General features: G+C 37.4%; 1 protein-coding gene across 4 annotated transcripts; it reads right to left on the bottom strand.

Moving 5' to 3' along the window:
* Positions 1 to 23,371: 23,371 nt before the first annotated feature.
* Positions 23,372 to 114,812, bottom strand: UBE2E3 (ubiquitin conjugating enzyme E2 E3). 4 transcript variants are annotated; one of them, XM_086719077.1, is made up of 6 exons: positions 114,703 to 114,812; positions 113,012 to 113,230; positions 111,150 to 111,200; positions 28,888 to 29,020; positions 26,004 to 26,151; positions 23,372 to 24,010 (listed from the first exon to the last, which is right to left on the bottom strand). In XM_086719077.1, the coding sequence occupies exons 2-6, from the start codon at positions 113,203 to 113,205 to the stop codon at positions 23,913 to 23,915; spliced, it is 624 nt and encodes a 207-aa protein (XP_086575203.1). In that variant the 5' UTR covers positions 113,206 to 113,230; positions 114,703 to 114,812; the 3' UTR covers positions 23,372 to 23,912. The 4 variants fall into 4 exon arrangements, with proteins under 4 accessions (XP_086575203.1, XP_086575200.1, XP_086575201.1 ...); XM_086719074.1 differs by lacking the exon at positions 114,703 to 114,812 and adding an exon at positions 114,271 to 114,547; XM_086719075.1 differs by lacking the exon at positions 114,703 to 114,812 and adding an exon at positions 113,862 to 113,999.
* Positions 114,813 to 144,179: the final 29,367 nt, after the last annotated feature.

The raw sequence follows: 144,179 nt of genomic DNA, 5'->3' as shown, positions 1-144,179 counted from the left end.
AAGAACAACACATGCTATGTTGGCAGGGTAGGACTTGGTCTCCCCAGTGTGTAGAGCAGATCTGCTCTGTGTACTGCTCAGATAGATGATCAGTGAAGTATCCTTGCAAAGGACTCCCTATTAGTACTAAGTATAGTTTTTTGGGCACAACATGTTTTTGGCTGAGGGTCTTCAATCAACATCTCACGCCTTTAATAACATGGAGAGGTGCAGCAAATTATTTTTTGATCACTCTATAATACAGAAATAATGGAATTTTGGAGCCACAAAGCTGTTCACAGAAACACTTTGCTTTCTCGTGGTCACTTTCGGTGTCAGATGACACTGTTCAAGAAATCAAGGTAATGATGACATACCATGTTCCCTACGGGACCCATTTTTGCTTCCAGCTTCATTGAGCATTACATTGGCGTAGCATTGCATAGCACTATCTTTGGCTAACTCCAACAACAACCACTGCAGATTACAACTACAGAAATTTAAAAAGAATAATGCCATGAGAATCGAACACAATATGAAATACTCCTCTCACTAAAGCACAGAAACTCTTAACCATCAAGTGATACCTTTTTAGAAGGCCATTGTTATAATATACGTATCTTGACTGCAGCGATGATCATAAGCAGATAAAAATGATGGCTTTTTGTGTCTCTATCTATCTCAGAATATCTATAAGAAAATGAACAATAGATGGTTGTAGAATAACATTTAGAAGGGAATGCTCTTGCCAGTTATCCTGGGAGTAATGCCTCCACTGCCAATGACACTATATTGCAACAATGGCGTGTCTACAAACGTCTTGACCAATTATTTCGACTTGTGGGACCATACTTTAAGAAACACTGCTTTGGATCTCAGACAGCAAAGGTCTTACGCTCTCTACAATGAGAAATGGAAATAATGTTGCTGGGTCTGCCCCCTCTCTACCCCAGTATTGTTCCAGACCTGAGTCAATCTGGGCTCTAAGGCAAGTAATCATGTTGAGAGAAAGAGCATGCTGTACTATGTAAGGAAGGACTTCAGCGCTGTATTTTTAGTGATTCAATTGTGTGGATAAGTTTCTCTAACTAAAGAGTTAGCATTTGATGCAAATTGAGGAAGAATGATTGGTTTCCTGGCACTTCAGTACATAGGATCATTTTTATTTTTTATTTTATTTATTTATTTTAACATTTATTTATTTTTGAGACAGAGAGAGAGCATGAACAGGAGAGGGTCAGAGAAAGAGGGAGACACAGAATCTGAAACAGGCTCCAGGCTCTGAGCTGTCAGCACAGAGCCCGACGCGGGGCTCGAACCCACGCACCGCAAGATCATGACCTGAGCCGAAGTCAGATGCTTAACCGATTGAGCCACCCAGGCGCCCCCATAGGATCATTTTTAGAATTGGGGCACAGTCCTAGCAGCACAAGAAACATCCTTTCTAAGATAGGGTGGCTTGTGTTCCTATTTACTATGGTGTAACAAAAGGCCACAGGCTTTGCAGTTACAGCATCCTGAGTTTGCATCCTGCTTCTGCCCCTTGAAGGTTCCCACCTTGGGCAAATTAGTCTCCATAAAATCTCTTACGCCGTTTGTGTGTCTGTGTGTTTTAAGCAATCAAAGAAATCTCATATGGAGACGACAAGGCACAGAAGTAGTGAGTTCTCACCCTTTCTTACTCCCTTTCTCAGTAGCATTTCCTGTCTTGATTAACCATATGACTGTGTAGTAAGTCACCCACACTAGAAGGTTCAGGGTGGTTTTTAAAACTTCACCCCTTTTTCACGTGTCTTATCCAATTAGCCACCAAGTCTACCAGCTCTGCTCCTGAAAACCTTACCGACTCCCACCTGCTCTATCGCAGATGTTTATACTTGGTGCATCCTTTATCTAGAATGTCCTTCCCCTTCTACTCCTCTCTAGGAGAGGGATGTCTCATGCTCTCAGAATGTCACAAAGCCTTTGATCATTCAGCGCTGCCCAGACTTCCCGAGGATAACAAGGCAGCTATGTGCCCCACAGTGCTACAGGCAAAACTGTGACGCTGTACAGGTGGATTACTCCCTACAATGGAGTCCCTTCCTCATCTGGACCCTTTCTCTAGGGGTTAACGAGTGACCTTTTAACACAAGCTCTGGTGGAGTGCTGAAGATGGTTGTCATCTTTAATGTATATCACCAATACCTGCCTCTGCCCTCTTGAGACTCCTAGGGCTGCCCAAGTAAAACAGCCTACTCCCATCTCTCCCTGGGGCTAACCTCTTAGGAAAGACAAATGAATCTCCTGGGTCACAGATAAAGCCATGGTTTCAATTTGCGTAAAGGAGTTTCCCTTGAGTGTAGTTAACAAACGGAATTAAGATACAAAGACCATCTATGCTAATTAGAAATAGACCTAGAAAACAAAAAATCAAGAGACCTTTCCAGAGAAAAAAGATTTCTTTTCAAGAAGGAAAACCTGAATTACCTATTTAAGAATAACTATGTGGAATTTAAGAAACAAAGCAGATGAACAACGGGGAAGGGAAGGAAAAATAAGATAAAAACCGAGAGGGAGGCAAACCGTAAGAGACTCTTAAATACAGAGAACAGACTGAGGGTTGCTGGAGGGGAGGTGGATGAGGGATGGGCTAAATGGGTGATGGGCATTAAGGAGGGCACTTGTTGGGATGAGCATTGGGTGTTATATGTAAGTGATGAGTCACTAAATTCTATTCCTGAAATCATCGTTACATTATATGTTAACTGACTTGGATTTAAATTAAAAAAAAAAAAAGAAAATTTTTAGATACATGAAGGAATGAATGAATGAATGAATGAATGAATGAATGAAAAACATTTCCAATGACCTACCTTGGAACATAGCTACTCTATCTCCCTACCTTGGTTTCTCCAAATAGTTTCTGAAAGCTAAACACCACGAATTACATGTTAGGAAACCAATAAACATTTGTTAAATAAGCGATTTTCAGAAACCAATCAATTGGTTTTCAAAATTCATATACAGGTAGACCTAGATATAAAAAAGTACAATTACACAAAATATGAAGTGATGATTGGAACAAAATCCAAGAGGAATGTTGTTGCTTTCAACTCGCTGCTGCCCGTTCCTGGAACCTAATTGTGAAGTCTTGAATGTCAATGACTGAGAGTTATAAACCCAGCGGTGGCTAGCTTAAAACTGGCAGGGAGAGAAAAGCGGCATGTGTGGGCCCCAGAGACTGGTCCATCATAAATGGACTTAACGATGATTAAGATTTATTCAAACATTTGCCAAATCAAAGACAGCTTTGTGAGGTTACTACAAGAATGTATCCTGGGACTCTGGTAGAAGCATTGATGCTTCTGTAATATCATGATAAGGAGGCTTTTCTAGGGCACAAATTCCCTACCGCTTTATTATTCTTCCATGGCATTTTTAAAAGGTCATTTATGGTTGGAAATGCTTATGCCAACTAAAGAAATAAGTCCCCTGTAAGAGGGTGAAGTAGGTACAGTTAATCACAAGATTAGAGCTAGAGAAAGAACAAGGCTAGTCAGACTGTCTAGGCAATAGGGTTCCTTTGCTGGAAACAAAGATTATCAGGAGCTGTTTGATAGTGTGTACATCCAAAAGCCATAACTGGCATTGACAGAGCACCTACTCCGTGCCGGGCTAATGCAGAGTTGTGCTACACTCTTTGCAGCCCTGGTCTCATCCGATCTTTACAGCAACCCTATGAAAGAAGCACTAGTTATTACGTTTTACAGATGAAATATTTAAGCCACAGAGAGGTTCAGTAATTTACCCAAGGTTAAAGAGCAAACGTGAGGTAGAGAGCTCATGTTGTTAACTGCCACACTATCTGGCCAGTCTTACTACGTAATACTGAAATTTGTTTTAGCTCATCAAATTTTGTTTACTTCTCATAAAGTGAAAAAACAAAACAAAATCTTGTTAAAAGCTTTAAGGTAACTATCAACTCATTCTTTCTGTCTACTCAACATAAAACTAAAAGATTTAATCAATCCAGATAAGTGAATTATACCGTGAAAAAGGTACCAGGGCACTCAGAGAAAGGGAAGGTGTTGTCTTCATGAAAATGAGGTTGTGGAAAAGCCAGCAATGTTCCCAAGGTCTAAAAGTTGTCCCATTAAAAGCAAAAAGAAATCAAAACTGTACAAATGGCTCCAGGCTGTATGAATGCAAGACCTAGTTAACATCTTTTTATTTTAAACTCATAAAACTCACAGCAATTTAGATCTACAACCCTCTCCCAAATAGCAACAATACTAAATGTAGAAATAAAATTGATGCAAAACATTTGCTTCTACTTCCTTAATGTCACATTTGAAGGTAAGAATGAGCACTTTTTTAGTCAAAAATCCCCACCCCCTCTCCCACAGGAAATTATGCCAGCGAGTAGGATACACATGGCTGGCTGGGCAGAGGATCTAGAACACAGTTAGGTAGGACACCGCCTGGTTGATGAGCACACACCTCCCTGAAAGAGGAAGGAGAAAATGCTGAGCCTGGGTTGGGCTGAGAATGGTAAGAAACAACTCCTAAAGCAGCTTCAGAAGCATCCGGAACAGTGTGCCTCATCAGCTAGCCCCTCTGATGATGGGCTGGTGGGGGGGGGGGGGTCAATTTTACCAGGAGAAGGAACAAAACCAAAACCTCAAGCTCCTAGCATTGAAGTCGAAAAACTACCCCCTCAATTATGCTTCATCCACAAGAATGTATTAAAGGCACGAAAATGTGACAGTCATCAGGTTAGACACTGAATATAGAAAAATGACAACTCTGTTTCCAAGGAGCCTATTTGTAGTCTAGCATGAGACAAACAAGATTTTCAACAGTCCCCAGCTACAGGGAAGGGTGGGGGGCTGCTGAGTTCATCGGGAATAGAAAAGGAGAAGCATGGGTTCATGATATGGAGGAGAAATTGGGCTCTGCCAGCCTTGATAGCTCCCACCTCCACGGAGGACACAGCCTTTGTGTGAAGTGCTGGCACCCACCACACAGGGGTGGGGTGGCAGCGGCAGTAGCCACGGCCACGGCCAGTGGGTTCTCAGGCCTACGCTGAGAAGTTCATCAGAAAAAGTCCAGGTAGCTGCATTTCAACAGAAGGAACTTTCCAATCAACATCTCCTTTATTAACTAGAGACATTTGAGGGACCAAAGCACAAAATATCTGTTGACACATCTTCTGATGGGCCCCCAAGGCCAAGGACCTAGGGGAATCATGTCTGTTATGTATAAGGCCATCTTTAATAGCAAGTAACTGGTAAGTATTTCTTGAGCTACTATCAGCATGCTAGACCCTGGGCATGCAATGAAGGAGTAAGAAGGCATGGTCCTTGTGGTCACCTGCTTGAGATGCTCAGGTGGGGAAGACAGACAGCTAGCTAGATACCCAAATGAGAAAATATCCTAATTGCAGACTAAGCTGATTTCTCCTAAGAAAAGAGCCTGGTTTTATAAACCATATAAACCACAAATGAGGGGCACCTCGGTGGCTCAGTCGGTTGAGCATCCGACTTTGGCTCAGGTCACGATCTCATGGCTTGTGAGTTCGAGCCCCGCGTCGGGCTCTGGGCTGATAGCTCAGAGCCTGGAGCCTATTGCAGATTCTGTGTCTCCCTCTCTCTGCCCCTCCCCTGTTCGCACTCTGTCTCTCTCAAAAATAAATAAAACATTAAAAAATAAATTAAAAATAAATTTAAAAAACATATAACAAAGGAAACTGGCCTAAGTGGGTTGGTGAGGTGGAGACAGTTTCCCATGTGAAAATCTTTTATACTAATAGAACAGTATGTAACTGAACTGTTAGCGTTGAAAGTTATTGAAGAAATCCATTCACCATAGATGACCTATAGGATTCTAGAAATATGTAGGGAAAAGAAATGTGCTCTGGATTGATTTGTTCAGATTAGCACTGCTAAGCAACCAGCCTCTAACAAGCAATATTTGATGGATCTTATTATTGCAGTCTCATATAGTAGTTGTTAGGAAATCAGGGTTTCTTAACTAGTTCCGCTTCTAACACCCAGGTGTGGCATGCGATGCTTTGTTATTAACAGTTCTCACCAGTTCCCAATAAGGAAAGCTAACGTTCTTAAGTTTGTGCCCATGGAGAAATTCCACAAACCACAGCACACGGTAGCTCAAATTGAATGGCTGTACATTCATGAAAGGAATAAAATGAATTTGAAAATGAAAAAGGTATTATCTCCATACTGAACATGTTTTAAAATGTATTTTTAAACATTACATTTACCATATTTAATCTTTGAGACAAATTAAATTGTGATAACGCTTAAGCAGAAGCAATTATTTTCAAATACTGCTCTGTGAAGAGTAAGGAGCTGTAACCACATTCCTCATAATGATGATGATAGCACATTCAGAGAGACTGAAGAGAGCCGATTTAAATGGAAAGGGAGCCGCTAGTTAGAAAACAAAAATCTGAGTAACAGTTCTGTACTTTAGGTTGTTGCAGTAATGATTACGGCCGAAATTCCTTTCAAGGGAACTTACTTTAAGTTATAATACTTTTATATTTAGCCTATTTATCTTTTAACTTATCAGAAATAGAATACACATTGTTCTAAGGAGATACGAACTTTGAAAGTGAAAAAAATTTAAGAATTCTCAAGTTCTTAAAATATTTCTGTCGAAGTTTTGAAGAGGTTTTCCAAGACAAGCCTGCAACATTTAACATAGTATTGGGGACGCCTGGGTGGCTCAGTTGGTTAAGAATCCGGCTTCAGCTCAGGTCATGATCTTGCGTTAAGTTTGAGCTCTGTGTAGGGCTCTGTGCTGACAGCTCAGAGCCTGGAGCCTGCTTTGGATTCTGTGTCTCCTTCTCTCTCTGCCCCTCCCCCGCTCACACTCTGTCTCTGTCTCTCTCAAAAATAAACATTAAAAAAAAAATTAAAACAGTATCATTCCTAATTCCCGTTGAATATCCTTAAGCAAGTTGGAGATTTTAAGAAATTCAACCCACCACAGCCAGGAATCTGTGACATAAATAATTTTGAGGTCTGTGCCTACTGAAATTATGTTGTTTATCCTCCTATAAATTAGTATGAAAGGCATCAATACAAAACCTTGATCTTACTGTGTGTGGCTAAGCTTACAAAAACAAAAAAACATCATGAGAGCTTAAATGACATCTCCTAGCTGATATTGTTTTGGCAAAAATAAGAATACTGGGCTCACCTTTGCAGCATGTCAGGAGGCGCCCACAACTCAGAATTTCAGCACATGCTGGGGTTCCAGCTCGGTGAGAGTTGCAGACATGCCTTGTGAACATGTTGTCGAAAGCACCGCTACCCCAAGTCTGTTCTTGGCATCAGAAGTCAGAAAGACAAATCCGTGGTCCAAACTACTCAATTAGAATCTCTGTGGTGGGGCCCAGCAATCTCTCCACGTGATTCTTGGTTGCACTCAAGTGCAAGAACTTCTGGTCTAATGGACCCCCACAAGCTGCATGAAAGGACTTGCTACAGACAAACAGGTGAAGGAGTTTAAGTTCCTCCACTGACAGCAGCATGGACATCACCTGGGAGCTTTTAGAAATGCAGAAACACCTGCCCCAACCCTACAAAATCAAGAATCTGCATTTTAGTTGGCAACCTCCTCTGTTCTCAGGAGGTTTTAATCAGCCCTGCCTGCTCTTAAGCAGTAGCCACAGGGCTCTGGGCTTCTTTCACTCTCTCCTCCATCAGGATCTCCAGTTACCCAACAACTTGCTTAGCCAAGGGTGGACAGGGATGAGCAGTGATTTTTCTAAGCCAATGAGCTTTAGTGTATACTCACTGATAAAACTCAACGTGTTACAGATTCCTGTAAATATCAGTATTAAAAAGAAAAGGTTTCTGGAGGTGACTATATTTTAAGCCAAGAATGAATCTCTAATGGTAAGATTCTAGGCACAGCAAGAAACTGTAGAGAAAATAAAGATTTTGTGAAAAGTATAGTTTTGATACGCCACAGATCAGGCCAGAGATGAGCTGAGCTGGTCTCAGTCTTCACTTGGATTCCTTTATATTAAACAGAGAATTCACCCCCAAATGGGACTCCAGTCACCTCTACTAATCAATCACCTAGATTTGTTGCAACTAGACCGCAAGCCCAGTGTTCGCTGTGTTTTAGGCTTGTAACATTCTCGTGGCTCGAGCAGTCCAAGAATTAAACTGAGCACACACCTGGGGTGGGGTGACTTTGCATCAGTAAATAGTATCTGCACCGGTACTTTGCAGCACCCTGAGGAGTCCTGGAATTGCACATTTGCTTCCTCCATCCACCTACCCCATTGCCAAATCTGGAAATCCAGGTTTCCAAATATCACGGTTACAGGATGGAGACAGTGGCCAGGAAATACACACAGTTTAAAAAAACCTTTCTAGGCAATTCTGATGCACATGCCCAACTTCTCCAACTGATAATCACTGATCAGCTGTGTAAGTTTTATTATTGTCCATGAATTTGATATATAATTCAATGGTGGCTACTGTGTTATTACTTGAAATGATCCATATCACAAAAGTGCAAGTTTTTTTCACACATGTGAAGTTATTTTATATCTCAGTTTGATCCACGCATGATTTGATATATAGAAGTTCTGAATCAAAACATTGGTTCACGTATGCAAAATCAATAGCTCTTAGGATTTTTAATTTTAAAAGTTTCTCTAACTTTACTGTAACTCTTTTAATCTTGAAGCTTTTAAAATGAAAACACAGACTGGGGAGCTACAGTTAACAGACACTTCTGCATCAATATTTAGTTAACATTGACAATGCACTAAAAACTAGAGCAAACAGCCTCCTGGGGTTTGGACAATCATTTATTTTCAATTAAAATTCACAGTAAAGTTTGAAAATATGACCCTGTACTGCCAGTTTAAGCTTGGTTTCGGATTTAACTGACATATTTGAAGTAAATAAACCAAACCAAATCTTCTTGAATTTCAGTTGTTTACAACATACCTCACTGATATGAAACAAGCCTTTATGAAATGGAGATTGTGGCCAATTTTTAAAAGATGGACAATAAGGGAGAAATCATTTTTTCTCTTTATTTATTATAAAAACAATATTACCACGTAAAGGGGAAGATTAAACTCACCCACAAATCCACCACCCTAACATCTTTTCTGTGTATTCTTTAAATCTTTATCTACAAACATAATATTTACATAGTTATAATCTGCCTATTTATACAATTTGGGGAAAATCACTTTAAATACTAATATACAGGATTATATGTAGACTCCTCTTGAAGGATATTATACAGTGTAAAACCTACACTATGCCTCATGATCCCCAAATACCCAAGAGCTTAAAACTTGAAAACTAAATTACAACTGCCTTTCTTTCCCTCTCCACTTGAGTACGTGAACTAAGACGACTCTCACATGAGGTGAGTTTATCATCTCTAAAACAGTATATGGAAAATATAGTTGTTATTGTCTTGGTTCAGCACATCGTCTTTGTATCATCCTGCTAAAATCTTAAAACTACATCTCTAACACCCCCATACTAACTTAACCGATAACCACAATGATTCTTTCCTATTTCACTCCTCTTGAACCTGTTTTATAGGCAAGGTAGTTAATACAAACGATAGACGAAGGGGAATCTGCACGTACGTACACTTCCATACCTAAACAGCACTATTTAGGTAGAGTAGGTTCTGTGTTTGCAGAAATACCAGCCTGGGTCCGCGAGACGCCGACTATGTGGTCTTGGGCCATTTTGTCCTCTTGCACTTCAAATTACTCTACTGGAAAATGTAAAATGAATATTTGCAATCTATCTCTTTGAGGCTGTTATGGCAACATCAGAATACAAGTGAAGAATGCTGCAATCCTCAGACAAAAGGGTTCATTTTTTATTAATATTGATTAGGACAAATATAACTTATTACTAACCTATATGCTAAAAGTTCTCTGTATCATTCTCATTGAAAATTAAAAATGAGTTCACCTACCCCGTATGTTTCAAGAATGGATCTAGAAAAGCACGCGGAACCAGTTTCGTGTAGTGACACACTGACATCTAGTGGAGATTTATGGTGCGCTATGGGACACTGCAGAGCCCCAAATAACTTCACAGTGCTGGTGGGACCCGAGAAAAGCAAAAGCTCTTCTTTTGGTCTTTATGCAAAGCATCAAGAAAAAATAGAAGTGAATTAAAAAATAAAGGTACACTTCTTGTAGACTAAGATTTTTGTTGCCAAAGTAAAAACACTGACCGATTCTCAAGAAACTGAAAAGTTTACGGGATGATATGAGGGGGTGGCAAAGATCTGGTTGGTGTTGCTGTTGTGAGATATCCCCCAAACCCTCCCTCTGACTCAGTTTAAAAGAGCGAGGATGTGTAACTGTGTATTCACCTGCTCTTTTCCTTCTACAGTGAATGCAGGGAAGAGCTGGCAAGGAAGGGGAGAAGGTAAATGTGGGGGGAGTAGACTTTCTAGGTTTTTCATGATGTCCCTTGAATTAATTTCTGTACTTCTTTGCGGTGAGCATTTTATTAAATCCAGAGGAAAATTTCCTTTAAGCAAATATACGTGTAAGCTTTTTGGCATATCACTAAGCATTTATCTAAACACACTCATCTAAATATACTGCATTTACTTTGCAACAAAAATATAAAATAAAATGTTTCTATTACCCTGAGCTTTCACAAATACGTAGCACCATCAGCAAATTATGGCTTTGCATTTCAGGTCTGTCCTTTCCAAAGGCTACAGGAAATACATGTTGAGTGGCCTTAGGAGAAAGTCAACTTGGCACCTACATACTCTAACATGTATTTAAATTAAGATCACAAATATTCATTGGAAGGTTGTCACAATCACATTATGTCTGCTACAGTACTAGTTACATGTAAATGTTGTCCCCTCCTCCCCCTTTAGTGAATGTGGAAAGGACGGTTTCATCTACACCGGCCCATTTCCTTGTTTTCTACAGAGCTCCAAACACTGGATGGGACTTCTTTACACCACTGTTTAAGGGCTTCATTATTCCAATGAACAGGAAAGGCTGAAGAGGAAGAGTTCTGAAAGCTGGAAAAATTTTTTTTTTTTTTTTTTTTAAACTGCTGTGTGCTTAGCCTCTGGTTCTGGGAGACACTTCGCCACACCTCTTCTGAAAAGAAAAAAGAAAGAAAGAAAAGAAAGGAAAATGGGTGGAAACATCTTACTGTTGGTCTGGAGGAAATAGCGTGGAACTAAAAGAAGCCTCCAGGATCAGGAAATGTGTGATTTTTCTCTGGAGAAGAATGTGCATGAGTTTGTTCCCACCACACCCAGAATGCTTTTAAATTCTTTAACTTCTTCACTCTTTCGTGGATGTCTGGGAATCGGAAGAATCATCTAGAAATGATTAGACTAGACCAGATCTGACATGTAAAATCCTAGAAGAATCTTAAGGCAGCTTAAGACTCAATCTTAATTATAATCAAACATTCTTTAGTAAATCTGTATCTGTTATTGGTGGTGTTAAATTTAAAAGAAGAAATATACTCACTTATGTCCTTCTTGGCAATTAATAGCAAACTTCCATCTTCAGAGCCCAGAGACAAAAACAAACAAAAAACAACAAAAAAAGATGCGACACAAACTATTAGCACAAGCAAAAACAATGTTCTAATAGTGAAGCTTCATGCTGCACTCAAACATGTAATTATTCATACAATTTGCAATTGTCTTGTTTTGCTGCTTTAAAAAAGTCTTTCCAGATTGCTTTTATGATGCCCAGTGTTTTACCACTCATTTTTCCCCATCACTAAATGTTTCTGCAGTGTTATTGTCTTTCATTCAATTATAGAATTAAGAAAATTCAGGCCCAGAGACATTTAAAAAAAAAAAAAAAGGAACACCTACAGAGCAAGACATTAAGAAATTTGAAAGCTTACTCTACCACAGGGTGGTGGTTAATTAAACTTTTGGCTGCAGAGTTCAGTATCCCCAAGACCCACAGTACGAACTGAAATAATTATTGGGTGTTTTACCCACAAGCAAACTATTGTGATAAATCAGTGACTTCTAATTACACTAATTGGTAATACAACTTTAAAAGTTGTATTTAAAAGTTGTGACCTCCATATCCATTTCTTTCAAGAGAAAGTGTCAAAATGCCAGGCTACAACGCTTGGTAATTAGTTTTCATATATATGTAATATGGATTCCACTTGAGGATACAGTTTTGTTTTGGAAAAGGTGATTTTAAAGACTCCTGGGCAGGACCCCAACTTTGGAGCTAAGGTTTACAATCCCTACTGTGTTGAATAAGCAGAGTCCAGTGATTTTCAGAGAGGTCATCAGTCATTGTGGGGAGGGGAGGTGTGTGTGTCCTAAATCACTCTTCTAGTTCCGTGTTCCCAAACTATGCATATGCCACTCTGTGGTAGACAGGAAGGGGGTCTTCCAGACATCTGCAAAGTGTACATGCTAAAGCAGAGGCAACTTACTATAAGAGATTGGTCCATGGGTATGAGATGTGAAAAGACCGAGAGCTGTGGTCAGGGTAAGTGTACACAACACATTTAATGTCAGAAAAAGAATTTACAGTAACATTATAGATCCAATACTAATATCCCCACCACCAGAATCCACCAGCCTTTACGGTCTTGGCGTCCCAGGAAATGTAGAGAAAACAGAGACAAGTCTGATTTACAGAATCTGAAGAAACTTTTTATTGGTCTCTTTATCCTTCCAGCATTATGAGAGCAGGCAATACAATATTTTAACCGAAGCTCAGAAGAGTATACCTTTCCCCAAAGTTTAAAACGGTCTGGACATTTTCTCCGCGGTATAGCAGCACCCTCTTCTAAATCAACCATCATTGTCCTCCATCAACACTGTAACCCATGACCAAGTGCAGAATAGGGTGCTTTGCTATTTTTCTTGAGATCCCCACTGGAGTGTTATCTTGTGAGCTTCTGGAATCCTATATTTAACACCCAGCATTCCCCAAATGATAACTACAGAGTTATGAAAGAGTTATGAAGAGAAAAAGTACATTTCTAGCTAATCACCAAGAAGGCTCTAACAAGCTGCACATCAGAAAGAATACAAAACGATTTCTAATTTTAAGTAACAAAATATAGGGCTTTAGAGATGTTTTTCAATGCAGTCTTCCAGCCAGGCCTTAAATAAGAAATGCTGTCTTAGTGAGGTGCCTGAGAAGAGGTGTTAACCAGGGGGAATAAACGGAAACCGAGGACAGATAACCAATATGAGACTTGAAAAACCTCTGTTCCTTTAAACTCCCTTCAGCAACATTTGGAAAGCTTCCCTTTTGATCTTAACTAACATTAGCTTAGCTAACAGTTAACTTTAAATCTGCAAAGTTTTATATGCCTGTGTTTAAATGTGGCCAAATACTTGTTAATCTTAGTAGAAACATTATCACTGTAATGAAAATAAAAACAAGTTGGAGCCATATGCCAAACTGATACACGGTGCTTATCCACTGATTATGTACTTACTACACCTGTAATGTCATTTCATGAAGGTGCTTACAGTTAACATGTAAGCTAAAAAAACATTTCCAAATATTCAAATCCAGAAAAAAAAAAAAAAGTACAAAGTTGCCCACTCATCACTGAATTATTCTGGACTGAACAGAAGGCTCAATTTCAGCACTGCCAAATGCTCTTAGGCACAGAAGCAATGCACCATCTGTCTTGAAGCACCAAGTATATCAATTCGGATTTCAAATACTGGTGTGCCTCGCGGTGTATCTGAAGCAATCCATTTGCTGATGCTTGAAACCTCACATGGCCAGCAACAAGGTTGCATGCGTCAATACTTTGAACCGCTACTTGGAAAAGAAATTGTAAAAATGTCAGAACATCAAACGAGTTGTGGTCCTAGGAGCAGAAAGCCTTGAAGAGTCAGAGGATTAAGGAAGTGTTCTCAATAAGTCACTAATGCTATTTCTCTGAGAAAATATTTTTAAGTGATAGATGGAACCGCTGCCATTGGCAAGAGCGACCCTGGTATTTCACTACAGAACGAGGGCATCTGAAGCTGCTATTGAAATAGATGCTGCTGGACTCATCACGGGAGCACATGGAGGTCATGACACAAAGCCAGGGTTCTAAGGGGTTTGGACTTTATTCTGTAAACAATGGGCAACCACTCAAACGCGTCTTATGAGCAAGGAGTATCCTGATAAAGAGCTTACTCTGGGAAGATTAATGTGATAGGGGTGTGAAGAAGAGACCAGAGTCCTTTGCATGGACAAGAGGTTAACTTAAAAGGCTCCTAGAGATAAGGGATAACTGTGAGGGCCTGAATAAGACAAGGACTAGAACACGTGGCTAAATCTAAGCACTTAGAAATTAAAATTAAAAAAAAAGAAAAAGAGGCTAGAACTGGAAAGGAAAACAGACCATGAAAACACGTTCTTCAGAAATAAGGGAAAAAGAAAAGGCAATTAGCCTGTAGAGTACATGTGAAATATTCTAAAGGATATTGTTATGATGAACTTGAGAAAGAAGAGGTATACCCTATTTCTTTAATTTCAGATCATAAATACAGCTGGGTTTAAATGTACAATAATAATCACAGCAAAGGTAGTGTTCAGCAAGACTCAATCAGGAAAAAAAAACAAACTTGTAAGTATTTGTTAACTCTTGACTCTCTAGGCAAAATTAAGTGGTTGAATCGATCATGGATCAGGCCTGACTGGGTTTTCAGAGAAAATAAGCTATGTCCCCTTTCTTATGTATGAACCTTGGGGAGCAGAATGTCAGAACTGTAGCAGGGAAAGGAAAGCCCACCAGGTGGGGGCCTTGGTCATGGCTCACTGCCCTATGGGTTCTCTGGAAATGAAACCTGCTCTTCAAATTCCCTACTTCCTGGGTAAGATGGGGCCCAACAGGATGAAGGCCTGCAACTACTCAGGAACTGTTTACTGTGAGACTAGGTTGGAAGTCAGGGTAACGGGGGTTGGTGTGACTATGTCTTTCTTTGACCATCACATCCACAAAGCAGACTTGGGGTAAAGAATGCTCAGTTTCCTAGACTCATCTGAGTAAGCAAGAAAGACCTTCGATAAGCCATTTTGCTCTGCCCAATGCAGAAAAGTCTTCTGCCACATCATCTAGAGGTGCTTCCAAAGCTCTCTGTACTTACCTAGGACATCCCTTTTCTCAACTAGACTATGATGAGCTCCCTAAGAGACCCAAATTTCTCCTGTTCCCATTTATAGCAGTTTAGCATTCAATGAATACTTAAAATTCCTCTAGTTAAAGTTGGTGTCAAGGTAGATCCTTCAATGACAAGGAAGATCAAAGGAAAGAAAATATTAAGGTGCTTAAGACTGAAACCAACTAACAATTGCTGACCATATTTGGATAAAAAGAGCCATTCCAAATGCTACTGGAATTAAAATTGCTTCATTATTAACATGTAACTATGAAATTGAAGGCCCACCTAGATAAAAAAAAAAAAATCACTTAATCATACATGTATTCTCCAGGGCACAGAGGAGTCACACAAGCACATTAGCTCTGGTCCTCTCCCAGCTCAGTTTCAGCCAATAACCACCTCCTATTTCATGTTGGTATAAAAGCAACAAGAAAGCTTCCTTCTCCATCTACCCTCCAGCCTGGACCTATCCGCTTGTCCTTTGCCGATTTTCCTGTGAACTATGGATGGGATGACATTTTGCAGTTCCCAGCAAAGGACAACCACTTCCTGTGTTAGATCCCATTCCCTCCTGCCTACCTAGGATAATTCAAGAATTTGGTGAAGACCTGGACTGCTGTAAGTGGGGGTACTATTTCCCAAAGAGTTCTCGAGTCTAGTCAGAGAGAAATGTCCAAGGCAAGTGCAGGGAACTTTGGAAACACCCTCGGCAAACAGCATAGTGGATGATCTTCTCCAGGACATTGCCCCTCTGCCCCACTCATTCGTTTCCCCCCGCTTCAATTTTCCCATGAACAGTTTTTCCTATGTTAAAAAAACAAAACCCAAAACTCCCAACTATCCCCTATTTCTCTACTTTACTGCAACACTGGGGTCTCCAATTTCTCTTTCATTACCTGTGGCACCCCCTCCAATTGAGCATTTGCCCTCACCACTCCAATAAAACTGTGCTAGTGAAAGTCACCAATGCCCACCACCCATTGACTGCTAAATAAAATGGGCATTTTTCAGTCCTCAGCTTATTTGACTTAGCAGTTGCCCTGTATCCAGTAGATCACTCCCACCTCCATGATACTCCTCACTTCCTTTCCAGGTACCCACACGTTCCTGGGATTTTCCTTTTCTTTCTTTCTTCTTCCTGCACTTTTGTTGATTCCTCCTCATCTCCTCAGCTTAATGTTGGAGTGCCCAGACTTCTTTCTTCTCTAGCAGCACTGACTTCCTCAGTGATCTCATACAGTCTCACAGCTGTATCACCTATCCACTCTGGAGTCCCAAATGTACATGCCTGGCACAGAACTATTCCCGAATTCCAGACTGGTGTATCTGCTGCTCTGACACCTCCATATGCATACTGAAGAGGCATTTCAAACTTAACCTGTCAAAGAACAGCTCTCATTTTTCCCCAATCCTGCTCCACCTCCAGATTCCTCATTTTAGTTGATTCCAACTCCAGCCTTCTTAATTTGCTTAGGTGCCAAATGTTGATTCCTTTTCCACACCACTTAGTTAAATGCACCACTAGCCAATCTTGTTAGCTCTACCTTCGATCAGAATCTGATCACTTCTTACCATGTATTATTAGCACCCACTAATGCTATTCAGGTAGGAGTCATCACTAACCCTTACCCTGCTCTCCCCCCTCCTACTCTCCTCCACCAAGGCCCTTCCCTAACAGTAATCAGAGATTCTAATAAAACACATCTTATCTTACCACTTTTTGGCTAAAAAAAAAAAAACCTTCCAATGGCTTCCCATCTTATTTAGAATACTACCCAAACTCCTTACAACGGACTACAAGACCTTATGTGGTCGGTCCAGCTGTCATGGTCCTGACCTTGCCTTCCATGCTTTTCCTAGTTGCTTCCTTTCTTCTCCACCTCCCCAACTTTTGCGGGCTTTGTGCATGCACTGGGCATGCTCTCAACACAGGGTTTTTCATTTGCTATTCCCTTTGCCTGAAATACTCTTCCACCATGTGGCTTATCCCCATCTTTAGCTCCTGATTCATCTTTTGGATCAGATCTTCTCTGACTACCCATTTTATGACTGCACTGCAACCTTCCCTTTCCCCTGCCCAACAACACCCTCCTTCTTTTACTTCCCTGCTCTAATTTTCTCCATAACACTTACCATCATGGTTTTTGTTTTTAAAACTTTGTTTCCTTGCAATGTCAAGTAAACACCATAAAGACAGGGATTTTCATGTGCTTTGTTCACTGCTAATCCTGAGCACCTAAAACAAATTTAGGAGAGTATACAACTAGTAACTTATTAACTAAGTTGACTGGATCCTTGATTTCTAGGGGCTCATGATCAAGACAGACAGACCACATACAAACACAAATGAAACGTGTCATTAAAAAGAACATCATCTCACATGTATGTTTAAAATGACTTTTACCATTTGGGAGCTGAGTCGCCACAGTTCAGCAGATGGCAAAAGTGCTCTGAAAACATGATTAAGGAATCAGAACAGGGGTATTCGACATGTAGCTTTATTCCCTCACTCCCTCATGTTCTTCATAATTACTCTTCTTCCTCACTTTGTAGATGAAAACATGAAATGCTCATGTAAAGATTTGTCACAACACTCTGATTGTCGGGACATCTCTTGGTGCCCAATACCTCTCCGTAACCCATTTCTCCACAGTTTACCATTTTCCCCTCCTGGTCTGAGGTGGGCCTGGAGCAACAGGCAGCCAGCCTGAGTTTGCTCAGCCGATCCGTGAAATACTCATGTTACGGTGTGCGAGAAGTTGCTGGAATTACATTTCTGGAATTAGGGAGCTTCTACCCAGTCAGCTTTCAAGTATATCTATTGATGCAGAAATAACGGGGCAATAAAGAAAAAAAATGGACCCTTTGATTCTTTATTCTATCCCCTTATCTCACAGAAGCTAGAAGTGAGGAAGAAAAAGAAACAAAAAGACAGAGACTGTATTTCAATAACCACCTTTCAATGCTCAAGGACTGCCCCCTCCATACTATATAGTATACTAATTCCTTTCCCCTGAAATATTTCTCTTAACAGAACTTTTCTCAAAGGCTCTAACTTTTCACTTTCCTCTTACAGTCTCCTCAAAGAATACTGTAAGCAGGTATTCCTTTGTATCTTTTTTCTTTTTACCAATAAAAGAGAATAGAAGAAATAGATCAGTTAAGAAGAGAGTTATGGCAATGGAAAATTATGTAAACTTTACAGGACAAAAAGCATTTTGGTATACTTATGGTCTTTTAAAATTACAAGATTAATTCATTCTCCATTATAAACACGTTATGGGTTATGGCAACAACCCACTGAAACTTCTATTTCAAGTTGACAGGACTATGTCCAACATCTACTACATACTAAGCACTGAATCAGTATAAGGGGGAATTAAAGAAGACATGACTGATTTGCTTCACGTGGTCTTTGGATAACCTTCTGGAAAACATTTATACCCATAATATTAATTCATCCAGCAAATATATATCATGTTAGATATTAGGCTGAGATAACAAAGAGTATAGCTATTACCTTCCAAAAGCTCGCTATCCAGAAATGTGTAATAAGGTGTTAAACTGAATGTAATAAAATGCCAAAATGCATGCTGCAGACACTGGGTACTAAGACTAGTTTGAAAGACAGTAATTCGTTTAAAAGCATCAAAAAGTATTAAGTATGTTTAATATCATATAGATTGGGTAAAACTTACCGATTATACTAATATTTTCATAACTAAATCAGCAGGGACATCTGTTCAATTTCTCATTCAGCAGAAAATGGAAACACATTAGCAAAGATGTGTTCTCCTTTGCTAAGATGAGGCAAAAATCTTATCTGGGCAGGAAAATGATGAACTATTTAAGGATGTGACAAGGTATTCATCTCTGTATGCATCATAGTGCCCAAAAGGATCTTCAATCAGTAAACAATCAAAATCTGTAGAATGAACTGGAGGTCAGTTAAGGGGTTGTACAGCATAACCAACCTCCACCTACCCCCCCGCCCCCAATTGGAAGAAAAAAAAAAAAAAAAGGGAAGAAAAAGAAGGATTCTTCCCGAGGAAGGCACCTGGCACTTGGAAATACACATATGCTTGACTTCCTTTTATTATATCTGAGATCTATGCACATGGGCTCTCTGAAACAGACAGACTAAAAGTATATGATAGTAAAACAGAAAGGCTTCATGAAAGGATGTGGACTTGAGATAAACTTTAGGGATGGAGGACTTAGGGAAGGAAAAAACCTGCTTTTCATGTTTTGTGCTGGGTAGGTTGGCATAATTGGCTTTAGCTTACTGGATTTCAACAAGGTAACCTATAGCTGTGGCAGATTTAAATTGAATTTACACTTGATCATAGCCAAAAGGCCGAGAAGCGATAGATTTAAATTGAATTTAAATTTCTCCCAATATACTCATTGGTAATATCTAGATTTGTTGAACAATTCCGTTCCTATGTCACTGTGCTGCTCGCTTCTGAATATATCCAGGGCTAGGACGCAGAGCTCTGCTGCCTAATCATAGTCGAATCACTCTTTCTCACATACAACCAAATTAATGATAAGTAATGTCAAGGGATGTTCACACTGTCCTTGTACCTGTATCTGAGTAATCTATTGCCTTTTTTTCCCCCAAATTTAGCATCTGAATGGTCTTACTAATATAACTTGAAAGACAGTAATTTATTTAGACATGAAACAAAACTATTTATATACTCATCTCAATAAGGAATGCTAACTTTCAATAAGTGGATAATGTAATTATTATAGACTCATTATCTCAGCCTCAAAATAATCTGCAGTGGTTTTATAAAAATAATTTTTTCATATCATGCCATAATTCTGTCTAAAGATCACAATATAAATGTCAAGTGACAATGTGTTAATGTACTGCATTAACATAACACAGCTTAATATACAAAGTCATAGGACTACAATTGAATTAAATTTTACATTATAATCATTCTTGTATTGTTCTAAGAATGTACTTGGACAAATTAGTGGGCAACACCTCAAAGTTCTTATTAGAAAGAGTAGCATATACACGTGGGTCAATTCAAACCACTAGTGCCAAAGAATTTTATCCCTGTGACGACTTAAGATTTCCTGCCTTAAAAAAAAAAAAAAAGGCAATGTCTAATGTCTAGACAAATAATACATCTTTGTTATTTTGAAACAGGTAATTATTAAATGTTTGACAGACTTATCAATATAAATTTCCTGATGTGGTTTTTTGTGATGAATGGTAAAAAAAAAAAAAAAAAATTAAGATAACATTATTTAGGGGCGGCTGGGTTGCTCAGTTGGTTAAGTGTTCTGATTTCAGCTCAGGTCATGACCCCAGAGTCCTGATATTGACCCTGCTTAAGATTCTCTCTCCCCCTATCACTTCTCAGACTTTTGGCTAAGATCAAGTGAAGATTCTCTCTCTCTCTGCCTCTCCCCCACTCGTGTGTACTCTTTCTCAAAAAGGATAACTTTAGCTCGTGTTCCCAATTAAAAAAAAAAAAAAATTTTAATGTTTACTCACTTTTTGAGAGACAGAGACAGGGCATGAGCATGAGCAGTGAAGGGGCAAAAAGAGAAGTAGACACAGAATCTGAAGCAGCCTCAAACTCACGAACCGTGAGATCATGACCTGAGTTGAAGCCGCACACTTAACTGACTAAGCCACCCAGGCACCCCTCGTGTTCCCAATTTAAAAAAGGGAAATTAGTAATGTTAAAAGTATTCCTATGACAAATGTCTAAAGTAGAAGATAAATAAACATGCCTCATATTCACTGGAATCAATCAATAAAATCTTATTTTGTAAGGTCACATTTGAAACTTTAAAATAGAGTATTAAAATAAGAATTTGATACAATGCAAATTTTACTTTATCCCATAGTCATTTTCAGAAGTTATCAACCTATGTATATCTAATTTTACATATATACATATATATAATCAACATGAGCTGTGATGTTATGCACTGAAACATGGTGAAGAATGGAGACTGTACTTCCTCATCATATTAGCTGTGTAATCTGGGCAAGTTATTTAACCAGTCTATGCATCAGTTTCACTCCGTCAACCAAAGATCACTGGAGTGTCTCCTGTCCTAAAGCTCTTTAGGGGATATTAAAGGAGATAAGATGCATCAGTAACTAAGCGGTGCTGGTCTGCAGTGGTATATACCACATGGCTCCTCTGAGGGCACATGACCATAATCAGAACACTCCAGGCTCAATGGGATGCTCAGTGCCTTGCCTACTCTTGAACACTTACAAAGTGACATTTGGACTTTTACTTGTAAAAACTGTTCTTAATGGATAAGAAAAAAATCTGGGTTCTAAAATATCACAGTTTACATCTTAGAGCAAAGTTTCATGGGAATAAAACCTACCCTGTTTGTAGTATACATAGATGAATACTTATGTGACTAAAAAGCGGATCTACAATTTTCCAGAAATAGAAAACAAGGTAAAAAATTCAGAATTTTAAGGGAACTTGATAGGAAGAAACCAAACCATAATTGTTATTTTTCAGTCCATTGGAAATTGTAGCCTGTTTCCTGAAAGAGAAAGCAGAACAAGTGTAACAATGTTACAGGATTAGAACTACTGAGTTTGAAGAAAATAATCAAATTCAACTTTCGTTTCATAGATGAACAAAATAAAACTCAAAAGAAGTTGGGAGTGTTTTATTCAAGGCCACAAAGGTAGCTTGTGAAAGAGCCACAAATATTTTTAGGGAATCAGTTCCCTCTTCTCTGTCCCCAGTGAGTATGGGGTAGAGCCTACAAATAGCAAAACAGGTTGGTGGTAGTAATTAGGGTGCTAACAAATAAAGGAAGTCCAATGACAGCATCCCAAACATCCTAATATTCAGTATGATGAAAGCCTTTCTAGCATCAAGACAGAAGTTCATTACTCTAGGATGCAGAATGTACATTACCGGAAGAGGGGAAAAAATAACCTTCTGCGACACACCTACACAGAAAACCTTACAGCTTTACTTAAAAGGTCCCTGGCTCTCATCACATTGACTTGAACTCCATTATAGATTATTACCACCTAAAATAGTCAAGGCTCAGAGGTTTTCATAGATCCAAGCCTGAATCCTTCAAAACACTACCTATTTGCTTAGTGTTCCTATGTAATATGGAGATACTGGGGGGGGGGGGGGGGGGGGGGGGAGGGTAAGTGAAAAATAGGCATATAAATGTACTTTTATTTTTATACTAATTTAAGACTTCTGTTGACCAATACTCAAGTTGGAGGTCCACTATTCTTAGTAAGGGTGTATGCAACTATAAATGTTTTACTTTATGATCCTGAAGCAATGTATTTTTATGCTAATAACTCCATTCTATAAGTTTTAAAATGGTACTCTAAGAGGCTCCATATTTAGGACTGGAAAAGACATCTGTTCCATATTGCACAACCTTGGCTACAAGACCAGAAAATTACCTCAACAACTATTGTAGTAAAAAAAAAAAAAAAAAAAAAAAAAAGGCACATCTATACTATTTACCAAACTTGAATATTGCAAAGTAATTAACTCCTATAAGAAATCTAACATTTAATAATTGTAACCAAAAAGAAGGAATTTATATGATCTGTAAAACCCTTAAAATTGGTTTGGTTTGGTTTTTTCCAATTGAGAAATAATGCCGCATCTGCACACTAATCCAGAGTTCTAGTCCACCTTCAGGGCAGACAATGGTTTCTATGTTCAACTCTGCCTCTAGCTCTATCTGCTGGCTAAGTGCCACAAAAAGAATGGTAATGCACACCATACACCACAAAAAAGCTAGACAGGATTGGAAGTGAAGTAAAAAATACACCAACACAGCAGCAGTATCAGATTAAAGTTATTTGACAATATTGTCCAATGGTGGATGTTAATCACCAATTTGGAAACAAAATGTTCTACAAGATAATACCAGATTCCTGTGGCAGGATTTCATATTATGTTGTGCTCAAATATGGTCTTATCAAAGTAGAGCTTCATGTGTTTTGAGATCAATGGTTTAAAACCCAGTGTTGCATCTTTAAGCTCATTATATTCTCTCATCGGTACTTAAAGGGAAAAAAAAAACTCTACACATTTAACAAGATTTCAAATGTTTTCAATTTAACAATTCATTTATTTGTACTGGTCCTTAGTAGTCAATCTTCATATCCGCATTTTTATTTCATCAACAATCATCTCAGACACACCTTCTAACAAGATTGACTTAAAATATTACGACAGGAAACTATGCCTTCAGGAGCATGTTTATTGTGTTTGAGATGATACATCAGGTGCTCTCTGAGCTACAAAGGGTAAAAGGAAATCCTCTCATTACAAACTGACAAAGGTAAAAGGTAAAACATTTTTCACAACAGCATGAACCACATACTCAGAAATAGATCTGGGTTTAATACAAATGACGTAATTCCTAGTCATCTACGGCTACTTTTATAACTTCATACAGATAATGAATTAGGCTAAAATGCACTATAATATTTGGTAGACTTCAGGACCAGTATCCTTAGTACATCACAAAATACATTTTGATATCCCAAAGAAGCAAGACTTGCAAGTAGGCGTTTTAAACATAACTAATCTACAGCTACAAAGTTCTACTCTTGATAGCATTTACCTTTTTGGGGAGGCTCCCAGTCTCCAAAGGATAAAAGCAGAGAGTAGAATCAGTATAACATATACACAGAAGTCCGTATTGTAAAGGCTATAAAGATTTGCAGCACAGTGAGAAGAGGCCCTCTGCTCCTTCACACTGCATACAAATTATGTGAATTATGTGGCGTATCTCTTGGTCCACTGTCTGGCTATCCTGTCATGTTCTGCTCTGTTGGTCAAATACTGAGTGGCTATGCTTCCAACCAGAGGATCCGCTGAAAAAGTAGAAAGAACATTAAAAGATATATTATATTATATGGAGTCTTAATGTCACAGTTTTAAGAGTCGATTAAATCAAAACACTAATTTTCAAGGCAGCACCTCGACAGATATATAATGGCTAAATTTTCAAAATTAAAATACTTAACATCACATAATCAGCTGTATATTTTAATATTCAAATTAAAAAAGCCCTTTTAACTAAAAACAATGCATGTTAAGTTACTAAATTTGATTTTAAATGTATGCCTTTAATAAAATATAAAAACTATTTTTCACTCTTGGCATTTTATTCAGTAATGCTAAGATGATTATATTTCTACCTTCTTATGGATATTTAAAAATGAAATTTATAGGGATGCCTGGGTTAAGCATCCAACTTCAGCTCAGGTCATGATCTCGTGGTTCGTAAATTCAAGCCCCACATCAGGCTCTGTGCTGACAGCTTGAAACCTGGAGCCCGCTTCAGATTCTGTGTCTCCCTCTCTCTCTGCCCTTCCCCCACTCACTCACTCCCTCTCTCTCAAAAAATAAACATTAAAAAATTTTTTTTCAATGTAATTCTTAAATAAAAACTCAAATCTTGTAACACAATGCTACTCAGAATGTTTCCTTCATTCTGCAACAGTAGGATTCAAATCCTTATCCTTATCTCCATTTAAAAACTTGTCATTTTGTTTTAAACAGAATTCTAAACTAAAAACTGAATCTGAGCTGTAAACTTCTACTCTGAATTTGTTTTTCAAAAAGGTAAATATGTACACACAGCATAATATTTGAAGTGCACCAAAAGAAAGCCAGTGAAAAGTAAAGCCCTCTTCCCTCCCAACTCCCAATTACTCAAGAAGCTTCTCTACCTAGCAAACAATGTCACCTGCTAACAGCATCTCTATTCAGGGACAGTATGCACACGTACATGCATTTAGAACAGGACTGTTATGCATACGTACTTTTCTTCGGTGCCTTGATCTTCCACTTAATATATCTTAGAAAGCTTTCTGTATCAGCTCATTTAGAGCTGCCTTACTCTTTTTAATCCTGTTTTTCTACCTTTGGCATATGTATAACTGTTGGGTTTCAGACAACAGTAAAAGCCTTTGGTGATTAGCGCAATATTGAGAAAGGGTAATTCTACTTCTTTAAAAATGACCACTTAGTTAGACAGATAACATATGCAAGATCTCAGGATTAAATGTCACTTTCTCAAGTCAACTACACATGTTAATGCATGGCAATTATGCATTTCCTTTTTTTTTTTTTTTAATGTTTATTTATTTTTGAGACAGAGAGAGACAGAGCATGAATGGGGGAGGGTCAGAGAGAGAGGGAGACACAGAATCTGAAGCAGGCTCCAGGATCTGAGTTGTCAGCACTGAGCCCGACGTGGAGCTCAAACTCACAGACCGTGAGATCATAACCTGAGCCGAAGTGGGACGCTCAACGGACTGAGCCACCCAGGCACCCTTATGCATCTCTTAAAAATGTTATGGATTATATATTAATGACTTTGCATTTCTATAATCATAATCCTAGTCCAACTCTCTCATCAACTATCATTTTAATATCCACTATTACTACACCTAAAACAACCAACTGTAAGCCAAGAAGGGAGAACAAGAAGCTCTTCATTACTCATTGGTAGCTTTTAAAGCACATGGCAGCATGGAAGGAGCAAGGAAAGGATGCACTGGTGTCCGAGTCATTATTTTACTCCTGGCAAATATGATCTGCAGAGCTACATTAATTCAGAAAAAGTCCATCAAGGACAGAAAGAAAGTAACTATAGGTAGCACGCCATTAATAAACTCAAGAAAGTTATTGTGAAACTTCTGGTCTATCTAACTGAAATGGCATTGATCATTTCCTTGCAAAATGCTTTAGGCTAATCTTTCCACCAGTAGCACTTACTTTCTCAACTCAGTTAAGGTAACCAAGAAAACACGTTGGTTTTTGTAGCCTCACTGTATGTGTTAATAAAGATTTGCTTACCAGGGTTGCAATCTGTCAAAAGCGAACAAATCGACAGCAAAACCTTTGAAATAGTCAAAGCAGGACTCCAGTTGTCTTTAAGGATGTCCAGACAGATGACTCCCTGACTGTTGATGTTGCAGTGATAGATTCTGGTGCGGAAAGTAACCTAAGGACAGTTCCATTAAAAACAAAGAAAATGAATGCTTTATTACCAACTAAAACTCTCACCAACAAAAGTGAAGGGTAACACAGATACTAAATAGAAAATAATTTCACTGAAGAGCTAATTAAACACTAGGTGGAAGTAATATCAAAAGTAAATGGTTTCTATTTATTTAATTCAGTTGAAAGACATTTCTTTTACCCAGTAGAGCAGGAACTTTCTTGATTTCACACCAAAGTGAGTAGCTGATTTGGATGGTTTTCTCTAAATGAATGATACAATAATTATAGGTACCTATGACCATATATGTACCATATACACATACATGTACACACGTGCACATACAGCCCTCTGTTTAAACATGGCAAGTGAGAAGTGTTTTACTGCCAAAGGAAAAGAAGGAACTGGTGAAGAATTTTTTTTTCACCATAAGACAAAAGTTACACATCAGTTTCTTAGTAGAAAAGATAAGTATCAACTCTGCTAATATCCTGTCATGTATCAGAAAATACTGGACAAAGATTTAAAGGAAGGCTGATGAAATCACCAGTCTATTTTTCAGCTTTTCATTTCTCCAGCTAGTTCAATGTCTTATTAGACTAAGAGAAAAAAATAAAACAAGCAAGGTACTTAAGGTACTGAATAAAGGAAACGAATATATCTCGGAGATATATGAAAAAAGAGAATAAATCATAGGAATAAATACTGGCAAGTTTCAAAAACAGTCACAAACATTAACAGGGTGGTTAATTCTTAATTTGGAGTTGCAGAGAAAAACAAAACAAAACAGTTCCTGATGTCTTAGAACTAGCAGCGTACTATGATCACCCACATGGAGTCTAGAAAGAAAATATTAAAAGCCCTCAAAAGTGTATTTCTGATAATGATGCATAATTAATTAAAAATGTGTAGTTTACAAACATGATGCAATAAATAACTTTGAATCCTTTCAGCTATTAATAATCAATGAACAGAAGATAATTAAACTTGTACTATTGCGTAGAAGTTCAATACTTTATCTGAACTTCAAAAATAATCAGAACTGTATAGAAATAATTGTACCTAACACCAAGATAAGAGCAGAGGTATTATTTCTTTTTCACTTGTCCAACTACAGATCCAAATAATGCTTCATAACACTGTGTAAGATATCTCAGGCAAGAAAAATGAATCAACATGGAAAGGTTAGAAAATTAAAATACTGAGACTTCAGCAAAAAGAAGTAACATGCTAAAATAAAACATAACCACTATATTAGCCAAAACAATTGATAAATCATATACAGAACTATAGTTTGAAACCTGTTAGAAAAAGAAAAATAGAACTCTTTTCCTTTCCCTGATATACAAATATAGTTTTGTAGAAAATAAACCTTGCAAACATTTTTCTGCTAATTTCGCTACCATATAAAAACCAATTTCAAGAAAAATGAGGCATGCAGAAGTATCACTATTTATAAATACAGCCATGAGCTATTTTGCTAAGGTTTTGTTTTCTGTAATACAGAAAACTTAACCACTGAATGCAAATTGAGCAGTTAATGATATACCAGCATTTAACATGTATCATTCTGAATGTGAATACAATTTGTAGTATTATTAACATGGGGGCTTTGTTCCTTTATTTGATCTAGCAAGACATACTCTACATACTTGGGAACATTAAATAAGACAATCATTTACAGATCTTAAATTCAGATGAGATAGTATAGTATTCAAAACACTGGTAATTCCAGTAGACAGCAAATACCTCTAGGTGATAGGGAACCTTGGTGTCTGTACTTTGAGGTAGATACCACTAGGTGGAACTGTTGTTACATTATTAGATAATGGAGAAATAACCCTGGGTTTAAAAAAAAAAAAAATCCTTAATTTTTACTCTCTCTCTTCTCCCACCCTCACCAAGCATGCATGTGCACACAAGCATTAAATTGCTATATGTGTTTTAAATAGTGTAGCGGACATAAGAAACTATGTTGAAAAGAAAAACATTTCATCATAGTTAAAGGCCTGATAACAATATACTTTTCCCTGACATGTCAGAAGTCTCTGTAACTAGACCTAATTATGTTCAGGCTTAATATTGGCAGTTTTTACCTGCTGGCTTGACCATTTTATAATGAGAAGAGGAGGAAACCATTCAGGTAACTGTTATATTTAAGACTTGAAAAATAATTGCCAAGGCACAACTCAACCCTTGTGTTACCCATCTAAATTCATACTGAGAGACAACTAAGGCTTAAGCCACCCAGCCCACCCTCATTCTCATTACTACATCCTACCTACAGAGGGCACAAAGCAAGCTTTTTGAATAATAGTTTCCTTCTTCTTTGCTGCGGTTTTCTAGTTTTGCTGTGAAGAGATGGTATTGAGCACAAAATTCAACTTACTTCTTATTTCTGCAAGTTGTCAAACAGCTTTACTTTTAATCCCGACCGGTATCTCCAGGAAGCTTCTTAGGATATTTTCCCTTATAACATAAATCTAAAATTTATCTCCTTTATTGGTGTGCAAAGTGGCATATTTTTATTTACAATTAACAAACTCTTTCTGCTGACTATAAAGTTATCTGTATAAGGCAGAAAGCAATTTCTGTCAGTTTCAAAATTCTTGGTTATAAAAGAGTTTCCATACCAATTCATGAAAAGCAATGCCATGAAAATGATTACATCAGTACATATTTAACCTCTAGAATTTTAGAGAAGGCTAAAGATTAAAGAATGGACTTGTAGGTTCTTACCTTTGGTGGCTTAAATGGATAATCGGATGAAAAAGTGATATCCAGAAAAAACACACCACCTTCATATACAGAACCTGGTGGACCAAGTATAGTCGATCTCCATTCATAAATGTTATCTCCTTTAGGCCCAGCACTATTTAAAAGAAATTAAAAATCAATGTGTATATCTATAAGCAATAAATGTTAACATCTTAAACCAATTAAGTATTAAAGGTAAATTAGCAACCTAGAGCAATAAGCGATAAATATGAAAAGTAAAAGAATTAAGTCCCAATGTATGTATACATATATGTATAAACTTATTTGCAAACATTTCAAATTTCCAGAAAAACTGCAAAACCAAAGAACACCTGTATAACTTAACCCAGAAACTACCTGTTAGCATTGTACCCCACTAGCTTTTTCATCTTCTCCCTCCCTCCCACACCCTGTTTCCCTCTCTCTGTATGTATGTATGTGCACATACACACTGTCACCCAAGGCTTTTTTTTCTGAGTTATTTGAGAGTAAGCTGAATGCATCTGGCCCTTTCCCCATAAATACTTAAGTTTTCACATTTCCTATATTACCCTCCAATATAATCAGAGTACAGCCACAATTTCTGTAAATTAAAAAAAAAAAAAAAAACACAACACTTTAACCAATTACCTGCAAAATAATGTTGTCAACTGACCCAATAATGCCTTTTAAAAAAATTTAATTCTCGTCCAGATACAGAATCTACTCTTAAGATCATCTATGGCCTGTGTCTTTAGTTTCCTTTAACATGGAACTTTTTGGCCTTGACTTTTATAACATTAACATTTTTGTTAATGAATACAGTCATCCTCCTTCCCATCATCTCCTACTTCTTTCAATAGCATGCTCATCTTTTTGGAGTTATCTGATGTTTCATGGTTAGATGCAGACAGGGCATTCCTGGCCACAACAGTGCAGAAGTGATGTGTTCTCAGAGTACCAAGGTATTCATTCACCTGTCCCTAACCGGTGTTGTTAATTTTCATTACCTGGCTCAAGTGATATCTGATTTTCCTACTGCTTAGTTACTATCTTTTTCCTACAATAAGCAACCTTTGCTCTTCAACCAAATTTCTCCCCTACATTTAACATCCATTTGTGATTCTTGACTGAACTAAACTTTACTATGATGGTGATAAAAATCGTAATTTTCCAACTTCAGCATTTACTCTACATTTACCAGCTGGCCCTTGATTCCTCTCTTCTCCCATTTGTATGAATGTGTGTATTATTCACATGGTCTTATGGGTTCTCTTTTTTTTTTTTCTTAATGATTTATATAATTCATTATTGCCTTTAATTGTTTTGATGCTCAAATTATCCCAAATTTGGCTAGTGGGTGCCCCTTCAAAATGGCCCCTCTATTCTTGTGAGAAGTTGCTGTATTTTTATAAATACTTCCTTACTTTCAGGTCATAACATGGCACAACAACTGTTCCAGGATCCCAGGCTTGGAATCAGCCATTTCCTCAAGGAGCCCTGGTTCCTTTTAGTCCCACATTTAGGGAATGTTAAAAAAGCAAAGTCTGAATGCTCAATGCTACTAATTCCCAGGTACACTGCATTATGCTCAACAACATCATTTCATTTATAAAATACAAACAAGAAAGATAATTCAAATAAAATCTAAACTCACAATTATTTGCTGGTAAAGCATATCCAATATTCCTTAAATTCTCTTCAAATTTACCTTATAGACTTCCATTTTTCCCTAACCTTTACATCATAAATTATCTTGACTTTGTGAACTAATGTACAATACATCTAGAGCATTTCTTCTTTTAAACTGACCTATTAGTTTACAAATGATCTGCATGTTTGATTTAAAATAAGGGTAAACCAGCATTGATAAATCAACCACTTGATAATCAACCTATTGTATTAATTATAATAGGACTTTCAGGTATAGTCAAAATAACTTAACTGTGTATTATTAATTCTGCAAAACAAACTGAACTGTAAACATCAGGTAAGTGATGCTATCAAAAATCAAACCTATGCTCTAAAAAATAGTCCATACAGAAAGGATGTAGAAAACTTGATGGTATAATCAAAATATTTGCAGCATGCTTTAAAAACCTGTATTTAAGGCAGGTGCATGAACAATAAAATCTCACTATTTTGGCCCATTTAGGGAAAAATATTTTTTAACATAAATACTGTTTTATACGTCTTAAGTGTACACAGCAACTGAAACTAATTACAGTAATGGCTCACTGTCCTGTCATCATTTGAGAATCAAGTATATTCCCTAAGTGAATTTTCACTGTAACTAAAAACATAATATTGAGCACTAATTTTGTAAACAAAAAAGGGTTTAACCTGATTCAACAGCATTTCCTTTTCCAAGTTAATTTTTCCCTTGGTGGCTTAAGGTAATCATCATAAAATGAAATTATAGTGTCAGAAACTTTTATGGTAGAGCTGCTTCACTAAAATGATTCTAAACTATACATGTCACACACTGGTAATGTTAATAATAGTAGTAGTCATCATCATCATCATCATCATCATCATCATATTAACATTAGTTAAGATTTACTCCATCCGTATTGCAAGCCAGGCATTGTTCAAAGCATCACGGCATAACTCATTTAATTCTCCTTACAAATCTATGAAGTAGGTACTATTAGTACATTACTATTTTTAGAAGAGAAACAAAGGTTCTGAGAGTTAAACAACTTTCCATATGTCCCACAGTCACAAAATGACTCAGAAAGAATTTGGACAAAGTCTGTGAACTAGTCTGTATTGTCTTCAACAGTGTGCTGTATTATATTTCTAATTTAATTTCCGGTCAAATTTTGCTAATATCTATTTGTGTAAGAACCCAAAGGGAGCTGCTATCCAAAAAACTAAAAAACAAAAACAATAATAAAAAAACAAACCATAATACAAAGTTCCTCAGTAATATTTCTTAGTTCTTAGTAAAACTATGTTATGCTTCAGAGAATACAAAGAAGTTGGAGTGGGGTTACTATACTTTTTAATGAATCACAGAATTTCAGACTGAAAAGAATCTGGTTGAAGCCAATCCCATCTCGTTATACTTGAAAAAACCAAGACACAGAAAGTAAATGGTACATCTTAAACCCCCCTCTGCCAGTTGGCAGTAAGAGCTGGGATTCCTACACCTAACTCGTATTCGTTCTTAAATTTGCTTTCTTCTCACTTAAACTGTTTTGTCCCAGGGCAAAGGAAATGTTTATTATAGCAGAATATTAAATGTGACTTCCCATGTTGTCTTAGAGAAGACTGGGCAAGGCCAAAGCTTATGGTAGTATGATTCCTTTAATGCTCCAAGAATACTGAGCCTAAGGCAAGCAATGGCTAAAATCCAGCCCTAGTGCTGGCTGCCTTATTTGGAATAAGGACACCCTTTGCCTTCTTAGAAGGTGCCACCTGCAAATCAAGACATTCTTAGTGGGGGTGGGGGGGAGGAAGGTGTTGGATACAAGAACTGGCTCCACCCAAATTCAAGCAAAGCATTTTTTACAGGCTGCCTTCTGGTCTGCCACTGAGGCTTCACAGCTGAGGAGAAAATGAGTGATAAATGCTGACAATCTCAAGACAGGTGCTATTCATACCTTTTCACTAGTTAGTTCCATTCTCTTTGTTTTACACAAGGGTAACATTCCACTGGTTCCACATGCCATTCTAGATCATTTGTGTTTCCCTCTCTGGGGAATGATGTTCACAAGAATATCACGATAACATTTCCCCAATCTTTATTAAAAAATAAACCTCTATTACTCTACCCCTCCTAGCTCCCATCTCAAAGATCTCTTAACAGGCTTTTTACTCCTTATCACTACACTGAAACAGCACTTATCAAAGGTCACCAGTGACCTCATCACTAGACCTAATGCTCATTTCTCAATACTCATCTTATTTGACTGCCCCAGCAACATGCTGACACATTCGATCACTTTTTTCTACTGGATATAAACTTCCGTTTTGTTACTAGAATAACATACTGGTCTTCCTCCTAACTCTCCTGGTCCTTTCTTCTCAACTACTAGTGCTATTCCTTATCTCCCTAATCTATAAATAGAGTCAGTCCTTCAGAACTCAGTTCCTGGACCTCTTGTCTTTTCTTCTCATATCTACCCTTTTGTTGATCTCATGCAATTTTATGGCTTCCAAAAGCACCAGTAGGCTCTTAATTTCCAAATCTGTATCTCCGGCCTATGTTTTTATGCTGAATTTCAGAACTACACATTGAAATGCTTACTAAACAGTCTTTATAATATTTTGAATCTAATAATTTTGAAAACTGCCTCATTTAACATGTCCCCAAATGAGTTCATGTTCTAACTCCTCCTACAATCCTCCCTATTTCAGTTAAATGCTAACTCCATTCTTCTAGTTCCTCATGGCGAAAGCAAAGACCTCTTCTTTAACAACGCTTTACCTCGTATCCAGTATATCAGCAAATTCTATTGATTTTATCTTCAAAACAAACCCAAAATTCTACCTGACCCTGATTCAAAATACCAGAATCCCCTTCTGGCTAGTTACAATAGCCTCTCTGCTTCCACCTTTGGCCCTACTCCCACCATGGTAGTCTATTTGCAAAAGACAAGCTGGCAAGGCAACAGGCAGAAAGTAAGTCAGATCATGTAATTCTAGTCAAAACTTTCCAAAGGCTTACCACCCTCCTGTTCTGTGTTAAAGATCAAAGCCTTCTGACCTACAAGGTACCGTATAATTTGCTGCCACCATTATCACCATCATCCTTCTTATCTGTTTCTCTCTTCCCTGTTCAACTGGCTCTAACAACCTGTTTCTCCAACATACAATGTACGGTTCCACCTCAGGGCTTCTGCACAGATGTATCTCTGCCTAGAATGTTCTTCAAGATGGCAACATGGTTTGGATTCATCACTTTCTGCAGGTCCTGATTGCAAAGTCACCTTCTCAGTGAGGCCTTTCCTGGCCACTCTATCTAAAAATGTCATACATCATCTCCACATATTTTATTATTCCTATTTTCTTCTCCATATAATTTACCACTCTCTAACATATAGTTTACTTATTTATCTTACTGTCTCTCTCATCAGAATGTAAGCTCCATGAGGTTATAAGATGTAGACTAGGCTTCTTTCAGTGGATGGTACTTTTATGCCTTAAAAGTTAGAAGTATTTTGGCAACTCAAAGTGACTGAAGAGCTATGGGATCTGCCCAAGGTGAGAAGGGAGATCTCACAGAGAAAGTTTAATAGCAGGGGGAAGGAGAAGGAGGAGAATGAAGGGAAAGGGAATGTTTTCTTACTTTACCTCCCTCCGTAAAGAAGGGTTCATTTATTTACTTCACTGATACAGCAAAGTAAAATTTATTCCAGTCCTGAGTCAAATTATGAGAAAACAGAAACAAAATTGTTCACTGACACCTCACTATGCACAAATACCAAAAAAACAACAGAAAAGACTGTTAAATTCCATAATGAGAGCTCAATTTTTTGTTTAAACGTTATTACGAAAATGAAAAGTACCTTTATTCTATTGCTTTTTTTCCCCCTACAAACATCCATCCCTCCTTTTAAATACTGTATTTCCCATAAGCTAGTATACGTTCTACACAAAACAACAAGAGTAAAAAGCATGGAGAAAGTTTAGATTGAGTGACAAACTTAGCCTAAAATTTTTGTTACTAGCTGCTCTTACTGTTAGCAAGTGATATAATTTTAAACATTAGCAGCATGAGGACAGATATCTCAGCAAAATTCATTTTCTCACTGCTTGAATATTAATTCAACAATTACTGTTACTGCAAGGGTCATTAACACTGTCTTTTTCCAGCACTGGAATAATTCCCAATACAATGTTTCAAATGCTCAATAATAGACTCATTTTACAAAAATGCATTTTTTTAACACAATGCTTTCCACACACACAACCTTTTAACCCCTACCAAACTAAATGCCAAGATTCCATATGCTTTCTATCCCGAAGGCAGGAAGTTCTACCTTGAGCTGAACTAAATTCAAAAAGAAAAGGACATAACAATGACTTAAGCCAAGACATGACAGAACTATTAAAACTGTGGTGTAACGGTGAAATGTTCCATTTTAAATAATTAAAATGCTAAAATGAACGTTTCTATGTGTGCAGGATGCATTTAAAATGAAAAAAATCTTACTAATACAAAGTTTCTACTGAAGCATGGGTTACATAATGAAAGACCTTGAATTAAAGACGCCATATTGGCATAACTTCAATAGGACTTATCCACCCTCACTGAAATCTATTAAAAATATAAATAAAACTAAAAAGGAACTAAATACAAAGAGAGATACTCTATGTTCATGCATAAGAAGACTCAAATGTCAAGATGTCAGTTCTTCCCAACTTGACCTATGTGGTCAATCCAATCCTACTCAAAATCCCCCTAAGTTATTTTGTGGATATCCACAAACTGATTTATAAAGTTTATATATGGAGAGGCAACAGAATAGCTGACACAATCCTGAAAGAGAACCATGTCAGACACTACCCAACTTCAAGACTTACTATAAAAGCAACAGTAATCAAGTCAATGTGGTATTGACAAAAGAACAGAAAAACAGATCAATAGAAGAGAAGAGAGAGCCCAGAAATAGACCCACATAGAGTCAAGTGACCTCTGACAAAGGAAATAGAATGGAGCTAAGATAAAGACAGTCTCCTCAAAAAAATGGTGCTAGAACAACTGGACATCCACAGGTAAAAAAATAAAATAAAATTTAGACACAGACCTTATATCCCTCACAAACATTAACTCAAAATGGATCAAAGAATTACTCTAAAATGCAAAACTATAAAAACTCCTAGAAAATAACATGGGAAAAAACCTTGGTGACTTTAGGTATGGCAATATGTTTTTAGAGACAACAGCAAAGGCACAATTCATGAAAGAAATAACTGAAAGTTGGACTTCATTAAAATTAAAACCTTCTGCACTGCAAAAGACAATGTCAAGAGAATGAAAAGAGAAGCCAAAAACTGGGGGAAAAATATATGCTAAAGACACATCTGGTAAAAGACTGTTATCCAAGATATACAAAGAACTCCTAAAACTCAACAATAAAAAAATGAACAACACAATTAAAAAATGGGCAAAAGACCTCCACAGACCCTTCACCAAAGGAGATATACAGATGGGAAATGAATTTATGAAAAGATGTTCAATATCATATGTTGTTATGGACTGAATGTTTGTGTATCCTCAAAAGTCAGGTTGAAATCCTAACCTTCAGTGTTGGTATTAGGAGGCAGGCTATCAAGAAGTTATTAGGTTATGAGCATGTGCCCTTCTTAAATGAAATTAGAACCCCAGAGCTCCCTTGCCCCTTATGCTATGGAAGGACACAACAAGAAGACGCTATCTGTGCATCTGGAAGCAGGTACTCACCAGACACCAAATTCTGGACTTCCCAGCCTCCAGAACGTTAAGAAATAAATTTCTGTTGCTTATAATCCACCCAGTCTAGGAACACCTGGGTGACTCAGTCAGTTAGGCATCTGACTCTTGATTTCGGCTCAGGTCGAAATTCTAGTTTGTGACATGGATCTCCGTGTTGGGCTCTGCACTGAGCATGGAGTCTGCTTGGGATCGTCTCTCCCTCTCCCTCTGCCCCTACCCTGCTCTCTCTTTCAAAATAAATAACTTAAAAAAAAAAGCCACCTAATCTATGGTGTTAGATACATGTCATGAGAGAACTGCAAATTAAACCAACAATGAGGTAACACTATACACCTATTAGAATGGCTCAAATCTAAAACACTGACAACAATATATTCCTAGCAAGGATGTGGAACAACAGGAACTCTCATTCACTGATGGTAGAAATGCAAAATGGTACAGCCATTTTGGCAGACAGTTTGACAGTTTCTGAAAAACTAAACATATTCTTACTATACAATCCAGCAATTGTGTTCCTTGGTGTTTAATGAATTGAAAACTTAGGTCCACACAAACACCTGCACACAGATGTTTACAGTAGCTTTATTCATAACGACCCAACAAGGTGAATGGATAAATTGTGGTTCATCCAGATGATGGAGCATTATCCAAGGCTCCAAAGAAATGAACTATCAAGCCATAAAAAGACATGAAGAAAACTTAAATGCATATTACTAAGTGGAAGAAGCCAATGTGAAAAGGACGTAATGTATGATTGCCAACTATATGACATCCTGGAAAAGGCAAAACTATAAAGACAGTAAAAAGATCAGTGCTTGCTAGGGCTTAGTGGGGAGGGAAGGATGAACAGGCAGAGAAGAGATCTTTAGGACAATATAACTATGATACCATGATACTACAATGATCATTACACATTTGTCAAAACCCATAGAACGAAGAACACCAAGAAGTGAAACCTAACACAAACTATCAACTTTGATTAATGATGCAGCAAATATAGGTTCATCAACTGTAAGAAACATGTCACTGTGGAATGGTAGTGGGGAGGCTATGCATGTGGGGACAGTGGGTATATGGGAACTCTGTACTTTCTGCTCAATTCTGCTATGAAACTGAAACTGCTAGTAAAAATAGTTTATTTTTTAAATGTTTGTTTATTGATTTTGAGAGAGATCAGGGGTGGGGCAGAGAGAGAGAGAAAGAGAATTCTAAGCAGGCTCTGCATGATCAACACAAAAACAGATGCGGGGTGCCATCTCATGACTGCAAGATCATGACCTAAGCTGAAATAAAGAGTCGGATGTTTGGAGAGCCTGGGTGGCCCAGTTGGTTACCTGTCTGACTTCGGGTCAGGTCATGATCTCGCGGTTTGTGAGTCGGAGCCCCACATCGGGCTCTGTGCTGACACAGTGCGGAACCTGCTTGGGATTCTCTCCCCGCCCCCCTCCTTCCCTCGCACGCTCTCTCTCAAAACTAAAGAAAATTTAAAGAAAAAAAAGAGACGTTTAACTGACTGAGCCACACAGGAACCCCTAAAAATAAAGTTTATTAATTTAAAAAATACACATAAAGTTTAGATGAAGTAGACGTTTCTATATTAAAGCAAGAAGTAGAAAGTATTTAAGTGTTGGTCTATTAAAAAGTTTCCAACCTACAAAGGGATGCTTTCCAAAATTTTGTTTTAAAATCAGGTACTTAGGAACTTGAACACATTTTAACTGTGGTAATATAAATGGTGGTTTCAATGATGGCTCACAAAAGTCAATTTAAACCACTTCCCCCATAACTTTTGAAGGCCACCAAGAATACCTATCCTCCACTACAAACTGCTAATTCAAACACCCATCATCCTTTTTCCCCCTCCCAGGTACTCTATTACCTTTCAGCTGCAGGAAGGGGAACAAAGATAATCTTAAATTATCAATGAGGAGTTCACTTTAACAAGATTATCAACAGTGGTCAGGGCTTTGGAGTATCTCTAGCATGAAGAAATTTAACTACATTAAAGTACCTCAAATACTAAATGGACATGTGTGAACTAGACTGGAAACCGAAGCAACCTTTGTATTGGGAAAACATATGCTGTGATAGCAGCTTCAGCAACAACAGCAACTACCCGCACTGACTGAACACTTGTATGTTGCCAGGAGTCACTATGTTAAATGCTATGTATCTCATTTACTCCTCACAGTAATACTATGAGATAGACACTGTAACTGTCCCAGCTTCAAAAATGAGAAAGCCAAGGCTCAGAGCAGTTAAGAAGCTTCCCCTGAAGTCTCTGGGTTCGTAGGAAGGCAGACACAGCAAGTATATCTAGAGAACAAATGCAAGCTTAACCACATCTCTCTATTTCTTTCCAAACTTCGGGCAATTTGTTTTAAGTCAACAGGTGCTATTCCTGAGTGCTCTGGAAATAGCCCTATTTCTCTAGGTTGAGCGTAATTAGAAGTTCAAAACTTACTAGGGAGAGATACAAAACAATGGAAGAGGGGAGATGGCTTAGGAAACAATACAAGGAAATAATTCTACTAACTAAAAAGACTGGTCTAGCTTTCTGCTAAGCAGTTCACCATTATCTTATTATCTTCCTATCCCCTCCCCCAGAATGACCTCTTTCCAGTAAACATAAGACCTGTGAAGTCTGGTGAAAAATGATGGTACTTACTGCTTATTAACCCATACTGTGCCTTGTTGAGCATATGAATTCACTCTGAATCTGAAAAATGTCTCTGAGATTTTACAATATCAAATTACAGTACTTTGTATACTTTCTACAGAAGATTCAATGGAGAAAATAGAAATAAATTCATTCATTCACTAAAGATTTAAGTGTCTACTATTTTGTGCTGAGCACCTACACTGGAAACTAAAGACACAATGGCCAGTGCCTTCATGGAGATTACCATCTAGCTTGGGGATAAAGATATTAATCAAAGAAGCGCGCGCGCACACACACACACACACACACACACACACACAATAAAATAGAAAATTTGCTACAAAGGAGAGTTATACCTTGCTCAGTGTCAGGGGAATGTGACCTAGTTAGGAAGATCAGGGAAGTTTCACAAAGGAAGCAATGCTTGAGATAATATTTGAAACACCTAATGGTGTTTACTAGAAGGCAAAAGGGAAGAGCTGGGGAAGACTGAATAGCAAATGCAAATGCAAATGCCCTGAGGCAGTAAGGAGCAAGGTTGCGTAGCAGGGACTAGAAATAAACCCAAGATGGTTAGAAACAAAGAGAACAGGGGAGAGTGCAATAAAAGATGAACTAAAGAGGGAAGTAGTAACAAATGTCCATGCAGGACCTTGTCAGGCTATATATCCTAAAAGCAACAGAAAGCCAATAAACATTTTAAGCATGGGAGCGGGTCATACTAATATTCACATTTTGGAAAGCTTCCTCAGATTGCTGTGTGGAGAATAGTCTGGAAGAGGGCCAGAGGGGCTGTGGGTGGACTACTGTGGTAATCCAGGTGAAGATGGCAGGCTGGACTAAATCAGTACTAGATACAAACAGAAAAGGATGGATTTGAGGGGGGATTTCGGAGTTAAAAATCAACTAAAGTTATGTTTTTGCAATATGGGACATGAGAAGGGGATATCAAGAATAGCTCATAGTTTTTTGGAGGGTACAACTGAGATGGCTATAGATACCACTTACTAAGATAGGGACCCTGGAAACGAAGCTCATTTTGGACATACTGGGATTAAGACGTCTTAAAGATATACAAGAAATAGCTATCTCAAGGAGATATATGTACCTAAGACTCAGAGGTAAGGCCTGGGCTGTACATACACATTTATGAAACCTTGGTACTTAGGTGGGAATTCAGGTCTTGCAGGTAGGGTGGACCAAACTGAGATAAGGGACACATGAGATGAGATCATGTGTCACAAAAGGCAGACCTGTAGTAAGTGTATACAAAAGAAGGAGAAAGAAAGTAAATGGAAGCAAAGCAAAGGAGAGATTAATTACCTGAAGAGATGTAAGAACAAACTGAGTTTGAAAAAGGATATCAGAAAGTAAGGAAGACTTCATCTGGTAAGGATAGGATATGGGGATCATACCAACTCACAGTGAGGAAAATAAAAAAGTAATCTAGAAATGTCTCCAAGATATAGGTTAAATTAAAAAAAGAAAAAAAGGAAGGTGCAGAGCATAGGTATAAACTACAAAAGCTTTCTGCCATGTGTATGCTGGCAATAAGAACAGACTCCTAGAAAGATACACAAGAAAATGCTAACTGTGGTTTCCTCTAAGAAGGATCTAATGCTGTGGAATAAAAAGGAACCTACTTTTCATTGTATATTCTTTTCTATTCTTATTTACTTGTTCAAAAAGCATTTAATTTAAAAAAATAAGGGGAAAAATCCCAGTGAGTTTTGTATCACTGAACATCTAAACCAAAAAGGATTTTAAATATGCAGAGTGAATTTATATGATAGGTTTTGTTATCCTCACACTTAAAACTGGAGAATTGTGGTCCCAGAGATCCCATAATCCTGAAATAACATAGATTTATTAAAAAAAATTTTTTTTTATGTTTATTTATTCTTAGAGAGAGAGAGAGAGAGAGAGAGAGAGAGAGAGAGACACATAAGTGTAAGCGGGAGAGGGGCAGAGAAAGTGAGAGACACAGAATCTGAAGCAGGCTCCAGACTCTGAGCTGTCAGCACAGAGCCCGACGTGGGACTCGAACCCATGAACTGCAAAATTATGACCTGGGCTGAAGGTGGACACTTAACCGACTGAGCCACGCAGGCGCCCCTGAAATAACATAGATTTAATAAGAGCTTTTAGATATCTTAGCTAGTATTACTTACACTTTCTCAAGTACCTTCCTTCTTTGCACATTGTAAAATTAAGGGCTCATCCAAAACTTAAGCCACTTTGCCAATATACTGTGAATTCATATCACAATCAATCACATCTGATTGGATCATCTCATTTTTATTTGCCACCTTATACTTTAAGACAGACTATGACTGGGTAAGATACAACTAACAAGATGATAAATGTGCCAAGCTCTAGTCTAGTTTACTGTGAAGTTTAAACGCAGACTCTAAACGTACCTGTTTGTTCACTAGTTTTTCTCTATGTTTTTGCTTTGACACTTAATATGAAGGCCAGGTATGCAAATGCATACTTCTACCAGGAAATGTTTGTGTTGTGACCTGCATCTTTGTTCAAAACTTATGTCCACACAGAATCCCTAACCTGAAAAAGACTTTCAAAATTCAATAAAGCTTATTTTCCTACTTATGTTCGGCTTTACATAAGATCTTTTTCCTCAGTGGATAATGTAATTATAAAGCTTAAGAATACAGGTAGTGCACATAGATATAAAACAGTAAGGTATTCCCAAAACTCAGTGTTAATGATTCATTCTTGTAACACTTACGGAGTACCCATTATGTGTTGGGCACGGACAGGTACTAAAAACAGAGTGATGAACAGAACAGGTATGACATCTGCCTCATAGAGAATATGCAAATAGTGAACAAACAACATAAAATTATCAATATGAAATAACACCAGAAAAATGCAAAGTCACTTATGTAAGCAAAGTATCTAACAAAAAGAGTACAAGGAAACAGTACTTAACATATTGATCCTTTGGGTTTTTTGTCCTAACACATCTAAGGCATGGGCTATACTCCCATCAGTTAACACTGGTTCATTCAAGTAGTAAGGGGAAAAGGAAGGAATAAGGTGGAGAAATCTTCCAGGTGATTTTAATAAGCAACCCCTTAAGAGCTACTAAGTTCACCAATGGCATTACCACATCTAAAACCATGGATCACAACTCTGGCTGCGAACAGAGCTTTAAAAATTACTGATTCCTAGGCCCTACCTAGGAGATTCTGATTTAATCAACACAGCTGTAATCCAAGCTTAGAGAAGTTTAAAAACTTACCAGGTGATATAATGTGCAGCTGAGATTCAAAACAACTGGGGGAAAGAGATCTGATACGCAGGAAGAATGGGAAATGAAAGCATGGAAACATAAGAACATATTCCAATTCTCAGGTATGATATAACTATCTGGGCTCTGTAACTGTTACTCCTACTGGGCAGACAGATGTAAGAGACTTTAACAATTTTTGCCAAACTCATTACAGTTTTTGGATTATAGTGAATTTACTAAGGTAATGCTACTCTGGCGGGCTCAGCCAGGTGCATGCCAACCTCCCCGGACAACTTCCCTAATCACCACACCTTAAAAAGCTGCAGTGATAACCAGGAGAATACAACTTTTTTCCAAACATTGGTCACATAAGGGAAAGTCTCAAAAATATTCTTACTCATATAATGCACAAGTAGTTTTGCCTATGATGTATTTGCCATTAAAAAGTAAGATCCTTGCTCTTTCTGCTCTATGCTGTCTCGCCATTTCCCTTTCGGCTTATAAAGCAGAAGCAGACTTAAAAGCATAAACACAAAGCAAAGCTATCAAAATAGGTAAAATCTTATTTCAAAATCCTACTTAAAAATATCTATTAAATTCTCTCACATTACATTCAACATTTAGAAATTTCTACATAATGGGAAAATAAATTATTAATGGTATACAATATATAATTATTAAGTCTACAACATTCACCAGTAACATCACTAGTTACTATAGGATTGTTGTGCTATAAAATACTTTTAAAACAGAACTGAACAATTTGAGACCTGTACTTGCCATTCAAGGCCTTTAGTAATACCTTATCACCTAAAAAAGCAAAGATTCACTAGGAAGATCAAGAACATATTAATCGAGGGGCGCCTGGGTGGCGCAGTCGGTTGAGCGTCCGACTTCAGCCAGGTCACGATCTCGCGGTCCATGAGTTCGAGCCCCGCGTCAGGCTCTGGGCTGATGGCTCGGAGCCTGGAGCCTGTTTCCGATTCTGTGTCTCCCTCTCTCTCTGCCCCTCCCCCATTCATGCTCTGTCTCTCTCTATCCCAAAAATAAATAAAAACGTTGAAAAAAAAAATTAAAAAAAAAAAAAGAACATATTAATCGAGGGGAGCCTGGGTGGCTCAGTCAGTTAAGCGTTTAACTTCAGCTCAGGTCATGATCTCATGGCTTGGCTCATGAGTTCAAGCCCCATACTGGCCTCTGTGCTGACAGCTTGGAGCCTGGAGCCTGCTTTGGATTCTGTGTCTCCCTCTCTCTGCCCCTCCCTCTCTTTCTCTTTCTCGAAAATTAAACATTAAAGTATTTTTTAAGAAAAGACTACATTAATCTATGTGACACAGAATAGTTTTATTGGTATAATAGTGGAATACCGAGACTGGGTCAGAAATTTGATATTACAAAAGCAGCCGCTACACAACAAGCAAAAAACAAATACTCTTTAGGATATGCCTTACAGAAAATTTAACCTGCTACTAGTGTAAACCCACATTGTCTATCATCTCCAGCATTCCCTCTCACCTTGAAAGATTCTTTTCTCTACTTCCATCCCACATTATCTGGGCTTTCCCTGAATGCAGTTCAGCCTTTGGCTTCCTACTTTTTGCTGTATGTAATGCCACAGATATCATCACCCATCCTATGTATATTTATTGCTTAGACATATCCTCTTTCATAGTTTCTGAATCTTCAATTGTAGCATTATAGATTTGCATTTATCATTCTGCTTCCTCAAGTACTAGACACTGTACTTGTCTGTCCTATTGTCACCTGAAACTCAACGAAGTTAAAATAATTTTCAAAACAAACCTGGGCCTTCTAAAGTCCAAAAATTATATAGCACTTGACAAAAGTGCAGGAGGGACAGTCATGCTTATCCACAACTGGTGGGAGGAGAAAGGAGTACAACAACTTCCCTAAAAACTATCCTAAGAGAATGAACACAGATGTGGACGAAGATTTTTGTATAAAGAGGCTGAAAGCAATATAACAGTAGTGAGACTCAAAATAACTTCAATGTCCAACAAAAAGGTATTAGGTTAAATCATTTGTGGTTTTCAAAGAACAATGATAACTAATAATCAAGTGTTGAAGGTTATTTAGTGGCATGGAAAAATATGATAGATTAAGGTGAGAAAGGTCACAAAACTGTATACCAGTAGTAACCTAACTATGTAAAATATATATATGAATAAAAACATTAACAGTGGTTATATCTACAGTAAACTCATAGCTGATTGTGTACTGTTTTGCCTTTGTGTCTTAGCAAATATTCTATACTAATTATACTTTTATAATCAGAGAAAATGTTTGTTTTTTGTAACGGCACTTTATCACCACCTATGTAGGCATAAAACTAACTGTATCCGAAGGTCATGGAAGTCCTTTAGAATCCTTGCAAAAATTCCTCAAGTCTCTGCTCAAGCCATTTCTTCTCCCTCCCTAATCACTCCTACTTCCTTCAATACCCTTTACCTGAATTCATTAACAAACAGAAGGCCCTCTGTAATGCTAAAAGGGACTCCTCCCTCTTTTTGAACTTATCCGGTACACACTGCTATTTGGCTTTTTGGTTAGGGCACACTGACAGAAGACCAACTAGAAGAAGTGCACAGCAGCTTGCGGTCAAGGCAAAAAACAAGAAACGTGTAAACAACCCCTGAAGGCACAGAATAGTAACATGTTTCAAAATAACAGCCTTGTGTTAATAGGAAAAGACTGAGTGATGTTCAGCACATAATCTGTTTCCTCAGCATATATTCTGTAAAACTTAAAAAGTGCTTAAAATGAACACGTTAGACCAAAAGACAGGGCAACTAAATTCAATGTGGTATCCTCGGATGGACCCTGGAATAAAAAAAAAAGGATATTTGTGAAAAACTGATAAAATATGAATAAAGCCTGGAGTTTACTTACTAGTAAACTAACGTTAATTTTCTAATTATCTAATATTAACCCAATATTAATTTCTAATTACTAACACTACTTAGTTTTGACCAATGTAGCAGAAGGCTTCATAAATACTTCTCATTTGCAACTGCTTCCTACTGCCTAAGGGACAGTCACCAGTACAGTACTAAGGCAACAGTAGTGCAAAGGAAAGCCGGTATGACCCTCCACTCTGTGGTGGCAGGGATGTGAAGTCTCCGCCTGGCACACCACGGCTCCCCTGGGCCACAATGCCTCAGGTCCAAGGCTTGGTTTCCATTCAGTTCACGGAATGAAAGCATCAGCCATTACAGTATTAAGAATCTTTGTATTTCACAGCATTCACAGAAAACTCTGGCATCCATTTTTAACAAATAGTATGGAGCTATACTGACCATTTATATAAAAAAGATTTCACACTAAGCTTGTATTTCCTGTTCAATGCTCCTATGAGGAAAGGTAAAGGTTTTGTCTCACATTTGACACCCTGTATGAGGACCAAAACCTACTCGAAGGTAAAAAACAGACAAAAAATGCCATTGAATCTTCGTTGTACTTCTTTAGAGAAAAGGAAATGTGCTGAAGCATCAGAAGGAACCGCTAAGAGCCTACTTATGAAAATTCAAGTCTTCTGCTCCCCTAAGGTAGAGAGTATTTAATTTACTGCACAGTCCAACTCTTCTGATCAACTTAACAATATGACACTAAGGAGAATGGTTTTATAAAAATCCCAGGAAATGTTTTCTTAAATGACATTTAAACTATGATTATTTTGAATAATAGCTGCTGAAGTGATTTCCTTTGTCATCAGACTAAACAGTTTTTCTAGTATTTTTTTAAGCTGCGATCTACCTAAAAGCTCTAGTGAGATTACCTATCCTCATCCTTTGTATCACACCTTACGCTAAACACAGATTACATTTTATTCTAACCTTAAAAGTTTAGATGTTACAACATTTATATATGTCCCAAAGCAGCTAGTATAATGCTTTCCACATAACACTCAATGGATGCTTGCTGAATAGATGTCAAACATTATAAAAGGCATCATGGCACAAGATTAATTCTTCATAAAAATTGTTTTGTCCTATCCACTAATTTTTTACTTTATGTACACCAGAAGCCAGGTACTGTAGACTGGGGTAAGGATAAATAAGATGCCACCTAAGTTTACAGATATGAAAATGGTTAAACGCAATGGAGTATAACAGGTGCAGAACTAGAGACAGTTCAACGACCCATGGAAGGAGAAGAGGATGTATCAATTGTGTTCAACTGGGTAGAACAGGAAGTTGTATGCACGCTTAAATATATTGCATGCCATTTTCCCAGTAAAAGGAGAAAAAAAGTTTTTCCCAATTTAAGTGTATCAATTTTTGGAATGCCAAGAAAACCATCACATGGCCACTTAAATTATTTACTAGTTTAGCAACAGATATTTTAAATCACCCAATATAATAATAAATTAACTTGCAAATAATGTTTTCCACTGTTTCATTAAAATTTTATTCAACTCCTTGGGGTGCCTGGGTGGCTCAGTTGGTTAAGCGTCTCTTGGTTTTGGCTCAGGTCATAATCTCACAGTCATGAGTTCAAGCCCTGTGTCAGGCTCTGTGCTGTCACTGTGGAGTCTGCTTGAGATTCTCTCTCTCTCCCTCTCTTTGCCCCTCCCCTGCTCTTTCTCTCAAAATTAATAAATATTAAAAAGATACTTTTATTCAACTCCTTGACGTTAGTGTTATGATTGTCACTAGAAGGCTTTTCTAGAGTACATTATCTTCACTTCTAAGTTACTGAGATGCAGCACTTTTGATTCTGCAATTGATGCTGTTAAATTTTATCAGCCAAAAGTACTGTTTGTAAATGTTAAGACCAATGTTTTTTCATTCAGCCTAAAAGGGTGTTCATTATATGCTCAATATAACCATTTATTATACTCTTCTAACTGTTTTAATCAGCTTGGTTGAGGTATAATTTATTTATAGTAAAATTCACCATTTTGAAGTAAACAATTTGATGAGTTTTGACAAATGTATACAATCTTATAACATCGCCACAATCTCGATAGGAAACATTTCTACTACCTCAGAAGAGTTCTGTGGTGTTCCTTCTCAGTTAATCTCTTCTCCCCACCCCTTGGCTCCTAGGAACTACTGATCTACTTTCTGCCATTTCAGTTTTGTCTTTTCTAGAACGTCCTATCACTGGTAGCATGCAGCATGTAGAATTCTGTAACTGAGTTCATTCATCTGGCATAATCCCTTTATACTCATCCATGTTGTGGTGTGTATCAGCAGTTCATACACTCATACAGATACATCACAATTTATTTATTCGTTCAACAAACTAGTAGACACTGGACTGTTTTCAGCTTTGGGCAATTAGGACCACACAACTGCTATAAATATTCAAGTACATCTCTGTGGAAGTATGCTTTCATTTCTCTTAAGTAAAAGCCCTTAAGTGATATTACTGAGTTTATTAGCTTCCTAAGGCTACTACAACAAAGTATCACAATATGGGTGGCTTAAAACAACAGAAATGTACTCCCTTACAATTGTGTGGGCAAGAAGTGTTTCAAGGTGTAGGTAGAGCCACACTGTCTTGAAGTCTCTAGTACTAAATCTGGTCTTTCCTCGTCTCCTGGTCCTGTCAGTAATCCTTGGCAGCCCTACAACTGCATAATTCTAACCACTGCCTTCCATCATCATATGGCATTCTCCCTTTTTGTCTGTCTTTATGTGGCCATCTCTCCCTTCTTTGTCTCCTGTGGCTCTCTCCTCTTAGGAACACAAGTCACACTAGATTAAGAACTCCCTACCCCAATATGAGCTTCTCTTCAGCTGCAATGATCCTACTTTTTATTTTTTTGAGAGAGAAGATGGAGTGGCTCGCATTTGGGAGAGGGATTGGGTGGGGGGGGGGGGGGCGGGGAGAGAAAAGAAAGAGAGAGAGAGAGAGAGAGAGAGAATGAATATGAATTTCTTAAACCAGCTCCACAGCTCAGCTGGAGCCCAATGTGGGGCTTGATCTCAAGGCCATGAGATCATGACCTGAGTTGAAATCAAGAGTCAGATGCTTAACTGAGCCACCCAGGTGTCCCCATTGGTCACATTCTGAGGTACTTAAGGGTAGGACTTAAATATACACTTTTGAGGAACACAATTCAATTCACCGTACTGGGTCATATGGCAAGTGTATGTTGATAACAACAAAATGCAAACCTATTATTCAAAGTGACTGTAACATTTTGCCTTGTACCTCAACAGCAATGTAGGTCAGCTCTACATCCTTCCCAACATTTGGTGTGATCTGTTCTTGTTTTAAAGTCCATGTGTCATTGTATCTCACTGTGGTTTTAATTTGCATTTCCTTCACAACTAATGATGTTAAGCATCACTGTAATTTATAAAGCTTTGTAGGTGACACTCCTATTCAATCTTTTGCCCATTTTGAATTTGCTTTTCTCACAATTAAGATGTAAGAGTTCTTTGAATGTTCTAGATACAAGTCTTTTAACAGATACAGGTTTTGCAAATATTTTGTCTATAACTTGACTTTTAATTTTCTCAACAAAATCATTTTGATGAAGTCCAACTTACCCATTTTCCTTTATTTCATGCTTTTTGTGTCCTAAGAAATCTTTGCTTAATCTAAGGACATAAAAACTTTGTTTTATTCTTGAAGTTTTATCACATTAAACTTTTACATCTAGACCTAGTACCCATTTTGCATTAATTTTTATGTATGATGAGTGGCAAAGGTCAAAGCTTGTTATTTTACAAATAGGTATTTAGTTATTCTAGCATCATCTGTTGAAATCTTTCCCCAGAAGAATATTTTGGCACTTCTGTGAAAAGTCAACAGATCAGTTATGTGTAGATTTATTTGGGGACTCTCTATTCTGTTCCACTGATCTACGTTTATCCATCTGCCAATACCATACTACTGTGATTCCTGTAGCTTTATATGGCATGTGTCAGAATCAGGTAGTGTGAATCCCCTCATTTTTTCCATTTCCAAAAATCAGAATGTCCAAAATGATGCCAGACACAATCCAGTCCCTCCATTCTATCCATTTCAATTTACAAAATGTGACATTTCAAAGATATCATCCAAAAAAATGACAATCATATCTCTGCTGTTTAATGAATATACTATGTTAATATCAGCTACAACACCAGAGGCTTACTTTATCACATACCAAGAGTTCAATTTCCTATAAAATCAATCTTGAACTCTACAACAGCTGACTACTGAAAGATCAAAAGAATTCATTACCAGCTTATATGGCTATTATGTAAGCCTCCTCCTGCCCCCATGTCCCCAGTGCAAGAACCCTGAAAATGTACGGAGTGAGATTTGGATTAGCAATAACAATTATCTAAAACTTAATTCATACTCTTTAAAAACATATAAAAAATTCAATAAAATGACAACTGTTGCATATAAAGAAAAATAAGTCATTATAAGGACTGTATAATGACTAAAATACCTCAGAAAAAGAGATAATATATAGAGATCACTATATATACTCTTAAATTATCTCTTAAATTTTATATACTCTTAAATTATCTGTATGTATCTACATACCTACCTGCATACATTTCCATGTACATATTGCATTATACAAATCACAGAATAGGTACCTTAGGAATTTTTTACTTATAGGTTTCACTAAAAACTACTGAAAATGGTGTTGTTCCTTAAAGAGAATGCATACAAATACTGAAACAAAACAGTTTTCTGTAATATACACAAATCAAAAATTATGAATACTAATTCTAAAGTACTTAAAAGTTACTTAGTTTATGAATGGTTTTTATATTATAGATATTATGTAATTTTTCCAAATGAGATTTTGCCATTTACCTAAACAGAATTTATCTATTAGTCAGTTAAGTATCCAACTCTTGATTTTGGCCCAGGTCATGATCTCACACTTTGTGGGATCGAGCCCCACATCAGGCTCTGCATTGTCAGTGAAAAGCCTGCTTGGGATTCTCTCTGACCCTCTCCACTTGTGCTTTCTCAAAATAAACTTAAAAAAAATAATAATAATAATAACCCAGAATTTATCTACCTAAAATTATCTAAATACTAGCACTTTTCTTTTTTCTCTACATTTCATAAATTGTAAGTATCAAAATTTCTTCTGTGAAAATGTTATCACATATCCTTTAAATGTGTTTAGAAAAATCACCATGACAATGACAAAATTGTGTTTAAGTTCAAATTCTGATTTTTTTCTATTACTCAAAGCATTTCACCTGTTGAAAGCCATATTTTGTTCTTCTCAATACCTCTTATGAAACATCAATATGAACAGAACTGAAGTACAATGGAGTGTATATACTATAACTTGAGTGGGGCATAAAATAATATTATGACATGCTAGTTCCAGGAAATTTCAGGTAGAGTTTGATAAGCCTAAAATTATGCTTGCCCATAAATTTCAATGGTTCTGAATTATAGTTGGGATAAGGAAGTAAATTTAAAAATTTTATGTTTTCAATCTCATTTTCTTTGTAGGTTCAAATTATAATGATACACTTAAAGCTTTATTTTTCAGACTGAATTTTTCTTGAGAAAAATATTAGCTTTAAAAAAAAAGCTTTACAGTTAAAAAAATGTATACAAATGAGAAAGTGCTAAGATACAAAGAACATATTCAAAAGCACAGCCATGTTTCACTCTGATATTTTTTTGAAACTTCATTATTTTATCTACATCATCTACACTAGAGATTCCCTATGACAGGAGCCATTTGAATAAATTAGCCAAACGGTTTTTCTGTAGTCTATTTATATGCAAGAATAATATACATTTTTATCAGATAGCAGAAGCTGATAGCAGAAGCTGACTCTCCAGAAAAATAAATGTTACCACTTAAATATTAATGTTGAATATGTGCTATTTCACGCAATTGCTACCAGATGAATAAGTAAGGCCAAGTTCTGTTTTCCTTTTCTTTTAAAATAATGATGTTCACTTTAGCTTTCATCAGATACTACTTCAACACAAAGCTTCATATTGTCAGAAACATCTCCCAAGGAAAGCTGGGCATAGAATGTGCTCCAAGTAGCACTGGAAGCTTCTGCTTCCTCAAAAGAATAAAAACCTCAGAAGAGTGATCATCAACAGTTTTTGGTTTCCAGGTCTGGCTAATGGGGTACCCGCCTGATACAGGTTGCCCAAAGCAGAAAATAACTTCTGGACGATAAGAACAGGTTACATGGCATTTCCAAGTCGGCTTTTGCTTTAGACAGAAACAACAGCATTTAAAAAGTCATTAGTCTGGAACCATTTAAATCAGGGAAGAAGCTGACCAAGTTAAACTGTCCCGTAGTCCTGTATTATAGGAGAAGGCACTAACATATTAACTTAGGACTCCTTTCAGTAGGCATGGTAAAATTTCAAAATAACTATAATAAAACTGAAATAGTGTATATCTTCCAAAATGGATATAGAAAAAAAATGTAAAAAAACCTAATAAACAAGTAAAAAGTCTTCAATAAATTTACAAAGGGAGAAAGAAAAAGGGGAGGAAGTAGTAAGACAGGGACAGAAAAAGAAAAACAGGAAGCACTAAGTAGATGGCAGAAACATACCCTACAACACAATAAATATAAACAGATCACTTTTCAGAGATTGTCAAACTGAATTCACAGGCATACACACACTTACATATACATACAGTAATATGGTATTTTTAAAAGACAAAAAAACAAAAGCTATGAAGATAAATGTTTCAATTTAAAAGCTATGAAGATAAATGTTTCAATTTATTGAGGCGCATATCATTTAAAAAAAAATTTTTTTTAATGTTTATTCAATTTTGAGAGACAGAGAGCAAGCAGGTGTGGGGCATAGAGAGAGGGAGACACAGAATCCAAAGCAGACTCCAGGCTCTGAACTGCTAGCAACGAGCTTGACGCGGGGCTCGAACTCATGAACCGTGAGATACTGACCTGAGCCGAAGTCAGACACCTAACCGACTGAGCCACCCAGGCGCCTGTGAGGCATATCATTTTTAACTTGCTTTTACCTAATAAAATATTGTCAAGATACACCGCTAACAGGAAAGATGAGACAAATGCATACCTTCCTATACTTCTTGTTTTGTTTTTGATAAGTCAAGCAGGGAAAATAAATGAAAATATAGAATATCTGCACCACACAATTAATGCAGACATACAGAACTTTATATAATGGAGACATATAGAACCTTACACCTAACAATTAGAGAAGACACATTTTTCCCAAAGTACTGAAAATACTTACAAAATCTAACCATGTGTTAAGCCAAAAAGCAAATTTCATCAAACATTTAAAATCACGGTATCAGAGGAACCAGTAATTACAGGTAAAGTTACAGTGTGGGGGCTTAAAGTAAAAAAGCTGAAGATCAGCAAGCTAAACACCCTACAACTACAAAAAGAACTACAGTATAAAGCTACAATAAATAAGAAAGGAAGTTACAAAGGTAAAAGTATAAATTAGTGAAATAGAACACAAACACAAAACACACAATCAACAAAAACACAAAATAAAAAGCTTACGCACAGCGAAGGAAACAATCAGGAAAACTAGAAGGCAACCGACAGAATGGGAAAAGATATTTGCAAAGGACATATCAGATAAAGGGTTAGTATAATAAAATCTATAAAGAACTTACCAAACTGTTTTGTTTTGGTTTTTTTTTTTGGCTAAAACTCATAAAATAGATAAAGCTAAGATAATACTGAATGAGAGACGGCACAAAACAACAGACATGCATAAATCTTAGACAAATGATCCTACTCTTAGAAAAATGTAAGTTACCAAAAGGAAGCTACTATGAGAATACTGCTATAATCAATGAAGTAATTGATTGGTAGTTATCCTCTACCTTTTTCTCCACCACAAACCACCACAAACACAAAACTTCCAGTTCCAAGTATTATTTTACAGAGTTCTAACAAATTTTAACAGATCATTCAAATTTCCAAAAAACTCTTCTGAGGCCAATATAACTTTGGTATTTAAAAAGGCTTTAAAAAGACTTAAAAGCTAATCTCATTAATGAACACTGATGCAAAACTCCTAATAACAGACCATATACAAGAGTGTTTTTATTAAAAAGGAAAATATACCATAACAAAACTGTGATGTAAGTTATTTTGCCATCATAAAAATATACAAATTTAAATTCTCATATTAACAGATTAAAGGAAAACCATTATTATTTCTTGATAGCAGATAAACATTTGAAAAATTTAATAACCAATAAATATTTTACATAGGAACACCACTAACAAAAAAAAAGTATTTTCTTAGAAAATTAGAAAAAAAGGGGGACGGGACTTTCATTAACTTATATAAAGACTCACAAGAAACCTCACATTCAAAGATGAAAATTTGTATCATTCTTTTTTAAAATCTGGAACAAGACAGGAGGCACACCTATGACCTTGTAGACCTGAAAAGTACAGTAAGAAAAAGAACAGAATGGAAAAGGGTTTCAAAAAAATAAGGAAAACGGTCATTCAGATATAACAGGACTGTCTACACAGAAAGCTCAAAAAGTACATAAGCAAATTATTGGATCTGATAAGACTGTAGGTAAGGGTGCTAGATATAGATACAAAGACAACAGAAAAAAAAATCAAGTTAATTTCTATATAGCAGGACAGGAACTGAAATTTTTAGATGATGTAATTTATAATACCATCAAAAGTATTAAACACCTAGCAATAAATCTAACAGAAATGCAATATTTATAGAGAACAAATTATAACTGTAATCAAAGAAATCCTAAATTAGTGTGCTATGTTCATGTACAGTGAAGAGTCAACATTTTTAAAAATTTTACTTCTCCCTAATTTGATAAACATATTTAATAAAATTTCAATCAAAACTGCAATAAGAAATTTTCAAGGAGTTGATAAAATGATTCTCAAATTATATGCATGAGTTAAGCAGTTCTTGGTAGAGATGTGGATTCTTGCCCTACCAGGCATGAAGACTCATGAGAACTATGGTAATTAACACAGTATAATGCAGTATTTGTGCAGGGACAGTCAACTTGATCAATAAAACAGAAGAGCTCAACATAGAAACACACATGTGGCACAAAAACAGACACACAGATCAATGGAATAGAATAGAGAACCCAGAAATGGACCCATAAACATATGGCCAACTAACTTTTGACAAAGCAGGAAAGAATATCCAATGGAATAAAGACAGTTTCTTCAACAAGTGGTGCTGGGAAAACTGGACAGCGACATGCAGAAAAATGAACCTGGACCACTTTCACCATATACAAAAATAAACGGGATGAAAGACCTAAAACAAGACAGGAAGCCATCAAAATCCTTGAGGAAAAAGCAGGCAAAAACCTCTTTGACTTCAGCCACAACAACTTCTTACTCAACACGTCTCCGGAGGCAAGGGAAACAAAAGCAAAAATGAATTATTGGGACCTCATCAAAATAAAAAAGCTCTGCAGAGCAAAGGAAACAATCAGCAAAACTAAAAGGCAACCGACGGAATAGGAAAAGATACTTGCCAACGACATTATCAGATAAAGGGTTAGTATCCAAAATCTATAAAGAAATTACCAAACTCAACACCAAAAAAAACAAATAATCCAGTGAAGAAATGGGACAAAAGACATGAATAGACACTTCTCCAAAGAAGATATCTAGATGCCTAACAGACATGTGAAAAAATGTTCCACATCACTCATCATCAGGGAAATACAAATCAAAACCACACACCTGAGATACCACACCTCACACCTGTCAGAATGGCTAACATTAACAACTCAGGCAATGACAGATGTTGGCGAGGATGGGGAGAAAGAGGAACCCTTTTGCAATGTTGGTGGGAATGCAAACTGGTGCAGCCACTCTGGAAAACAGTATGGAGGTTCCTCAAAAAATTAAAAATAGAACTACCCTATGACCCAGCAGTTGCACTACTAGGTATTTACCCAAGGGATACAGGGATGCTGTTTCGAAGGGGCACATGCACGGCAATGTTTATAGCAGCACTATTGACAATAGCCTATATAGACACACACACACACACACACACACACACACACACACACACACACACTAACACTCACTCACAAATACAATGGAGTATTACTCGGCAATCAAAAAGAATGATATCTTGCTGTTTGTAACTACGTGCGAGGAACTACAGGGTATTATGCTAAGTGAAATTAGTCACAGAAAGACAAGTATCATATGACTTCACTCATATGAGGACTTTAAGATACAAAACAGATGAACATAAGGGGAAGGAAGCAAAAATAATGTAAAAACAAAGAGGGGGACAAAATGTAAGAGACTCTTAAATATAGAGAACAAACAGAGGGTTGCTGGAGTGGGGCGGGGGGGAGGGGTTAAATGGGTAAGAGGCATTAAGGAATCTACTCCTGAAATCATTGTTGCATTATATGCTAACTAACTTGGTTGTAAGTTAAAAAATAAATAAATTATTAAAAATTAAAAGAGGAAAAAATAAAATAAATGAAAATAAAAAATAATTTTAAAAAGTAACACACATATACAGAACCATGAAATGACACAGGTGGCACTGCAGACACTGGAAAGAGAATTCAATAAACAGTATTAGAATACTAGAACAGTCACTCAGATGGGGAAATACAACTGGACCACTAACTTACACTGTCCAAAGAATCAATTCTTGACAGATTTAAAATAATATCCTCAAGTCCTTAGAGCAGGTAAACAGTTCTTAACCATGACATTTAAAAAGGGGTTAACTAAAAAAATAAAATAAAATAAAATAAAATAAAATAAAATAAAATAAAATAAAATAAAATAAAAGGACTAACTATACAAGAGACTGGCAGAAACAAAGTTCATTGCACAGAAATAAAAGTTGGAATGGAAGATAAACATAAAAAATGTTCAACCTCATTATCACCCAGGAAAATGCAAAATTAAGCCATGACAAGACACCATTTTTACACACATGAATTAGGAAAAAATCAAAAGCTCTGAAAATTGTCAGTGTTAAAAAGCATACAGAGCAAAGGGAATTACTACACTCTGCTGATAGGATCGCACAATGGTGCATCATCTACTTAGCATTAGCTTGTATGGATGAACATAATACATACTCTGTGCCCCTCCCCCACGCACCCCCATTCCACTCCTAGATATACAACTAAAGAATCCACTCACATATACTGGAACACATGTTAAATAATCTTCACATTAAAATTCCTCATGACAAAATATTGAACACCCAATATTCCCTACTACAGACTATATCACGGTATATTCACATAATAAAATGGTATACAGCAGTGAAATTTACTGAACTATATATTTACATGCCATGACTCAAACCATGAAACAAGATTTAAGAGAAAAGGGAGTTTCTCCTCAAGGTAGCAATGTAGGAGGATCCTGAACTCCCCTCCTCCCACGGGCACACTGAAACTACAGCTACATATGGACCAGTTCTCTCTGAAACAAACCTAAAATCTAGCGGAGTTACGCCTATACATTGGGTGAACAAGAAAAAACCCACAATGAAATGGGTAGAAGAGGCTGAGACATGGATCTTGCTATTGCTACCCCCCTGGTATGGAAATCCACATCAGGAGAAACCTCACAACTGAGTTTCTCCCTGAGAAACAAAGGGCTGCTTCTCCCTTAAGATGAAAGGTTTGAACCCCACGTCTGGCACCACAACATTTAAAACCTGCACCTAAGAGATGGGCCCACAAAACATCAGCTCTGAAAGCCAACAGGACATATATCCACAATACCCACAAGGTTACTGCAAACTAAGAATCAGGTCTTAAGAGGCTCACACATATTCATGGAGGCTACACCATAGGACCCAGAGAAGCAGCTGATTGAAATACCCAGTCTTTCCATGAAAGAGGCCTAAGTGCTTATCTTGAAAGCTTCTAAGGGGCAGGCATCTAATTTAATACCTATCTACCAAAATATTCTCCAAAAAACTGCAAAGGCCAGTGGGCACTCCCTTTACCTCACTCCAGGTCATGGTATCTCCTAGAAAGGAGCTTACGCACATGTCTGGTACCCCCTTGACAGCCCAGCTCTGATGGCCAGCAGGGCTTGTGTTGACAGGTTCAACAGATGGCAGTAAACAAAGAAACAAGTTCTTAATTGGCTATCACCACAGAGCTCAGTATAGAGAGAGCAGAGAGAACATCTATCTCCCAGTGGTTCGTGAAAAGAGATATAACTGCATACTTTAAAAGATACTACCTAAAAGCCCAGCTTCTAATCAACCTGAATCCATGTGCTGGCTGAGATCCTCCCCCTTGGAACACTGACAAATGTTAACACACCCTGAATTACTGGAAGCAACTAAGAACAAAGCAGGCTGAATGGACAATCACAAGATTTGAAAGACAACTAAGAGCTGGGGCAAGGTTTAACAATGGGGTTCATCTAAACTAGGCCATTCCTTTAAAACTGGGCGGGGGTGGGGGGCGGTAGCTGTTTTATCTAATGCATAAAAACCAACCCAGAAAGTCAAGGAGAATAAAGAAACAGAGGAATATCTTCCAAATGAGGGAAGATAAAAACCTTAGAAAGAGACCTTAATGAAACAGAAGTGATAAAAAGTTCAAAACAGCAGTCATAAAGATACTCACTGAGGTCAATGGAACAATACATAAAGACAGTCAGACTTCCAAGAGAGAATATACAAGAAAATACCAAACAGAGGCACCTGGGTGGCTCAGTCAGTTGAGTGTCCAACTCTGGATTTGGGCTCAGGCAATGATCCCAGGGTTATGGGATCAAGCCCTATGTTGGGCTCTGTGCTGACCATGGAGCCTGCTGGGGATTCTCTCTCTCTTTCAAATAAAAAAACAAGAAAGGAAAATACCAAACAAATCATACAGCTCAAGAATATAGTAACTGAACTGAAAATTACAATGGTGGGTATTCAGCTGACCTTAGGATCAGCCACCTTAAAGACAAAGCAGTAGGACTCATCCAATCAGAGCAACCACAACCATTTAAAAAAAAAAAAAAAAAAGACAAAGAAAGAAAAAAGAGTGGAGATAGCTTGAGGAACATATTGGACAACATCAAGTGTACTAACATTTGCATTATGGAGTCTCAGAAAGAAAAGAGAGAAATACAGAGGCTGAAAACTTTTGTGAAGAAATAAAGACTGAAAACCTCACTAACCTGGAGAAGGAAACAGATATCCAGATCCAGGAAGCCCAAAAAGGTCCAAATAAGATGACTCCAAAGAGACCCACATCAAGACACATCATAATTAAAAGGTCAAAAGTAAAAGACAAAGAGAAAATCTTAAAAGCAGTCTGAGAAAAACAGTTTGTAACATACAAACCATAAGTGGATTTTCTAGCAGATATTTTGCAGGCCAGAAGGGACTGGAAAGATACAATTCAAAGTGCTCACAGAAAAAAAAGAAAAGAAAAAAGAGCCAAACAAGAATACTCTACCAGAAAAACTGTCCTTCAGAATTCAAAAAGAAAGTTTTCCAGACATGTCAAAGCTAAAGGAGTCATCACCACTAGATTGGCCTTACAAAAAAACGTTACAGGGACTTCTTTTTTAACCTGAAACTAGAGGGTGCTAATTAGTAACAGAAACACATATGAAAGTACAAATCTTTCCTGTAAAGCAAATATAAAATAAAATTCAGAAAATTCCACTGTTGTAAAGGTGGTCAGTTGATCATTTGGGAATCTAGTTTGAAGGTTTAAAAGATAAAAGTAGTGGTAACTATAACACTTTGTTAATGGATACACAAGACAAAAAGGTGTTAAGTAGTGGTAACATAAACATAAAACATGGAAAAAGAGAGTAAAAATGTAGACACTTAGAATGAGTTCATTCAAAGTTAAGTTGCTATTAAAATGAACTGTTAGAAGTCATTTAATGTAAGCTTCTTGGTAATCACACAGCACATCACTACAGGAAATAAATCACAGGAGGCGAGCAAGAGAAGAACAAAGGAATTTACAAAACATCCAGAAAACAATTAACAAAATGGCAGTAAGTCCATACCTATCAATAATTACTTTAAATGTATATGGACCGAATTCTCCAATCAAAAAGCAAAGACTTTTTGCACTAAAAAACCCACAGCTCCCTATACATTCACTCTCAAGATTCACTTTAAATATAATGACAGAGACTGAAAGTAAAAGGATGGAAAAAGAATCCATGCAAATGGAAAGCAATCAGACAAAACAGACTTTAAAGACAAAGAATGCACTAAGAGACAAAGAAGGTCATTAGATGATAAAAGAAAACCCAACAAGAAGATAACAACATTTGTAAATACTTATAAACCAAACATAAGCACCTAAATATGTAAAGCAAATATTAACAGGTACAAAGGGAGAAATAGAAATAAAACAACAGTAGAGGACTTTAATACTCCCTTTTAATCAATGGGCAGTTCATCCAGACCAAAAATCAACAAGGAAAACGCAGCCTTAAAGGACAGATTAGACCAGATAGGCTTAGACATACACAGAACATTTCATCCAAAAGCAACAAAATATATCTTTTCAAGCACACATGGAACATTTCTAAGATAAATCATGTTAGGCCATAAAACCACTCTTAATAAACTTGACTGAAATCCTATCAAGCATCTTTTCCAACTACAATAGTATGACACCAGAAATCAATTATAAAAAGAAATATGTGAAGATTAAACAATATGCTACTGAACAACCACTGGGTCAAAGAATAAATTTTTAAAAATTTAAAAATACCTTGACACAAATAAAAATGAAAATACAATATACCAAAGCTTATGGAATGCAGCAACACCAGTTCTAAGAAAGAGGTTCATAGCAATAAGTGCCTACATTAAGAAGAAAGAGGTCAGCGGCACCTGGGTGGCTCAGTTGGTTAAGTATCTGACTTCGGCTCAGGTCATGATCTCACAGCTTGTGAGTTCGAGCCCTGTGATGGGCTCTGTGCTGACAGCTCGGAGCCTGGAGCCTGCTTCCGATTCTGTGTCTCCCCCTCTCCCTGCCCCTCCCCTGCTCACGCTCTGTGCCTGTCTCTCAATAATAAATAAATGTTAAAAAAAAAAAAAACTTAAAAAAAAAAGAAAGAGGTCAATTAAACAAACCTAACTATACCTCAAAAAACTAGAAAAAGAACAAACTAAACCAAAAGTTGAAGGAAGAAAATAACAATGATCAGAGCAAAAATAAATGACACAGAAGTTAAAAGATAAAGCAAAAGTCACTGAAACTAAGAGCTGGTTTTTTGAAAAGATAAAAAATAGACAAACCATTAGCCAGACTCACCAAGAAAAAGTGAGAAGACTCAAAGTTAGAAATGAAACAGCAGATATAACAATGGATACCAGAGAAACACAAAGGATCATGGGCTAATATTAACAATTATGCACCAACAGACTGGACAAAAAGAAGTGCATAAATATCTAGAAACACACAACCTACCCAAGATGTAATCATGAAGAAATAAAAAATGTGAACAGACCAATTACCAGTGAATTAGTAATCAAAACCTCCCAACAAACACAAGTCCAGGACCAGATGACTTCACTGGTGAATTGTACCAAACATTTAAGAAGAATTCATACCAATCCTTATCAAATTCTTCCAAAAAATAGAAGAGATGGTAACACTTCCAAAGTCATTTTATAAGATCAGCATACTCTGATATCAAAACCAGACAAGGACACTACAATAAAAGAAAATTACAGGCCAATAACCCTGATAAATATAGATGTAAAAATCCTCAACAAAACATGAAGAAATCAAATTCAACAATACATTAAAAGAATCACATACCATGATCACATTAGACCTATTCCAAGAATGCAAGGATGGTTCGATCAGTCAATGTTATACACTACATTAACAAAATGAAGGATAAAAATCATTATCACCTTGGGGTGCCTGGGTGGCTCGGTTGGTTAAGCATCTGACTACTGGGCTGACTGTTGGGTTTCAGCTCAGGTAATGATCTCACAGTTGGTGAGTTTGAGCCCCACATCAGGCTCTGTGCTATTAGCTCTGCTTCAGATTCTGAGGTCTCTCTGACCCTCCCCCACTTGCGCTCTGACTCACTCTCTCTCTGGAAAAAATAAACACTAAAATTTAAAAAAAAAAAAATCATTATCATCTCAATGGTTGAAGAAAAAGAATCTGATAAAATTCAACATCCATTTATGATTAAAAACTCTCAAGAAAGTGGGTATAGAGATTGTACCTCAACATAATAAAGCCAATAATCTCAAGCACATCATACTCAATGAAGAAAAGGTTAAAACTTTTCCTCTATGATAATAAGATGATAACTACTCCCACCACTTTTATTTGATACAGAATTGAAAATTCTAGCTAGCACAATTAGGCAAGATTAAGACATAAAAGGGATCCAAACCAGAAAGGAAGAAGTTAAATTGCCTCTGTGCAGATGGCATGACATCATATAAATACAACCCAAAAGATTACACCAAAACACTGTTAGAACTAGTAAGTAAATTCATTTGCAGGATACAAAAAAAAATCAAATACACAAAACTCAGTTGAGTTTCTATACACTAACAATGATGTAGCAGAGAAATGAAGAAAATAATTCCCATTTACAACTGCCATCAAAAAGAGTATCTAGGAATAAATTTAACCAGGAAGGTGAAAGACCTTTAAAATAAAAACATTAAGACGTGATGAAAGAAACAGAACAAATAAATAGAAAGATAATCCATGCTCATGGATTACAAGACTCAAGATTATGAAAATGTCCAAACTGCCCAAAGCAATCCTCAGAGTCAGTGCAATCTCTATCAAAATTCCAATGACATTTTTCACAGAAATAAAACAATCCCAAAGTTTGTATGGAGTAACTTCTAAAGACTCCAAATAGCCAAACCAATCTTGAGAAAAAAGATTAAAGCTGGAGGCATCACACTTCCTAATTGTGAACGTTATTACAAAGCTATAGTGATCAAAACAGTACAGTATTGGCATAAAAATACACACATGAAATGAATAAAATAGAATAGAACAGAGTCTAGAAATAAACCCATCCAGGTTTAGTCAATTGATTTACAACACAGGAGGCAAGAATACACAGTGGGAAAAGGACAGTCTCTTCAATAAATGGTGCTTGGGGAAACTGGACAAACGCTTGCAGAAGAGTGAAACCATACCGTTATCTCACACAATACACAAAAATCAAGTCAAATGGATAAAGACAAGAAGGTAAGACCAGAGACCATAAAACTCCTAAAAGAAAACATACACAGTTAAGTTCCTTGACATCAGTCACCAATAGCAAAAGCAATGATAGAAAAAAATAAACAAGTGGGACTAAATCAAATTTAAAAGCTTCTACCCAGCAAAGGAAACCATCAGCAAAATGAAAAGGCAAACCACTGAATGGGAGAAAATATCTGCAAATCACCTATCTAATGAAGAAGTCAATATTCAAAATATATAAAGAACTCACACAACTCAAAAGCAAAAGAACTATCTGATTAAAAATGGGCAGAGGATCTGAATTCAGTTTCCCAAAGACAGATGGCCAACAGGTACATGTAAATAAGCTCAATATACTAATCAGGGAAAAGCAAATCAAAACAACAGTGAGGGAGTACCTTACACCTGTTAGAATGGTTATTATCAAAAAGACAAAAAATAACAAGTGTTGGGGTTGTGGGGAAAAGAGAATCCTTGTGCACCATTGGAGGAAATATAAATTGCTGCGTCCACTACAGAAAATAGTACAGAACTTACTCAAAAAGATAAAAATACAACTTCCATATGATCCAGCAATTCTACTTCTGGGTATTTATCTGAAGGAAACGAAAACACTAACTTCAGTAGATATATCCAATCTCATGTTCATTGCAGCATTACTTACAACAGCCAAAACATGGAAGCAAACGAAGTGTCCACTGATGGATAAAGAAAATGTGGTTTATATATGGAAGGGAATATTAATCACCAATAAAAAAGAATGAAATCTTATCCTGTGCAACAACATGGATGGCCCGTCAGGGCATTACACTAAGGAAAATAAGACAGACACAGAAGGACAAATACCGTATGATCTCACTTACATGTGGCATGTTAAAACCAAAACACCAAATTCATAAATATACAAGTGTATAAATACAGAGAAGACACTGGTGGTTTCCAGAGGCAAGGGGAATGGGGAATGATCTAAATGGGTGAAGGTGGTCAACAGGTACAAACGTCCAGTTGTAAAACAAGTAAGCCCTGGGTACGTAATACACAGCATGGTGACTACAGTTAACAATACTATATGTCAAATTGAACGCTGCTGACACTTAAAGGTTTTCATCAGAAAAAAAGATGTCTGATTATATGTGGTTATCAATTATCAATGTTAACTAGATTTACTGTGGTGTCATTTTGTAATATGTACATATATCAAATCATTTTTATAAACTTGACTAATATGTTATACATCAACATATCTCATTAAAAAACCTTTTAAAAAACAATGATAAAGATAAGAAGATTGCAGAAAGTCTACTTTAATCCCATGAATCATGAGATGATGACCTGAGCCAAAATCAAGACTCAGATGCTTAACCAACTGAGCCACCCAGGTGCCCAAGAACCTGTATTTTTAAAAGAGTAAGGAAGTAATTTTTAAAGCTCTCATCTGGATGAGGGGAAGCACAGGACTGGATAAAGATGAACATTATAGATAGATTCAATGATTTGTTCTGGTTCAAAAGTGAAGAAGTTATCAATGTTTATTATTATGTTCATAACCTGTGACACTTATTCTTTTCTATGCATTATGTGCTGCATAAATACTTAAAAGTATACTGACATACAAAATAAAAGAGTATACTCTTTCTGTAGAATGAAATGACTAAGAAAGTAGAGCTATAGTGATGCTGGAGTGAAAGATAGAAAATAAAAGTCAGCTGAACTACATTCAGCTTCAACAGCGTATTTAAAAATAATAATAGGAACTGGGGCTTTTCTGTCAATCTACAAGACTTGTAAAAGATACAATATTCTCTAGTACTCCTGCTTCTCATAATTATGTGAGTTTTTTTTTTCCTCAGACCTTCAAATAAAAAAAAATTTCTAGCCTCAGTGATGTATGAGCAACAAAAACTTTTTAAAGTCTACAAACAAATGAAGTCTTGTATTTTTTTTAAGTTAGAGTTCAGAATTAAACGACTTGACATCTAGGAATTCCTGGTGAAATCTTCTCATTTAATAGGTCAAATAGCTCTCCTTTCAAATTTATTTGGCATTTTTAATTATGGTTAACCATGCCTCTCAATTTTAAACAAGAGGTTTGGCTGGTCATGATACTTACTAGCATTTTATCCAGAAAAACCAAAAGCAGGGCATTAGGACTATAAAACTTGTCCACACTTTTTGTTACAATCGATCTTTCATTTTAAGATCTAATTTATACATACATGCACACACATAAATTATTTGCTACCAATCTGAAATTCACATACATTGCAAAATATATAACCTTTAACTTTAAAAGTTACAGATAACATTTTATTATTTTTTTAAAGTTTATTCATTTATTTTGAGAGAGAGTGCACATGTGGGCGGGGGAGGGGCGGAGAGAGGGAAGGAGAGAATCCTAGACAGGCTGTGTGCTGTCAGTGCAGAGCAGAGCCTGATGTGTAGCAGGATCCCACAAAGGATGAGATCATGACCTGAGCCAAAATCAAGAACTGGATGTTCAACTGACTGAGCCACCCAGGTGCCCCACAGATACTGATTACCAAGAAAATTTCCAAATAAATATTTAACAGACATATTAAGAACATTCCTAAATGAAGTGTAAATTAGAAAGACTAGATAAAATTAGAAGTTTGAATATTGTGCAAAATTCTCATTCACAAATCTTACAAATAAATAATTAGCTTCATGGACAGAGATATTTGACTGATTAGTAAAATTCAAATTGAAACATTTAAAATAACAATTGCCTGGGTAACTGGTTATCAGCCTTACCTACGCAATAACTATAAAAATTCTACAAAATGCCATATGGTCAACAGACTCAAATTAGACATGGATTTCAATCAATATCAAACTAATAGAAGTTTATTGACAATATATGTACAATACATTAGTAATGCCATTACCACAGGTTTAATTAAACACAGTCAACAGTGCTTGATGCAAAAGACATATGTGTCTCAACTACAAAGAGGCCAGAGACAAACATTTACATTAATGGCATTATTGCAACTTGAAGAACACTAATTAATCCCATCTAGTCCTCATTAGATGCAGCTTTTCCATTCTCTTGTTTCTCAACCTTTGGAGGGCATTGCCATGGATTATCAAAAAATGGCTGAAAGATCTAATAACTGACTGACAGAAAACACACACACACCCCTCTTCCCTACCTTCGAACAAAAGACATACAGAAATCAGCAGAAATCCAAATGCTCCATGACAGAGTATAGTTGTCTTTTCAGGGAAATTAACTGAAGCAGTTACCTATGGTTTATTCAGTGTCTTCTTAAAATTAAAAAAAAAAAAAAAAAATTTCAGATTACCAAAAAAAATGCCGAAACAATTTTTTTAATGCTTATTTATTTTTGAGAGGGAGGGGGGGTGTGGGGGGGGGGAGTGAGCAGGGGAGGAGCAGAGAGAGAGGGAGACAGAATCCAAAGCAGATTCCAGGCTCTGAGCTGTCAGCATAGAGCCCAATGGATGGCTCGAACTCACAGACTGCAAGGTCATGACCTAGGCCAAGTCAGACACTTAACTAAGCCACCCAAGCACCCACCAGAACAATTTATAGAATATGTACTCTATATCTGGAATACTCAAAAACTTGTTTTTCTGTTTCCATGAAAATGTCTACAAATATTAGTCTCAAATCATTATATTCCAAATTTTTGACTAATCTTTCAAAGGGTTTGAGTTTGCTTTTTCAGTTTTTCCTGATGTTTTAATTAGAACTATTTATGTATTCATTATCCCAACACACTTGATCTTACAACAAGACCTTCAGTTGTGTCTTCAGTTCTTTTTTTGAACAACAGTAAGTTATTTATTTACTTTGAGAGAGAGAGAGAGAGAGAGAGAGAGAGACAGCGAGCGAGCAGGAGAGGGGCAGAGAGTGTGAAAGAGAGTGTGAATCCCGAGCAGGCTTGCACTGTCAGTGCAAAGCTGGACATGGGGCTCAATCACATGAACCGTGAGGTGATGACCTGAGCTGAAACCGAGTCAGACGCTTAACCTACTGAGCCACCCAGGCGCCCCAAGTCTCTTCAGTTCTATCACCATTTTATTAACTATTCTATGGACTCTCTAAATGAAATAAAATTGCTTCTTGGTATTATTCAAATTTTAACATTTTTGTGAACGCTAAAAATAATCTGTACACATTTCAGACAAAATGTGAGTGCAAGTTTATGTGAAAATTTCCATAAATCCATTTCCTGCTCCTTTGAAAACTGTTTCCATATAAAACTGAACTTAGAGTGTCTTAAAAACAAAAAAGAAAGGGCTATACATTGATATTAGACCTGTTCTCACAGAAGATAAGGTGTGAATTTAATTTTTTTTTCTTTTTTATTAACTCTAACAGATTGTCAATAAAATGCATCTCTACTGCTAATGTATGTAGATGTGATTCTCAAATATTATTAATAGCCAATAATATGATTCAAATCCTGAATTAATTTAATATAATGACCATGTATTTCCATAATTTCTGAGACAAGTTCAATAACACAGCATGGTAGTTGCTTAAATCCAGAAAGTGATGTGGTATTTAACAACCATAATTAACAGTACCTCTAAGATAACTGTTCAAAAAGTGTACCATAAGACGCATACATTCCAGGCAATTATACCTGTTTTCACAATAAATCAGGTAGAAAAATATTCAAGTTATTTTGCCTAACAAGGCTAAACACATTTTAACACCAAATACCAAGGAAAAAAATAGTTAACATCTTCAATGACAAAATCAACATAATGACACCATGAAGTCTATTCATTTGTAAATAAAATGCTGGTAATAAAAATGAAAACTCACTTCACTGACTATATGTTATTAAGAACAGGATTTCTGCTCTATTTAGGAGAGTGTCTAGGCTAGTGAATATGGTGAGGAATTCAAGTACCTTGGGCAAAGTGGTCTGGTTGTGTACCTCTAAACAGTGTTGTCCCTAAAAATTATTTGCTATTTTTTATTCTCCAAGATTACTTCCACATTCGGTCCCAAGAACCCTGACCACGTGTGAATGACTGAAGCCACATAAAATGGTTATGCAGGATTCTAAAACTCTGGTTAATAAAACTATTTTTTCTAAATTGGCTATCCTGCCAATGGGAATATGAGAATTATTCTGCTACTGTTCTACTTCTATTGATAGAGCTACTGTGAAATAATATTATATATCACAAAAACCTATTTTTGAAATTGTATTTGAATTACTACATACAGGTGGTCACTGTAAAATTTTTAGTTTTGTGGTAGGTTTTTAACATTTTCATGATAAAATGCTGAGAGAAAAACAGATTTCTAGAACACTGACTCATATCTACCCAGCAGCATGTTGCAATTACTCTTTACAAAATCATTATATATAAAATATAAAGTTTGAAAATAAATTGAAAAAAATGCAAAGTGTGGTTTATAGTTCTATAATTCTATTTTACTGTAGCTTTACCTATCTTGGTTACTGCTCATTCATTCCATGATGACTGAAACTCAGTTTCTAAAATATTAAATATTAAATCTTCTTTTTTGAACACTTTTCTGTATTATTTTTCATAGAAGACAAGTGGATGACAGGATGGCAGGATGGAAGGACAGTCTCACTTTTTCCCTAAACGAAGCCTTAATCCATAATTCACTTTAAGAACCAATCTTATATATACACTGTCAACCATTTTCTGAGAACAAGTCAGTCAAAAAACTAATCTTGGAAGAAGATAGAAGAAGATATTAAAACAAGTATGTTTTGGGGAATGAAAGCTGGTACAGCCATTCTGGAAAACAGTATGGAGGTTCCTCAAAAAACTAAAAATAGAACGACCCTACAACCCAGCAATTGCACTACTAGGTATCTATCCAAGGGACACAGGTGTGCTGTTTCGAAGAAACATATGCACGCCCATGTTTATAGCAGCACTATCAACAATACTCAAAATATGGAAAGAGCCCAAATGTCCATCGATGGGTGAATAAAGAAGATGCGGTGTTGTGTGTGTGTGTGTGTGTGTGTGTGTGTGTGTGTACATACACACACAATATAGTGTGTGTGTGCATTCATATGTATGCATACATACACACACACGTATGTATACATATGTATGCATACATACACACACACACTACATAGTATTACTCAGCAATCAAAAAGAATGAAATCTTGCCATTTGCAACTACGTGGATGGAACTGAAAGGTATTATGCTAAGTGAAATTACAGAAAGACAAAAATCGTATGACTTCACTCATATGAGGACTTTAAGAGACAAAACAGATGAACATAAGGGAGCGGAAGCAAAAATAATATAAAAAGAGGGAGGGAGGGGCGCCTGGGTGGCGCAGTCGGTTGAGCGTCCGACTTCAGCCAGGTCATGATCTCGCGGTCCGTGAGTTCGAGCCCCGCATCAGGCTCTGGGCTGATGGCTCAGAGCCTGGAGCCTGTTTCCGATTCTGTGTCTCCCTCTCTCTCTGCTCCTCCCCCGTTCATGCTCTGTCTCTCTCTGTCCCAAAAATAAATAAACGTTGAAAAAAAAAAATTTTTTAAAAAAAGAGGGAGGGAGACAAAACAGAAGAGACTCATAAATATGGAGAACTGAGGGTTACTGGATGGGTTGTGGGAGAGGGGATGGGCTAAATGGGTAAGGCGCACTAAGGAATCTACTCCTGAAATCATTGTTGCACTATATGCTAACGAATTTGGATGTAAATTTAAAAAAATAAGAAATAAAACAAGTTAAAAAATAATAAATAAATAAATAAATAAATAAAAGAAAGAGAGGATTAGGACTTTGCTTTTGTAAATAGGCACAAACACCAAAATTGAAAACTTCTTCAAAAGATACTATTAAGAGAATGAAAAATAGCCCACAGAATGGGAGAAAATATTTGCAAATTATATGTCTGATAAGGGACTTGTATCCAGAACATATAAATAACTCCTACAACTCAACAATAAAAAGACAACCTAATTTAAAAAAATAAATAAAACAAGTATGTTTTAAAAAATCCTTTGGGGGGTGCCTGGGTGGCTCAGTCGGTTGAACATCTAACTTTTGATTTCGGCTCAGGTCATGATCTCACGGTTTGTGAGATCAAACCCCATGTCAGGCTCTGCACTGGCAACACAGGGAGCCTGCTTGGGATTTTCTCCTCTCTCCCTTCCCCTCCCTGACCTGTGCTCTTTCTCTTTCAAAATAAATACATATGGGGCACCTGGGTGGCTGAGTCGGTTGAGCATCCGACTTCGGCTGAGGTCATGATCTCACTGTGTGAGTTCAGACCCCACGTTGGGCTCTGTGCTGACAGCTCAGAGCCTGGAGCCTGCTTGGGATTCTGTGTCTCCTGCTCTCTCTCTCTCTCTGCCCCTCCCCGGCTTGCCCTCTGTCCCCCTCTCTCTCTCAAAAATAAACATCAAAAAAAAAATATTTTTAGAAAGAAAGAAAGAAATTGAAGCACAAAGAACTTAATAGACCTAAATGCACACATCAAGTAAGAGATGATACTAAGATACAGCCCATGCTCTTAACCCCTTTACTATACTGAATGTCCCTGATTTTTACACCCAGAAATACCTGGAGGTTGGGAGAGTGGGGTTACTTAAAGAGCATGACTATAACTGAGTAAAATAGTGTAAGGCATGCTGCATGCTCACTACAATGATCAAAGTCCTCTGTCTTCCTTCTCATACCATACAGTAATTCATGATTAAGTTCCAGATTCCTCATCATCAATGAAAAGGGCAAGGCATTAAATTGTTCGTTACAAATATCACTGATAATAGAGATTTTGTTGCTACACTGAGAAATCAGAAGACAAGGAGGATGTACTATTTACCATAAACATAAATTTAGGAAATTAAGATAAAAATTATCTGAATCCAACCATAACAACTTAATAACTTAATCATTCTTTCACTGTTCCGTATATAGTTGATCCTCATTCATTCATGGATTTTGAAATTGAATTCACCGACTCCCCAAAATGTATTTATATACTCCAAATAAACACTAGCGGTGTTTTTTCAGTCATTCGAGGCATATGTAGAGTGGCAGAAAATTTGAGTCCCAGCTGAGGTAGAATAAGGCAATACTCTGCCTTCTTGTTTCAGCTCTCATACTGTAAGCTGGTATTCTTTTCAAGGTCTACTCAGTACCACATTTTTCGCATTTTTGTGCTTTTCACTGTTTGAAATGGCCCCTAAGCACAGTGCTGAAGTGCTGCCTAGTGTACCTACGTGGAAGAAAGCTCTGGTGCACCTTAAGAGAAAATACACATGGTTCTATCAATAGGCTTCATTGAGGCATGAGTTATATAGTGCTACTGGCCGTGGGTTCAATATTAATGAATTAACAATATGTATTAAATATGGTGTCTTTAAACAAAAACATAAGGGTGCCTGGGTGGCTTGGCTGGTTGAGCGTCCTACTCTTGATTTTGGCAGAGGCCATGATCTCATGGGTCATGAGATTGAGCCCACATTAGGCTCCACGCTTAAGATTCTCTCTCTCCCTCTTGTTGTCACTGTCTCTAAACAAAACAAAACAAAACAACCTTAAAAAAAAAAAAGAAAAGAAAAACCAGGAATATACGTCCTATACTGACATGTTAATGAAATGTAACCAGAGGCTCACAGGAACCTAACCCTGTATTTTTTCTAGGAGGAATGGTTCAGTGTTCACCAATTCAATGTTCATGGCAACATAACCACTGCAAATAATGATAATCAAATGGATTTCCTTTTGTAACCATCTGATAAATCTTCCTGAAATGAAAAGAGCTAGCAAAATTAATCTTATTTTCAAGAGTCTTACCGAAATGCTTAAATTTCCCAACTATCAGATAACAAACATTCTTTTTAAAAAAGGTGGTCCATGGGGCGCCTGGGTGGCTCAGTTGGTTGAGCGTCCGGCTTCGGCTCAGGTCATGATCTCACAGTTTGTGGGTTCGAGCCCCACATTGGGCTCTGTGCTGACAGCTTAGAGCCTGGAACCTGCTTCAAATTCTGTGTCTCCCTCTCTGCTCCTCCTGCTCATGCTCATGCGCTCTCTCTCTCTCTCTCTCTCCTTCAAAAATAAAATACATTTAAAAAATAAAACATTTAAAATAAAAATAAAAACATTTAAAAAAACTAAAAAAAAAAAAAGGTGGTCCATGATTCCTAAAGTATTACCATAACAAACATTAATTGAAAGCTTTCAATACACATTCCCACTTAAGTTCTAATGTCATTGTTAATGCCATATTACCCCATCTGTACTGCGTCCTAATGATTTCCAAAATGATACACACATTATCTTTGTAAAAGTTGTAAGTGAGGTAAGGTAGCTTTTACTCTTAATAAAACAACTGATCAAAAGAGAAAAACTGGTGGTTTCACATACAAGCAACACTAATGTCATGGATTCTCAGGACTGTTACTCTGAATCTGAAGATGCACTTGCAAATCATTTAAGTAAAAAAATTTCAAAAACATTTTCCAACCTACATATGGTTCCTGAAAAAGATGAAATATAAACCAATAGAAATAATTAGTCTAAAAGAATATTAAGGAATCTATCAGTTCAAATATCACTAATCACTTTACTCAATTCCATGACCACAGATATTAATACATTACATACACAACTAAAAAAAAAGTTGTAAGAATTATTTACAATTATTTGAATAATTTTTAAAATGTAGATTAAGAAAAGTATAATTTAAATGGATATATAATATCAAGAAAAAAACAACACTCCACTGAGATTAATAATCTTGTTTGCCAGTAAAAGCACCACAATCCTGACTTATGTTTTTTAGTTGCAACTATGTTATTATACAGGCTGGACCACAAAGATTGGTATCCTGCTGAAGCAATTATCTACTCCTTATTTCTGTACCCATTAATCCACCTTTCTCCAAATAATTACTGCTTTTTTATGCATGGTTGTCTATAAAACTATTGACAAAGTATGCAACAATCTTTTCATTAATTCCAGAAACATTAAAATACTAAAACATTTCTAAATAAAATACTATGAAACAGGGAAGGATAAAATTCCCCCTTTCTTTTCTGCCTTCTGTCATTCTCTAAATCTAAAAAGTTAATAAAAATTATAATCTACCCAGTTAGATTTTATACTAACATCAAGGAATTCCTGGGTATATTAAGGTGAATTTAAAATTTGCCAGTTCCGGGGCACCTGGGTGGCTCATAGTAGGTTAAGCGTCTGACTTTGGCTCAGGTCATGGTCTCACAGTTCGTGAGTTCGAGCCCCACATTGGACTCTGCTGACAGCTCAGAGCCTGGAGCCTGCTTCAGGTTCTGTGTCTCCCTCTCTCTCTCTGCCCCTACCCCACTCACACACTCTCTCTCAAAAATAAGTAAACATTCAAAAAAATTTTTTTCTAGTTCCTATGACTAATATTTTCTTTATGCATTACATTGAAATCCACTTTTAGCTGTTCACCAAAAGTTCTTTCAGCCTTATACGAAAACTAGTTTGAACATTTCCTCTGCATCTACACTAGGGCTTTTATTTGGTCTTAGACACCAGAAACAAAAAAAAGTTCGGTAACATTTGCTCAACAGATGGAAAGGTGTAGTGGCAGTGTTGAAAGAATTAGGAAATGATAAGTAAAAGGACAATAATTTGGTTTTAGTACATTATTATTTATGATCATAATCTTAATAGTTGTGATGGGTTGAATTGTGTCTTGTCCCTCCCCCCAAAGATGTGTTGAAGTCCTAACCTGTAGTACTTCAAAATGTGACCATATTTGGAAACAGAATCAAACAGAAATCATTGCTGAGATCATACGTAAGTAAAGTTGGCCCTTAATCCAATACAGCTTCCACCTTTATAAGAAGAGAAGAGACACAGACACACTCAAGAAAGTGGCCATGCGACAAAGGAGGCAGAAACTGGAATGATGTATCAATTAGCCAAGGGATGCCAGCAGACACCAAAAAGTTACAAGAGGCAAGGAGAGATTCTCCCCGACTAGTTTCAGAGAGAGCACAGCCCTGCCCATACCTTGCTTTTGAGAACTTTGGGCCCCCAGAACTGTGAGACAATAAATTTATGTTTAAACCCATCCAGTTTGGGGCATGTTGTTCAGGAGCCCAAAGAAAGTAATACATCAACTTCCAAAAAAAAAAACAAAACAAAACAACAACAACAACAACAACAACAACAAAAAACCCAACACCTAATAGCAATTAAGTAGACCAAAAAAAATTACTGGTGCGTTATGCCCTGCAATGAAAATGAGTTTTGCTCTAATTACAAATGAAGTTCCCAACTCCTCGGAGTTCTATGGTTGCCATTGTTTCTTCAAAATGCAAAATTAAAATAAAATCCATGCTGTGTTGTCTGAAGTAACAACTTGAAACAATAAGTTAAGAATGCCACTGCACACTGTATTTTCAAAGTTTGAAAGTTTATACTGGTAGGAGGGAAAGAGATTAGTGCAAAGTTAATATGCTTCTGAGTGACATTTATGGGCAGAAAATTTTGAGCACTGGCTGAACATGCTCCATGATTTAATGTCTGTCAACTAAGAATTTCACAGACCCATATTCTCATCAATTTTAGAGCAGCAAGGGAACTTCAGAATTTGTTTCCAACTTCCTCATTTTATAATGAAAAATCCGAGACCAGGAAACCTAGATCTCTTCTGCTTCTAGCCTAGACAACTGATTCAGGAAAATAATTCTCCCCTATACAAAAGCCATGAGCTCTTCTAGATCCTCCAGATACTGAGGGAAAACAAACAAACAGATAAACACTATGATCGTTTATTGAAATATTACCACTGTATCAAATCAAAGATGAAGAATCCTGGTTGAATGACAAACAAGAATGAGAAAACCTAAACTAACTCCTGGGATTAAAATAACTTCCTTATTCAAGCTCTTCAGAACCTGCTTATATTAAAAGGTCTAGTAAAATAACGAACATTAGAAACTGAAACAAAGGGTGCCTGGGTGGGTCAACTAGTTAAGTGGACTAAGGCTCAGGTTCATGAGTTCGAGTCCCACATCAGGCTCTCTGTTGTCAGTACAGAGCCCTCTTTGGATCTGCTGTCCCCCTCTCTCTCTGCCTCTCACACATGCACACTCTCTCTCTCTCACTCTCTCTCAAAAAAAAGAAAAAGAAAAGAAAAAGAAAATGAAAGAAAGGAGAAAGGAGAAAGAAAGGAAAGAAAGAAAGAAAGAGAAAGAAAGAAAAAGGGAGAAAGGGAGAAATTGAAACAAAATGTAAAGGTGTCAGCAATAAGAAAGGCACACAGTTTTAACTACCTACACTTTCTGCGTCCTTAGGCCCAAAAGCTAATAATGAATTAAACATCTACATTGAAATACATGTATATACACACACACATATATATATACACATGTATATAAATACACAACACTCCTGTAGGTGTACAGTACACACTACATCTTCCTATAGGTCAAATATATTATGTATACAGATGAAAACACTTTTTAAATGCTTATTTTTGAGAGACAGGAAGAGACAGAGCACAAGCAGGGGAGGGACGGAGAAAGGGAGACAGAGAATCCAAAGCAGGCTCCAGGCTCTGAGCTGTCGGCACAAAACCCAACGCAGGGCTTGAACTCACGAACCATGAAATCCTGACCTGAGCCAAAGTTGGATGCTTAACCAACCGAGTCACCCAGGTGCCTATAGAGATGAAAATATTAACCACATTTGTAAACATGGGTGCTTACATGTGATATGTATTTATGTATGTATGCATGTACAATGCCAGAATACACTCTTCCCAGAGAGGCAGAAATCTTTAAATATAAATGGTATTCTTCATATTTTAGTGTCATAAAGTACTACTGTAATATAATCTTATTAGTTATTCAAGAACAGCCATTTTAGAAAATATGGCCAATGAAATACCAAAAGCAAAGCAAAAGGAAGTCCAATAGGCACCAATGAACCCAAAGCACAGTCAACTTGGCAGTCTCCTTACACAGAACTAGGTAAAAATAAAAGGACAGAAACAAAAACTAAGGTGAACTTCCATGTAGAAAGAGAAGGCAGAAAGTAAATACTGTAGAAAGAAAATGGAGAAAAAAGTAAACCAAACTGAGAGGGAACTGGAAGATGACTGTTGACAACATGAGAGGGAGGATTCCTGTGACCCAGAAAACCTGAGGCAGTGGGACACTCAGTGTCTCAGGTCAGTCACTCTCTTTATAGAGGCAGACTGTCCCCCCTCCCCCTGCTCCTATCCTCTGATTATGAAAGCCCCCCTTTTTAGCTGGGAGTTGAAAACCAAGGCAAGCTACAGGAAAGTATTATTAAATTAAAGAAAGTTTTAAGCCTTTTTTTTACTTAGCACTGTTTATAAATAAAAACATGTTAACACAAGAGACTAGGAACCTCTACACAAAACCGGTCAAGGGAGAAAGCCAGAGCTAGAAGGGACAGATGAATCAACTCTACAAGTAACCATATTTACCAAAAGGGTGGTGTACATATGACTACCACATTGAAAAAAGATGATTTCAGACAGTATACAAATGGTCTTCTGAAGAAAATTTCCTAGAACTGTACTACTCATGGTCCAGTCTTAGGAGAAAAACAGTTGGTTTAATACTGGAGAGAATCATACTTGGTTCTCCACCCCTGTGCTCCCAACTCAGCCTCTAGGGTCCCAACCTTAGATGTACCCACACCTAAACTTTCATTTTGGAACCTCTCCAACCGGCCCTGCCCTTCCCTGTCCCACTGATCCCCCCGGGGCCTCAGCCTTCACCTGAGCAGTCCTTCGATCTCTGGAGAGCTCTGGCCACTGCCTAGCTTTAATCTGAGCTCCCAGTCCAATTCTTCTTCCCTACTTCCCAATCCCTGTGTCCCCTCTTCAGGCTCTACCATCCTTCCCTCTCCCAGAAAGTGTTCCATCCCCTCCGTTCCAGATTCTGATAATCCAGGTGCCACTCCTGGCCCAACTCTGTCTCCTAAACCCCACCCCACCACCACCCCATCGCCGTACCCCGCCCACCGCACTCTTTTAAATCAAATGCAGGTGCTCCTGACTCTATTCCCATCTTCTTGTATGTGATACAGTTCTCAAATGGGATCCAAATTGCCAGTCCCAAACCTGCTTCTCTGAAACGTTCTGACATTTCCAGGCTCTGGCCTCCAACTCAGAGAGATTTTTCTCTCTCCGGTCCCTTGGTTCTTCCTATCTTTCAAGTAACTTTTTCTTATTTTTTTCTAGGGAAGGAAGGAGAGAGCTCCTTGCCTTTTCAGTCTTTCATACCAGTTGTTTACTTTTATCAGGCAGTTTCCTTCTGAAATAAATTTAAGTAAAATATATATAAAGAAAAATACCAAATAACAGTAATAGTGACACACTGATAAGACAACAGTTGTTAAAATGGTACAAAATGCATGAAGTTTGTGACATACTAATGCCATGTCAAAACCATCAGTCTGGGGGTCAACAGCCTTGAGTTCTAGCTTTATCACTTGTCAACTCACCCAGCTTCACCTGTAAAATGGAGCTGACATGGGCAGCCTCATGGGGCGCTTGTAAGGATTAAATGAGAAACTACTAAGAAAATGACACTGTGCCTGTCACACAGTTGCGGCTTAATAAAGCTGAGTTTTGTCATAGCTCTGACTGAGAAGGTAAACGTTTGTGCAGCTAAACGAGTAGCAAATTTAGGATTAAAACTCAGTCCTTCGAGGGGCGCCTGGGTGGCGCAGTCGGTTAAGCGTCCGACTTCAGCCAGGTCACGATCTCACGGTCCGGGAGTTCGAGCCCCGCGTCGGGCTCTGGGCTGATGGCTCGGAGCCTGGAGCCTGTTTCTGATCCCGTGTCTCCCTCTCTCTCTGCCCCTCCCCCGTTCACGCTCTGTCTCTCTCTGTCCCAAAAATAAATAAACGTTGAAAAAAAAAAAAAATTTTAAAATTCAGTCCTTCGAACACGAAACACATTACAGTGTTCACTACCACTCATTTCAAAGCCTGCATATGAATGCCAGTGACAGCATGTAGATATTTTATCTTCCTACAAATTTCTGTAACTTGATAAAACTAGATTAACTGGACAAATTTTAATCTTCACTGGCAATTACTCCAATCTAGTTTTCATAGCTCTAACACACTCCCTGGTATTTTACAACATTCTCCATAGGGCGAGAAGAGGACCCAACTTCTACTTTGGGCTCTTACAGTATAGTTAGCTGCAATCTCTGTGAATCTTATCTCTAATAAGTGGGGCAAGGACCAAGTGACCGCTTACTGATTATACCCATTTCAGACTACTCTGCATTCTTTTAAGTAATTGCCAATTTTTTGTTACCATTCACTTTTGACGGAATCTGTAGCATCTGTTTTTTAAATGTCTATTACTTCTTGGGGACTTTCTAAGCCAATTAGCTTGTTTTTACCAATTCTTAACTGTTGAAATTATAAATGCATAGTAAAACATAGTCTTGCCTTTATCATTTAATGGAAATTGTTCATTTTTCCAAGAATGTGGACATTGTCTTTTAACACTGCCACAAGCTTGTTTCCACAAGATTACACTTTACCATTTGTTTCACCACTTGTTTTTTTGTTTTGTTTTGTTTTAAATAAAATCCTTTAGGGGCACCTGGGTGGCTCAGTGGGTTGAGCGTCTGACTTTAACTCAGGTCATGATCTCGCGGTTTGTAAGTCTGAACCTCACATGAGGCTCTGTGCTGACAGATGGGAGCCTGGAGCCTGCTTTGGATTCTATGTCTCTCTCTCTCTCTGCCTCTCCCCTGCTTGCTCTCTCTCCCTCTCTCTCAAGAATAAACATACATTACAAAAATTAAAAAATAATAATAGTAATATAATGTTTTACATTTGTACATCTTTATTGCAAAAATCCATCAAGTACTATCTATTCCTGATCTTTTTCAACAAATACTGCAGTTATTGACAAATGCTCCAGATTTACTGGAACCAAAAAAAAAAAAAAGAAAAAAAAAAAAAAAACCCCAAGAATTTAGTTTGGGAAGAACACATACAAGCTTACAAGCTACATGATAAAGTGAAGCTAGGTAAAAATCTGATTTTGAAAACTGCCTAATGCAGTCACAGGTAGGAGTGGCTTTAAATACTGGGCCATAAACACCTTATTCCAATTTTTAAGTATCCTTCTGCATGCCCCTTTAAACTAAATTGACAAGATATATACAGTTCTGCCCTCATCTTTCTCTCTCTATTGATCCTTAAACATTTAAAGGTGTCGAGCCCCTCCCATTTTAAAAAGGGATAAATTGCATATAAAAAAAATCTCTTTACTTCATATTCCCCTACAGCTACTGGCCTCGGTCCCTCTCCTCCCACACTGACTAAACTTCTTAAGAGCTGCCTCACCAGGCATCTCCACTGCCTCTTTTTCCACTCGGTTTTCACGCTACTCCCATTCGTCTTTACCACCAACTCTTCAAAAACATTTTTGCTAAAGTCACCTCCAAGAAGCCAAATCCATCGAGCAACTCACTTGACTTTGATACACCCTTGAAACACTGTCTTCCTTAGGTTTCCTTGACTTGTATCCTTCTGGTTTTTCCTCCTACCTCTCAGGCCATTCTGTCACTCTTAATGCTGATGTAGCCTCCTCCAATCAACCATTAGAAGATGTTATTCCTCAGAGCTCTTTTCTAAAATTTATCTTCTCTGTCTACATTCACCTAAGTGAACTTTACTGATACCTCTACATCTAAAATTGCCATCTATATACCCAACTTTTTGAAACAATTATTTCCAGCCCAGACTGCCAGACTAGCAACATTCCATTTTCAGTCAATGTCTCTCATGTAACTCAAACTCAATTCATTCAAAAACGAACTTAGAATCTTCCCCCTAACTTAGCCCACCACAACCACAACCACAATCACTGAAAACAAAAACAAAACAAAACCTCTATCCCCACTTTGGCCTTTATTCAGGCTTCCCTATCCCAAATACAGCACCACCTTCCCCTGACTGCTTGTGTCAGACACGCGGGAGCCATACCTAACATACCTCCTTCACCATCTCCTTCACCATCCACATCTTTCCAATCACAAGACTCGGTCCATCTTCTGCCACATCTCTCACAGGTATCTGCTTCTTTCCATCCCCACTGCCACCACCATCATCTTTTCCTGAACTACTGGAAGCATATTAACGGGTCTGCCAGCACCTCCTCTTGCTATCTTCCGCAGCAGATTATATTTTTCAAAAATGACCACATCAATAGTTGTGGTGCAAAGGTTTCCTAGAACCTTGTCCCTATTAAGAGGCATGGTCCATCTCTCCTCTCTGGAATTTGGGTGGGACTTTGGAATGAACTTGATGAAGAGAATACAGCAGAAGTGATGCTGTATGACTTCCAAGACTAGATCACAAATGACAATCAGGCTTCCGTTTAGTTCTCTCTCTTACTCTCTCTCAGAATGCTTGCCTCAGTGCTTACTCTGGAGGCAGTTAGCTCTATATTATGAGGACATTTAAGCAGCCTATGAAGAGGCCTATGTGGCGAAAAAATAAGGCCTCCTGCCAACAGACAGTGAGGAACTGAGACCTCCTGCCAATAGCTATGTGAGTGAGCCATTGAGAAAATGGATTCTCTAATCTAATCAAGTCTGCGGATAACTACAGCCTGCTGATACCATGACTGCAACTTGATGGAAGATCTTGAGCCACAACCACTCAGCTAATCCTCTCCCAAATTCTGGACTCATAGAAAGTGTAAGATAATGATGTTTCCTATTTTAGCCTGCTACGTTGTCGGGTAATTTATTAAGTAGCAGTAGATAACTAATACAACCCCTATGGTACACTATCATAACACTTAGTGTTTTTTCTTTGTTACATTTAACATCTTTGCAATTAAAAAAAAAATTAACGCGTATGTCTTCCTAAATAAAGAAGAGAATGTGCAAAGAGACAAAGCCTCACTTGTTCAATGTTACATGTCTGACACCAAGTAATGACAGCAAGTTTTGTCTGATGCATAGTAGGGACTTCAGAAATATTCAATGAAAAATGTCAACATTTACCAACATCTCTAAATTCATAACTACAAATGTGTTATAACAATTAAACTTTAGTTTAATGTGTGATGCATCAAATGGCTTAATACCTCAATTTAAAACATAGGGGTTTACTTACAAATAAATAACATAGAAACAGAAGTGGGGGGGGGGTATGTGTGTAAAACAAAATATTCGTATATATAAAACATACTGCACTCATTTTACTAGTTATATCTTCCAAACTGGCTTCAGGCATAACAAAGAGATTACTTTGTGGCATTAAGTGTTAAATCTCTGATAATGTGTGGGTGTCACATAAATGACTTAGAATCAATTACACACACAAGCATGAATCCATGAAAATGTGTGTACATGTGCATATGTTGTGTATATACATACACACAGACACACACAAACCCCTTGACCATATGTTTGTTTTTTAAGGGCTAGCAAGGTACCTAACACACACCTAGGACATAATGTAAATCATAAGACAATACTGATTCCAATGACAACTGTAACTAACAACCATCTTGATTTTTTATCAACTGAATAAAACAAAATAGAATACCTAAGTTATATTACAAATTTACAACAGACACTATTATATATAACAGATTTGCTAAAACTAATCTAATTGGTGTTGCTAACAGCACTGCTGCATAAAAAAGGAATATGCATACTATTCAAAAATGTCATGCTTGGCAGGGGGTAAAACAAATCTGTAGCCAGTGACCAATCACACTGCATTTTCTCAAAAGAAAATAATTAATTTTTCCACCTCCCACCTAGTAACTGAGTTCTCTACCTAACAGTGAAGCAAAACAGAGCTGCCCTTCCACATAAAATGATAGTTTAGTTCTGAAAACACTGAAGTGACAGGAAAACATGATAGAGTCTATGGAGTCCACTTTGCCTACCAAACCATACTCAGCGAATTTAAAAACAAATAAAAATAATTGTCCATAAAGTGTAATTAAATAATCAGAAAAAATGTTGGTCAATCTTTATCATATGTTCTTCCTAAAAGCAGTTAAAAGGAGGACATATGGTATGTTCATTTCAAAAGCTAAAATAAGAACAATAAATAACGGTATGATCCAATTTTTATAACACTACTTGCCAGAGGATCTCAGTGATTAAACTGTTATAGCTCACACAATGCTGACATTAAGATGAAAGCTGAAAAATGGAAGAACATTAAGTGGCAACTAATATAGTTATAAATGACACTTCTATATCATGGTTCCTTTGCAGTCCTTGGGTTATCTTTCTAAAAGAAAATTTTGTTTGAGGAGAACTAGAAATAACACTGGACTGGAGCCTAGAGATCTGGACTTTTGTTCTGGCTCTGATCAAAAATGAGTCAGGATCTTGTGGCCAAGTCACTAAATCACTCTTTGATTTTACTAACAAAGTGAGGGGCTTATAGTGGATAAGTCCATAATGGCCCTACCTGTCATTTGATGTGCAGCTAAAGCCAGTAGTAAGTCTTCAGTAGGAAATTTTAACTCCCAACACTCACTAACAAGGAAATGAGTAGGTTCATTTTTGCAGAGGTGCTCCAAACATACATAAAAGTCTGAGACATTATTTGAATATTGCCAATAAGCACATCCATGTAAGAGTAAAATAAAAAAAAATAAAAAAAAAAAAAAAAGGATGCAACGAAACTGCCAGCAGGAGGTATATATATTCAATACTATAAAACATCGTACTTCTTTTTTATCAAAAAGGATTTTTTTTTTCTAACATCAAAGGCTGTTTTATTCTGAAGTCCCACTAGAAAACACTGTTTATCCAAACACAGAAAAGAGAAAGTATAATATGATGTTGAGAAAAATTCTACTAGTCACTGTTTCCCTTTTATATCTAACTGTAAAACCAACTTCACATATAACTTCTGAGTCCTTTTTTGGCAGCTACAAAACAATTGCCAAAATCTAACTAAAACAGTGCCAATCCTACTAGAATTTTTACACCATAGCAAGGAGAATTTCCAATCTCATAGAAATATTAAAAACTTGCATAGTTTCTGCAAATAATCTGCTTTCCTATTAGCAAAAAGCACACAAAAAGATTAAGGCACATAGGCAAAACTGAAATATATGACTATCTCTTTGACTTCTACAGCTAAGAAAATCAACCACTACTCTTATTTTAAAAAGGAATCAACTAAAAGCAACTACCTCAAAAAATAACCCTTCAATATTATAAATGATAGAACAAATCAGAAATAGTAGTACAGTAACATGTTAACAACCAGTTCTAACACACCTGAAATTGTACCTTCTACTTACTGTTTTCTTTGAATGAACACAAGAACTATATAGGGAAGCACAACTAAAAAGAATACAGCCTACCTACCACAAATAGGTATCTTCTAATTATTATACCAGAGATACAGTAGACATAATTCTTTGGCAGGCTTTCATCTTATTCTGTTTCTAGTTCATAAAACATTACCATGATCTAGCTAGGGTTTAAAAACAAAAATGGATGGGGCTGGAATCACATTACAACCACGTATCTGGCTAGAACAGAACAGAAAACAGTAACCGCATGTACAAGATCAAAATGCAAGTACATGAGAGGACAACTAAAGAGTAAACAAATGTATTAAACTGGAATAGTTTATCAAGAAAAATAACAGATTGTACTTTTATGATAAAAAAAACTTATAAAGTAGCTAAGCACCAATGTGCTTCAATACCACCTTGCAATTCTAGATATTAACAAATTCTTAAAAAGAATGCTTTGTACATTTCTTGGAGAGATTAGTATTAGCATGTACTTTAGAGTACAGGAGCCATATGAAATTTTCACAATCAACACTTTAGTAGAAGAAAATAAATACTGAAGGAAGAAAATTATATTTGTTCACTGACTCCAAACAGTTCTATACACTACAAATACAAAATGATAATTTAATAATTCATAGATAGCTTTACAGATAAGTAATAAAAAAGATCATTTACTTTTCGGTTACTTGTTTTGTAATGTGCCCAATCTGTCAATATCAAAAATATTACATGCCCAGAAAAAACATCACACTAAGCATTAAATTAACAATTACTTTAGAAACTCAGGGATTAAATAGGATATTCTTTCAAAAGGAGCCGGTAGGTGACACAGTGTCAGAGTTGGCTTGCAGAAATAACTACTTCCTTTGCCTTTTTACCATTTTACACAAATCGTATAAAAATGCTGATTTAGAATAACCATCTTTAGCATTACTACAGTATCTAGTGCATCAAGACCCAATCTTATTCCATTAAAAACTATAGCCTAGGCTGATGAGGAAAGAAAAACACGAGACTGACAGACTTTGTCAAAGACTACCAGAGTGAAACACGGTCATAATCTAACAATTATTTCAAATAATTATTTCAAGCTCTCAAGAAATTAAACCATCACCTCTCAGTAACTGTTTGATGTCTGCTTGTAAGAGCTGACCTGCCTTAAGCATGCCCACTGCTCCCTGACCCACTTAAAGTGTGCCCTTTTTCCCAGCCCAAAGCCACTGAGGAATTCCCTTCCCTCTCCACTACCCTCTTTTACCCCCATACACTGTTGTCAGAGCCAGGTCCACCTCTCACTGCTAGAACCCAGAGCTGCCTGTAGAACTGCCCTCAACGGCTTGGAACTGGGAAACCTTTCCTGACACAATCAGGGCTGTAATATATACCCTTGGACCTCAGCTGGAACAAAGAATGCATTTTTCTACCAGAAGTCAATTTCTATGCATGCAAACAAAATGTCTGTGGCCACTTTAACAACTTGCTAGACCAGTGCAATGTAGCAGTTAAACACATAAACTCTGGAATCTGAGTTCAAATCTTGGTTCCACCTTTTACCAATTACATGATACTAGGCAATTACCTTAACTCTCTGTGCCTCAGTTTTCTCATCTCAAAGTGAAACGAACTTTCCTAACATTCCTGCTATAGACTTGGAACAATGCCTGGCACATAGTAATTATTCAATAAATACTAGCAGAATCATTTGCAAAGCATCCAGCCAAACCTCAGGTAGAAAAATAAAACCCTTATGCAAAATAACTGCCTGTTTGGCATAGCAGTCACATTCGTTTATACTGTAGAGACCCCATGATGTCACAACCAGTAATATTATCACTAAAGCCAAAGCTTTAATGGATTACCTCAGTATTTGTCAAGTCCTACTTTAAAAAGCCAGACTACAGACTATTCAGAATACAAAATACTGTATTTGTATGGTTTTACTTTCAGTGTATGCTTGGGGTATAAGCACAAAATGACTTTTTCATTCCTGTAAGGAGTTTGGATAAAAGTTCAAGACTCCATTCACAATATGGCAGCCACTAGCCACATGTGGCTATTAAACGTTTAAGTGAGTAAAATTAAATTACAAGTTCAGTTTCTGAATCGTACTAGTGACATCTAAAGCGCTCACTCCCCACATGTGGCAGATATCATACTCTGCTATCACTGTACAAAGTTCTTTTGGACAACACTGGTGTAGACCAAGCCCTGAAGCGCTACCACCTGCTCTACCGGCCTCCATTCCTGCTCTTGCCTACCACTGAGTGGTGGTGCAAAGAACAGGTTGATGCAGTGCTGCTCCTGCAGAAGGAGTAAAGCTGGAGACCAAAACTGATCCAATGGAAGGTCCAGTGGCCTACCTAATTCTAGCTCCAATTTCCATCTCCTCACTAGAGAACAATGTTCTACAGCTAGCTATCAGCCCAGGTATTTCCAAGCACAAAGGAAAAAAGAGATGATCAATTTTTATTTAGTTCAGTTTTACTTAGTTCCACTTCCTCTTCTTTTCCCAGTTCAGTCTATTTGCTTTATAAAACAAAACAGAAGTACTAATCAGGTTTGTTTACCAATGGAGAGCTAACAGCTGGAATTGACTAAGCAGTTGTGTGGGAAACAGGTCGGCCATGTTTCTCCCCATGCCATACCACCCACTGTCCAGATGAAGGAAAAGGGCAAGGAAGTAAGCTGCTCCCATTTGACTCAAGAACTCTGAAAAACTGAAGGATCACTTCTTTGCATTTTCTCATCTTACTGAAAGGGGTGGTGGGCATATAGGATCTGATTTAATCAAATTATAATTCCACAGTTTGATATCACCACAAACTGCAAGAAAAGATAGGATTGCCAAATCTGGGTCAAGAGAGTTAGAACAATTCTGAAACACTGAGGGATGAAAGAGACCTGAGACTATCTGGCTCAAAATATTACATGCTCAGAGATGCCACAAGCTAAGTTAGTTCATTGTTTCATAATACTTTCCTATGTATTATCTTTAGAAAGGAGACTAAATATAAAATACTCTAAACTCTGCATGGCTTTTAAAAATAATTTTATTCTGAAATTTAGAAATGTTTAAGTACTTTTCATAGCACTTTCTTCAAAGATTATGATCTTTCCTCAAAGATTATTCTTTCAAAAATCAGTCTCCTATGAAGTGTTACAGCGTCCCCAAAGGGTTTCTAATTAGTATGTATTATTTATGAAATACAAATGTTTGGAGGTTGGGTTGCCTTATGATGAAAAGACCCAGAGAGGGCTGCCCAATTTAGCAAATAAAAATACAGGATGATCTCCCTGAATCACTTCTTATAACTGGACACAAATCTACAATTATCTCAAAATAAAAACTTTGATTCAAGGAAAACATAGAATAACTGGTTAAATCTGAAATTTAAGATAAACAAGGAATATTCAGTGTAAGTATATCCTGTGTATATTTGGGACATACTTATACTAACAAGTTGTTATTTACTTGAAATTCAGATTAAATTAGGTATACTGTATTTTACCTGCCCTTTCTAGACCCAAAGGTATTAGCCTTCATGGAACCTGCAAAGGCAAAGAGTGGAAGCTGATAAAATGTGAAATCACAATCAATATGTATATAGTAAATACAGATACTACAGAGAGGTGTGCTTTTAAAACAAGTGAAAACATGCCTCTGAGCAAACCCTAAGTCTTTGAATCTAATGCCAGTTCAAGAGAATCTTGTTAGAGAAATTTTTTCTACATTAGTTGTGCTCAATTCTAGCTCCCACTCCAGCTCCCACTCTGTTAATTTCATCCTGTTGACATAAATCCCAAATAGTGTCACAGACTTGTGCCTCTCTACCCTCTTCAGTTCAGGGTTGAGCTCAGAGTAAAGGACTCTGGAAATGTCTCCTGATTTTATTCCTACAGAAGAACTAGTCTTAGACCCTCTCCATTCCAGCTATGCCAGACACCTACCCCTCAGCCCATCCATTGGATATTTAGATCAAGAGCTCTTGGTTTAGTTGTAACTATATACACAGGCCGAAATTTTGGTCACAGGCTCTTCTAAAAACCTGTCAGACGCAGTTCAAGACATCTAGCTCAGGTTTAACCAACAAGCAAACTTGTTTTGGTAAAGCCATTCCCAAAACCTAATGAATTCAATTCTCTATACAGGCATACCTCATTTTATTATGCTTTGCTTTATTGTACTTCACTTTACTGTGCTTCACAGATGCTGTGTGTTTTTTGTGTTTTTTTTTTTTTTTTTTTTACAAACTGAAGGTTTGTGGCTACCCTGCTTCGAGCAAGTCTATCAGTGCCATTTTTCCAACAGCATTTCCTTACTTTGTGTCTTTGTGCCACAGTTTGGTAATTCTTGCAATATTTCAGACTTTTTCATTATTATTATACTTACTATAGTGATGTGTCATCAGAGATCTTTGATGTCACTACTGTAATTGTTCTGGGATCCCATGAACTGCAACCATAATATGAGGAACTTAATAAATGTTGTGTGTTCTAACTGCTCCACTGACCAGCCGTTCCCCTGTCTCTCTCCCACTCCTCCAGACTCCCTATTTCCTGAGACACAACAATATTGAAATTAGGCCAATTAATAATCTTACAATGGTCGCTAAGTGTTAAGTGAAAGGAAGAGTCACAGGTCTCTCACTACTCCAGTAAACACACTAAATGATAAGAAAGCGAAACAGCCTTATTGCTGATATGGAGAAAGATTTAGTGGTCTGGACAGAAGATCAAACCAGCCACAACATTCCCTTAAGTCAAAGCTTAATTCAGAGCAAAGCCCTAACACTCTTCAATTCTATGAAGGCTGAGAGAGGTGAGAAGCTGCAGAAGAAAAACTGGAAGCTAGCAGAGGTCGGCTTGTGAGGTTTAAGGAAAGAAGCTGTCTCTGTAACATAAAAGTGGAAAATTAATCACCAAGTCTTGATGTAGAAGCTGCAGCCTGTTACCCAGAAGACGTAGCTAAGATAATTAATGAAAATGAGATCTAGCTAAAATAATTAATGACACTGGCTACATTAACGAACAGATTTTCAACGTTGTATGAAACAACCTTTTACTGGAAAAAGATGTGATCTAGGACTTTCATAGCTAGAGAGGAGAAGTCAACGCCTGGCTTCAAAATGTCAAAGGACAGACTGACTCTCTTGTTAGGAGCTAATGCAGCTGGCAACCTTAAGGTGAAGCCATTGCTCATTTATCATTCTGAAAATCCTAGAACCCTTAAGAATTATGCTAAATATATTCTGTCTGTGCCCTGGCAAATGAAACATCAAAGCCTAGATAACAGTACATCTGTTTGTAACATGGCTTACTTACTAAATATTTTAAACCCACTGTTGAGACCTACTGCTCAGAAAAAAAAAAAAAAAAAGATTCCTTTCAAAATACTTCTGCTCACTGACAATACATGTAGTCACTCCAGAGTTCTGATGGATATGTACAATGAGATTAATATTGTTTTCATGCCTGCTAACACAATATCCACTCTGCAGCCCATGGGTCAAGGAGTCATTTCAACTTCCAGGTCTTACTATTTAAGAAATACATTTTGGAATGCTATAGCTGCCATAAATAGTGATTCCTCTGATAGATATGGTCAAAGTAACTTGGAAACCTCCTGGAGAGGGCTGACCATTGTAGATGTCATCAAGAACATTTGTGATTCATGGGAAGAGGTCAAAATATCAACATTAGCAGGAGTTTGGAAGTTGATTCCAACCCTCATGGATGACTCTGAAGGGTTTCAAGATTTCATTGAAAGAAGTAACTGCAGATGTGCTAAAAACAGCAAAAGAAGAAGTGGAGCCTGAAGATGTGACTGAATTGCTGCAATCTCATGATAAAACTTTAATGGATAAAATGTTGCTTCCTGTGGATGAGCAAAGAGAGTGGTTTCTTAAGATGGAATCTATTCCTGGTGAAGATGATGTGAAGACTGCTGAAATGACAGCAAAGGATTTAGAATATTACATGAACTTAGTTGATAAAGTAGACGCTGGGTTTGAGAAAATGGACTCCAACTTTGAAAGAGGTTCTACTGTGGTACAATGCTATCAAACAGCATCACATACCACACAGAAATCACTTGTGAAAGAGTCAATCAATGCAGCAAACTTCACTGTTGTCTTATTTTAAGAAACTACAATGGGGGCACCTGGGTAGCTTAGTCGGTTAAGCATCCAACTCCTGATTTTGGCTCAGGTCATGATCTCATGGTTCATGAAGCCCCAAGTCGGGCTCCACCCTGGGTGTGGAGCCTGCTTGAGATTCTCTCTCTCCTTCTCCCTCTGCCCCACCCCTGCACACATGCTCTCTCTAAAAAAAGAAAGAAAGAAGAAAAAAAAAGAACTACCATGGCTACCCCGACCCTCATAAACCACCATCCCGATCAGTCAGTAACCATGAACATGGAGGCAAGACCCTCCACCAGCAAAAAAATTAGGACTCTCTGAAAGTTTAGATGATGATCAGCGTTCATAAGCCATAAAGTATTTTTAAATTAAGGTATGACATTTTTAATACAGTGCTGTTGTACACTTAAGAGACTGCAGAATAGTGCAAACAGAACTTTTATACACACTGGGAAACCAAGAAATTCATTTGACTCACTTTATTGTGATATTTACTTTATTACAATAGTCTGGAACCAAATCCCCAAAATCTCAGAGGTATTGCCTATAAGCATCTTTGCTGCTCCACAACTCAAATATATTTATAAGAACATCTAAGACACAGATATCCACAGATTGAAACTATAAAAATAAATCTGTTAAATTGAGAGAAATAGACATTTATATAACCACAACAAGTTCTTCAATAGTTCTTATACCAGGAAGCTATAAATCAGGGGAATCAAATTCAAATGCTCTAAAGTGCCAAGCAAGTAATGTAAATTAGTTAAGTAAGCCAGCGTACTGGGAAAAGTGAGGACTACAGTGAAACAGAAAATGCCTGCCACCCCAAAAGAGATGCATATTGCATTTGCTACTCAGCTCTATTCACTTGACTTGTAACCCATTCCACATTTGCAGCCCTTCTCATAACCTATATATGGAATTATACAGGTGGAGTTAATGTGACAGAGTCTCGGGGCCAGAGCAGTCACCTAGGCATGAACCATATGTACATAACATTTCACTCCACTCCACTCACCCCATTGTGACTGATTCAATGATGAATCCAATTAGTGTTAATGAGATGCAATTAGAGTTGTGATGAAAACACTGGAGCCAGGACTCACACTATTTCACACTGCATATGAGCCTGAAGGATGTAACTGGGTGATACCAGCAGTTACCTTGTGAGTCCAACAAGAAAATCTGTCTCATAATGGAGTCAACCAAATGGAAGAGGTAAGTCAGATGCCAGGGACATGCTTAAAGGCCAATTCAATCTTGAACTTTTCAGTAATGGGAAACAACTTATTCAATTGTGCCATTATTCAGTTATACCTACAAACAGGTTTTTCTTAAGCCAGTTTGGTTTGAGTTTTCTACTACTGCAACCAAATGAGTCTTGATACAGGCATTCAAAGTCAATCTTTAAAAATAACACACACAAACACACAGTGCTGAGTTTGGCTTACAGGCTGCCAATATGCAAGTATATGCAAATATAAGCCTTTGGGTTTTATTTAAAATTCTTTCAAAACATTTTCTATACAGTAAGATATAGACTACCTTAAGGTGTAACATACAAACACTAGCCTTCAAAACTACAGTTGGCAAAAGGCCAAGAAGCAAAGGCGCTGGTTGTCACTACATAATATGTATTACTTTTTTTCACAACAGACTATAATGCCTTCACCTCTTTAAAAAGAAACAAGCCCTAAGCATGTGCATTCAACACAAACATAAAATGACAAGTATTCCTTGTCACAGAGTATCGTCTAAACCGATTATCCTTACTCTTTCACCCCTACCCACACACACCTGATGCCATCAGAACATCTAAGGCAGTGTGATGAAGAGCATGACCTCTGGGATCAGACACACTTGAGTTTGAATCTTGTTGCCATCATTAATTAGTATGTCTTTAGACAAGTTGCATAAGATTTGAGATTAATAAATCTCAAAGATTTATTCTTATTTTTTTTTTAATGTTTTTTATTTTTGAGAAAGAAAGAGAGAGAGCACGAGCAGGGGAGAGGCAGAGAGAGAGGCAGACACAGAATCCAAAGCAGGCTCCATCCAGGCTCCGAGCTGAGCACAGAGCCCAATGCGGGGCTAAACTCACGAACCGTGAGATCATGACCTGAGCCAAAGTCTGACGCTTAACTGACTGAGCCACCCAGGCGCCCCTATTCTGATTTCTAAAAAGATGATAATAATATCTCCCTGAGAGAAGTGAAAATAATACCTGTAAATTACCTAACAAAGTACCTAACACGGTAAGTAATAGCTATTGTTTCAAATGGGCATGCACACCTGCAACTAGGTGACACTTGTCATAATTCATGTAAAAAGTAAATGGCAATAAAAATGTAGAAGACCAGAAGTCTTGGAAAATACAGTCTGGTTTTATCATGCACTATGTGCAAACAAATAAATTTTGTTTTAGGAAGTTTTTTAACATTAAAATTTAGTGTTCAAAAACAACAATTGCCTTATGGCATTAGAGTAGTGAATAAAAATCACAACCAAAAAATGGAACTAACGCTATCTTATTTATAGTTTATATCAAATAAAGTCCAACTATAATGAGATTAAGTCAACTTTAAAACCTGAAACAATGTCATCCCTCCTAGAAGTTCTTAGAAAGACATAAATAATTAGAATTAAAGTTATTTACAAAGCACTTCTATAAATGTCCAGAGAAAATTACATCTGTTCTTTAAAGGTTGTCTGAAACATGAGTACTGCTAAAGGCAAGATTATCTACAACAAGATCAAACATTTATAAATATGTTAGCTCATGTTTGCTTAGAAGGTCTTAATATAAAAAAGTCATACTCATAACAAATGACATTTCAGCTTAGAAAACCAATGAAGCCAATGAAAAAAGAACAGAGAGACTCCCTCTCAATCATGCATATACTACCATAAGATACCAATAATGAAGAATCATGGGCAGAGAGATTTGGGTTTCAAAACAAAATCCTCTGGAAAACAGCTTGCATTTCTGTACTGACTGCTGAACTTCTGGACCTTTCACATCTACCTGTAGCCAAAAAGGGTTATTAATCTTCCTTTTATAAACAGGAGTGTGCCCCAGTTCTTGAAATCTATGTACAGTAAAAAGAGGTAAAAGGGAGTAAAAGACAAGTTTATCCATAATATGTGGATGGACACAGGACAAACATTCTAAATACAGGCTATCCGATACAGTAGCCACTAGTTACCTGTGGCTATTAGGAAGCACTTACAGAGTGACTAGTGTAAACTGAAATACACCAAGTGTAAACTGTACACCAGATTTCAAAGATATTGTACCAAAAAAAGTTAAAATAGTTCATTAATAATTTTATCTTGGTTATATGCTGCAATAGTAATTTTGGATATCCTAGTTAATGAAAATATATTAAAATTAACTTCACATATTTAATTTTTAATATGGTTACTAGAAAATAAAAAAAATTATATACATGGCTTATATTATGTTTTTATTAGACAGCACTGTTTTAAGTCATGGCACCTAAACTTAACAGAAAATTTTCTTCATTTGTAGTTGTCTCTAAACTCGTTTTTAACACAAAGAAATGTACGTGCCACTTTACACAATCTATGTTTCCTGTCCCTGTTCCACACATTTTCATACAACCTCTCAGGATGCCTTCCTAACAGCAGCAAACGATATGAAATAAATGTTAACTAATATGATATAGATTACTCTTGAAAATAGATCAGAGAACATTATGCTGTTACTAATGTACTAGAGGTTTTTATCATGTAGCCAACAACTGATACACATTTTCATTAAAAGAAATTCATGAAAACATCCATTCCAAGACGTAGTTAGAGAAGCCAACCATTAAGTCAACCCAATTCCTAAAATTCCATCTACCAGCTAGGTGTGGAAGGCCACATATACTTCCAGCTAATGCCAGCTGGGTTTCTACTGTATTGCCTGTTATGATATTTAAACCCTGGAATCTCCATGTGCAGCAGCTAGAAAAGTACAAACAACTTCCTTGTAAACTTCCAATATTAAAACATAGAGACATGGACAAACATCACAGTTTTATTCTTTAGTAACTAAATATCTCATAGCAAGGAGAGCATCATCTTACTGGAAGATTACAAAAATAAAACTGTCAAATCTCATCCCCATTTGAAAATATATTAACAGATCTGAAGTTGAACTGCATCCAGATCACCGCCCCCCCCCCCCCAATCATCTATTCGTCAATTAGTTACCCAAGTCTGTTTAATCACAACTCAAGCTGCAGGCTAATCCATTACTTCTAAATCTCAACTCCTCTTTCAATACCCTGCAAAGACTTCTCATGGCCCTTACATATCAGGATCCTTACCTTCAGTTTTGAGAGTTCACAGAGCCACTTCAGGCATGATCTCTACTTTTTTTTCTACTTTTCTGCCTATTCTTTCCATTGTGTTTGAGGTACTCTTTCAACCCACCCCTTCTCCAAATCCTCTTTTTTATTATATTTCTCCTTCTTGTTCCCTTACACATTCAGAGCTGGCAGGTGGACTTCCAGGACTCAAAGCAAAATATAAGTTTATTTTTCTTTTCCCCAGCTATTTAAGAAGCTCTTTAAATTCTACTTTCAACATGCAAGCTCTCAATTTTCTGGAGGCTATACAGTTAATTCTCTCCCACATATCTTTCTTGGAAAAGTGTCATCTTTTACTTTGTTTCTTTGTACTAATTGACATCAAATGTAATAATTTGTTTATAAAACTCCAGAGCTTAGAAAGAACTCTGTGGTCCCCTAAACTTCCTGTAATATCACGCGTAAGTATTTTTCTGAATAGCTGCTTCACAGCTTTCAATAGGTTTTTGAAGTAGTCCAAGTAGTGCAACCCCTCCAACGTTGCTTCCAGTTTTTGCCGCTTTTAGAGCTTCTGTGAATTCCTATTTTTCACCTGATCGTTACGAATGGTATCTTTATCATAGACATGAGCTCCTTATAATACATATTCTTTACAATGCTGATGCAAGTATTTTTCCTGTGTGTTTAAAGTTTTGTTCTTTTTCACAGCACAAGAACTCTTACTTTACATATTACAATTTCAATCATGTCCTTAATTTTGCTTATGGATTCAAAACTAAAGTTAATCTTTAGGGTCTAAACATGGCCACCACACTGCACAATTCCAAGGGTGTCACTTATACTAGACTTTGTGCTGTGGTGTGTTGAACAGAATACAGTATAAATGACACTCCCTGGAGTTGCATAATGTGGATGTTCTGGAACAACCAACAATATATATGCCCAGTTTCCAAAGTTTTCCAACACTTTGACTTTTTACAATATACTTAAGATTTTCATCCATGTGGAGCATATATTATATTGAAAAGTTGTGATTAACAATTTTTTAAAACATTATTTGCTTATTCCAATTTCACTTAATAAGTAATCTTAACTCCATGTTTTGGAAAGTTACTTTAACAGAGTATTTTTAAAGGTATTTGTTTAATACACTAAGTCTCAATCTGAACTTCCATTCAACAGAACTTTAAAAGATACATAACGCCAGGAACTGTGCTAAATGCTGACAATAAAAAATGTAAAAGATGGTTACAGAACACAAAAATCTTAAGTCTTACCACAGAAGTCAATGACTAGAGTGTGTCATTTTTTTTTAATTCGGTCCCACTCATCGGTGCTACGTGTGGACTAGAAATATTTTTTAAATCTTTGTACATAACTGGGGCGCCGGGGTGGCTCAGTCAGTTGAGCATCCGACTTCGGCTCGGGTCATGATCTTAAGGTTCATGAGTTCGAGCCCCACATCGGGCTCTGTGCTGACAGCTCAGAGCCTGGAGCCTGCTTCTGATTCTGTATCTCCCTCTCTCTCTGCCCCTCCCCTGCTCACGCTCTGTCCTTGTGTCAAAAATAAACAAACATTAAAAAAAAAATTAAAAAAAAATCTTTGTACATAATTGACTCTAAATATCTCATTTTTCAAAGTCCTTTCATAAACATGCTGGTTTACTTTTCCATGTAACAATTGCCATTTACCATTACATGCAACATACACCAGGTACGTAATATCTAATACTAAAAAACAGATGAAGTAGGATTATTACCCACATTGACAAGAGTTCTCTTAATCCTTTATTTAATTTCTATTAAATAACTTGCTCAAAATCTCAGTTACATTGTGGAGCTGGGACTTGAACTTATATTTGTCTAAGTCAGTTGGAGTTCCTGGATATACTAAAAAGGACAAGGGAGCCTGGGAGGCAGTCAGTTGGAGCCCTGGGTCGGGCTCTGTACGGGCTCTGCATGCTGGGCTGGCCCTGCGGACCCTGCTTGGGATTCTCTGGTCTTTCTCGCTCTCTGCCCCTCCTCCGCTCACGCTCTCCGTCTGTCTGTCTGTCTGTCCGTCTCTCTCTCTCAAAAAAAAAAAGTTCTACAATATAAAGGACATTTTGCGTGGGGAGTGGGTAGAGGTTCTATCTGTCTCCACCTTCTCAGTATTTATACCTGTTCTTTTTCAAACTTTACATTATAGTCAGTTATTATAAAACTATAATGGGGGCATCCTTGGCTTTACTCCCCTCAAATTAAAAGAACTGTTCAGGGGCGCCTGGGTGGAGCAGTCGGTTAAGCGTCCGACTTCAGCCAGGTCACAATCTCGCGGTCCGTGAGTTCGAGCCCCGCGTCGGGCTCTGGGCTGATGGCTCAGAGCCTGGAGCCTGTTTCCGATTCTGTGTCTCCCTCTCTCTCTGCCCCTCCCCCGTTCATGCTCTGTCTCTCTCTGTCCCAAAAATAAATAAACGTTGAAAAAAAAAAAATTTAAAAGAACTGTTCACAAGTACTTTCAATAAGCAGAAATTGGCTTTTTGCTAAAGGGAAGGAAGCATATTTTATTATTTTAAGGGAGAATACCTTTCTACTTCAATGTTTAAACTGGGAGTCAGTTAGAATATACCAAATAATGCACAGTACCACAAGTCATCAGGGAAACAAAATCCAAACCACAATGAGACCCCACTTCACAACCACTAGGATGCATATAGTCGAAAAACCAGAAGAGGTGTGACAGAATGTAAAGATATTGGAACCCTTCTACACTGTTGGTGGGAAACTAAAATGCTACGGCAGTTTGGCAGTTTCTCGAAAACTTAAACAGAGGCTTACATGGCAATTCCACTCCTAGAAATATACCCAAAGAACTGAAAACAGGTATTCAAACAAATGCTTGTAGACAAATGTTTGCGGCAGCACCATTCACAGTAGCCAAATGGTGGAAATGACCCAAATGTCCATAACTGATGAATGGGTAAAATATACCAAATGCTTTTATTTTGTATTCTATATTTCAAAATGTTCAATAATTTTTCTTCTGCAGCCTATTGAAGTAATATGTCACAGGACTGGAAGCCACCACTCTGCATAGTCTTGTAACAAGCTCCCTTTGTTTGAGGAGTATAGCCTAATAAATGAATTCTACTTGTTTTCACTGTTGGTCTTCGATGAAACTGGACAACGGTCATTTTGGCAGTGTTGGGTCGTGCTTGAGGATTTAGATTATACCTGCCTCAAAACCGGCTTAAGGTAGTTTTTCATGTTTTCCTATGCTCTAGAATAAAAGATAAGAAAATGTCTACGACTTTAAAACATCTTATCCGTAAATCTATAGAGAAAAGTATTCAACAAAAGTATAAAGTAAGAATTTTTTAAAGTCACTTTACAAATAAACTAATTCATGTTTTCAAATGACTCATCTTCTGTTAATTACCTGAAGATACTGCTGTTGAAGTATTTTATTTTCTTGTTTTTTAAACAGAACCATATGAGTGAGATTTAGAGATATCTCTGGAGTTATTAGCTCAGTCATCTTCTTCCAAAGTTGCATCTTACTAAGTTCTGATTTACTTCTGCTTTCAGCTGTTTGCACTAAAATTTCACGTCCTCAAGTCATTAGTTACACACACACAGAGTCTTAATGTTTAGCAGACTCCTCTACATACACTTTTGCCAATACTTTGGTATTATGACACCAGCATTTGAAGTATAGGGGATGCTTAAGAAAATAGCTAGCCATTAAAATTAATTAAGAAATGCACATTTAAAATGTGCACATTCTTAAAATGCACATTCTCAGGCCACCCTTGGAACTACTAAATCAAAGTCTCTGCTCTGAATAATTGATGACAAGAATCTTTCTTCACCAAGCCAAACCAGAACAATGCCCTTGCCCAAGTACAGCATGACCCAATAATTTAGCATACTGACTGGGGCATTTCTGAAAGTGAAAAGAAATGCTATTAATAATTCACCAAGAAAACAGATATAAGCCAGGATGTATGGTCAAAACAGGGTTCCCATAGTGTTCCAAACTTTGAGAATTTGGCTAGTTTCAGAACCACTTTCAACCAACAAGTTCATTAAAATTATTCTAAGATGTAATGCAAGAATATTACACTAAGAGCTGAAAATACACAGAAACCTGAGACCCATACTCAGGTCTGGTGCCCAGTTGGAAAGAAAGGGCAAATGACAACATGTAGTAAGTAGCAGAGAATAAATAATAATACGTAGGCCTCTTAAAAGAGAGGCTTCACAAAATGCAGGACTTGAAATGGGCCTTCAAGGATCACTACTGCTCGGAGGATGAAAGCCAATCGAGGGGATGAGAGAAGATAAATAAAGATTGAAGAGCCTAGAAAACCCATGTCATGCCCAGAAGGTGGGAAACAGACCCACTGTCACTAGAGCACAGGGCTTTTATACAAAACAGAAGATAAAAATAAAGTGAGGAGCCAAATGCAGAAAAGGTTGATGGACAATCCCGGAGATTTCTGAGGAAATTCTGTAATCAAAAGGCCCTCTGACACAATGTGGCATGAGTACCCAGGGGAGATAAGAAGAGATTAAAAAGATACACTCGTGAAAAAAGAATAATACCACATGTAGGTGGAAATACTACATACTTAAAAAAGAGTAATTAGGAGAAGAAAGATTTCAGAAACAACAGAAAAGAAGTTGAAAAGTAAAGACACATAGCAAGGTGTGTACTGAAAACAACAACAAAGAAATTACAAATAAGTCTTATGAAGAAAACACTGACAGCTAAGATTACCAGAGGACATTTCTGAAATAAAACAGAAGAGGAAAAGCCAGATTACAAAACGATGAAAGAAACACAAAACAGCAAAGTGTAAAAGTGGCTGTATACACGGCTCAATAAAGATGAATGGGAGGCCAGAGAGTAGGTGATACAGAGAAAAGATGACAGAATTAAACAGGCTTTTAGATAATCTCTGAAAAACAGGAAAGATTAATAGAAAGAGATTAGAAATAAAAGAAAATGAAACATTCAGTTTGAGGCAATAGGCTAGCAGAAAAAATCCCATCAGGTAAGCAGGTTTTCCTGTAAATAAAATAAAATTCACTGAACAATAAAAACACCAAAAGAATATTCAGAGACAAATATGTTATTTGCAAGAGAGTGTGTTAATACATATGTTAAACTCAGGCACAAAGTTCAAATTTAGTATGAGAGTTCAGAGTTCCGGGGAGCTGTAAAAAGAAAAAGGGTAGAAGGAAGAAAACTTCTACTATTTTTTACATAGAAGACAATTCCGGACTCAGCCACCCAGGTGCTCCTAGACCAGTAATTTGTAACTAGAAGTGATTAACCCCTTCCCCCCTCCTTAAGACATTTGGAAACGGGAGAAGGTGGTTTCTGGTGGCCATAACCCTAGAAGGGGCCCCACTAGCATTTAGTCAGCAGAATCCAAGGATGCTCAATGTCTTCCAAGGAAAAGCACAATCCAGCCCAAAATGCCAAGGGGGTCCCTGAGGAGAAACACTGTGAGTAGACAAGGAAGGCTGCTTATCCTGCATATTTTAGATTACAACAGGGTTGATTTTTAAATTCATTTCTTGTGATAAACTAATTTGATTCTAATAAAGGTCCTTGCATTCCAGCTTGATTTATTTTAATTCAGAACTTAAAAACAGACCTGTTGTTCTAATAAGGGTATTTCAGTCATTCTAGCGTTAAGACTTACTAATTACCCATTAACAAATGATAAAGTGTGGCTAAGAGAATGTCACCATGTTTAACAATAGCTAAAATACGCATTCCGGTTTTTTTGTTGTTTTTTTTTAATTTTTTTTAACGTTTATTTATTTTTGAGACAGAGAGAGACAGAGCATGAACGGGGGAGGGTCAGAGAGAGGGAGACACAGAATCCGAAACAGGCTCCAGGCTCCGAGATGTCAGCACAGAGCCAGACGCGGGGCTCGAACTCACGGACCGCGTGATCATGACCTGAGCCGAAGTGGATGCTTAACCGAATGAGCCACCCAGGCGCCCCTGCATTCCGCTTTTGAAATAATATCTAGGGCAATGGTTAAGTTGAATCGATTTGCATTATTTTTTACCACCAAATATGCCCATGCAATTTTTATACACCCAAAGTTTCCTAAGGCACAGCAATTTAAGCTTAAGTTTACTTAAAATTAAGACAGTGTATAAGGATTATAATGGCAATATACAGAAGTACTGCAATGATCTGGAACACAATAAATAATGAGTTCGCAATGATTCTGAAAAGGATACTAGGGAAACCAACTATTATTTTGAAAAAAACACTAAAAATAAACTAGTAAACGTAAACAAGGGAAAAAATTAAGCATTTACTCTACGTTCACTAGGTAACTTACCCCATTAGGTAAACAAAGAAACGATGTGGTAAGTTTCTCTTCAGAGATCTATTCCAATGGCTGCTAACATCACAACAGGAAAATCAGATCTTACAAATCTCCTGACAGAAAAGCACACTTATGAGGCAACTGTGTCAAAAAAATAAGAAAGAAAGAAAGAAAGAAAGAAAGAAAGAAAGAAAGAAAGAAAGATCAAACTTGAATTGGATCAAGCCTCTTGACCTAACTCAAGACCCGAAGTTAGAGCAAATACTGAACCCAAAGAAAGCTTTAAACTACACCATACAAATTCAGTAAGTAAAATCCAGACTCTCAGAAACCCCACCCAGTTCTTTCATTAAATTGCAAAAATAAGAGAATGAGAATTAAGTGAAGAGTCCCTATCTCTCAAAAATGCACAGTGCAATACTTGTCTTTTAAAAATGCATATGAAATGATGTCTGAGATTTGCTTCAATGTAATATGGGAGGGTAAAATGAATGGGATTATAGATGAAACAAGACTGGCCAAGGGTTGGGAACTACTGAAAACTGGGTGAAGGCTAGCTACATCGGGATTCATCATACTAGGGTGTTTACTTTCTTATGTGCTTAAAATTGTCCATAATGAAAAGTTAATTAAACAAACAACAACAACAAAAAAAAAAAAACTAAGAAACCTCTGCAGGAAGGGAAAGTAATCATTTGCAACATGTTTATTCTAGGGTTTAAAAAATAAGAAAATGAATGCTTGGCATAGTCCTCTAACGGATACTGGGATAATACGCATCTGGGAAGATAGAAATATCTTTTAAAATTGTAAACAGACACTGGTGTAAATAAAATAAAGAAAATGTAAAGGTATACTAATTAAAACTGTCACTCAATTCCACATGGAACACCTGCATCTAAGTTCATGTTCAAACCCATCAAATGCCAGATTTTTCCTCACTGTGATAGCAGGTAAATTTACTACGAGCATATATATCACAAATCCAACAAATATTACCAATACCCTTAGAAACAAGTGTGTAACAAAAATAAAACCATAAAGCCAAGGCCTTATGGTGCCCTCTATATTTTGTTGTTGCTACTGTTTAAATTGAGAAGACTACAGAAAGCAATAGGAAGCCGTAAAAAATATGTAGCCACAATCTTCCAAGATCGATTCTCTTGGGGACCCTGAATAAATGGATTCTTGACCTACTAAAATTTAATGTGAAAAAATGATCCATTTGTAAAGGACCTATAAGATTGTAAATGGCAAAACGAACTACAAATAACCACTCTCAGAAAGGGAATGTATGTTGTTTATAAAAAGTGAGAGGCATGGATGTAAAGGGAGGATCATCATGATGATTTATAAGTAAAGGAAAATAAAATAAAAAGGTAACAAAATTCATGTTTCCCTAGGCCTTTCATTCAGACCAAAACATGTGGAGCTATACTCCCAAAAGCAATTTCAGACAAGAGATGTCTTTATTTTTCCCCAGACAAGCTAGAAGTTAAACAGAATGACAAAGTGTATTTGCTCTGGGACAGTGAAGCAGCGAAGAAACTTTGGAATGCTATAACTGGTCCAAATGCCTCCAAAGCAGGCAGGCTAAACCACAGACAATGAACATGGAAATATTGCAATTCCCTTCAGTATTGTTTGTTGCAAATAACCATTAAATTAAAATAATTACTATATACACCGAGGATCAAGAGGGGACTGAAATTTTTTTAAATGTAATGATCCTAGAAATTTTGCCTTACTGCTGTTATTTTTTAGGTTAATCATATCCTACGACCACCACATCCAAAACAGGTGTTATAAATAAGTTTATGCTGTTTATCCATATATATAAAACCAATGAAGTGTCAACAGAGAAAATATGTCAAAACTTCAGAATTTAACTTTAATACTGCCTTTAGACAAAATGCAAGACACAGAATGATACATGAAACTTATTATGAACTATATAAACCTAGCAGGTCACCCTGAGAACATCAGGTCTATTTTATTTTACTAATTGGACCAGCTCCTTTTCTAAAAAGACTCATAAGGGAAAAGCAAATCCCCATACTATCTGGGAAAAATTTCTGTATAAATTCACAAATTTAGGGAAAACAGTGATTAAATGAACTATAAAAAGACAAAATTAAGAGGAATCTAATATGAAGCCAAAGTTGTTAAAAAGTGAGATCTAGTGCCAGTATTAAAAAATAGTAAGTGCACATGCTGCTGAGAAATCAGTATTAAAATTCTCCTAAAATCCTATATGATTCAGACTTTTCTCCATAAAGCCAGAAATTCTTATCTGCAGAGGGATATTTTTCCAACTTCAAAGCAATTCATAAACATGGACTGCTTCACAATACCCTAGAGAAAAAAGAAGAGGTAGATTTGAAGATATTCCTTTGCTCACAGGAAAGCCATACACAAAGAACTACATGGTAGAGAACAAAGATTTGCATTTTCCGTTATGATCATACTCAGTCCCTGACCTTCTTTCTTACAGGGGAAGAGAATAGGGCAGGAGAGATGACAACTGGGGGAATGCTCCCTGAAAAGAAACTGCTTAAATGATTCAAAAAAAAAAAAAAAAAAAGGGTAAGAAGAGTCTAGTACCCCAAAGCCAAAGAAGGAAACTCATTTTTTTTTTTTTTTTAATGTTTGTTTATTTTGAGAGAGAGTGAACATGTAAGCAGGGAAGGGAGGAGAGAGAATCCCAAGCCAGGTTCTGGCTCCATGTTGTCAGAGAAGAGCCCGATGCCAGGCTCAATATCATGAACCACGGGATCGTGACCTGAGCAGAAATCAAGAGTCAGATGCTTAACCAACTGAGCCACTCAGGCTCCCCAAGGAAATTCTTTTCTTCTCCAACTCATCATCTGAACCTTATTTGCCAGTTTCTAAACCCTACATGAAGTGTATTCTTGGATCCTTCAAGAAACTATGAATAAATGGGACACACTTCAACTAAGCATGCACCTACAGACCCACAATCAACTCGTATGTTTTTACATTTCTCAAGCAGCACTGTACAAAAGCAAAAGTGCTTACTTTTATATCAAAAAGTAAACCCAGATTTTTGCCCTGCATCTATTATATATATGCACTACATATGTGACATGTAGCAATTTTCTCAACCATTCTAAGATTCAGTTTTGAAATCTTAACAAGAATGATTCTTATAGGCTTCTTTTGGGAATTGAACAAGTTACTGTATTAGTAGGAACTATGCTATGGAATCCAGGACAGTGTCAGGCTGGATGCCCAATTATCTCCTCTTTTGAAGTGAGAATGAAAGCCATCTATTCTTGGAAGTATACATCCTTTGTGGCAGAAAAATTGATTTCTCATTGAATATCCATATGCTCCCCCCACATTTTCCAGCCCCCTTGCAGTTAGTTGAGGCCATGTGATTAATTCATGTCTTCCTTCCAGACCAGAGCACTTAAAAGCTGGCACATGACCCTCTAGCTCTTTGCCCGGACACATGTTTCAAATGACAGAGCCACAAGATGCAAGCAGCACAAATCAGGAGTCCACACATGGAAGAGCTACCCAGGAGAGCTCCTGAACCTACAGTGGACTTCATATGAGCAAGAGAAATAAACCTTTATATGTTTATGGTTATAAGCCGCCTAGGTTTGTGAACAAAGCAAAATTTAATGTATCTTCTTATAGTCCAATTATACTCAAATGCTGCAGGACAAAATGCATACATAAAAATGGCAAGTTCTCTGTTTAATATTAAAGGACATCTTGTTTTCAGTATAATTTTGTATATTTAGAAAAAAGGAAATGATTAAAAGATAATATTTAATAATAAACTGGAAGAGGAATCCAACATACACAAACAACTTAAAAAGAAACTGATATTTACAGTTCACCTTAAGGGGAAAGAATTCTAAAAATCAAGAGTCTAAATTTTTTTCTAGTTAAGCATACAAGTTATACAACATAAACAACAAAAAGCAATTATCCAAAAATAAAACGTGAAAAACTAAAAACAACTATTAGGAAACAGGTAAGGAAAAGCAGACCAACTTTAAAACACTTTTTCACTGTAACTGGCTGTAGTCAATAGTCACTGTAATAGAGGTAGTATAGGACCACACAAGCTTGCCCACAATTCTGAAATCCCAAAGCCCTAAAAATCATGAACTAACCTGAAACTATTTGTAGTTTCTACTTATCCCATTTAGTATAAATATTCATACATTTTTGGTGTAGAAATATGATGTGCTTGAAGATCCCACTGGGGATGTTACATAAGACACAGCAAACACATCATCATATTCCCTTTCTAAAATCTAAAATTTTCTGTACTCTGAAACACATCTGGCCCCAAGGGTTGGAAATAAAAGAATGTGGACTTAGAACAACAATAGAAGTGAATATTCTCTGTACTGTCTTAATGATGAAAATAAAAACCAAATCAAGAGCATGGCTTTCTAACCTGTTTGTAATTCAATGTGAAACTGAATTTTGATGATTTTCCAAAGGTGTTTCTCCTTGATGCATTGTACTTCAATATTTCTGGTAGAACACAGATACAACAGCCTAAAGCTAGATCATGCAGGGGTATAATTAACTAGTAGAAGACAGAAAAGAAATAAAAATACCGCCGAAAGCATTTCTGGCCTCAACAGACCATAATTTAGCAGGTGTTCAAGGTAGCCATTCCTGTGGTTTCACATAAAAAACACACACATATGTCAAAAAATATACAATGAATGTAAACCACAGTACAGGAGGAGCAGAGGTAGAGCCATCAGCTCTAAGGAAGGTGCAGGACAATGTACTAAGCAGTCATTATTAATAAGACAGGAAAATGGTAAAAAGCAAACTATGCAACAACTCAGGAGGCAAGGTATCAGAATAAATGTCTACAGCAGGATTGCTCAACCTGAGCACTACTGACTTTTAGTCCAGATGATTCTTTGCTGTAGAGGGGTTGTTCTACACACTGTAGGACATTTAGCAGCATCTGTGACCTCTACTCACGAAGTATCAGTAGCAACTCCCTCTTCCCCCAGTTGTGAAAGCAAAAGTCTCCAGGCACTGCAAACTCTTCTTTAGGCTTTTTTTTTGGAGGGGGGGCAGAGGACTGGCAGGGAGGAGTAGGGAGGCAAAATTTACCCCTAATTGAGAATCATGGATCCAGAAGCAGAAGAAAGATTTGAAGTTTAAAGAGTTTCTTCTTCTAGAGGTGCCTGGGTGGCTCAGTCAGTTAAGCATTCGACTTCAGCTCAGGTCATGATCTCAAGGTTCACAAGTTCAAGTCCCGTGTGTGGCTCTGGGCTGTCAGCTCAGAGCCTGGAGCCTGCTTCAGATTCTGTCTCCCTCTCTCTCTGTCCTTCCCCCACTCACGCTCTGTCTTTCTCTGTCTCTTAAAAATGAATAAATAATAATAAAAAAAAAAACTTAAAAAAGGTTTCTTCTTCCAGATTCTAATAAAATGCCAAATATACTTCCCTGTCAAAAGAAGAAAAAAAAAATTCTATTTCTCTAGATCTGTTAAGTGGTTTTATCATATGTTTTTAATCTCAGTTTTGTAGGGACGATGAGAATGGCAGGATCAAACTCCCCATTCTCAATCTGAATGCCCCTGCACTCTAAACAAGAAAGAGTTGCTGATTTTCCCATAGCTAAACATATCCATCTGTTGTTACAGCAACTCTTTCAAGGAGGGAATGAGATACCAATTGGTTAGCTATGGAAAGAGACAACAATTGGCAGTAAACGTCCACACTGTTTTCACCTACTTTCTAACTATATTATCTGCTTTGAACATTATATGTCCCTAATAAAAATGTGACCTTTTGGGGGAAGAATAGTGTTTTCAATCACATCATTCTTTTGGAAAAAGTTTTTAGTCACAACAGCACTGGGTCTTCCTGCTGCACCGGCATATAAGAGAGAAAAAAATTAGGCGTACTATGATTATCAATTTCCTTTTATAATAGAAGCAGTAGCTAAATGCCTTTGAATAATATTAAAAATTCTAACTATGAAAAAAAGTAAAGAGTATGTGGGATTTTTAATTGATTTTCTCCAAAGTCACTATTTTGCCTGAAAGTTCTATTCCTGTTGGTCTGACAGATTTCGATTATCTATTAATTTAACAAATCTTCACATGCAAAACACTGTGTAAAGCAAGAGTTACAAAAACGTATAAGACCATCCTCCTTTCAAAGAGTTACAAAAACGTATAAGACCATCCTCCTTTCAAAGGAACACTTACTCTTACAGAAGGTAACAAGCAAATAATCACAGTATATAGCATTAACATACTATAGTATTTCAGCTATGCTGGTTAGTATTAGCTTCAAGAAACATAAAACATCACTTAAAATTATGAGTAATGCCCAAGTCTCCAAAAAATCCTCATGTTTTTGAGAGACTGTGCTGATGCCAAAACTTAGTAAATAATATCCACAGTGGGGTGGATAATAATGACCCCAGTGGGGTGGTAAGGAAAACAAACACCTTCAATCAGAGTAGCTGTGTATTTATCTGTTTTAGAAATCAAGCTTCCAAATAAGATTTAACTTTTATTAAAAAAAAAAAAAAAAAAAAAGGGAGTTCTAGGATTGTTTTTGAAGAGTTGAAAATAAAAGGAATTAACTGGATAAATGTGATACAACTTTGTTTTATAAAATAGGGAATCTTTACCTAGCACACACTAAAATCAACAATAACAAAAACCAAATGTATAAGTAAACAAGAAAAAAAGCTATCTATATGTGGGGGCTTTAAAATCAAGTGGTGTGTAAGCAACCAACTAAGCTATAGATATCACGTGTTATTTTTATTATTACCTGCCTTCATATACCAATTACAAAAAGCTTCCAAAGTCACAGACAAGGAAAAAAAATTGCTGTTTAGGTAACTGGTAAACTACATCAATTCAGAATCTAATTTTCCAAATATTGATATAATTTCATTCTTACTTCAACTGTAAATTTTAATAGCAATATTTAAAAGAGAAAAAATAACATCCTTATTTTAAAATTTTTCATTACCATTTACTACAGAGACAGAGCATTCTCTATGAATTATCATTAACTTTATGCATATTCCTTTAAATAGGATACACTAGTTCCTCATCTTTGCCCAATATTCTTAGGTTTTCTTTTTTACTTAAGTTCCAAGGAACTCCTTTTAGTTATATACATATAAATTTTTGCTTATATGTTCTCAAATAGCTGTTAAATTGATTAAAATAAAATTACTCCTATAGTAGGATGTTGATGCACTGGAGAGAATGCTAGCAAGAATGAGGGCATGTGGCTAAACTGCCTCTTTCCCTTTAATCGTTCTGTGGCCACTTTACTGACCCAATTTACACCATTACCAAACTTTAAAACATATTAACATTTAATCCTCACAATAAACCTATGGGAGGGGGGATTATTTTAATCTCCATTTTACATTTAAGAAAACTGAAAGAGAGGGGTGCCTGCGCAGCTCACAGTCGGTTAAGCATCCGACTTTGGCTCAAGTCATGATCTCACAGCTTTTGAGTTCGAGTCCCGCATTGGGCTCTGTGCTGACAGCTCAGAGCCTGGAGCCTGCTTCAATTCTGTGTCTTCCTCTCTCTCTGCCCCTACCCTGCTTGTGCTGTCTCTCATAAATGAATGTTAAAAAAAATTTTTTTAAAGAAAAAAAGAAAACTGAAAGACAGAAATACATCCTAACTGATCTAAGATAACACAACTAATAAGAGGCAGAGCTGGGACCAGACCCACCAATGCTTTAGAAACCTTAATATACAAACAATTCCCCTGGGAATCCTCCTGAAATTCAGTTTTTGACTCAGTACTTCTGCAGTGGGGGAGGCAAGATTCTGCATTTCTGACAATCTTACGTGTGATGCAGACACTGCTGATCAGAAGATTCACCCTATGGGCGGCAAAGTTCTAAGCTACCCTAGAAAATGGTGGCAAGTGGTGGTAACCCTCAAAAGGAGGTAGAGTTCACCCACCATTAGACAATGCGAGGCATAGGAGTAAATCAGGGGTTGCCAACTTCTGGTTTAGAACTTAACTGCTTCTTTTATTAATTTTGTTTTTAAAAGAAGGATGTTAGCAAAATTACAAGTACTATAGTACTTTTCAGGTTTTGCAAATGAACACATTATAATAAATACTTGCTACTATTACACCTCCCTCCAAATAAGGCTTTTCCCACATCTAAAAACTATTACAAATGCCCCTGAATATCTACCTTTAACACAGATTCAATCTGAACATATTAAAGAATATTTTAAGAGCGTACATTTGTGCTTTCTCATAAATGGAAAGAATCAGAGGTGGAGTTAAAAATCCAGCAACTTCCTAAACTTCTGCCACTTGTAAAAGGGGTTACTGTGATCAGACAAGGGCACTCCCTGGGAAACAGATGGAAGGAACATAAACGTCTTAAGAGCACACTACTCAACAATTCTAGTCAATCACTTTCTCCAAAAACAGGAAAATGCCCAAACACAACCTCCCTCCGTTCTCACTGACGTATCAACTATGTATACCATAATCTAGAATATAGTATGCAAACAATATAAACTAAAGCCACTATATAAATATTATATCCCTATGTTTTGAATGCTCTGGCCTAAGGCACTCCAACACCTAAAAACTGAAATGCCATCAAATCATTGGAAATAACATTTTATCAAACTTTTATGCCATTAGGAAAAGAAATAATCGTTACTATCGAAATATATTCAAATATGTTTAAAGCCACACACTTAATTCAACAGTTAAGTCTATCCTAAGATCACCTATGGTGTACACATGTTAGACACAGCTATATACTAAGGGAATATATAACATAACAAAAAAAATATTTTATAAATAAAACACAGGAAGGGAGGAAGGGATCTAAGAGAAATCTTAGTCTCATTGGAGTAATTTTGGTTTTGCTGAGTTTTCTTGTATTTCAATCAACTTTTTCCTGAATGTACACAAATATACTTTACATTTCTTCCCTGAGGAAAAATTAAATCCGTCAAATACTGACAAGCTTGTAAAAGTTATTTTCGAAACCATAATGGAATTCTGATTAATTAACTACACATGAAAGTCCAACATCAAAGTCAGAAAAGTATTAGGTTTCATAGATTTCAGGCAATATGAATTCACAATTTTAGAATTTAATATAGAATCCCATTTTTAACTATAACAGAAATTAATAAATTTAACCTGTACAATCACTATAAAGCTAAAATTCTCACCCATGCACCTGTGAAGTACAAGAACACCACAATCTGTCACATATCAGACGTGAAGATACAAATACAATACAAATTCAGACTTAGCTGTCAAAATCCTGAAATGCCTCCACTAAACACTCAATATTCCAAATTCCTGCTCAAGGACAGGACTAGATCATATTCCACCTCCCAAAAAGCTGAAGACACTTAAAATAAAAGACACAAAAGGATCTATTTTGCACATCGGGCGCCTGAATAAGAACGTCCCCAAACTAGTAAGACACAACTTCTGCCAGTTCCCAGTTACGACTCATCACTTTGTTTGCTTTCTCTTTAGTCACACAGCACAAATAAACTCATATATTAAGAACTAGAGAACTGAAATATATAATTTGCATACTTTACAACCATCCCAAGTTGTGACAAGGGAAAGTGTAGATGATGTATTCCAGGTTATTGTTTGCAAGCCCACACGTTTGTTCGCTATTTCACTGATCACTAAAGGTGAAGCATTTCATGGACTGAAACGACATATGGTATATAGAGAGAAAAATAAACAAGTTAAACTTTCTGCCTCCTAGAAACATTCTACTTCCTGTAAAATAATCCTCAGTGACCTTGTGGAACCATTCCCGGGTTAAACATGTAAAGCATACTTCTTCAGCAACTGCAACATTACACTACTGCTCCAAGGGCATTCAACACATTCTCTACTGGGTTCTCTAGACTTAGGCACGTATGCTAGTTTGTGAAACCTTTAAAAATGTTTGACATTACATGCAATTTTAAAACATTTAAGAGTTCTGAATTGATAGATCTTTGTATCTTTTATAATGAGAAATATTAGGACACCCTCTGCAAGTTAAGTAATTCTTCAGAGAGCAAATTTAACTTGACCTCGCTAAATGGCTACAGATTTGACAAACCATTGAGGAAGGTGGAAGGATTTATTTATTCTCTAAAGCAGCACTGTTCCATAGAAATATAATGCATGCCACACACATAATTTTAAATTTTCTAACCACATTAAAATTGTAAAAAAGTAAAATTTTAAAACGTTCCATAAAACTTATCATATCCAACATATTATCATTTAACCACGTAACAGATACTTCTAAAACCCAGTAAGGTATTTTACATTCTCTGCTTCATACAAAGTTTTCCAAAATTTGATGTGTGTTTTACACTTACAGCACATCTCATGTTGGACAACAATTAAAGCAGTCACTAGCCACAAGTGGCTAGTGGCTGCATTACTGGACAGCACAGCTCTTAATACTTTGAGATCTGACATACCACTACCTGTTTAAAATTAGTTTACATTCATGTTTACCTTTTGAGCTGACATAGCTAATTACAAATATGAGCAAAACTGTTAATTCACTGAATAAATCAGAAGATCACCTTATCTAAGGATCTGGTTAATACACACAAGAGGCAACTGAATTATACCCAATTATATCTCAAGTAGACTTCGGAGATAGGTCAGATCATCACAAGTGAACACAACTTGTAACAAAAATATAGGTAAGACAAGAAAACATTTTCGTATCAGACCATAACACTGCCTGATTTCTAGCTGCCACTCTCACCCTGGAGCACATATCTCTATGCAAATTATCTACACAACTGTCCTTTCTAACTCTGATATATTTTGGAAGCCATATAGTCACTGGTGAAAAACAAAGCACTAGGTAAGACAAACTGAAAAAACGTTTAACGAAAAAAAAAAATTATCAACCAGTCACTTTTAATGCACCATATGCCAACTGACAATCTTAAATTATCCTACAGGAGTTTCACTGAAATGAGTTCTTCCTACAAATTCCAATTCATATACTGCTTTTCACACATGTATTTCAAGGACCAAAATTACCAAGAATTTTCCCAAGTAATTAAGACATTCGGTTAAAATGTAAATAATTCCAACAATGCATTCTCCAGAAAATAACTAGAAGCATTAGCTTAGCACATAAAATTTGTCCTTAAGGCACATTACTGAATAAATCAAACAGAAACTATACCCTTGTTTACTGCATTTACATTTTGTAACACCACATTCAGCAATTTCTAAATTTGGAAGGTCAGTTCAGATTGCACACAAGCAGTAACTTTAAAGCTTAGCAAAATTTTCGAAGTTTCTGCAATATAGTTCTGAATAAACACTCTACAGCAATGTTACAACAGAACAAAATCAGCACCATTCACACTAATCTCAGTAAGAAGCACAAAATCAGTATATTCATAAATTCCAAATGTATGATACATGCTAAAGAGTATTTTCCCCCAAACTTGTTTAATTCACCTTAGACAATTTTTGTTTCATGCACTTGCAAAGCTGAGAAGAAGCAAACGTAGCTGCTTCTGCAGCACACATATCCCAAGCCGATACATTAATCTCTTGTTATTTTTGCACATTTTGAAATCAAAACAAAATTTGTTTCTTACCTGCAGTTAGGAGGAGGATCGAGAGTTATTTCAGCTAGCTCCTTCTGAATTCTGTTAGTGAAATGAGAACAGACAAAAAGGATTTGAGATAGTCTACAGAATAACCGGGGAATTACACTGCCCTCTACCACCATGCAGTTAAATGCAAGGCTCGCTTTGCCTTCAGTAATGCTAACATGGCTGCTTCCTCTTTGTTCTCAGAGGCATAACCCAAATCCCTTAACAGAAACTTTGCAGCTTTTTTTCTCACTTGCTACTGTAAATAAGTATGACATTCACACCAGATCTTAGAAATAGTCCTCTACTAGTACTCAATAAAGGCTATAAAATCTATTTTAAAACACTTTTTACCAAAGAAATTCTCTTTTCAAGCTTATATGCAAATGAGACAAGAAGGGAGGAGGGAAAGCACTAGAATTTTTGACAATGACTTTAAGTCACTTTTACAGAGGTAAGAATTAGCAAGCTATTACATGAGCACAGTAACAGTTTTGACAATATTTTGTGTCAAAAAAAAGTTTAAAATTTACAAACATCTTGACCAGTGAAAAACTTCTAAAGGACTCTGACCTTACTTAACCAATTCTGTTTTCCCTAATCTTAAGTACAGCACTAAAATTGAATACATTTGGGGGAAAAGAAATAATAAGATATACAGCCTTGAGTTAAGAGGAGGGGGAAAACAGTTCTCTGATTTTATTCAAATGTAAAATGCTTTCAAAACTTAAGATGTGTATTATATGTCCCTCAACAGGATTACAGCAAATTGAGGATTCTTAATTATTTAAAAGACTGCTATTATTTAATAAAATATTCTCAAGTTATTAATACTTGATTATTGATATAGTAGAGGTGAAAACCCACAGAAAAATAAGAGTTCTTCTAAATCACTTAGAGAACTCAATATTTGAACAGGTTTTATACTTCTTTTTCCTTTCGTTGTGATCAATAAAAATCAACAAAACGTCAATACTGGCTAATACTAAAACATTTATAACGTATAACTAATAGAATGCATGGATATTCCCCTCCCTATTGCTACCAATGGAGTCCCATTGACATAATCTTTTTTTTGCCATCAAAGATAATATAAACCAACAGGAAACAAATGACCTTTCAAATATACCCAACAAAATGTTTCTTCTGCTGTTGAGTAATAACATGTCAAACATATCCACAAGTTTTAGAGTGAAGCGTCACCAGCACAATGAAAGTTTTCAATAGCCAACTGCCACCCAAAATTGTAAATGGCTATGTTTCAGTTTTATTTACACTCACAATAATATAGAGGCATAACCATAAGTTAACTACAAAAAGTAATAACCTGGGATGCAATGACTTAGTCACATTTGTAAAACTGAAAGCAAATTGGGAGCACAATTTTAAATCTGCTCTCAAATGTTGTTAAGGCCTTGAATTTACAAATTTTCTAGCAACCATAATTATTTCTAATCATTAAGTTTCATGAAGAGTGGCGCTGCTGATCTCTAGAAGTGTCAATTTCAATGAAGAAGAGTATGACTCATAAAAAGGAACATCCTCAATGTACCAGCTAATTTGGCCTCACCAAATTTTCCTTGCCAACTCCTAAAACAATCTGTCAAAACGTTGGTCCAATCTCTACTCAAGGACACTTCTTTACTGAAGTTACCAAAGTAGAGAGTAAGTTTGCTGAAAAGTACAATTACAATTCTAGGGAGGTGGCTTATATGCCACCTAAAGAATGACAACTCATTTGAGTGCAAATAAAAGTGATCACGAAGTAAATATTTTTGAACTGCTGCTACAGATGTAAAACCAACAAAAGCGTCCAACCATTTGGAAGACAACCTGATAATGTGCTTAATTCTTTTACACATTACCTTTTAGCACTAGTGGATAACTTAGCAGTGGTTTTGCTAGAGAGTTTGGTGTTTTTCTTCTGCTGGGTGGCAGAAGGTTTTCTTTCTTCTTGTTCTTCAGGCTCTGGAGCGGCTGGGTCTCGCTGGTCCGCATCTGAACTACCACTGCTGGTGCTGGGGCTCTCATCATCGGACCTTTGCCTATCACTGGACATCTTGGTGAAGTTATTTCTTGGAAAACTTTTAAAGAGAAAAGGAGGAGAGAAGGGAAATGTTAAGTCCAAGAAATAGACCAGGAGCATTTTCTTCTCTCAATATTCACCTAAAATTGTCATTTTAATGAAAACACTTCAAAGTGCTCACACTTATCTCATCACACAGCAAGGTTACAGGGGAGGTGATGTGTCTCACAACGCCAGCGTTCAAGGATTTACCGAACTCAAGTTAGAAAACCCACTCACATTTTTTTCCATCCCTTGGACAATCTATCAATTGTCTACTTTCTCAGAAGGCATGAAGCAGATTTGCCAGGGAACTTAGGCAACGAGCATTAATAACATATGACACACTGTAAATAACAGATCTCGCTGAAAAATGTTAAAAAGTCACTAATAACGTCTAAATATTTACACACTGACATTGGTCAAAGCTACCAAATTCCCTTTCCGAGAGGAAAACATACCCTGTTAATCGCCCATATGCTTATTTAAGGTGGCGATTCCTTCTCTGTGCACGTAAGCCTTTAAATACAACACTTAGGAATTTAAAAATCAACTAACAAGCTGCTCTAGCCGTTTCCACGGCCAGCAGCGAAGATTCATCCGGCCAAGACCGAGCTGCCACCCTGGGAAAAGCAGAATCCAAACTGCACCTTCTGCAAAGCTCCCAATGCCATCAAGGTTCCTCGCTCAATTTTTACATCACGCACCGACATTTTGTCCAAAATAACGAAAAAAAAAATCAGAGGCAAAACAAACAAACAAAGCCCCAAGAAGTGCAACAAATTTCCGCGCCCGCGGAGGCGAGCCGCGGCCGGCGGCGGCGGCCACGCAGCTCCGCGGCCCTTTGTGGGGAGGGCCGCGCGGGGGCCGCGGGCAGCGCTCGCCGCGCCGGGCGCCAAGTGATGCGAGCAGCCCGGCCGGCCCCGCCGCGGCTCGCGGACACCGGCGGCGCGGGCGCCCGGCGCGAACAAAGCTGCCCGCCCCCGCCCCCTCCCCCACCGCCGCCGCCGCCGCCGCCCCGGCCGCCCCCCACGCGGCCCCCCGGCCCCGCCGCCTTACCTCGGCCGCCCGCCCGGCCCGCTCGCACGCCGCTACGGTGTGGGGGAGGGAGAGAGAAAAAAACCCTTCCTTAAGGAAATGGAGGCAGCTGGGGGGGGGGAAAGGGGGGGGAGGGAAAAAAAGAAGCCGAGGAGGCTCTGGCCGGGGAGTGTGGAACATTGAAAGTCGGAGGGGGTTGTGCAGTGCCGGGCTCCGGCCGGAGGGTGGCGCCGCCCAGCGCCTTCGGAAAAAAGGTGGGGGGGTAGGAGCTCGGCTGGGCGAGGGCGCGAGCTCCCGGCGAGGCGGAGGGGACGCGGGAGACCCCCGCGCGCTGTGGCCTCGCGCCGCCGCCGCCCGGCTCGGCTCCTCCCGGCCGCGCAGTCAGCAAGTTCCGAGGCGAGCGCGGGCGGGGGAGGGGCGGGCGCGGCGGCGGCGCGCGTGCTCGCTGCTTGCCTGGCGGAGGGACGCGCGCCCCCGACGCCCGGCGGGCGCGAGCTCTTCCTGCGCGCTCCCGCGCGCTCTCTCCGCGCCTCCCTTCACCCGGGGGGCGCACGCGTCCGCCCGCGCGCGGCCAGGACAAAGAGCGCGGCGGGGACCCAGCGGGCTGGCCCCTGCCGCCCTTGGCCGTGGAGCCCGTGCCGGAGAGGGCGGGGGCGCGGGCGCCGTCTCGCGGGGCCGCTGTGCCGCGGGGTGGCTTCCGGCCTGAGCCCGCCTCCGGAGCGAGGCTGCCCATTGGGCTACCCGCCCCGCAGGCTGGGGCCGGGGTGCCTTAGGGGCAGGCAGGCTGAGGTCATCCCCAGGACTGGCCACATCCCCTCTGCCTGCGCTGGGACCGGCGTGGACCTCGAGGCCCCTACGCTTGGAGAAGGGCCCTGGACGCGTGGTCGGGAGTCCCCCTCTGCCCTGGAAGCCTGGAAACTAATGGGTGTCGTTGACGAGGCCAGGCACGCCCGCGGAGGAAAACTGCCTCTTGCCCCCTGGGAGCCAAAGGGGCAAGATGAGGTCTAGGGCATTGAAGGAGGAAAAAAGGATTTAGAGATTAGGGGACCAGTCTCTGCTTCTCTTTGGCCCTCAGCCTACCAAAGGCAACAATCCTTCGGATTGCTTTAAAAAATTTTAAATCCAAAATCCATTATTTTAAATGTCCTGCTCCAGATTTTTTAAAGTGAAGAAAGGGAGTTAGGGGGGCTCAAACCTGACTTTACTGCGGGGCTATTCTGATGTGCATGCTAGACAACAGTTCTGGAAAAAGAATCCCTGGATGATACTGGGTCAGAACATCCACACAAAAAAACTTCAGATGGGGATAATGAAGGTTAGTTTTGTTCTACCATTCTCTTTTACAGTGTCCAGGTGGACGCTGCAGTTTTTGCCCCAGGCATAAAGTAGCCAGAAGTACAAAAACTTCCTGTTTGCAGCCCAGATCTCCTCCAGCTACTGAGAAGTTGCTCCAGTGATGGAGCCCCAGAGGAATTTGTGGATTTCTCTCCCACAAGTGTCCAGGGGCAGGGGTGCTGGGAGAATGTGGAGTTCACAGAGGGGGTGAGAATGGCAGTCATAACAGATGAACCAGACTAAAAAGGAAAAAAAAGGAGGAAATAAAAAAAAGACTAAATGAGCCAACATATTTACTTATTTTTCCTCCAAACAGAAAAGTTTTGGTAAAGGGTTGCTTACAACTCTGAAGAGTAAGTTACATTTCTGTAATTTTCCAAACACAGAGCCATTCAGTGAGCTTTATGGAGAGCTGTGCCGCTAGGTGCTGGACACAAAATCCACTCATTCAAATGCTGTGTGAGACTAAAGCCAGTTCTCTCTGTTCTATGCCAGAAGCTCCCAGTCCAGAAAGGGAACAGATCATTAAAGTTCCCAGGTTGATAAGGAAGAAGGATACTCTAGTCAGAATGAACAGCATGTCTCAAGAAATGATAAAAAGTATGGTGTGTGTGTTGACAAGCATTTGGATTTGAGTGGATCAAAGGGTGCTTGTGGAAAGAGCTTGTTAGTGTAAATATAGACAGAAGGTACCCCCCAACTTTTATACTGATGCTACAGGACAAGCCAGCCAATTTGGAGTTTGGGCTTTGTTTGGAATGGGGAGCCATGAAAGAAAAGATATTTGGGGACGCCTGGGTGGCCCAGTCGTTAAGCGTCCGACTTTGGCTCAGATCTCAGGTCACGATCTCCTGGTTTGTGAGTCCCCAGCCCCATGTTGGTCTCTGTGCTAACAGCTCAGAGCCTGGAGCCTGCTTTGGGTCCTGTGTCTCCCTCTCTCTCTCTCTGCCCCTCCTCCATTCTCTCTCTCTCTCTCTCTCTCTCTCTCTCAAAAATAAACGTTTAAAACAAATTTTTTTAAAGAAAGAAAAACTGTTTGTAAAAGTGGATTCTTTTAGAAAATATGTATCACAGAAATAGCCTGAAGGTCCAAAGGCCCATTGCTGATAGGATTTGGGTGGAGCTAAGAGATTGGGAGATAAAGATATTTAGTTGTGTTTTGGTGGCATCTATTTGGGGCTGAAAAGCTAGAGAACTGGATTCTAATCTCATTCTACCAGGTTTATGTGACCTCTGGTAAGTTACCTGTTCTAACTTAATTTTTCTCATGGAAAAGAAGCTTGTAGTTTGCGAAGTTTCTAAGTACTCTCTTGCTTAACAACTCCATGGTTCTGGGGCACCAGGGTGGCTCAGGCCGTTAAGTATCTGACTCTTTATTTCTGCTTAGGCCATGGCCTCAGAGTTGGTGGGTTTGAGCCCTGCAGGGGGCTCTGCGCTGACCATGCAGAGCATTCTTGGGATTCTCTCTCTCTCTCTCTCAAAAAATAAATAAACTTTAAAAAAAATTTTGTTTTGAATTCCATGATTCCTCAATGTGTTTGAAGTCATGAAGTTCCACTCCACTTTCACTCAACGGAATATGGTACTTAGGAACTACCAGATACTAGGAAATTGGAATGAAACATGGGCACTGCTCTTATGGAGCCCAGTACATAGTGGCAGAGTTGGAAATGTAGGCTATGGAGCCCATTAAAGGGGTTAACAGAATTAGTAGAGTGTTACTATCAATTAATGGGTAATGGAATTATTAATTCAGCCTGGGGTTATAAATCTTGGGTGGGTCAAAAGAGGTAACAGTGAACTGGGCCTGAAGGAATGAATGGATGATAATACAGATAATGCTCTGGGCAAAGTAACTGGGATGTAATAGATGTTCAATAAGTATTACTTACCATATTGTTAAAGTCACCATAAAGAGAATGAATGGCTCCTTAATGTTAGGGAGAGTAGTGGTCTGCCCCCAAAATATTAGGTACCCAGTTGCCTTTATTCACCCGACTAAATGACTAAACGTGTCATTCAAGTGATTCTTTCCAGCTCACAGTTCTGCAAGGTAAGATAGCAACTTGTAAATTATGAATTGTTTCTAACATGCAGTTCTTCCTCACAAGACACCTTTGTTTGTAATTATTTTATCTGCTTCTTGTATTTGCCATGTCTACGCTTGAAATTAGGGATCATGTTTTATAGGCACTCCTGAGGGCATATAAATTTGACCTAATGCAAATTATTCCGTAAAGTATGTAATAAAAATTTTCCCATATGACCCCTCAAAACAGTACCACGAAGCAGACACCAGCTACTACAAGAGGATTGTTTCCTCTCAGTCTGCTATTTTTCTCTTGTTGCTATGGGGTCCTGCCAACCTCTTACAACCCTGAGAGAGGTAGAGGTAAGAAGAAAGATACCAAATCCAATGGCAACAGATATTGCCATAATAACCTTCTCTTTTTGTGACCAAAAGGGACCTGGCATTATAAGGACAGAAAAGGCAGGCCCCAGAATCCTTTAGTTTAGGAGATGCTTTCTCTTGAACCTTTCCATGAGCCTCAGTGTTATATGTGTACATAAGTATATGTGTGTGTAACTAAGAATTTTTATAGGAATATATCATTTGCATCACCTAAGCAGTTTCTGAATTGATGACTTGTATAAGCTTTGGTGAGGCTAACTGATCTTTTTCAATCACACACCATGGCCAGCAGTGTACCTCACAACATAATGGAGATAGGATAAAACTAAATTCGTTTTGTTGTGTTCAGAATGCTTTTGTTCATTTCTTTCCACTCCATATCCCTTCATTTTACCCCTTTCTTTTTCTCAGGCTTTTTCAGAGCCTACCCAGGTACTTGTATCCTTTTGTCCTCTGACTATAATTTTTTTTTCTTTCTATCCATGCAAATGGATTGGTTTACAGGGAAGTCATTTCTTGGCCCAGACTTAGTTTCAGAAGCCATGTTTGTTTGCCATTGTGAGTCTCAGTGGCTCTGGCCCTCCGGGATCCAATACTCTGCTTGACATCTGTGCACTCTGTCCATTGCATCATGGATGGAAAGCCTGCGGTGTGCTAGACCCGAGGTTAGGCCCTGGAAATGGAAAGGTGTTTACACCTTCCTTGGACTCCAAGGACTTCAGGGGCCAAAAACTCAGTGATCATTTCCTGCTTTTCTCCTTTGAGAGAACTCTGATGGAGGGTAAATGCCAAAAAGTCTCATGTCTTTATTCCCTAAAGAGCTCATACACATGAAAATAAAATATAAGCATGTTAAATAGAACCAAAGCATGATCCGAAAAATTTTCAAAGAACTACATTTATTTAACCTTATTAAAAAAACAAACAAACTCAAATCTTGCTAGTTATCAAAAAGGGAAAATTAAAAAATAATCAACAAAAACAATTTTAGTGATATAATCATTGCAAATTGGTAAAAAAATAAAAATTAAAAAAAGTTCTCTTTGTCCATTTCCAGCAGTAATGAAAGTTAGTACTAACCTTTTGAAAAGCAATCTGGAAGTTTGTGTCAAGAACCTTATATGTGTTCATATCCTTTAACCAACTTGCTCCATTTGAAGACATGTATCTTAAGGAAACATTGTAAATGTGGAAAAAATAACATTAAAAAATTGGAAAAGTCCAATTCTAGGAAAATGATTACTTAAACTGATTCGCATGACATAATGAAATTTGCAGTTATTAAAATAAGATATATGAAGAGTATGCAAAATACAAAAATAAATTATGATAAAATGTTAATGAGGGCAGGAGTTGTCTATTTTGTGAGGCCAGAGCCTGACTCGATGCCTATTAAGGTATCTGGGACAAAGTAAGTGCATAATAAATACCTATCAAATACATTTGTACCACAACTTTACAACTAGCAAGGCAAAACTATCTGAAGGAAATACTCTCCAAAAGGTTAACTGTGATTATATTTTAGAGTAACTATGAATAACTTTTTTCATTCTATATTATTTTTCTAATTATTTTTAAATAAGCAGGTACTACTTTTATAATAAAAAAAAGATACGAATAATTGTGGATGCATATATTTGGTGAAAATCCTGTTTGAACAGTTTTTTTAATATTTTTATGAACAGTTTTTTAAATTGTTATTTATAAGCAAAAAGAAATGAAAATTCAAGCAGACTGTTTTACAATTTGTCAAAATTTTCATACATGCACCAAGTTGAAACAACGAAATAGACACAATAGTTTGCACTATAAGGTTTAATATAATCACATATAATTCTGTATAGGCTTATAAAATTATCAACTCAGTATAGACAGTTAAAGAACATGTTAGAAATTCGAAGTTATTCATAACAATATGTTGCCTTAAAAACACACCAAAAAAACCACTAAGAAATGTCTATTAAAGTGAGGCACTACATTCTTGTCCACAAAATTTGCAAATCTAGAAATTCTATGATGTCAAATACCTGTGAGAATATTATGAGAAGAGCACTTTCCTATATTGCTGGTGGCATTGTAAATTGATACAACCTTTTTTTGGAAAGCAATTTGGCAATGTATTTCAAGAGTCATAAAAATGTTCATACCCTTTAACCTAGTAATTCTACTTCTGGGAATCTATCCTAAGGAAATAATCCAAAATATTAAAAAATGCCATATGCCTGACAATGTTTATCCCAGTGTAATTTATACTATATAAAAATGGAAACCACTCAAACTGTCCAACGTAAGGCTATGCTTTAGTAAATTATGGTCCATTCACTCAATGGAATATACATGAATATAAAATAGTGAGCACTGTATCATTTTTACCGTCATATCCTTTTCGTGCTAATCCTTTTCTATGAGATCAGCTCATGTCCTGGTTAGTTAATAAGACTAACAAAAGATGTTGTGCATCAACTTTTTAACTGATGTTTTTACTTAACATTATGTCACTTAAATTTTTCTGAGATGCTTTACAGTATCTCAAGTGTAAAATCAATTTAAGTGTATGCTTTATGCTTCAGAAAACAAAATGTGCAATATGATTGTCTGGAAAATGTATAAAAGAGATTTGGAAGAAAAATGCAAACAATCATTTTGGGTTTAAGGGCCTGTTTACTTGTGATTCTGGCTACTTTTTTTTATATTATACAAGTGGTTATCCATTTGGAAGAGATTCAGTAAGAAATGATATGCTTTAATGTGGGGCTGCAAAAAAATGGTTTAATTTGACATGATAAATAAGTTTACATTTTAGTTGAATGCCTTTATAACTAAAGAAGAAAAATAATGTATTTTATTTTTTTGTTAACTTTTTTTTTAATGTTTATTTTTTGAGACAGAGAGACAGCACGAGCAGGGGAGGAGCAGAGAGAGGGAGACAGAATCTGAAGCAGCCTCCAGGCTCTGAGCTGTCAGCACAGAGCCCCACGTGGGGCTCAAACTCATGAACTGCAAGATTATGACCTGAGCAAAGTCGGATGCTTAACCGACTGAGCCACCCAGGTGCCCCAAAAAACAATGTATTTTAAATGGGGATATTAACTAAATATGTTGTGAGTTTTCCTCGTTTTTTGGGGGTCCAAATTCTAGAAGTTTGTCATCATTTATCGACGATCTCAAAGGTATACCTAGTAAAATGTCAGAGTGCATATTTTAACTTCGCTGGATTATAATGTCTCAAGATAACTCGGATAAAATAAACATCACAGAATGATATGAGTGGGTTAAAAAAAAGTGTTAATTTTTAGTAAGAATATATACTCAGTGTTTGGTGGAGGTAAGAAGCATAACCAACTTGGACTCAGAAATACTATATGATTTCCCTAAAGTCTTAAATGTAGCTCTTGACAGAATTGGAGATAGAACTTTGGAATTTTGTCCCTATTCCACTATACTGTCATATCCACCAGAACATATAGTCCAGTTTCCCCAGTCACCAGCTCCTGTAGAGATGTCAAAAAGATGTCATCAGAAAGTTCTTTTAAGTGTAACAGCCTTTTCTCTCTCTTGTTCATAAGCGTGAGAATGATCTTCTCTGACACATTGATATAATATTGGTAATCCTATTATAATCACTCCTAATACCCTATATGTTTTCTATAATACTTATCACATTTTATAAATAAATATTTATTTGTGTGATTGTTTCTTTAATATGTTTCTCTCCCTGAATGAGAGCAGGGACCATATCTGGTTTTTATGTCCCATACAGTGCCTAGCATATAATATTTAGTAAATAATTCCTGAGTGAATGAATAATTGAATGAATGGATGAATGGGCAACATATCTTCACACTCAAAATCAATGGAAGGGAATGTGATAGAACAACAACAACAGCAAGGAACAGAAATTTTTACAGTGTCTAATATACTTATGGATCTGATTTTTAGGAAAAGTAGTATAGGCCAACCACACAGGAATGCAAAAGTATTTAGACAAATTAAAAGACACTAAGATCATACATTCAAATAAATCAAGGGTGTTTGGCATGTGACCCTAACCTCTGAAATACATGTCAGGAGAAAAATGACCACATTTTCTCACCAAACTTCTTACAGAACCATGGTCAGAGAAGGAGTACTGGCTTATACAGTAGGGAAGTAAAATTTTTCTTCCTGTTTATGAAATGTCTACATAGAAGAGATCAAGTCATATGTTCTATAAAGCTAAATTTTAGCAACAAAGATTAAAATCAATCAACCTCAATCTCAGACCCATTGGCGGAGATATTTAAAAGGACTGATGGAAAAATAAAATTGTTAACAGATTTGGTCCAACTTTCTCTAGCTCTTAATCAGAACATCGTGGTCATTGACCCCGAAACCTGGCATCTTGGGTTTTAGTTCTGATTACATTGCTTCAGCCTTCTAGATGCCAGTTTCCTCATCAGCAAAATGAAAGAGTCCAGAGATTCTTTCCAATTCTGGAATCTTTATGATTTACGCGATTGTATAAATAAGTCCTGTTGAACAAACTAAATTAACTAACATAGCTGGTAGTGCTTTTTAAAACACTAACAGTGCTTAATGGCAAGACTTGTGCCAGCAGTGATTTAAGGCCATATGTATCCACGCGAATTGATTAACTGCTAAAATTCAATTTGGCTTTTAAAAATTTGAACGTCTTTCTTAAATAAAGGCTACAGTAACCAGCCACCTACTCCACATCCACCCCAGGACATCCCCCAGTTACTTTGGCTATATGAATATATATATGCATCCAAAGCAACTATTAATTTCACTGGGAAAATATATACCTGAAATTCTAGTTGTTTAAAATTTTGTAAAGAAAATAACCAATGTTATTTTTATGTATCTATTTTTTAATGTTTATTTATTTATTTTGAGAAACACGTGGGTGTGTGCACAGGGGAGGAGCAGATAGAGAGCAGAAGAGAGAAAAGCCCAAGCAGGCTCCATGCTTGGCAAAGCCCAGTGTAGAGCCCAGTGTAGAGCTCAACCCCACCAACTGTGAGATCATAACCTGACCCAAAATCAAGAGCCAGACCCTTAACCGACTGAACCACCCAACCACCCTTAATCAATGTTATTTTTAATATGGTTGTTTACATCAGGTGAGATTCCCACTTCCTGGTCAGATTCATTCTAAAATTAATTTTCTTTTGCCCCTAGAAAAATTTTAAGAAGTCCATAACTTACCAATGGCCATTTTTACCACACCCACAAAAACCCCCACAAAACTGAACTTAGCAGATACAATCATTTGCATATCTGAAACTTTACTCATCTAACAAATGGAACATATGCCTTTTAAAGGACAAAGCACAGTGCTAGAAGTTACGTGCCAAACAAGATAGGATACCATCTCTGCTATAAAGTTTATAATCTAGCACGATAGTTTAAGAGGGAGGGCTTCAAAATCCAAGAGCAGAAGTTTCTTGCCTAAAAAATAACAGCAGAATGTCATTCACCTACTTTTCATGTGATAAGCAACGCCTTGGAATTGTGCTTTTACTGCCTTCAAATACATTACCAGAAGCCAGAGGATGTAAAGGAGGGATTTATATGCTTACTCAACAAACAAACATTTTGAACCTGTTGAACAAATAAGAAAACGGTATTTTTGAATGTGGATAGCATGCCCTTCACCACAGACACACTCTCTCTCTCTCTCTCTCTCTCTCTCTCTCTCTCTCTCACACACACACACACACACACACACACACACACGAAGCAGGCTCTGAAGAAGTAGTCACTGGTTGAGTACATGAAAAACAAGTTCTATCTTAGGGTAATTACATGGTGAAAAAAACAACAGTTTTATTAATTTTTGCAATGTAGTAAGTTATTCTTTTGTTTTGTTTTGTTTTGTTTCATTTTGTTTTGTTTTGTTTTGTTTTGTTTTGTTTTGTTTTAGGAGACTATAACTCAGAGTTCAACCTTCCAGCTAAGGTACTTCAAGTATTGGTCTCTTTCACTGACTCCCTCCCATCACAGCTGTATCCTCAGTGCCTAGCACTCTGTTGGAGTTCACTAAAAATTTGTTGAACGATAAACACTTCTATAATACTTACTGTCTTTTATGCTGTATTTTATATACATTGACTGATTTAATATTCCCAATAGCCCCAATGAGGCAGGTACTGTTATCATATATTAAAGTTGCAGATGAAGAAACTAAGGCACAGAGAGATTAAAGCAACTTGCCCAAAGTCATATGACTACTAAACGATGGACCCTGGCCCGGACCCCCACGCTCTTGACCGTTACGCTCTGCTACTTCTAAATAACTAAATGGCATTCCAAGTGACAGGATGGGAGGGAGGAGCAGGAATCAATAGCATCATCATTGGCCCCATAATCAGAAAGGTAAGAATTGGGGCCTCTGGGACAGGCTGGAGACGTTGATAGCCGGTGAAGAATGGAGAAGTGCTATGATTTTAGGATACCAAGGGGGTTACTTTTGGACAATCTATGGATAGTGGAGTTGACAGAGACTGCCCAGTGAGAAAGAGACTTGTAAGAAGCTCCTATAAAAATCAGAAATTATTTGTGGTCCTTCTGGGCAATTTTTCTTCTGACAATCTCCTTCTAGTTCATCCTCCTTCTTCATGCCGTACCCTTTCTTTCCCGTACCCGTCTCTTTCTTCTACTATCCCTTTTAGGCTGTTCTAATGTTGGCTGAAATTTTAAATTATTGTATTTATTAAATGAAATGTATGTATCATCCCACTCTGTCTCTGAACTTCTGTGAAAACCACTGAAGTTATTTCAAAATTATTCCTTATTAGTGCAGTAAATGCAGGCCAATGACTCTTAATAGAAGAAAAGTCTCCCAAAGTAGACTAATTCTTAAAAAGCAAGAGATCATGAAAATAAATCTTGGCACTCCATCAATTCAATATTAGAAGAGATTGCCAAATCTTAAGTACAAAGCATCTCATGTTGAAATTTAACATTTTCTTTTAAGTTAAAAAGTATCTCCAAATTTAGATTTAAGAACATTTTAACTTTAATTAGACTCGTCACTTTTAGAACGGGAGAAAGAGCTCTCTTGGGCCTAACATCAGGAAAGGAATTGTTTATAGAACACTGAAATCTCTCAGTTTCTGAAAAAAAAAACCCCACTAAAACACTGATAAACTATATTTGTACACTTAACTATGTGCATGTATGAAAATAATAGTGAGTCATTAAGAGGAGTTGTCTAGAGAAAATTCTCACCATCACCAGGCAATTTCTGCCTACTCTGGTACAAACAGTGTATGGATTAATGACTTAATCTGAACATACTTAGTCTAATTAGTAAAACAGCGCAAATACAAACATACATATATTGTGCATGTGTGCACAGATAGTTAATTTGCCAAAAGAGGAAACACTTGTTTGTTAAAGACTAAAAATAAGGATTAACATCGCAGCATTCACAACCACATAACTTAATAAACTACATAACTTAGGTGCTGCAAACATGGACAAAGTAAAAACCAGTATCGGGGACTGACATCAGGAGCATATGCATAGACTCCACATTGCCTAAGCTAAGTAGCTACAATGTGTTTTGGCATATAATATGTGCGATGTAAAATCCAAACAAAGGAGATCCCATTTTAAAGAGATTGATTTGGGGTGAGGGAAGGGGATGTGATAGTCATCTCCGTAGAGCTTCTTAAAACTGATTTACTGCAGTGGCTTGTGGAAGTAACAGATGTTTATTTGAATGAATATTCATTCGCTGACATCAAATCCCAGTAGATGACACTTTCCTCTTAAGAGGTCATATTTTCCTCTTACGGAGTGTTTGCTATTGCGGTTGCCAATTGTCTATTTAGAAGACATAACACTAAGGAGCGATGTAAAGTGGAGTATTGATGTATAATGATGTAGAGTCTGAACCCAAGGTAAATATGCTAATTAGAAACAGTGATAACGCCAGGTATAAACATCATAGTGACTTACCTTATCCTTCTTGACAGCATCATGATAGCTTCTAATCAGCCAATCATGAATTTTCTTTTAAATTACCTCATTAGTACATTGCTTGAGTTGTAAAAACATTTATTTAAGAAAGAACATTACCATGAAGTGAGGTGACTTTAAATCACCATAGAAACAAAATAGAGAACTTTATTGTGAAGAAGGTTTAAAAAAAAATCATAAAATTCTGTGTGAATGGAAATTATTATTATTTGGGGCCTAGCCGCATCTCTACCGCTTGCTGTACAAAATCTTGCTTTTCCCCGTGTGTGTTTTTAGAGAAAACAGCAATATCAGAAGTACACATAGCCTATTAGAATTGTTTGTTTCATAAATTTATGCATTGCAGCCAGTTTATCGTACCTAAATTTACTTTGGCTCTGCAAAGGATTATTTTGGCAGAAGTTTTATTAGTGTGTCAAATTGTCTTTTAAGGATATTGGCCAGGATTACTGCCCAAGATGGTAAGTTATAATTTTTAAATCTTATTACTATACACTCCCACTCCCCTCCCCCAAGACAGTAGTACCATCAAATTTCCTGGTGCTACCATTCAAACACAAATTTGTTATAGAATTCCAGAAACAAATAAGATAATTTTAGGAGCAGAGTTACAATGAGGTAATGATCTGGTTGTATTTCTTGGTCCATAAAGTGCCTACAGTACTTAGCAACATAACTAAGTCTCAATTATCTATGATGTTGAGAACAGATATAATATATACTGCAAAATCTGTAACTAATTCAAAAGTATCACTATAAGCCGTTAGAGTCAGCCTTCTTTCTCACACTCACAGATGTGTTTTCTATTATCTAACCTTTTCTTACTGATTCTCACCTTAGGCTGCACATTAGAATCATCTTGTGATGGTTGGGAGCTGTTAAAAATCCTGATGCACAGGGGCACTTGGGTGGTTCAGTCGATTAAGCGTTCAACTTTGGTTTAGGTCATGACCTCGAGGTTCACAAATTTAAGCCCGTGCATCAGGCTTTGCACTGATAGCTCAGAGCCTGGAGACAGCTTCAGATTCTGTCTCCCTCTCTGTCTCTGTCCCTCCCCCACTTATGCTTGTGCACTCTCTCTGTATCTCTCTCAAAATAAAAACATAAATAAATATTTTTTTTTTTTAAATCCTGATGCACAGGTCACACACCTGATTAATTAAATCATATTCTCTGGGAGTGAGATCCAGACATCCGTAGTTTTTTAAAGGTCTCCTGGACGATTCCAATATAAGCTCAAGGTCGAGAACTTCTTAATGGTAGGGATGCTGAAAATTGGTGAAGTGGAGAAAGAAGAAGAAAAGAACCTCTACTTACTAAATTAAAAAGTAAATGTCAGTGATTGTTCAAACTGCTTTACACCAATGATATGTAGGAACAGATTAGGCTATTTTTTTTTTCAGATTACTTCAAAAATCATATCTTCAGTTCCATTTATTTATTTATTTTTAACATTTATTTATTTTTCAGAGACAGAGACAGAGCGTGAGCAGGGGAGGGGCAGAGAGAAAGGGAGACACAGAATCTGAAGCAGGCTCCAGGCTCTGAGCTGTCAGCATAGAGCCTGACATCGGACTTGAACTCACAAACTGGGAGATCATGACCTGAGCCAAAGTCGGATGCTTAACCAACTGAGCCACCCAGGCACCCTTCACTTCCATTTATTATGTGAGAGGTACATTTCTAGATTTTAGAAGTGTTCATCTATTTATTAAGATTGAAATATACCAGTAATATGTTTCCACTCTATCTCAATGTATAATAATTATTCCTAATTTGTGTCTTTTCCAAAGAAGCAGTTTTAAATACTTACCAAAAATACTTTACTAATTAAAAAACTATATAATATACATACATTGTATAGTCATGATGCAATGATGAAAATGAATATTTTTCAAATGGTAGTTGGAGTTAGCAGTGATGTCCTTAGGAAGTGGATTTTAGCCATTCTCAATTTAGGGAAAAAAAACAATAAATCTGTATTTTGTGATGTTACTCCTTGAAGTTTAATTATTTTCATAAAGTATGTTTTCTTGAGTTATCTTAAAAGAATTATCCTACAAGGAGGATGAATCACAGTAGAGACAGAAAAATTCCCCCAACTTTAATGTAATGTCAGTAAGTTGCAAGCAGTGATTTATTTGCCTAGAAACAATATAATTAATATTGAAGGCAGTATAGTACAGTGATCGGATTCAAATAAACCAGGGTTCAAAACCCAGCTCTGCCCCTCCTGGCCATATTTCCTAGAACATATCATTCACCTAGTCCAGGACTCAATTTGCTCTCCTATAAAAGGGGCATATTTATATCTTCTGTGCAAGGTTGTTAGTCCTGGGAAATTAAATGGGGGAATGTTGACAGAGCCCATAGCATAATACCCAGTACATGGTAAACCCTGAATAAATGGTAGTTATTTTTCAATTATTCAAGCAGGTTTTTTGAAGGGCTGTTTTTCCCCTGAGTAATGCTAGTATGCTAGTTTTTAAATATATGCTATTTTTTTTTAAGTACCCACCACAGACTTGACATTCATGAAGGTTACAGGAAATCTTTGCATATTCTTAAATTTAGATGTAGAGTGGCAGGGAGAGTGTGAGTTGCTGCATGGGTGCATTCCCAGCTCTGTGACTCGAGTGCATAACCCACCACGCTCATTCACAAACTGAGGTACTGGGTCTGTGTCCAAACAGGAAACATGCAATATATGTCTCAGCAAAGCCAAAATCATTTCCCATCACAGACTATCTCAGTTACTACTGAAGAGTGGAATCAAGAATGTTAAATCATCATAGTATAGGATCTCCTGATTCTATATATATTGCATTTCATTGATTCTAATGTGCACGTTTTAACATCTCTGAAATCAAAATGTACCATCCAATCAATGATGTCTTAAATCACTCTCAGCCAGGAAGCACTTCTGATGTGGCTGGCATTGCCTGTGACTGCATGAGCTTGGCCATAGCTCTTCTTATTGTCGTGATGCATAATAAATACCCAAGGCCAAGTACATTTAAGAAAATTCTTTAAATAACTATCAAGTAAAAATTCTAAGTGATAAAAAATAGTGTCATAGTTTAACTGGCAGTACTGGCATAAAATAATAATGCATTTTAGAATCTAAACTTCAATTTGATATAATATTCTGTGTAATAATCTGTGGTGGTTTTTGTACAGCAATTTGCCAAATATGCTTCAAAGACCTTCACAATGTGCTATATCCAACAATTTCACTGCTTATAATTCATCCTAAATAAATAATCAAAATCAAACCACATGAATACTTCTCTCTCAGTTGCTGTTTAGGCCAAATTTGTTAATCTGATAGAATAATGGCCCCCAAATCCCACACAAAAACAGAGGTCCGTATCCTAATCTTTGGAACCTATGAATATTAAGGTCACATGACAAAGGAAAATTAAGGTTGTGGATGAACAAGGTAGCTAATCAGTGGATCTTAAAATAGGGAGAGTATCCTGGATTATCTAGGTGGGCCCAATGTAATCACAAGGATCATTAAAAGGGAAAGAGCGAGGCAGAAGAAAAGGGTCTGAAAAGGAAACATAAGGAAGGAAGAGGTTGGAATAACAAGACACGGTATGAGACTCAATCTGCTGTTAGTGACTTTGAGGATGGAGGAAAGAGGTACAAATCAAGGAATGCAGGAGGCCTCTGGAACCAGGCAAAGGCAAAGGCGAGGGGATGATTTCTCCCCCAGAGCCTGTAGAGTAGGATGATATCTAAGCATACCTTGATGTTAGCCCAACAAGATCCAGGTCAGACTTCTAGCCTACAGAACAAGAAGATAATAAATGTTTGTTGGTGTAAATCACTACATTTGTGGCAATTTATTATATCATCAATAAGTAACTAATATGGTTGATAAGGTAGCAACATTTTTATGATTGATTATCCGCATTAGGTATATAGTTACTAGTCTTGTAAATTTAATAGACCAGTAAAAGTTCCAAAACTTGTTAGGGCCAATTCCCAGTGTTTAATTTTGCTGCCTTATTCTAAACTTAACTGCTTAGAATTATAACATGACATCAGCATATTGTCACATAGCTTTACAAAAGAATAATAAAGGGCGCCTGGGTGGCGCAGTCGGTTAAGCGTCCGACTTCAGCCAGGTCACGATCTCGCGGTCCATGAGTTCGAGCCCCGCGTCAGGCTCTGGGCTGATGGCTCAGAGCCTGGAGCCTGTTTCCGATTCTGTGTCTCCCTCTCTCTCTGCCCCTCCCCCGTTCATGCTCTGTCTCTCTCTGTCCCAAAAATAAATAAACGTTAAAAAAAAAAAAAAAAAAAAAAAGAATAATAAGATAAATATAACATATAGGAGCAAATATTTAAATGAATTTAATTTAGAAAAAACATTCTCTTCACATTTGCAAATCTCAGTATTAGCTGTGTTTTGTTGATTTCAGTGTGAAGGTCTTAGAGTCCTCTAAAAAGAGGGAGATTGGCATAACGACAAACAACAAAATCGCATTTGTGAGGGCTCCACTCTCATGACCTACTCACCTCTTGAAGGCCCTACTGCTATTAACACCAGACTGGGGGTCAGGATTTCAACATGTGAATTATAAAATATGTATGAAAATAACCCAGTTAAAAATAGGCAAAGGATGTGAATAGACATGTCTTAAAAGAAGACATACAAATGGCCAACAGGTACGTGAAAAGAAGCTCAACATTGCTAGTCATCAGGGAAATGCAAATCAAAACCACAATGAGATATTATCTCACACCTGTTAAAATGGCTATTCTCAAAAAGACAAAAGATAAAGTGTCGTGAGGTTGTGGAGAAAAGGGAAACTGTACCCCTTGGTGGGAATGTAAATTAGCACAGCCATTGTGGAAAACAACATGGAGGTTCCTCAAAAAATTAAAAGGAGAAGTATGTACCATGCGATTCAGCAATCCCACTTCAAGGTATATAGCCAAAATAAATCTGCATCTCAAAGAGGATAAAAGGGGAAAGAAAAACGTAAATTAAAATTTTTTTTTTTCAACGTTTATTTATTTTTGGGACAGAGAGAGACAGAGCATGAACGGGCGAGGGGCAGAGAGAGAGGGAGACACAGAATCGGAAACAGGCTCCAGGCTCCGAGCCATCAGCCCAGAGCCCGACGCGGGGCTCGAACTCACAGACCGCGAGATCGTGACCTGGCTGAAGTCGGACGCTTAACCGACTGCGCCACCCAGGCGCCCCGAAAAACGTAAATTAAAGTCTGCCTCATCTTCAGCTCTCTCACAATCAGTGTCAATAACTGAGAACATTGAATGACATTTTCATATTTAAAATACTGTAGTATTACAATAAAGAAATAATCTCCACATGTATTCAGGGTGGGAAATGATCACATTTCTTAGCAACACCAAGCATCTGGGGTCCCAGCTGCCTGAAAAATCCTAAGATTTTTAGTTCACATGGCAGAGGGCACGTGTTCAATTACCTGACCTTCTTTCTCAGTGCTTCCATAATCCTTTTTCTTTTTCCCCTATCTCTACCTCAAACACAGAAAAAAAATCCACATCTCCTTTGTGGTCATATAAAAACTACAGCAGTAACTGGAAAATATCAGAATACTGATAATTCTATAGCCCAAAATATCCCACTGATTTTCAGAAAGTTGCCACGGAACAATTTTTACTACTACTGTTACTAATAACCACCACTGCCACACGTAGTGATATTCATAGTATTAAGAATCATATTTTGGGGCGCCTGGGTGGCACAGTCGGTTAAGCGTCCGACTTCAGCCAGGTCACGATCTCGCGGTCCGGGAGTTCGAGCCCCGCGTCAGGCTCTGGGCTGATGGCTCAGAGCCTGGAGCCTGTTTCCGATTCTGTGTCTCCCTCTCTCTCTGCCCCTCCCCCGTTCATGCTCTGTCTCTCTCTGTCCCAAAAATAAATAAACGTTGAAAAAAAAAAATTAAAAAAAAAAAGAATCATATTTGGAGTTGCTACCATTTTTAAATTGAGCACCTACAATGTGCTACAGACTTGGCCTGCATATTCTCATTTTTTTCTCACTATAAATGTACACCATCTCACTATAAATGTTCACCATTTCACAGTGAGACAAACCGAGATGAAAGATTTTAAGTAACTAACCTATGGTCACGTAGTAAGTGCCAAAGCCTACATTTGAAACCAGGCAGCCCTTAATATCCTATGCTTTTTAAGCATTAAACTTAACTGCCCATCAGTGTTCCGAACTTACAAAATGGAACATCTGAAAGCAAATTACATTAGTCAGAATTTTTGTGGTTGCTAATATTATAATGAAAATTCTTTGAAATTATTTTTTAAAAATGTTTAGTGTTTATATATTTTTGAGAGAGAGTGTGAGCGGGGGAAGGGCAGAGAGAGACAGAGACACAGATTTCAAAGCAGGCTCTAGGCTCTGAGTTGTCAGCACAAAGCCTGACACAGTGCTCAAACTCATGAGAGCTGTGAAATCATGATCTGAGCCGAAGTCAGATGCCTAACCAACTGAGCCCCCTGGAGCCCCTGAAATTATTTTTAAACCCTGTACTGATGTAAAAAGTAACATTCTCAGATTAAAATTAATCAGTGTAGATACTTTTAAAATCTACCTCAAAAAGCACTCTTTCTTATTTTTTTATGGCTTTCTTCCACAATTATTTTATTTTACTTTGTTTTGTTTTTAGTTTATTATTTTATCTTATTTTATTATTTTATTTTAATTTACTTTTTAAATTTACATTCAAGTTAGTTAGCATATAGTGCTATAGTGATTTCAGGAGTAGAGTCCAGTGATTCATTCCCTACATATAACACCCAGTGCTCATCTCAGTGAGTGTCCTCCTTAAAGCCCCTTGTCTGTTTAGCCCATCCCCTGACCCACAACTCCTCCAGCAACCCTCAGTTTGTTCTCTGTAAATTTAAGAGTCTCTTGTGTTTTGCCCCCTCCCTGTTTTTATATTGTTTTGCTTCCCTTCTCTTCTGTTCATCTGTTTTGTATCTTAAACTCCACATATGAGTGAAGTCTTGTGATATTTGTCTTTCTCTGACTGACCAATTTAGCTTAGCATAATACACTCTAGTTCCATCCATGTTGTTGCAAATGGCAAGGTTTCATTCTTTTTGACTGCCAAGTTATACTTCATTGCATATATATACTGCATCTTCTTTATCCATTCATCTATCAACGGACATGTGGACTCTCTACTTTGGCTATTGTCGATAGTGAAAAAGCACTCTTCTTTAACTAATTGACAGTTTGATAACCCTACACATTTTCTCTTGGGTTGTAATTGAGATCCATGGTTTTAACTAATGCCAATCCACTGGTGAAACCCAAGTCTTTAACCCTAAGACCAGTTTCTCTTCCTAGTTCCATTCTCTGCATACATTGCTTTGGAACTTTTCCAAGAAGATATTCTGTCATTATCTAAAAAATAAATGTCTAAAAATACAATTTCCACAACAACACTATTATATATAAATCCCCTCAGTGTCCCTTAGCATACTAGTTTTCCCCTTTATTCTTTTTACCACAATTTGTAATTCATATTTATTTGTTCATACGTTTTTCTCCATCAGTAGAGTGATTTCTAGTTGAAACAAACAAAGGTCATTTAGTACAAGAGCAAATGAAATCTGTATCTCCTCCTGTGTTCAGGGACTCGGCAAATATCAAGACCGTCCACATTCACATGGTCCAAGCCAGAAAATGTTAAGTCAACAAAGACTCGCTCTTCTTCATTTCCACTTTAGTGACAGTTCGGGTCTTTTATTTTCTCTTTGTATAACTTCTATAGCCTCTTTATTGGACTCCTTCCTACTGGCTTTATCTTCAAATGATTTTTCACACTCCTGTCAGAGTGGTCTTCCTAAAGCAGTATTTGTCAACATTGCAACCTATGCCTTCTAAGATGCTTTCTTCCTTTACCTTCTGTGAAGTTCCAGAGATCTTATCAAACTTTACTTTCTGCTGTTATATCACAAAATCAGGAGATATACTCATATGCTTTTAAAAAGCAAATCCTCCAAGATTTGGGCCTTGCTCTCCATAGCCTCTCTCATTTTGAGAAAGAATATTGTTGTTAATATAAGCTTACTTAAAAATTTTCAATGGCTCTACATTGTCTAGCATTGATTTTCAAGTCTGTGATTTTTATAACACTGGTAGTTTTGCTTAAGCTGGATCTCATTTTGTCATTTCATTTTCATAACTGAATAAGATATGTTTACATTTGTATTTTTACTTTCGTGATGATCTAGAGCAATTTAAACAAGCATAATGTGGATGATCTCAATGACTACCTTATTCAGTGTCCTTGTCTATTTTTATGTTTATGATAACATGCAAGAAGACTAGTATAACTATTTGTGTTGTGGGCTAAAGATGAAAAAAACACAATGAAGTATAACAGAGATTGCAAGTTGCCTACCAATAATCTGTCAATAATCAGTTGTTCCTGTTTCCTCAGTAACAGAACCAAAAGGCAGCCTCTAAGAAAGGCTTTGTTTCCCACCATCCCCTGCAGCTAGGTGTGACCACAGGACATAATTGGAGGTGGCATGTGCAGCCACTGGAGAGCATCCTTAGTGAGAGAATGCACATCCTTTTCCTTCATTTTTCTCTATTCTGTGGTGTAGAATATATTCTCATGCCTGAACTCTTCTTGGCTGATGAGATATTTAGGGCTCATTTAGGTCCATTTAGGGCCGGCAAAATGACAATACAAAAGAAGACTGGGTTTCTGATACTGTAGAGACTATACCAAACTGTATCACCTTCCCAAACATATACAAGAGAGTAATAAACATCTATCCATTTTAAATTAAGTATTTGGATTTTGATCACTTGTAAATGAACTTAATCCTATTGAGTACATAGATTCAATACTCAAAACATTCTTAAGTGAAGGTCAAATGACATCAAAATGGGTCATATAATTAGAATTCATAGTTCAAATAGGAAAAAGTGTGGGATAAATGAAGTCATTACATGATGCACAATCATATCAACATGCTGAACTCTGAAGATCTAGTGCTGCAACAGGAGGCAGAGTTATAGTCAATGAGGAAGCTCCCATTGAGCTCAATAAACAACTCCATCCCACAATTGAAATGAGTGTTATTAGATTTAAATTTTATTGGTTTCACAATTTCTTTTTACATTTATTTTCTTTATTTGAGAGAGAGAGAGAGAGAGAGAGAGAGAGTGAGAGAGAATCCCAAGCAGGTTCTGTGCTGTCAGTGTGGAGCCCAATGAAGGGCTCAATCTTACAAACTGTGAGATCATGACCTGAGTCAAAATCAAGAGTCAAACACTTAACCGAGTGAGTCACCCAGGTGTCCCCACAATTTTTCTTTGAATTTCATTTGGAAATACTGGTGGCCAGTTCCAGTTTGCTTTTCCTATTAAAAACAGTCCCTATATTACACTAATTTTAGAAACATTGACCAGCTTACTATAATGTTTAATTCTGTTTCCAGAATCTGATTAAAGGGGTCTCTGGGGGAATGTGGGAATCTATAACTTTAATAAGTGTTCCAGGTGATCCTAATGTAGCTAGTCTTCTGGGAACAAACGGGTTTATCTGAATCCTTAAATTGTTTCACACATCTTTTTAATTTCTGCCCCTGCCAACTTTTCCAGCTTCTTTTCTCACGGTCACACCTTTTTCCTCACAGCTACAATAAACAACTTGAAGTGCCTTTAAAATTGCAAACTCTGTTTCTACTGTTCTGTGACATACATCTTCCTTCTGCTTGAAATACTTCCTTCATGCTTTCCTTTCATTGACTAAATCCCATTTATCACTCAAAATCAGTCATGACTTCTTAAAGGAAGCTTTCTTTTATCACCCTAATGCCCCTCCTCAATGCACAAGCATCCAGGGCCAACTGTTATTTCTGTCAATCACCACCCTCTGTTATCACTGTTATTTGTTGTCTACCCTGTTAGACCTTAAGTTTCTGGAGGGCAGGATTAGTAATATTCCATTTGGTATCTGGATTGCCTAATACAAGTCCTGGTCGTAACAGGGACTCAACAGATGTTTTCTACCTGAATTAATGATAAAGGGAATGAATGAAGGAATGAACAAGCCATATAACATATTCCAAACATATGGAGGTTCTGGACATTTTAAGATTTCACCAAGATCTTTGATATAAATTTACCCTCATCACACAAAACACAATAGGACATTGTAGTCCTCTAAGGTTAATTATGGAAATCACTGAAAATCAGACTATATAATGATGTATTTATCCACAGAAGACCAAATTTAATATAGTTAGCAGCCCATTCCCAACACCCAAAACTTGACTGGGCAAATTTCAAGACAGAATGAAAACTGATGTACTACATAGCACACAATGTTATGTTGTATTAGTTATTACTGTTATGTAACAAATTATCCTAAAACTCAGTGGCTGGAAACAGCAAACATTTTATCACTTCAAGCAGTTCCTGCGGATCAGGAATCTGAGTAGCTTAGATGGATGGTTCTGGATCAAGGTCGCTCCTAAGGTTGCAAGCTAGCTGTCAGCCAGGGAAGTAGACTCCTCTTGAAGGAGTATCCACTTCCAAGCTCACTCATGTGGCTCTCGGTAGGGGGTCAGAAGATATACTTCCAAGATCACTCTCATGCACCTTCTCACAGAACAGCCTCACATTATGGCAGCTGGCTTTCCCAAGGTCATTCAAAAGAGAGCAAGATTCAAGGGAGAATGAGAGAGTGAGCAAGAGAATCCAAGACAGGAGCCAGTCTTTTTATAATCTAATATCAAAAGGGGTATGACATTACTTTTGTCATACTACATTTGTTAGCAGTGAGTCACTAAGTCCAGTGCATATTCAAAGGGAGGTGATAGAGTGTGGATATCAGGAGGTGGGGATCATTGGGGGCCATCTTACAGGCTGCCAACCAATACATATTCTCTATATTTCAGATATTTTAAACAGAACAAAATAGCAGCATATTTAAAATGCACAAAATTACAGTGGTGAAAATACATAGCAAAGAAGAAAGCCCTTAAAATAATGTTCAAACTATTTTTCCAGTTTTATTGATATACAACTGATCTATAACATTGTATATGTTTAAGGTATACAACATGATGATTTGCTATATGTATACATGCAAAATGATCACCATAGTAGGATTAGTTAACAACCATCACCTCACATAGTTATATTTTTTTCCCCTTGTGATGAAGTCAATTCTTTTCACAATTTTCTTTTTTTAAATTTTTTTTTTTCAACGTTTATTTATTCTTGGGACAGAGAGAGACAGAGCATGAATGGGCGAGGGGCAGAGAGAGAGGGAGACACAGAATCGGAAACAGGCTCCAGGCTCTGAGCCATCAGCCCAGAGCCCGACGCGGGGCTCGAACCCACGGACCGCGAGATCGTGACCTGGCTGAAGTCGGATGCTTAACCGACTGCGCCACCCAGGTGCCCCTCTTTTCACAATTTTCAAATATGCAGTATATTTAACTATAGTCATCAAGCTGTGCATTACATCCCCAGAACTCATTCATCTTATCACTGGAAGCTTGTACCTTTTGGCCACCTTCACCTAATTCCCCCACCTGCCACCCTACCTCTGGCAACCACACAAATGTTCTCTGGTTTTTAGGAGTTTGGTTTTTATTTTAGATTCCACATAGAAGGGAGACAAGTATTTGTCTCCTTAAACTCAATGCTTAAAATGGATGTATATTATGTAGAGGTGGCTTTTGAGACAATATACTATGGGCACAATCTATCTAACAGGGGGCACCTGGGTGATTCAGTCGGTTGAGCATCTGACTTTGACTCCAGTCATGATCTCAGGTTCGTGAGTTCAAGCCCTGCATCGGGCTCTGTGCTGACAGCTCTGAGCTTGGAGGCTGCTCTGGATTCTGTGTTTCCCTCTCGTCCTGCCCTTCTCCCTCCAGTTCTCTCTCTCTCTCTCTCTCTCTCAAAAATAAATAAACATTAAAAAAAGTTTAATAGTTATGATTTATGCCTATTTTGAAATTAGAGACGGGGCGCCTGGGTGGCGCAGTCGGTTAAGCGTCCGACTTCAGCCAGGTCACGATCTCGCGGTCCGGGAGTTCGAGCCCCGCGTCAGGCTCTGGGCTGATGGCTCGGAGCCTGGAGCCTGTTTCCGATTCTGTGTCTCCCTCTCTCTCTGCTCCTCCCCCGTTCATGCTCTGTCTCTGTCTGTCCCATAAATAAATAAAAACGTTGAAAAAAAAATTAAAAAAAAAAAAAAAGAAATTAGAGTCAGGTTAATGCCTTAGTTCCCAACATAAACCAAAAGTTCCTTACCATCAAAATATAACAAGCAAAAACAATCATTTGCTATGGATATTGTATTTAACTATTACCATTAGCATCATCTGACTTCATCTCTTAACTGAAGGGGAAATAATGTTCTTTTAATTATCAGGTTAACCTTATTCCACTTACAACACTCACATATGTCTCTAGGTGGTTCGGTGTGATTCCTTAAAATAAACTAGCAGTTAAGGTAATATTATCATGAAATAGTAATTTCTTTCTATTTCTGATGGGCTTTAAAAAAGAAATAGGTAAGAACACAAGACTTTGAATTTCATGTGCCTTGAAAAAGCAGCAATAAACAAATGCCTGTGTCTGAATCATACCAAAAATTTCCAGTCATGATTAAAAGCAATTGTATGTTATTGGCTCCATGCTCTTTATCCGTATTTAATAGAACTAGACTTACAACATGAAAAGCACATACCCATTCTTCAATATTCTTCCTTAAATAATGGTTTTGAAATTGAATACACTTTAATATATGTACCTCTCAGGCCTATGTTTTCTTACCCTTCTTGAGAGAGATCTAGTTTTAGTTCTCCAAAGCCCTGGGGGACCTTTGGAAAAGAAGTGTTGTAATTGTCCCAGAGAATGCTGAAGGTGAATACTGAGAGTAAGCATTGGAGCACCTGGCCCAGAGTCAAGTTAGCATCACGGTCGCTACTACCTGGAAATCAGCTAGATCACCTTTCACAAGAGGTCAGTCAGGGGCTCCTATTTCAGGTAAACAAGTAGGGTTTGGTTGACTACTTTCAGGGATTCAAAAAAGTAGAGAAAGATCGTGAAGGACACAATTTGGTTGGAGAGACGAGACAAAGCCATAACAAAATGGCAATATGGAGTATCATATAATAGATAATGAACAGCATTGCAATTAGACACCACACTAACTTTTTATCCATTTATTTTACTTCATCATGTCCCCTAAATTATTTAAGGTAGCTTACAAGAGTTGCATGAATATGACATTAAAAAAATAATTATATGAGGCTTCAGAAGAGAAGGGGGTTCCCATAAGTCGGCTTTATAAGGAAAAACTGATACAGATAAGCAGAGAGAGAGATTATTTTAGTCAGGAAATAAGGAAAACAAGAAAGATGGTATTCCTCTTGTATGTCTGAGGACAACAGTTCAATTTATCTCAAATGAAAAATTTCAAGTTAAAAGTTGGTGCTAGTTTGCTGGGATTGCTGTAACAAAGCATCACCAACTGAATGGCTTAAACAACAGAAATTTATTGCCTCACGTGGAGTTCAGAAGTCTGACATGCTCCCTCTGGACATGATAGCAAATGATTTATTCTAGGACTGTCTCATAGCTTCTGGTAGTTCCTTGATTTGTTCTTGCCGTGTGCATATGTCTGGGCCCAAATTTCGCCTTTTATAAGGACAACAGTCATACTGGATGAGGACCCCACCCTGCTCCAGAATGACCTTATCTGAACTATTACACTTGCAATGATCCCATGTCCCCTATTACCAAATAAGGTCACATTCTAAGATACTAGGGGTAGAGACTTCAGCATATGAATTTTGATGGGGACACAATTCAGCCTACACCAAAGCCTAAGAATCTCCCTGAGTTCATAGGCAGTGGTGAGTTACTAAGTGATTTTTTTTTCCAGTTTTCTTTGTGTTAGGAAACTGATGTGTTCCAGCAGATCTTTTTGAAAGATATATCTAGTTCTAGTGGGCGAGAATAATTGAAGAGGCTGTAACCCGGAGGCAGAGAGGCAAATTTTATCCTGTTTGATGTCTACAATGTAGTACATAGCCTACAAAGGGCTGGATGATCTGGCCACCCTACCTTGGCAGCCTCAGGGCAAACCATTCTCCTCCTCTCTTTGCCCTCCATCCAACTTGGCTTTGTCCCAGTATTCTGCATGCCCCAAGTCCTTTCCTCCTCAGTTTTCTTGAACACCTCGTTCGTTACACCTAGATTACTCTCTCCTTGCTTCACTTAGTTAATGCCTCCACTTCAGAGCTCAAAAAAAAAAAAGACACTTCCTCCAGCCATCTTCAACCTGAGCTCTGCAGACTAGATATGTTCTCTCTAGTTACTTGCTCTTAAAATTGTCAGACTTTCTTCCATCAAGCATTACCACAGTTGTAGTTGTAGGATTAATTCTGTAATTTGTCATTTACTGTCTATCCACCCTGCTAGACTAGACATTCCATGTGGGTAGGAACAGCCTCTGTCCCAGTATCATAGCCTTGTGCACAGTAGGCACTAAATACATATTTGTCGCAGGAAAGAGGTAATGAAAACCTGTGCTAGGGTGGGAGCCATGGGAATAGAAAAGGACAGAGGACAGGTTCAGTGGTAACTGGATATGGTAGGCAAGAAAGGAGAAGTCAAAGATTGCTCAAAGGTTTCAAGTGTGAGAGAAGAACGGTGCCAGTAATAGAAATGATGCTAGTGGGTGGTAGCCTGGGAGTCCCATTTTTGGCACTTCTTTTTTTTAATGTTCATTTTTGAGAGAGAGAGAGAAAGAGAGTGAGCATGAGCGGAGGAGGGGCAGAGAAAGAGGGGAACAGAGAAAGAGGGGTTCTGTGTTGACAGCTCATAGCCCAATGTGGGCCTTGAACTCATGAACTGTGAGATCATGACCTGAGCCGAAGTCTGACACTCAAGTAACTGAGCCACCCAGGTGCCCCTTTGGCACCTTTAATGTAAGGTGGATGATGAGACGCAAGTAGAAACACCAATTAGTCAAAAAAGGAAGGTAGACAGATACTTGAGGTTAATGTGTGCGTCTCAGGCAGATTCCAGGAAGCACTTGATAATCACTCTTGAAGGACAAGATGTTCCATCTTATTTGATCTGCATTTTCAATACTGTATCTTCATATGTGTATAAGTATTTTTTATTATTAAAATGTTCTTTAATGTAGATAATTTGGGCAATTAAGAAAAATATAGGGGTGCCTGGGTGGCTCAGTTGGTTAAGTGCCCAACTCTTGGTTTTGGCTCAGGTCATGATCTCACGGTTTTGTGGGTTCCAGCCTGCGTTGGGCTCCGCACTGATGGTGAGGAGCCTCCTTGGGATTCCCTCTATCCCTCTCTCTCTGCCCCTCCCCCACTTGCACCATCTCTGTCTCTCTCAAAATAAATAGATACACTTAAAAAAAAAAAAGAAAAATATAAAAAAGACCTTGTAAGCTAGGTACACCTGAGTAGAAAATTGGCTTGCTTACAATAAAAATACATAAATTGGTGTAACACTCATGGATGGTCATTTGAAAATGTGACATAAATCATTTAAAAATAACTGTATACTGGATCGTCTCTATGTTTAGGAATTTAATAAAAATAATTAATCAGCTATGTGTATAAGGTTTGCACTCACTTTACCTAGATATGACATGGTTGAATTTTCTTTCAGGAAAACATTTTTCTATGTTGGGTCTTACTGTATGAATAGTTTTAAAAACTCAGGGTCATGCAATACATACTATTTCAAACTTTACCTTTCCCCCCTATCTTTGGTCATAATCACATATATTAGGTTATGTCATAATAACCTAATAATTAGAGGTTTTTTTTATTATTTCTTTTATAAACATACTATGATAAACATCTGTATACAAATCTACTTTACCCAAAGATGATCAGCTGTGAGCACAAAGTAGAAGTGCTGTGTTTTTTAAAGACTCTTGATGCATCGTCAAATGATCTTCCAAAAAGTTGAACCAACTTATACTCACACTAGCAGGATAGGACATTTTACAGTGATAACAAATTCTGGCCAAGTTTACAGTTATCTCTGATCAGACCTAGATGACTCACTGGGTCCATTCAATGTCAAATAGTCATTGTCTGGGCTTGAGAAGGAAAAGAAGGAAAGGAGATCACCACCACACATTGGTCATTAGTGACATAAATTTAGGGTAAATGGACTTCAAGCAATGTGATATATATTTCAGTCTACTTACTTCAGTTGCTTTGAATTGAACATAGGTATAGCTTGAATATAGAACCAACATCTATCTTGGAAATGTCACTTGTTTGCCCTCCAGTTTTATTTCTCAGAGAAATGTTCAGTTTTTGATTGAGGCATTATAGCACTATATGTGCTATAGGTGAGTATCAGGGTCTTAACTGTGTATGTTGGTCTCTACTGGATTCCCCTCTACTCTCTGCTGCATTTAAAGGAGAGGATCCAGCAGTATTAACAGTTACCAAAAGGAAACTATTCTGAAAACATTTTTCTTCCCAAACTGGGATTCAGACTAAATAAGCGATGCTCAAACGTTTTATGCAAGGGTTATTCTCCAATGAACTCTTACACATTATTTCATCATAGATGTTTTTAAACTGGGAGCATAACTTATTGAATTGCATTTGCTGCACTAGAAACCATGAAAAGCCTCTTTGCAGAGACAAATGAGAATCCCATTTTCTAGAATAGAGATACATAATGTTGGGCAATTTGGGGAAAAAAATCTGCCACTCTTATAAAAATTCCATTCTGAAATGGAGAAAAAAATTAAGTCAAACAAAAATAGAGAAAGACAGAATGGAAACTGAAGATCACCTTAGAAAATCAGCAGAATCAAAGAACAAAATAAAACTAACTTAAAGGGGCAAGTAACTCTGAAATTAAAATGTTTTTTAAGTTGAAAATTCCTTTACATTTTACTGCCTCAACTAAGATAATTTTACAATTTTTAAATTATGCCCTTTCTCTCTCCTCAAACACTACAAAATTAATCTTCCATTCATGAAAAGCTTTTATATGAACATCAATGAGGAGTGTTTTTTCTGCATGGATGAAGAAATTTGGCTTAAAAATTTGATTAGTTATACATGTTTGGAAACAGCTTATGTGTAATACAATGGTTTCCACTTAAACATGAGGTTGTGATTACATACATCCCTGCAGATGTGAACTTTAAAAATAACAACATTTACTGAATGACACAATACATTATTTAAAAACCCGTAGCACACTGAACTGTACTTTGCTATTTTAAGACTTTTTTGTAAACATTAAGAATTCATTGGTAGAGCCAATTCTATCCGAGTTTTGATGAAGGTTTTAGATGAGTGTAGTATATTTTTATCCAACCAATACTTATTTTCTCCTTCGTCCTTACTAATGAATTCTCATTTTGTTCAAGGCAACAAAGTGCATCACTAAAAATATGACTTCCTGATGCTGCCATGGCATGTAGGGTAGATAACATGACACTTCTGGCCAAAGGCAGACAAGTGTCTGCTGTGCACCTAATCTCCTGAGATAGGTACGACTCCTTCACCTTTCCATCTCATTCTTTCCTGAAACAGATGTGAAGTGTGGTGGGGTAAGAATCATCTTGCAACAATGAGGCAACAAGCATGATGAGAATGGCTAAGGATAGAGGAACATGAAGATGGAAGGAGACTGGGTCCCTGATGATGTCACTATGCATCATTATATCCAAGCCTTGGAATGCTCATATCTACTCTGGTTTAGTGGGTTTTTTTGTTTTTGTTGTTTTTTTTTAATGACATGAAAAACATTTCTGTTAAGCCCCTGTGGTAGAGTTTTCTCTTATTTGTAGCTCTGCACATTCCTAACTCATGCAGTGACCAGTTCTTTTACAGTTCTTTGTTTTTTTTCTGTTTAGGTGAGCAGTACCAAGTATACTTATGAGAGAGAGAGACAGAGAGAGAAAGAGAGAGGCATTTTAATTAAAATAGAAAACAATTCTATGCAATTTGTAAATAGCCACTACCCCAAGCCTTCCAAATGCCAGACACTTACCCTAGTAATCTTGGTTATTTCCCTGAGGGCTATTGGATTCTCTATCGTCCCCCATGGATCCCAGCTCAATGTCAGGCACAGCAAACGGCCTCCAGAACCTTGCTCCACTGGGCCCTGCAT

This window comes from Puma concolor, chromosome C1 (assembly GCF_028749965.1).
Source record: "Puma concolor isolate L17-30 chromosome C1, mPumCon1.1.hap2, whole genome shotgun sequence".
Classification (NCBI taxonomy): Eukaryota; Metazoa; Chordata; class Mammalia; order Carnivora; family Felidae; genus Puma; species Puma concolor.
This window is presented reverse-complemented; position numbering and strand designations above follow the sequence as displayed.

What these genes read in the sequence shown, in the direction of transcription:
- UBE2E3 (XM_086719077.1), bottom strand. Translation starts at nt 113,205, where the DNA reads ATGTCCAGTGATAGGCAAAGGTCCGATGATGAGAGCCCCAGCACCAGC. An exon ending in TTATCCACTAGTGCTAAAAG is followed by an intron (nt 111,201 to 113,011) that starts GTAATGTGTAAA and finishes TTTCACTAACAG; the next exon opens with AATTCAGAAGGAGCTAGCTG. An exon ending in ATCCATTTAAGCCACCAAAG is followed by an intron (nt 26,152 to 28,887) that starts GTAAGAACCTAC and finishes AACTGTCCTTAG; the next exon opens with GTTACTTTCCGCACCAGAAT.